Source organism: Mus caroli, unplaced genomic scaffold (assembly GCF_978045245.1).
Source record: "Mus caroli unplaced genomic scaffold, Mus_caroli_1 scaffold_3, whole genome shotgun sequence".
NCBI classification, from domain to species: Eukaryota; Metazoa; Chordata; class Mammalia; order Rodentia; family Muridae; genus Mus; species Mus caroli.
This window is the reverse complement of record NW_028227258.1, coordinates 42179622-42301820: the sequence shown is the minus strand read 5'-3', so window position 1 is coordinate 42301820 and position 122199 is coordinate 42179622. Positions and strand designations below refer to the sequence as shown.

At 37.7% G+C, this 122199-nt stretch overlaps 1 pseudogene; it reads right to left on the bottom strand.

The window, feature by feature from the left end:
- Window positions 1–2708: 2708 nt before the first annotated feature.
- Window positions 2709–68472, bottom strand: LOC110291912 (small ribosomal subunit protein eS19-like; annotated as a pseudogene).
- Window positions 68473–122199: the final 53727 nt, after the last annotated feature.

Genomic DNA, 122199 nt, shown 5'->3' with positions numbered 1-122199 from the left:
TTAGCAGATTTGTAGCACTTTGGAAGCCCAGTTTATTGTTGTAAATGAGATGGGGTTCTCCAAGTAGCCACCAATATTAATTGGCACACACATTTTTTTTTTTGCCTATTTCTACAGGCAAAATTACTATATATTTGGTTGTCACATGACTTTAAGACAAATGCACATCTCTTATATTTTGAGTACCTAATTCATCTTTATTTTTCCAGTGGAGAACTCTATCTGAAATACCCAATCTCATACTACTGGAAATCCATGCTGTCATAGCCTTTTATGCTTAAAATAGCCTTAATGGCTTATTACTCATATTCAATATATTCTACAATTTTAAATGTACATTCTGATGAGTTTTGACAATTATATGTAGCTGTATAACCATAGCCCAAGTCATGATATAAAATATGTTCATCAGTCAAAACATTTATTGGTACCATTTGTCATATATTAAGAAAATCATTTAAACTCACTAAATTTGACTTAAACTATAATACATTTACCATATGTGCACATTTTAAACTTTCTTTGAGGATAATTTCTAGATAAATACTTCTTTTTATCCTTTTCTATGCATCTTAAGAATTGTATGTCTCTGGTAATTTTAGTGAAAAAATGGAAAGGATTTGTGTGTAGAGGATATCAACTCAGCTAAATCATTTCTTTAAAGAAGCACATGAACATATCTGCACAGACTGATGGGGAGAGAAGATACAGGTCAAAGGAGGAAGCCCACCTTCATCTGAACCTACCATGGTAGTCAGTTACACATTGCAGCCTGTTTTGCATAGAACCCCCAAATGTATATTTTTTAGTCATTATAATGATTAATATTTAGAGGCTTAATAGAAATAATCGAATTACTCCAGAATACAAGGAGTATAAATATGAATAAATGTGTAAAAGTATCTTCTTTCCATAATAGTATTTCATATGATCTTCCAGTGTCTTGGATGTGAAATGGTGAGTTCTATAAAGACAGAAAGCCCCCCCCCCCGGATTTAAATGGATGTCCCAATGTATGCATATTGATTAATTCCATACATATGAATTCAATATACACTTAAATATTCAGTGTAAATATTCTTGATTTTGGGTACAATGTTAAGAAAACAGGTGGGCTGGAGAGATGGCTCAGAGGTTAAGAACACTGGCTGTTCTTCCTAGAGGTCCTGAGTTCAATTCCCAGCAACCACATGGTGGCTCACAATCATCTGTAATGGGATCTGATGCCCTCTTCTGGTATATTTGAAGACAGCTACAGTGTACTCATACATAAAGTAAATAAATAATTAAAAAAAAAAAAAAGCTGGGCAGTGGTGGCGCATGCCTGTAATCCCAGCACTTGGGAGGCAGAGGCAGGTGGATTTCTGAGTTTGAGGCCAGCCTGGTCTACAAAGTGAATTCCAGGACAGCCAGGGCTACACAGAGAAACCCTGTCTCAGAAAAAAAAAGAAAAGAAAAAGAAAAAAAAATAGGTGTGCATATAGGGCTCACAGTACCTGCATTCTAGGTAAACAGGCAAAGATAACGTAGTGTGATCTGCATTCTATGGCTAAGTAGTAGGCACCCAGAGAGTTCCCGAACAAAGGAAGCCTCACTCCAGGCTCCTATGTGGGATCTTCGAAAGAATCTCGAAGAAAGTAGAATCTAAACCTAAGCTTAAAGAGCAGTATGGGTCATGTAGGCGAGGCAATGGGATGGGAAAAGACGTGAAAGCAGTCAGCAAAATTTTCCAGAAATCTTCAGTGGAAGGAGACAAGGAGAGCAAGTCCAAAGGCACATTTTTAACTAGAGTAGAACAATGGACACTTGTCGTGGATAGGGTGGGCATGATAGATTTATACTTGGGAGTACATTGTTTATACTGAGTTGGATTTAGCAAGGAACAACTCATTATCTGGACTTTTTAAAGGTAAAGGGCAAAATAGCAAATACTGCTGATCTGTCCTTTCTTTGGAAAGCAGGAAAATGCATCACCATTGGGGGCAAATTAAGGAGGAATCCACCATACACATTTAATCAAGCAGGTCTGTGTTAAAAAGCCATCCCCAGCATCCAAAACCGCTGGTAGTAGTCTTGCCATTGCTTTGAATGAAGTAAAATTTGGATTAGTTGTTTAATTATTTCATAGAAATCTGCTGCTGCTCACATTACCTTCCATGTGAACTATTTTGTAAACAATTATTGAAATTTTCTTCAGGAAAATAAATGTTAGTTTCAGGAAAATATATTTAAAACGGCAAAATCCAGAGTAGGAGGGTAGGACTGCCTCAATGTAACTGTAAACTAAGAAGGATCATAGCAAACTTATCCCAACGTAGATTACATGGATGGTTCAGATCATGCATTTATCCTGGACCAGAAATGGATTTTCTACTTCGGTCATTCAAAATTCCAAGTCGTAAGTGTCTGACATACCATGTGCTTACAGCCACTGTGAGAGACCATTTGCTGAATGAGCAGCGTGTTCATAAACTTCCTAAACAATGACTTGAAGCATCTGAGACCATAACTGTGGGCAATATTGTGGTATTTTCTAGTCATGCTACCACTTTCCCTGGGGTTTCTGGGTTCATAGTCCTAGTTTTCTACGTTCTAAGTTTATTTCATTTGATATCTGTATTACAATTTCTTTTTTCTTACTTTCTTTTTCTTTTTCCTTTCTTCTCTTTTAATGAATGAGGCAATTCATTAACCCAGCATCTGTTGTTCTAAAGCTGCTTCTTGTTGACAGCTGCCATCTGTCCAGCGATCCTTTCCCGATCTCTCTGACTCTGAAGTGTTAGCTTGCAGCCCCCATCTTGGTCCTTTTCCACTATTTTCAGGTCCTCTAGGGCCCGGAGAACCAGACAGAACGCACCTCTGGAGCCTCTGCTGAAGTGGCTGGGCATGACACTGTTTCTCTGCTGTCCTCCGTTAGATGTAGATCTTGGTTATGAACCAACCAAGGTTGGTCTGCACACACAGATTTACAGGTGCCCTGTTGTGGAAGCAGCTCCTTTGTAGAATCCATTCTCATCACAGGAGGTAAGCTCTTTATGTTTGGCCAGCTTGATCGAGTCCACCCACTCGGGAAACTTTCAGCTTTCTGGACTTTCTGAGGAAGGCTGCCAAAACTCTAAGGAACTCCTGCTGGTCAACATCTTTTACTCTTAACTCCAGGCATCTTTCAACCTCCGCATGGCCAACCAGGGGAACCGCAATGATGGGGTGTCCCAGATGCACAAGTTAAGTCGGGATCCTGAATTATCATTTCATTACTAATTGGTGTCACAATTGTATTCATTCTTCTTTCTTTCTTTCTTTCTTTCTTTCTTTCTTTCTTTCTTTCTTTCTTTCTTTCTTTCTTTCTTCCTTCCTTCCTTCCTTCCTTCCTTCCTTCCTTCCTTCCTTCCTTCCTTCCTTCCTTTCTTTCTTTCTTTCTTTCTTTCTTTCTTTCTTTCTTTCTTTCTTTCTTTCCTTTTTCTGAAAGCACCTGTTTAATTGGAATTGATGGACACTGATCTATATTTGTGTCCTCATTTCTTAGTGACTCCTTGCTGCCCTCTTTAAGGCCCTCCATCCTCACCCTGAATGTTGGTGCTATTCAGAATTTCATTTTTTTACCCTCTGCCATTAAATGCCTTCCCCTGGCTAACCTGGTTACTTGGATGATGTAGGAAAAAGAGAAAAGAAACTACAGGCACTGAAGAAATCTCAGGCACACATACAGAAAAGGACTGTGCTTGCTTTGATGGTGGGCACCCACTACAAAATTTAGAAACCCAGGATGCTAATTATGCCTGTTGAGTGCATAAATTGTATTCAGCAAGGAGGAGGCATTGACTAATGTCAGTGGGAGGTCTCTGTAGGGAGCAGTCTCAGGTTGCAGTCATTTAGAAGGACTATGGTTGCTTCTGGTCAATCATTCCTAAACCCTTGTATTTGGAGCAGAGGGAGACTTTGCCCTTCCTTTTAGCCTCACCCAAGAAGAGTTGCCACTCCTGTGAGTCTGAGGCATTGGAGTCTTTGACATGGCTGTGCCCATATCAACAATACATAATCACTCACGATGCCCTCTGCTCCCATAAACCTCTTCTGTTTTTATACATTCTCCCCCAAGTATGCCAATTACTCAGTGTTTCCAACAAATACTAATCTGAACTTTGAGATTTCTTTTTAAGTCTCAGATTAACAAATCTGCCTCCATACCATTTGTGATGGTTTGTATATCCTTGGACCAGGGAGTGGCACCATCTGAAGGTGTGGCCTTGTTAGAATAGGTGTGACCTGGTTGGAATGGGTGTGTCACTGTGGGTGTGGGTATAAAATCCTCACCCTAATTGCCTGGAAGTCAGTCTTCCACTAGCAGCCTTTGGATGAAGACATAGAACTCTCAGCTCCTCCTGCACCATGCCTGCTTGGATACTGCCATGCTCCCACTTTGATAATAATGGACTGAACCTCTGAACCTGTAAGCCAGCCCCAATTAAATGTTGTTTTTTTTATAAGACTTGCCTTGGTCATAGTGTCTGTTCACAGCAGTAAAGCCCTAACTAATACAGAAGTTGGTACCGGGAGTGGGGTATTGCTGTGATAGGCCTGACCATGCTTTTATTTGAAAGAATGTGGATTTTGGGACTTTGGATTTGGAAAGCAGTGGAATGCTTTAAATGGGGCTTAATGGGTCATCCTAGTAGGAATATGGAAGATTTTGTTGCTGGGAGTGATTTGAACTGTGTTGACCTGGCCCAAGAGATTTTAAAGGAGAAGAATTTCAGAATGTGGCATAAGGACTGGTTTTGTGGTATTTTGGTGAAGAATGGGGCTACTTTTTGCCCTTGTCTGAAAAGTTTGCCTGAGGCTAAGGTGAAGAGACTTGGATTAATTGCATTGACAAAAGAAGTTTCAAAAAAGCCCAGCAGAGACTTTGTTCTCTGGTTAAGTCTTATGAAGAAAAGTTTGAACAAGCATAGCAAGCTTAGAAAGGAAAAATATAAAATATATGAGTATTAAAGGAGTACCAGGAAGTGAATGGAGCAAAATCTTGTGTTCTAGGAGATAAAGATTAAGGGAGTGGGACCTTGGGGCAAGATCCTACCCAGCTAAATTAGATCCAGGCATGGTGGTACTCACCTTTAATCCCATGAGACAAGCATGCTGATCTCTACATTCAAGCTCAATCTACAGAGCAAGATCCAGGATAGCCAAGCTTAGGCAGTGAAGGATTTAGAAAACATAAAGCTAGTGATAATGTAATAGGACAAGGGGATCATGTTCTAGTTCCTGTAAGCAGCAGAACTCGGCAGCTTCAGCCATGTGCCTCTGGCTCTAGAGTTAAGAATGGAAGGAACTACTGGGAAAATTGATGCTGGTTAGCTGGAGCTAAGGAATTAGCGGTGCTTAAGAAGAGGCCAGCATTGTTGAGGTGAAATCTTCTGGAAATTGTTTTCTGGGAGCACAAAGAAGCTGTGTTCCAGAGATACCCAAGGTTGTACCTCATGCTGCGGCTGGACTTGGTAATGTGTAAGAGACACTCAGGTGGTACTGCTTGTGAAGTAATGAAGGGATCATGGAGAGAAGCTGAGGCTTAGCACTGTGAGAGGCCAGGGAAGGCCATTGGAGAAGGTGAAGCCTCAGCTGTAGTTGATGGCTTAGGACTGAAGGGGTCATGCAAAGGATTTGAGGCTTGGAACCCTGAAGAGAGCCTATGAGAGGCTATTGGTGAAGCCTAGTTGGTGTGGAATACCCCAGTGTATTGGAGATGTCAGTACCATGGAGTGATCACCAAGAACTGCAGCTGTAGTAGAGTGGATCAACCTGAGCTTAGAGTGCTACAGAGCACAGAGATGGAAAAGTGATGCCAGCCCTTAGGAGGAGTCCAAAAGATCAAGTGGAATCCCAGACACTAAAACAAGAAGCTGTAACATTGAAATTGCCTTGGAGACTCAAAGGTATTAAAGATGCCAGAGCCATGGGATACATGCTGAGGAAAGCTGCTAACAGGGAGTGGAACCAGCCTAGGAGAAAGCAGTTTGTTGCAGTCAACAAAGATGAAAAAGGAGTGGAGATCTGAAGACCGCTTTGACATCAGCCATGGAGATGCAGAGTTTGGAGTTTGCCCAGCTGGTTTCCTGCCTTGCTCTGGAGATTACAGTTAATTAAGTTGGATGAATCTCAGAAGAGACCTTGAACTTTGGACTTTTAACATTGTTGTGACTGCTATAGACTATGAGGACTTTGAAAGTTGGACTAAATGCATTTTGCATTATGCTATGTTTAAGTGTGGCCCCCATAGACTCATGTTTTTGAACAAGTCTATGGGGACCAGGGAGTGGAATGTGATGGTTTGTATATCCTTGGACCAGGGAGTGGCACCATTTGAAGGTGTGGCCTTGTTAGAATAGGTGTGACCTGGTTGGAATGGGTGTGTCACTGTGGGTGTGGGTATAAAATCCTCACCCTAATTGCCTGGAAGTCAGTCTTCCACTAGCAGCCTTTGGATGAAGACATAGAACTCTCAGCTCCTCCTGCACCATGCCTGCCTGGATACTGCCATGCTCCCACTTTGATAATAATGGACTGAACCTCTGAACCTGTAAGCCAGCCCCAATTAAATGTTGTTTTTTTTATAAGACTTGCCTTGGTCATAGTGTCTGTTCACAGCAGTAAAACCCTAACTAATACAGACCATTTCTCATGTAGAATGCTAATTATTTTAAAGTTTAAATTCACATACCACAGATCTTTCATAGTGAATGTTCTTCCCATCAAGTTGTTTCTTCCCATTATTGCTATAACCCTCACTTCCTGTCATATCTTTACAAGAATCGGTTGAAATAACCTCTTTGCTTCACAAAATCCTGATGTTTTTATTTGACATTAGCAATACTGTGCTTTGGGTGGCTTACCAGGTGTCCCTGAACCTGCTCTTGTAAGCGTGTAATTCATGCTAGCTTCTCACACCTGCATGTCCTCTAATGATTGGCTACATCAAGATCATTGTGATGGGTCATGGATACTCTAATCTAGTCTGGGGACACATTTCTGTTATAGTATGCTTCTCTTATTATTTATGAAAATATAGATTTATTTCTTCTTTGTAAGTATTTTTCTAGGACCTTCTTGTCTAGGAGTTAGGGGAATTTCATAAGCTCCCTGAAAATCAAAGTTTGTGCATAGGAATTCCCTTGGCTATCAGTCATAACTCTGTATTAGCCCAAAGGTAGCCCTCATTCTATAAAATTTTATCCTTCTTCTGCATTGGCCTCATTTAACATGACCCACCCTGTCATAGACTCAGTTTAATGTCTTTTTAATAGGATACATCTTTTGGCCTGGTGCTATGGGTCAGTAGGTAAGGATACTTAAGTCTACGACTAATCCCTGGGCTTCTATCCCTGAGGCCTACAGAACAGAAGGAGAAAACTGGCTCCTGCTTGGTGTACTTCCTCTGACTGTTATAGACAGAGCACCTCCCTCTGCCACCATACACAGAATAGATAAGTTGTTTTATCAAAGACAACTAAGAACGTCAGTGGACTCTGTAGGAAATTGGGGTTCCCAAAGCAGTACACGTAAGATCTCGCCCATCTCATCACCACATCTGACTCTTTTCCTTACTACATCGAAGCCTGGATATTCCTCATATTCTCAGAAACGGGTGAAGACAAACTCACTCTGCCAGACTTTCATTTCAACCACCATTATGTTGTTTGGATATCATGTCAGTGGAAAAAAGCCTGCAGTATCTTTTGCTAACCTCAAACCTCAGATTCACAATACATTATTTATACAAGGTGTATGGATTGTCTCTCTATTACAAGACAAGATTGATCTTTGTCCCAAGTAAAATGGTAGGCTCTTCTAGAAGGCTAAAGGGGGAATATGGAACAAAACCAAATGGATACAAAAGCGTGTATAAACCTTAGAGAAAATGAATTTATTTCTGAAGGTCAAAGCTAAGATTTGATGTTCATTTATCAGAGTTTTCAACAAAGGTCTAGTATTAAATTCCAACACAAAAGTAGAATTTTTCTTTACAAGGATATGACAGAAAGTTGTCAGTTATTTTTTCTTTTGTATAAAACACTAAGATTTTTAACTCCCACCTTCCTAGAAGACAAAAATTTTGCATCCTATCAGAATAGTTTTCTTTGAGTCCGTTTGATAGTGATGTTTAATTTTTGGTTTACCTCCCTGGTTATTCTCTTTGCTGTTGTAAAATATCCAACAAAAGCAAATTAAGGAACTTATTCTGTTTCACTTTTGGAGTCAGCTGTAGTGTTGTGTTTGCAGCTAGGAAACAGGGAAAGATGGGGGCTTAGTTCACTCTCTCTCCTTTCTCACTAATCTGATACCCCTCACATTCAGTTGTACCTTCTTACATCAGTTAAAACTCTCTAAGAATCCCCTCACAGGAACATGCTTGGTGTTTGCCTCTTGAGTGATGCTAAATGTGGTCAAGTTGACAATCGAACTTACCTATCCCCAGTTAGGACTGTACTCCTATTTCTAGATAACAGCAGAAGGTCTGACGATCTAACTAATGACATATCAGGAAATATTTATATAAACTCCCTCCTCCTAACCTTTTACATGGAATATACATTTAAACATTATTATCTCATTCTGTTTCTTCAGTGAAGCAATGGCAAAACAGAAGGAATGAGAAACACATATTCTGATCTAAGATCTCACTGTCACAGGGAGAGAAGACAAGGCACTGTGTCCCCCTCACCCTCATCCATATTGGCACCCAAATGTGGGTGTCAAAGTGATATTCAAGGGGCTGGAGATATGGCTCCATGGTTAAGAGCAGTGGCTGTTCTTCCAGAGGACCTGGATTTAATTCCCAGCACCCGCATGGCATGGTAGCTCACAACTATATGTAACTCCAGCTCCAGGGAATGTCATGCCCTCTTAGAGACATACATGCAGTTAAAACAGAAATGCATATTAAATAAAAATAAATAAATTTGTTTTTAAAGTGATATTTGAAATTTGATGTGGATAAAAAGGAATTGAAGGGACAATTTGTTTCTTGACATCAAACTAAAAAGGATACGGTCATATCCACATATAATAGGTGGACTTTCTGATGTAATAGAAAAAAAAAAAGAACTAGTTGGTTATAAAAAGACATGTTTATAGCAACCATAGTATTAGTTTGTCCTTAAAATTTAAAATACTTGAAATCTAGAGGCCTGGGAGATGACTCAGCAGTTAAGAACACTTGACCTTGCAGATAGGACCTAGGTTTGGTGTTCAGCATCTGAGGTAGCTCACAAACGTCTGTAGTTCCAGTCTTAGGGGACTCTCCTCCCTCTTCTGACCTCTGGAGACACATGTACACTGGTAACACAGACATACATGCAGATGAAACACTCACACACAGACAAATAAGCTCTTAAGAGAAATATTTGAAGTCAAAGGGCAGAAATTCTTCCTATCCACTGGGAAGATTAGGAAAAATAATTAAAGGGATGAAGTGTGGGAGGGATGGAGTGAGGGAGAGATGGAGGGCAGGAGGCATGGAGGGTGGGAGTGCTGCAATGGCGTCTCCTAAGAATGCTTGTTTATAAGCTTAGTTTTTTGTTTAAATAGGAAATTAAAAAAAAAACCTATTCATATAAACTTTAAAATTCCTAATCTACTTTGTTTCAACATTTTCATGTTCTTTGGACTTTTAAACTTTTATTTATTTTGTCTATTGAAAATACATTTTTCCCCATGCAATATATTCTGGCCACTCTTCGTCATCTCCTTCCAGATCCAAAAAACAAAAAGAGTGGAACTAAACAAACAAACAGAGAAAAAGGAAAACACAAACACATACACATGGTGAGAAACAAAAACACCACATACAAATACAAAACGGGAAACTATCATATGTAATCAAAGTACCTGTAAGGTTTTAAAAACAAACAAAAATGACAACAACAAAAAAATGTCAGACAAAGCAGTATGGGACAAAAAAATATCTTCCCAAAAACATTGCATTCATTTTGAGTTTCCTGTTTACTGTAGGGCATGGAACCTGCCCTGGAGTGTGGTTATACCCTGTGAGACTCCATTGAAAAAAACTAATTATTCCTTTGTGAGTAATTATCAGTTGGAGATAGATTCTTGGTTAGACACTGGGGCTTGTGTATGCTTCCCCATCCCAGTACTGGGATCCCATCTGGCTTGAACCTGTAAAGACCCCATGTATGACACCATAGTCTCTGTGACTTCATGTGTCAATCCTTCTGCTGCTAGAAGGTCTGAGCAGAGTGCCCCGAGGCTCAAGGGGAGTTTGGTAGAGACACCTCAGTTATATCTGGGTGCTCTAAGGACACTCAGTCTCCACATTGGCCAGCTGTGAGTCTCTATTTATTCCCATCTGCCGCAAGAGAAAGCTTCTCCATTAATGGACCAAGCAACACACTGATCATATTTGTCTCTTTGTTTGTGGTGACCACTTGCTGGTAGAATTTGTTGAAGGAAGGCAGAGGGAGGGGGATCGTGAGTTTGAAGCCAGCTTGGAATCTTTCAAGAAGGAAAGAAAAAGAATAGCATAGTCCAATATAGAAAATTACATCTGCTCTGATGGCTGTGAGCAGAATAGATTACAGGACAAATCAGTGCAGGGGCAATTGAACTTAGGAGGTGCCTGGGGAGGATAGTGTCTAATATAATGCAAACTGTTTCCCTGGACTACTCAGTGAAGTCCTGAGTCATCTCAGCTGTCCTTCCACTGTGCCAAGGATGGTCTTCAGTTTCTGGTGACTAAGCACAGTGCTGGTTTGAATGAAAGTAACTCTATTCACACATCTGAGTTCATCCTTTGCGTTTCGTCACCCATTATCCCCCTTTTTTGGGCTTTTTTTTTCTGTTTAGCTCTTATCAAAACCATATAATTGTTTAGCCACAGCAATGCATACTTAATGTTTGCCATCCCTGAATCTAAAGAGGGGTCCACATGGACACATTTCATTTGTTCTATCTGATGCAGGGACTGATTAATTGGGGCTATGCAATAGATATCTGCGGAATGAACAAGTACAGTTAAGTGTTTAAGGAATTTTAGTTAATTAAGTTTCCTTTTTGACATTTACACACACACACACACACACACACACACACACACACACACACACAGAGGGGGGCGGAGGGGGAGAGTATACTCTGTCTATATCACTTTCTACCCTATTTGTCTCCCTTCCTCCCTATCAGCTCTACCTTCTTCCTGCAAGCCCATTCTCCAGGGGACATATGGACTGAGTACCTCATCTGTCCATTCACCCTTAAGTGTAGAAAGGCCATGCTGGTACAGACTCTATATAGTCACCATAGCTGTTAAAAGTTCCTGACTGCTTGGTTGTGTAATGCCCAGAAGGTGTGCTTTAACTGCCTGTCTCTGTGTTGTGGCTCTCACATTCTTTCTGACCTCTTATGAGAACTATCCTCTGAGAAGTAGAGAGGGTAGTAACAATTGTTTCCTGAGAGCACGTTGTCACCTAGGAACATATATATATATAGTTTTGTTTGTTTATGTTTATATATATAAACAAACAAACAAACAAAAATAACCTCATGGCTATTATATTGTTTTTTCTATTAGTTTAATTTCTGGTTAGCTTAATTTCTATTAGTTTGAAAATCTAAATCTGGAATAGAATAGCCAAAAGTTTTAGATTTGTGCTTCCACTCAATCTGGTTTTATGTGCATTTATGAGAGACTTTGGATTTTTTATTTTAATTTCTAATGATTGCATTCTTGATAGAATTATGATATTATATTGAAACTTAGGTGAATAATTAGAACATTTGTTTTTCTCTAGGTAAAAAAAAAAAACAAACAAGCAAAAAAAGTAAAGTCAAGACCTACAGACACTGCCTTAGAATTTGTCCATGTTGCTAGCAGGAATTAAAAAGCTTAAAATAGGGCTGGTGAGATGGCTCAGTAGGTAAGAGCACCCGACTGCTCTTCCAAAGGTCAGAAGTTCAAATCCTAGCAACCACATGGTGGCTCACAACCACCCGTAATGAGATCTGATGCCCCCTTCTGGTACGTCTGAAGACAGCTACAGTGTACTTACCTATAATAAATAAATAAATACATCTTTTAAAAAAATATAAAAAAAAAAGCTTAAAATAGCACACCTTCAGTTTCAAGTCATAGGAAACTCAGCAACTACTGCAAAAGAGAAAACAAGACAAGACAAACAAAACAAAATCCATAAACTTTAATTAGTCAAGTGGGTAGGAAATAAAATAATACGTTAAAATGTTAACTCTGAGGTGTAATGTGTATTAAAATCCCACACCTTAAAGGTCTGATGACATTTTTACAATGTGTTTATTCACCTCGAGTCAGCATTGCCTGGAATGTTAGGTCAGACCTTTAATTCTATCATGGATACCATCCTCCAGTTACCCTTCAGACCCTCACGTTCAAATGCCAGTAAAATTACTTTGAGGCTAAGTTTTGAAGACATGACATCTAGGGGACATCTTCAAACCCTAGACAATCAATTTGCATCTGTGACTAGCCCATCATTGTACTAAGACTGTGGGATCATTAAAAGTTAAATCAGTAGGAAAACATGTCTTTAGTTACAACCAAAGAAAAACATATATTCTGCATAGCTGCTTAAAATTTAAAAGCAGAAATGTTAGTTGTCAATAGAAAAATGTACTCAGCATTTTGATGGACATTTGATCGGCTGTTGATGAGCTAAGATTAAAATATTTAGTCTAAGAATCTAAAATGAGTTGGAAAGTAAATCTAAAAGTTTTTCTGATGAAATAATATTAGCCCGAAAATCAGCAAAGACTTCCAAAGTCTCCTCTCTTAGTAGAATCATATGTGCTGTAAAGTGTTCCCTCGGAGATGTGGCTGAGCACTTCAGTTCTTAGCTTTTGAAAGCCAATTTTTACCTAGAAGTATTATCAGAGTGGCAGTAGACAAAACAAAGGAAGCATGATTACATCTCATAGAAAGGCAATTAGGTTTGGATTGTCCACTTACCAGCATGGATGCAGGTTTCTCATTAGAGCTCAAACAGAACCATTTCATCTCCTAAATGAAAGCATAATTAGTGTGCACTTTGATGGCAGGGCGGGAAGATCGCTGGGTGCTAGGGAGCGTCCTTATCTTAAGACTTAGCCGTCCTGTGATACACACCCAAGGGAATCCTTTGTCATCCACTCTGCTCATGCTGTTTCTGAGTCAACCACCTCGATTTTTTTCAGTTTTTAGTTAGTAATTATACCTATTTGAAATTTGAATCAGTGAAGTCATTGTTTATTAAAGAAAATTGGCTTGTGTTTGGAAAATGGATTCTCTTCATCTCTTCCAAATGGAGAGTGTGCTGGCATAAATGTAAAAAAAAAATAATAAAAGTGGAAAACTTCAAATAAGTCACTCTTCACTTGGGAAAATAAATAATTATAGTATTATGCAAACTCAAGTTATCAATATGGACTTATCAATAGTAAGCTTGGTACTGTCATGGCCTTTGCTAATGCCTTCCTTTCCCACCACAGGGAGCTTGCCATCCTTTAGTAAGGCTTTCATCAATAGTCTTCCTTGGTGGTCCGGGAGAAGAGCTAAAGGAGGAACCACCTGATTATTGAAGCAGCAGAGAGGTTTCAGAAGCTAATTAATTAATTAATCAATTAATGGTTATGATTCAACTAAGTTTTTTAATTCATTGTTTCAATGGCTTATGCCACCTTATTTGAATAAAATGATGAAACTTGAGGCTGTATGGCTTCCATGTCTAATTATGGGCTTTCATTATTTTTTTATTTATTTTGTTTATTTTAGAAACTTCACACTGTAATCAACCTTGCAGTAAAAATGGCTCAGTAATTAGTATTTCAGTAAGTACAGTCATCACTGTGATTGTGCAAGTTCCTTTCTTTCCCTTACCTAATTTCTCAGAATCCGTCAACAAATAAATCTCATCCCTATTCTTTATATATATATATATATAAAAGAATGCATATATATATGTATTCTTATGTATATAATATATATATATATAAAAGAATACATATATATATATACTTGACTATCATTTGCCTCTTGATTTTCATTGCTCTATATTCTCTTATGTTTTCTTTTTAATTTTGCATGTAATTTTTGTCATTCCTCTGAGAGATAAGTTTTAGATGGATTTTTATAGTGTATACAATTGAGGAATTTAATTTATTACTGTTACTTGAGGATAGTGGTAAAAAACATGTATCTATGGAACATGTACTGGGGATTGAGGATGTGGCTCAGATGGTAGAGTGCTAATCTAGTATGAAAGAGACACAGATTCAGTCCTCAGTACCAAAGAAACTTAGTGTGGTCATACATGCTTATAAGGGGTGTGAAATCAATCTTGGCTATATTGTGAGTTTGAGGCTAACTTGAGCTACATGATGCCCTGACTCTCAAATATATTAAAACAAAAAGAATAAAAAGAGAAATACCGATTTTAAAGCTATAATGATTTGATATTTCTAATGGGCCTATAAGCAACTGTGTGTTAGAACAATATTTCTAAAATGAATACTCAGAAAGATTTATAGAAGAAAACATTAAAATTATCTATATCCACTATAGACTGACAAGGCATCCAGGACCTGGGTGTCTATGACTTCTAAAAGACATGCAGTGGTGGAGCCAACTGTGCTGCGCGTGTGGCTGCACTGCTCTTCTTGCACAGCTTTGTTTGGAGGCGGCAGCAAAGAGTAAGAAGTCAGGTGGAAAGCACCAGGTGAGTGTGTGATGCATCTATCAGAACTTTCAGCAAGAGAGAGAGCAAGATTAACTCAAAAATTTGCAAGCGATGGGGAACCTGGAACTTTCCCCCAAGATATTCAGCTGGGATCCCAAGGAATAACGATACAAAGTAAGTTAGTTATTGCTCCCCCAAACTTAAAACAGGTTTCCAACTTCACTCTAAAAGAGGATAAAGAAAATTACCTCCCAAGCAGAGGGCTAGGTAAGCAAATATAAATCTCTAGGAGAAGCAGGCATCACCCTGACCCCTCATTAGCTTCAGTGTGCTTATACATCTCTGATGCTAAAATGATACAGGAATAAAAATCCTAGAAAATGAAAGAATTTGCTGATTGAAAGTAAGACCAAAATTAGACAATATACACAAACCCACAGATGATCTCACATGGCCATATCAAATTGACAGATCAGGGTATAACTAGAGTGAGGCCTTAGCAGGGAGGTGAAGGACTGACACACAGACAGGACACAGAAAGACACACAGACAGGACAAATAAGACATGAATTCAGGAGGAAAGCTCAGAGTAAAACAAGAAAAGATAACATTTAAAAATTTAGATTTTGAAGTCTCGGGGAGAAGGTGCATGGCCTTGGTGCTTCGGGGCTAGAAACTTACATTCTCTAGGAATCACAAGAAATGGGAAGTCAGGCCTTAAGTATAGTAAAAGTCATGTTTAAGCCCCGTTTTGGAACTTTTATGAGTGAAAGTTTCACCTCATTAGATTGTAATCCTAGCTGGAGCACCTCACAAATCACCCTATTATCTCATTTTTTTAAAGGAGGATTGTTAAAACCATTTTTGCTTAGTTATATACCTTTTGGTATATAACTTTAGAAGCCACAAAACCATACATATGGCTATTGTTATGGCATCTGATTCTCTTTCTCTCTCTCTCTCTCTCTTGCTCTCTCTCTCTCTTACACCCCACCACACACACCCCTCATTTTCAGTGTCCTTCTCTTCCTACTAACTTCCACACTTAAATCTGTGTACAAATCTTTTGTTTAAGAAACTCCAAGTCTGCTTTATACCAGTTCATCCTGAAATTCTTTCCTATCGCTCAGTTGTGAATCCTGTCTCCACACAAGTGGATGTCTCTGTTTAGAATGCCTCTGTCTGCTGCAGGTGGTCGTACAGTGTCCTGCCTGTGTCTCCCTTTCTCTCCTGCCTCCCTGTGATAAAGTGACACATACATTAAACTAGAGACATTTGTATTGAAAATTTCATCCAGTCAATTGACAGCCCCACTGACAATGTTGGAGCACACCCTTTCTCTAGCAATGCAGTTTGTAGAACATTTATGTCCATTCCTGAAGTAATAGATGAGTGGACAGAGCTGCTTTTGTTCTGTATCTCTTCATAAGTAAGAAAGCAATTACAAAATATTTAAACATCTGATTTTTTTGGGGGGGGGCTTGTTTTCTGGGAAATGTTCTGTGCTAGTTCATTTTTTGTTAGCTTAGTAGTAACTACAGTCACCTGGAAAGAGAGACACCCATTGGATAAATTGCCTCCATTATATTGGCCTGTGGTCATATCTGTAGGGGTATCTTCTCTATTAATGATTGATGTGGGAAGACCCAGCCCATTGTAGGTGGTGTCATCCCTGGGCAGAGGGCCATCACTTCAAGTCCCAAAGCTTTGTTAAAGCCTAGTGGTAGATGGTCTGCTATGCTTTATGGCTGTCTCTCTGTTGTATTGCTGTTGAACATGGAATGTGTTAGAAGGTACACAGTCACTGGTCATAACGTGTTGCTAGAGAGGCATAATGTCAATACATGAGACAAATACATATCCCCTATGAAATTTTTGAGTGAGGAAATTGGTTTCAGTATGTTACATTTGATTAAACGGTTTTTAGAGTTTTCCTGTTTTGGTTTGGTGAAACAGAATGGTGTGAGAAGTGCGTAGAGTGAGAGGCCAAGATTTGTGCATTTAGGCTTCGGTCTGGGAGAGGTTCAAAGAAGTGAGTACTGAAGGAGTAGTCTGTGTGTGAGGAAGTGGAACATACGGATTGCAGGGAGTGTGATTTTTGAGCTACATTTCCCCTTCACAGTTTTCAAGAAAGGCAAATTAAGGACAAGAAGTTATTTTGGAAGCATCGCTGCTTGCTGGTTCATCCTTTATGGCAGGAGTTTGAACCTGGACCGTAGGAACAGCCTCTCACTGCAGTGCCAGCAAATGTTTCCAAGGATTTAATGAAGCAGTGATTTAAATATCTCACCAAGCCTTGCCATATAGATCATCAGTATGTATTGCTGAAGATAATTTGATCTATAACCTTTCCAAGTTTTCTCTAGCATAAACAGATGCAGCCAAACACATATCCATTTTCAATGAGGAATATGCTATTACTGGTATATGGATATATAGGTGTGAATATAAAGTGCTCAATCAAATACAGCCCATTTGTCTTCCCAAGTTATTATCTAGATCTACTTAATTCTTCTTAGTAAGCCAACCCCTTAAAAATTGTCATACATTTATTCTTTCCTATGAAGTTTCTATGATTTTGTGCAATTAAAAATTTATTTTACCAAGCACATTCCATGTAATTTGACACCATTGTCTAGATGGGTGTACACAAAAATATATAAATTTGTAAAGGATTGCTACTTTAAAGACATTGGATCAAATAACAGCTGACCATGGGTCATTTTAACCTTTATTTGGGTCATATGTTGCAATAAAATTCTATGGCTTTCAATAATAAGTGAGCATTTTCCTTGTTCAAATTGCCTTTCGTGGTACAGCATATGTCACTCAGTTACATTTTAATTTGCTAAGATCCTGGAATGATTTATTCACTTACTCATGTATTTCATTGTCTTTTCATATAATAATTAATGAGTCCAATGATTCATTACTTGAGCTATGCCATGTACTTGCCAGTGATTATATCCATTTTTTTCCAGAGGACAAGAACTAATTTATCAAGTGTCTGGGCCAAGAGATTCTGGTGTGCCCACGATTTCCATAACCACCATGTGGATGACATTAAGATGCAAAGGAGGTGACATGTTAAGTGCTCCATAATATAGAGATTTTAATATTAAAAGACAAGGATTGCATGCTCGTAGCAATCACCTACTAATTATTAGTGATAACACACAAAATGTCAAGTAAAGTGCAAGGTCACTATATGCAAGTGTGTGTATTGATTGCTATCACTGAAAGAAAACAAAAAGGAAAACCCCTCAGCTGAAGGTTGTCAAAACAGATCAAACTCTACATTAGCTTAATAGTTATGTTCAAGTGGAAGATCATTTGCTAAAAGCATTGGGAACCACAGTTTGTCTCTTCTGGTGGGGAGTTTATTTAGGTATGAATAAGGAGAGGTCATCTTTTCCTATCTAAAGGGAGGAGATCCAGTTTGACCATCAGTACAGTATCTTGCCATGAAAATCTGCTTCAGAACAAAATGTACCATGTTGAGGGCATGAGTTCTTTGTGTGTGGGAGCTTAAAACAGGCAAAGGAAATTTCAGCATATGCAAATATTGGGAGAAGAAAATGAAAAGAAACTGGTATAAGAAAATCATGCTCAAGTTATGGTGGATTTAATGTTATCCGAATAAAGCTGCGATGAGTATATATATTCTGTCAGTGCTCAATGGATCATTACAATTAACAATAAGCAGACCCAAAGGGCTGAAGATTTAGCCCAGTCAATACAGAGAATGTCTTGTAGGCATGAGGAGGGATCTGATTCCTAGGACATAGTACTGAGTGCTTGAAATCCCAGGGCTAGAAGATACAAGATGCAAATAGGCAAAGCTCTCTGGCTGGCCATCCATCCTAGTCTATTTGGAAAGCCCCTGGCCAATGAGAATCTTTATTTCATAAAATAATAGGATTATGTATATGGCACCTAAAAAATGCCACCCAAGGATGTCCTGTGGCCTCCAAATGCAAGTGCACAGATGCGTATGCACTCTCACAAGCACCTATACATCCATATATCAATCACACACATACACAGGCACACAAATGCATTTGCTTGCATACATGAACCTGCACAAGCATACCCATACACATGAACATGCACACACATGCATATGCATACACATGCACATGCACACACATACACACAGACAAGTTATAGATAATATATTAACATACCCCAAGTAGGATAAAATATTCATAATTCTTGAACTAGAAACACCCGGAGAAAAGGCAAACTGGGAGAATAAGAGGAACAGAAGGAGCAAATATAAAGCCAGTGCTACACTAATCCAAAGAAAGCTGGAAGGGCTATTTTAATTTGAAAAATGTAAAACTCAGTTGAATAAAAACGTTATCATGGGAAAAGAAAGTCGTTTTATAGTCATAAGGATGCTAAGTTGAAGTCTTACATCACATCCCTAAACATTTTATTTATCCATAGCAATGTGAAAATAATAAAGGGAAATTAATAAAACTGTAGAAATAACCAGCCAAATGTACAATTGTTGTACTGCATGTTCATGCTCCTATTTCAAAAAGAGAAGATAATAAGGTAAGCATTTTATATGGTTGGCTGAACATGTAGCTAAGTGTACTGTCTGCCTGGCATGCTCAGATCCATGGTTGGAATCTCAGCATTCCCCAAAGGAATACTAAATAAATAAAGTTGAACCAAGCACCTCAATTGGCTGACATCAGTTGCATTTCTGGAACATTCTACCCCCAAATAGTAGAATAGACTATTTTAAAACTGCACACTTAACATTTACTCACATAGGTCATTCTTATCAACTAGTTTTACTAAATTTCAAAGTAATCAAATCAACTAAAATATTTTGCTTGAACACACTAACTATTCCACAGAATACCACGATCTTTTTTTTTTTTTTTTTTTTTTTTTTTGGTTTTTCGAGACAGGGTTTCTCTGTATAGCCCTGGCTGTCCTGGAACTCACTTTGTAGACCAGGCTGGCCTCGAACTCAGAAATCCACCTGCCTCTGCCTCCCAAGTGCTGGGATTAAAGGCGTGCGCCACCACGCCCGGCTACCACGATCTTTTAAATATCTGAAAAAAAAAACTTTTCCTGTCCGTGGTTTGTTCACGTGTAGAGGGGAACATGCACATATGCATGCATTTGTGTTTGGAGGTCAGACTTCAGGCAGGGGTCGTTTTTACAGAATTGTCCATCTTATTTTCGAAGACAGACTCTCATCATCCTAGGGTTCAGGGAAGACAGGGCTGGCTGAGCAGCGAGCCCTGGGTATCCACCCATGTCCGCTCACCAGGCACTGGATTACAGGCATGTGTCAGCATGCTCTTCTCCCAGCCTCTAAAGACTGCTTCCTTCATGATTCCGCAGAGAAAGAGAATCAGTGGAAGAGAGAGAGCAATGACCAATAGGTTATAGAAGATGTCAATTTCCAATGTGAAGGGTGAAACTCCGACAGAATCCCTTTGTGAGATATGAAGTCAGTTCTAGTTTGAGAGCTATCATCTGACCAGGTGAAACCCGTCCACATTATGCCAAAAGCATTGTTTTCTTTCCTGTCAATTCTATCTGAAAAACACATACACTAGGGTTTGACCAATCAATACTTTTCAAAACTGTGTCCAAGTGAAGAAGATAGAAAGTTAACCATCATGTGAACTACATGACACATATCTAAGTGATTTACTGCTCAGTCACAAAATTGTGAGGGAAATCAGGTGTAAATCTGTAGCTGACTAAATTTTAATAGATTATGTTAGGGTGATGAGGAAAATATAGTGCTTAAGAGAAAATTACATCACTAAACTTTTGTGTTGGAAGAGAAAAAAGTCAGCTCTTACCTTGAAAGTTGAAAAAAATGGAAAAAAATCGAAACTCAATCTAATAGTGAATTGAATAATATAGTCAGGAAAGGTTCTGATTGACCAAGAAAAAACCAGAAAGGATACAAATTACCAACCTTAGAAATGGGAGAAGTAGCCTGATATGAATTATAGTTTCTCTAGTTATTAAATACATTAGAATCAAACCTTATGAAACTCTGCTAAGCCAATTAACAACCTAGATGAAATATAACTGACAGAGTGCAATATGTCGACTAAATAGCAGCCTACTTTCAAAGGAAATGGATTTATAGTTAAAATCCATCCCACAAAGGAAAGTTCAGATCTAATTGTTTTTTTTTTTCTAGTAAATTCTACCAACTATTTAATGGAAAATAGGAGCTCTCTATCAAATTTCTCTAAATAATTAAAGAAATGTGATATGTCACTTTTGTGCCTCCAGCCTTTTCTTCTGTTTGTCCCTTCCTTCCTTCTTTCCTTCCTTCATTCCTTTCACAAATCTAGAAGAAATACAAGAGCACACAATTTCCATGTTTGGAGGAAAGTTTCAACTCGAATAGTTTATGAATTTTCTGAGTACTGAGTATTTATTTAATAGTAAAAACTATGAATTGGGCCAAGCATGGAAGTCCATGCATATAATCCTGCATGGTCAGAACTGAGGAGGCTGAGGCCAGATCAGGATTTGGAGTCTACCCGGGCTACACAGTGAGAGCCTGTGTAAAAAAGAAGAAAAGAAACATAACTTTTATAAAATCTTGGTTTCTGTCCAAGCAAGATTGCAAATCTTGCAGTAGTGCTTGGAATGTTTACTGTTTATTTAAACGTACCACTAGTTAACACTTCTCACTGGTATAATGTAAGCTCCTGGGTAATTATTCATAGTTCAAGTTATAATCCCGTATCATGTTATTAATTCTTCTTACCTGTGTTATATTTTCTGTAGTAATCTAATTTTAGAATTTTATTAATGCTAGCAGTTCTTTTTGCTTGGAAAGCCTCTGTTGCTTTAGTTTTGCCCATTTATATCTTTGTTTTCAGTGGCACCAGGGTGACCCTTCTAACATCCCAGAGGCTCATTCCCTCCCCAGTAACATGTCTACATTCCACTGCATGCATGTGATATGACAGTTGTCACATCCACCGGAGATCAATTGTGCAATTGCCAGTATTGGATGATTGTGATTATGAAAAAAAAGTTTTTGTAAATAACTTTATAAATACTTGTGTATGAACAAAGCATTTCAGTTCATTTGGGTAATGAAATGGTATTGTGAGATTTATATTGGTACATTTACCAGAACCCACCCAAGATTTTAATCTTGATAATGTCCATTCTATTAAAGGCTATTTTCTTTGTACTAATTCTAAAAATTCTTTGAAAACTGGTGATTTTTTTTAACAACTTTAGTGTTTTTAGTTTACACACCCTGTCTATGATTCCATTTTGAGTTAACTATTGCTATTAATCCTTTGTTTAGATTGACTTTTTTCATGTGAGGTCCTATGATTAAGCCAACAACTTTTGCAAAGACTCTTTCTCTACTGCACCCTTGCCTCTCTGCACAAGGGTCAGCTGACAAGAACATTTAGGTTCATCTTCAGGCTCCCTGCTGTTTCACAGATATCTGTGTAATCTTCATGTTGGGTCCTTTTCCTGTTTCATTATTTCATAATTGTAACATTTATATCAGTGTAGACATCAAATAGTGACTCTTTGACCTTTGCTTTCTTCTGAATTGTTTTTAGCTATTTTATTATTTTGATACCTCACCAGTTACACATATATGCATCTAAAACATGTACATATACATATATGCATAGCACCATGTTGTATTTACACACACACACACACACACACACACACAAATACACACACACCCACTTCATTTGTTAGTTAAAATTAAGCATATGTATGTTAAAAATAGAGAAAACATGGGCTCTACATTTTCATCAAATAACTTGCAGACCAATTGAGGATGTTTTCAAAGGTATCTGAAGAAAATGTTAACAGATATGGAATATAGAAAAGATAAACCAAAGGGCAAAACACTGGCATTTAGAGAATAGTAATTGAACAACCAATGTAACCTGGAAGATGAACACAGAATCACAAGGAAAATGAATAAGGTTTCTGCTGTAGACAGCAGATATTCATCACTTCTGAACATGGCCTGTGTGAAATTAGTTCCATTTGTCTGATTTCATTCTCTGTAAGAGCCCCATTGATTATCATCTGGGTTTGGGTTTTAAAGCAGGAATGCTGTCCAGCCTCATCAGCCACCAGTTAGGTGCAAGCTTGTGAAATTCTTTGAATGGCATTTTCTTTATTTGTGAAGAGAGGATTGGAATAATACATTTCCCATAAGATTCTTATGGTAATTAAACGAGTTAATGCAAGTCAAGGTGCTAAATTGCAAATTCCCTAAATGAGAGGACCTCACTCTCATTTTTTTCTTTATTGATGTGCCTTAGCAACACATCAATTGGCTTATTTCTTAAGGGTGGTCCACTAGCTGGGAGATGAGGGAAGTACCAAAACCAGAGAGGAGGTGGATGGATGGAGACAAACTGCACCTTCCACAGGAGAGCACTGGGTGGTCCCAATTCATGTTGCTCCCAGACTTTTCCAAGTTACTCAGAGGAAATGTGAGGTTTGTCACAGCAGAGGGAATGGGCTGAGCAATGAATATTCTGGAAGCCAGAACCAACTGGAATCAAGTTTTGAAAAATATAAATAGGTATACACAGTTCCAAAGATGTTTAGAAGGAAGAGGTAGAACAAGTAAGCAGAAGTATATAGCTGTCTCTTGTGAAGCTGTGCCAGGTCCTGGCAAACACAGAAGTGGGTGCTCACAGTCAGCTATTGGATGGAACACAGGACCCCCAATAGAGGAGCTAGAGAAAGTACCCAAGGAGCTAAAGGGGTCTGCAACCTTATAGGTGGAACAACAACAGGAACTAACCAGTACCCCGGACCTCATGTCTCTAGCTGCATATGTAGCAGAAGATGTCCAAGTCAGACATCATTGGGAAGAGAGGCCCATTGGTCTTGCAAACTTTATATGCCTCAGTATGGGGGAAAACCAGGGCCAAGAAGTGGGAGTGGATGTGTAGGGGAGGGTCTGGGGGACTTTTGGGATAGCATTTGAAATGTAAATGAAGAAAATACCTAATTAAAAAATAAATTAAAAAATATAAAAATAAAAAAGAAGTATTACTGAAGAAAAAAATTCATACTTTTAGATGGAAGAAAATAGACCGAGGAACTAAGAGCATTTTGTAATTGGAAAGAACTGTTTTGTTTTTGTTTTGTTTTGGTTTGTTTTGGTTTGGTTTGGTTTAAATTGAGTGCCTTTTTTGACGTTTATTTCCCTGTTCATCTCAGATATTTAATTTTCATTTATTCTTTTAATATGTATTAAAACATACCTATTATGAAGTATGGTTATTAATCAGGATTCCCAAGGAATGAAACTTATAGAATGCCTATGTGTACATACATACACATCAATCAATCAAGTGGCTTATACAATATTGGTGGATAATCCAATGATGCTTGTCTTCAAACTAGAGAGACAGAGAAAAGGGTAGCTGACATAGCCTTGGCACTTCCAGTCTGGTCCTAAGGAATTGGAGGATTCTCGTGGAGCCACTGGTCATCAGTCCATGTTGTAAATTCAAAGAAACTAGGTTCTGATGTCAACAAAAACTATCATCATCAGCAACATGGTAGGTGAACTTGACAGCAATACGTAAACAAGGTAGATAAACTTCTTAGCATGATGGAAAAATAATCAAGACAAAGGTAATTCCAACATTTATTCAATGAAGATACAATGAGAGTTTTTTTTTTTAATTGTCAGGTGATGTAATAGGTATCAGGGACAATATACAACTTGGTCCTTGATTGAATAGAATTTACTGGTTGTGGGTAGAAAGGAGAAAAAAAATATATATGGTGATTGCTTCTGCAGTAACACAGATTGCCAGCACATTCTCTTCTGAAAGGCCCAGAGAACATTTTGATCTTTGCAGGACACACAATCTCTATGGCTACTTCGAAAGGATAATGGTTTTCAACTTCACGTTTTGTGCTTATTATGAGTCATCCAGGTTTTATATGCCAGTGTGGTACCATTTCAGATGTCCAGAAATGATGAATTTACTCATACCCTAACTGGAGGAAGAAGAGTAAGGTATGTTGAGGGGGCAATTTTTCTGTCAACATCAGTAACACAGCAATGCATCAGCAGCCCACTGTGAAGGCCACATCCAGTGAGCACCAGTGGGCTTTGCTTCTAAAGCAGAAGAAAAAACTTAGGTGCCAAAGACATTGGGTACACTCTCAGCCGGACATCACAGTAGTTTCCAGGATCCTCCATTTGGCAAGAACAGTGCATAATGTCAAGACATAATGTCAGGACTCCACTTGTATTAGTGTGATAGAATGAGAAAAAAAAGTCCAGCTCATCAAACATCAAACATCACCCATTTGGATTAAGGAGGGCACTACTGTGCAGCCCTGCTTGAAAGCTGTCACAGTTAGTCAGCTTCTGTTACAAAATTCTCAGTGCTGAGTCAGGTAAACCAAAAGCTTTTGATAACTCTCTGATAGTGCATTATAGATATGCATTTCCATACAATTGGGAGCATTATCTAGCAAATCGATGACTGATGGCCTATAGGAAGCCGCACAAAGCACCTCGTTTATTTATAGTTGTGCTTATCTGATTTTCAAAAGAATTTAAAGTAGTTCATAATGACGATGTATATATCCATATTTTACAATAACTGTGCATTTTATTAAAGTATCCAAGTTAGATTAGGGTTAAATGACCCATAGCAAAGCACAGGGCCCATCCTTCAGTCCTGTCTGGAAGCCATCATTTTTTCAACTCCTCATTTCCTATTATTTGTAAATAATGTACTTTGCTATTCCTTGAATTAATCTTTTAAATGTTATTTATTTCATTTCACATTAGTTCTCATACTTCTCATTGTTGTTTCTTTTCTTTACCTTTCTTTGTTTTCTTGTAAATAGATTCTTTTTCTCACATGACATATCCTGAGTACATCTGTCTGTCTATACCTCCCAGTTCCTTCTCAGCTTCCCTTGTATGTGGATCTACCCACTTTCTGTCTCTCATTAGAAAACAAACAGCCTTCTAAGGAATTAATAATGTAATTACATAATAATTGTGTCATTATAATATATGATTATAGTATATAATTATATATAATGTATCTATCTATATGATATATAGATATAATTGTACATATATAATTATATAATATACATATATTATAATTGTATAATGGATTAATATAATATAATAATGAGATAAAACAAAACCAAACACATAAAAATAGGGAAAAAACAGAAGAAAAAGAACCCAAGAAAAGGCATAAGAAACAGATGTAGACACAGAGAACCAGTGTGTATTTCTGACTTCATTATAAAAACCAGGTATCCATAGGTTTGTGGATTTATGTCAGGGACTTCAATTTGATTCTATTGATTAATGTGTCTGCTTTTATGCTAAGACTACCTCCATCAGTTCTTCTCAGAGTACTTTTAGGTATCCTTGTTATCTCTCTCTCTCCCCCGCCTTTCTTTCTCTCTGAGTCTCCTCACATGAAGTTAAAAATAATCATTTCGAAGTATGTGATGAATTATCTTAGTATTTTGTTGGAGATCTCATTGAATCTTTGGATTGCTTCTGTATGATGGCCACTTTTACTGTATTAATTTTGCTGACCCATGAGCATGGACAATTTTTCTATCTTCTTCAATTTCTTTTTTAAACATGTATTAAAACATGCCTATTATGAAGTATGATTATTAATCAGGGTTCTCAAGGGTCTTACCATAGAAGTCTCTCTCTTGTGTAGTTAGTGTTATCCAAGATGTTATTTGATGTTATTTTGGTAGGTACAATTTCCATGATTCCTTTCTCAGCTCATTTGTCATAGCAGGGTCCTGATTCTCATGAGTTGATTTTATATCCACTACTTTGCTTTAAGCATTATCAGTTGTAGCAGTTTCCCAGTGGAATTTTCAGGGACACTTACTTATAGTCTTATATCATGTGGAAATTAAGATACTTTAATTTCTTCCTTTCAAACTTGCATTCATTTTCTTTTCCTTTGTCTTGTTGCTCTAGTTAAGACCTCAAGTTAGCTGGGCAGGCATGGTGGCGCATGCCTTTAATCCCAGCACTTGGGAGGCAGAGGCAGGCAGATTTCTGAGTTCAAAGCCAGCCTGGTCTACAAAGTGAGTTCCAGGACAGCCAGGGCTACACAGAGAAACCATGTCTCAAAAACAAAAACAAAACAAAACAGACAAAAAGACCTCAAGTACTACATTCAATAGGTATGGAGAGAATAGACAGCCTTATATTATTCCTCATTTTAGTGAAATTTCTTTGAGTTTCTTTCCATTTAAGTTGATGTTGGTTGTGGGCTTGATGTAAACTGACTTGATTATGTCCTTTGTACCCCTAATCTAAGCAAGACTTTATCAATAAGGGGCTTTATATTTTGTCAAATTCCTTTTCTGCATCTAATGAAATGATCATGTGAATTTTGTCATTGGTTTGTATATATGGTGGATTATATTTATTGGTTTACATATGTAGAAACATCCCCATGTCTTTGGGATAAAGTCTACTTGATCATGGTTGATAATCTTTCTGATGTGTCTTGCCTTCAGTTTGCAAGTACTTTATTGAAAAATTTTCGACACTGTTCTGTAATTCTCTTTAATTTTTGGATCTCTATATGGTTTAGGTATCAGGGTAACTTTGGCCTTGTAAAAGCAAACTGAACAATGCTCCTGTTTGTATTTGCCAAATAATTTGAACAGTAGTGGCATTAAGCCTTCTTTGAAATCTTGTACTAAATCTGTAATAAAATCTGACCTTGGTCTGTTTGGGTTGATAAACTTTTTTGATACTTATAATTTTATTTTATTTTTATTAATTAATTATTTGATTTATTAACATCTGAAATGTTGCCCTGTCCTGGTCCCCACTTGCAGAGTTTTTACCCCTCCTCTCCTTCTCCTTTAAGAGGGTTTCCTGACCAGCATCCCCCAACCCTGGGGCATCAAGTCTCTACAGGATTAGATACATCTTCTCCCACTGACACCAGACAAGGCAGTCCTCTGCTACATATGCTCTTTGGTTGGTGGCTCAGTTTCTGGGAGCTCTTAGGGGTCCAGGGTAGTTGACACTGCTGGTCTTCCTATGTGGTTGCCATCCCATTCAGTTCCTTCAATCCTTCCCCTAACTCTTCCATAGGTGTCTCCAAACTCAGTCCAATGCTTGGCGGTGGATATCTGCATCTGTTTCAGTCAGCTGCTGGAAAGAACCTCTCAGAGAACAGTTCATATCTGCAAGCACAATGCAATGTCAGGGATTTGTGTCCACCCATGGGATGGATTCCAAGTTGGGCAGGTCATTACTTTACCATACGTTCAGTCTCTACTCCATTTTTTGTCCCTACATTTCTTTTAGATCAAAAGTTTTGTAGGTGGGTTGGTGTCCCCATTCCTGCACTGGGAGCTTGGTTTGACTACTGGAGATTGTCTATTCAGGTTCCATATTCCAACTGTTGGGCATTTTGGCTAAGGTCACCCCCACAGGGTCCTCCGGCTTCTATTTCACTGGGGTTTATAGATTTGTTTAAAACTTGATATTTTTTTTTTGTAATATTTTTTTTCCCCAGAGCTGAGGACTGAACCCAGGGCCTTGCTAGGTAAGCGCTCTACCACTGAGCTAAATCCTCAACCCCCTAAAACTTGATTTTGATTTAACTCTGGTAAGTGGTGTGTATCAAGAAAATAATTCATTTCTTTTAGGTTTTCAAATTTGGTCTAGTATGATGTTTTAAAGCATATCCTTAAGATTCTCTGGATTTCCAGAGTGTCTGAAGTTTTGTCTCCCTTCTCATTCTGATTTTGTTAATTTGAATATCCTCTTTCTGTTTCTGAGTTACTTTTGATAAAGGTTTGTCAATCTTATTAGTTTTCTCAAAGAAATAACTCTTCATTTCATTGATTCTTTGTATTTATTTTTGTTATTTCTATTTTTTCTTTTATCCCCGAGTTTGATTATTCCTTCCTGTCTATTCCTTTTGTGATTTCCTCTGTTTGTTCTAGAGCTCCCAGGTGTGCTGTTAAGTTATTAGTATGATAGCTGCCCAATTTTCTTCTGTAGGCACTTAGGGCTATGAATTTGCCTCTTAGAATCACCATTCTTGTGTCTTGTAAGTTTAGTTATTTTGTATATTTATTTTCATAATAATTCTAGGAAGATTTCAATTCTTTCTTAATCCATTTGCCATTCAGTAATGAGTTTTTCAGTTCCTACACATTTGTAAGTTTTCTCTTGTTTCTGTAGTTGTTGCTATCCTGCTTTAAACTGAGGTGGCCAGATAGAATAAAGGGAGTTATTTCAATTTTCTTGTGTCTGTAGAAAGTCCCTTAGTGTTCTAGTATTTGGTTATTGTGAAGAAGGTTCCATGATGTGTCATGTTCATTTGAGTTATACCATCACTTAACTCCAACATCTCTTTGTTTAGGTTTTATCTGGATAAGTTGTCTGTTGACATTTCTAAATATTTCCTTTCCAAATTTTCCTCAGTTTGGCTTTTTTTCATTGATTCTGTTTTCAGTTTCAGGTCTTGCATTGTTTTATATATTTCCTTCCAAAGCCTGTTTTTGTTTTCAAAGATTTCTTTAAAGAATTTATTTGTTTCTTCTTTAAGAAGCAATATTATGCCATGGATGCTATTTTAGTATCTTCGTCTTGGGCTTCAGCTCTGTTGCGTTTCTTGGGGCCTAATGTGAAGACATATCTTTCTGGCTGCTATTCACTTTGTGTTTACACTGGTGTCTAGGCATCTGGGTTTGGCATGGTTATAATACTAGGTGCTGATATCTGGTCTTACCATTGTTGGTTCAGTATCTTGCTCCTCAGTTTCTGTTCCCCTCTTTGGATCTTAAGAGGGTATATACTAGCTGCGAGTCTCCTGGTAAGGGATTCTTCTGGGATCCTACTAGGTATGGCCACTGGGAGTTCTAAATAAAATGTGTTTTTAGGTGTTAGCATTGCAATATAGAAATGGGGATGACTTGAAGGGGGACTTGTGAGGTGGTCCACAGGATGGAAGAAAGCAAGATGAGCCACTAAGAGTTGATTACTTGCTTTTCTGGTAGGCTTACCTATCTGGTTTCCAGGAAATGCCTGCTGGAGTTGGGGGCTAGGATAAAGCATTGAGCTGTGGGAAGGAAGGTTAGGGAAGAACATCTGTGTGATGCTCAGAGGATAGAGATGGGGAAGGGGGAGAGGCTCCAGCAGGTAGTCTTCTACAGAGCTGGGGATGGTAGTGAGGATTTAATTTGGAGAAGAGGAAGAGATGAAGAGAGGCAGTCTACCTGTTTCTCTGGTTGGTGTATCTTTATCTCTCTTAGAGTAATTATGGTACAAATACTGATGACTACAGTAGGAAGTACCCACTGCATGGTGTCAGTGTAAATATTACCTATTGAATAGTCATGTGGCCTGTTGTTATATAATTTTTACTATTATGCTAATTATTCCCTTTCAAATGTCCTTACTCTCTGCATCTACTGTAGATTTGTACTGATAGAATAAATTTTATGTATTTCCCCAATACAATCACTCTATAATTTTTTATGTTTTTGTCATTTTCTCTCTGCATAATATCCTAGGAAGCCCAGGATTTCCCTCTGTGATCTATAAAGTCTTTTCTCTTTGGACTCACCTTACAACAACTCCGTTGGAAGCTATCTGTGCTTGAATTGAATTTCTATTTCCCAGAGCCAATGTTTTTTTTCATTTACAAGTTATTTTTTCTGGATGACATCCTTCATTACCTTTCAAAGTAATGGTGATAAACAATCATATTTTGCTTGTGTGTTTGTGTTTCTTTGTGTAACCCTAGTTGTTCTGGAACCAGATCTGTAGGCCAGGTCAGCCTTAAACTCAGATAACTGCTTACCTTTGCCTCCCAGGAGCTGGGATTAAAGGCATGGGCCACCACTACTCAGCAAGAAGTGTACTTTAAGTCTTCTTTATTTTTAAAGTATCTATTGCTATCCCATTGAATTTGAAAGATGCAGGTTGCATATTTTATATTTTACCAGTGTTCTTTCTTATTCATATGTTGTAACAATTCTCTTGCATTATAAATATCATGATTTATTTTTTGTGACTTCCATTGTAGTAATTTCTTGAAGTTTTCTTACTTTCACTTAATGGATATTTTTATAGTCCACACACTAAGACAGAAAGCCCCAAATATAAAAAGGAGGTACCAGAGGAGTGGAGTGTTTTATCTGAGACTGAGTATAAAGCCATGTACAACTCAATGAAATTATGCTGCAGTCAAGGGATCAAGAGAGAGATGTCAATACATGTATACCATTTACACATTCTTAAAATCTCTGGAACCAAGGCATAAGTGGCATTAGAGAAAATAACAGTGAAACAGGAGTGGAAATATTGTAGAAATGAGTTACCCACCCATGGAGGCATTTACAGATGACTGGGGCACAGGTCAGGTACTGCAGAGTGTTGTTGAGTAGTGTAAAATCCAAACCTTCATTTCCCACGAAGAAAGAGGAATCATGTAAACTATGATTGAGAAATAGGAGTCCAGAAATACTTCCTGTGCTAGGGGTACATAATGGTCATGATGCATGTGTGAGAGAAAGCAGCTCCACACACTGTGAAGTAGCTGGATTCCACACAGAACAAGCCTAAAGACTGTGTAGAAAAAGAGCTTAAAGACAAGGTCCGTGAATATGGATCATTCCCAGTGGTAGTTAACATTTCCATGTTTACAGGATCTAGACTCACCTGGGAGACAAGTCTTTGGGCATGTCTGTGAGGGATCATCTAGATTAGCTTAACTCAGGGGAGAAAATCCACCCTAAATGTTGGTGCCATCATTCCTTGGGCTAACGAGAAAGCTAGTTAGCAAAGAAAACAATTTGTTCTGTGTTTCTTGACTGCAGATGCATGTGACCAGGTCACTGCTTCAAGCTAATGACAATGCAATTTCCCACCATGACACAGGATACCTTGCCTAGGTATTCACGATTCTGAAGGTAGTTGAGAAAAAAATCATATTGGCTTGTCTTTTGAAGAATTATCTAACCAGCAACTTGTATCGAAGGGAGAAGATGAATTTGTTTTATTTGAAGTAGAGTCCATTATATTTTATTAGCCATGGGAATTTTCTGATGGAGTCTACCCCAAGCTTCCAAATTGATTGACAGCCACCTATTCCTCTAGAAGTATATCGAGTACATGCATTTATAAGCACTATTCCTGAAGAGAATCCCAGTTAGCTTCTGAGGCAATGTGCATATTGGTTTCCAGTCACCACAGTGCAGTGACCCTGCTTTATAATTTGGTCAATGTCCTTTTACAACCATGGAACTAGAAAACTTGGATAAACAGCATACAAGCCATGGAAAAGGCTATGTGAGGGAATCAGTGCAAAATAATATTTTTGCTTAGTTCTGAGAAATATACCTCAACCCCATGTACTCATAAGAGACTGGATTTCATCAGTCACTGGCAAGAGGCCAGCAGCCATACATCAATGCCACATGATTAAACATTTCAACCCACTCTGGCCTAACCCATGTTTTTTCCCCCCAAGTGTTGCATATGATTAATATGGAAAGTCACATGGGCTTCAAGGAGATCAAGTGGCTATAATTGGTTTATCTTGTCATAACTGCCTTTGGGTTTAAAGTCCCATTATGCTTTATTTTCAAATTAAGTGACTGTAACTCTCATACATTGCATGGAAGTGACATACCCTCCTCACTCCTCTGCCACGCCTCATCCTGTTGGTGCCATCACCTGCAGATTATGTATATGTGTGTATGTCTGTGTGAGGATACATGTATACTGGGGGCCCTTGGGGGCCAATAGTGTCCAGATCACCTGGGCTGCAAGCTGTGAGCTAGCAGATATGGGTGGTTAAATTGAGCTTGGGTTCTCTGTAAGATCAGTATATTCTTTTAACTTCTTAGCTCTCTCTCCATTATTATTATTATTATTATTATTATTATTATTATTATTATTATTATTATTTCTGCCATAAAACAGTGGCAGTTGTCCCTCTTCACAAACAGGAGTTTTTATTCTTATATTATGATGTTCAAAAATAGATGCCTGCTTGTCTTTGTGATGTGCTTGCTCACTGTGTCAGTGTCAGTGCACAAAGGCTGAAGCACCCCAGGGAGTGACATTATCCAGAAGCCTAAGCACTGCTGTTCTTGGTGAGATGCCTGGTAGCAGACATCTCTGGATCAGAGGCCAGGAATGGAGCTCAGGAACTTCATGTCTGCTAAGGAGCCAACATCCCACACTTGACTCACACTAACATATGGCTAGGGCTTCCACTCTGTGCCAGTCAGTCAGAGCATACCTGCTTACAAAGTACTTCATTAGTATTTAACTGTGCAGAAATTTGATCCCCAGAGTTGGGCGGTTAATTTAAATGGATTTTCATTATGTTACCTCTCTATCCTCATCATCAATGCCATCTTTCTCCTTCCCAAACGTTATGTTTAATTTCAAGACTTCAGAAGATTTCTCCGAATTGTCCTCAGTCCTAATTTCACTTTATGACCAGAAAAATTAGACCCTATTATTAAACAATAAATAAAACAAGCTATGTTAGCAATTTGTCTTTTCTAGAATGCATGCTTTTCTTTCTTTTGTCCAACTGTTTAAAAAAATGGATACTTCTTTGAACTTTTTAATTATTTACTTTTATACATTTATTTTATTTTGTTCTATGAACTAATTAATTAACTGATTGCTTGAGCTAAACTTTCATCAAATAGTAAGTAATGGATGTTCATATTATTAAAACATGGGAGCTAAAGCAGGAGGATTGTCAAGAGTTTGAGGCCAGACATCTAGGTTCATGAGGCTCTGATACTACGGATGAAGAAAATCACAGAAAGTTGGAAAGTTGAAACAATAAGTCATGAGCAGGTAAGACAAGACATCCTCTTTCCATGAGCATATAAACCACTAGGCAAGGAGATGCTGGAAGAGTACTCAGGCACACACTGCCATACATATTCCACACGCAGGTGGACATAGGCATTCATACATATTCGCACACAAGTTGCATAGAAGTAGATATACATCTAAAGATCAGTCACATAGGCACCCTGGAGAAGGTGAAGCCTAAAGTAAAGGCCAAGGTTGTGGATGCCAGGAAAAAATACATTTAAAACCCACATAAAGGTGGAATGAGGCCAACATAGTTATATTACACTCTATAGCACTGTTTGCTGTGAGGTTCTCTAAACCTCCAGGGTCAGTCATCTCTTACCTGACTCATAATATATCCACACCAGTAACATGTTCTTTAAACAAAATGGTCCATGGAGTCTTCTGTTCTCTATAAGGCTATATAATGAGTTCCATCTGTGCTAAAGAGTAAGCCTCCAGCTAAAATAAATACGTCAACAATCAGATTTTTTTTTAAAGTTTGAGATTTTGCACATAATTATCATTATTTTATGTGTATGATTGTTTTGTTTGAGTAAATGTCTGTGCATCATCTGTGTTCCTGGAACCCATGGATGTCAGAAGAGGGCATCAAATCCTCAGAAATGGAATTACAAATGTATGTGACCCACCATGGAGTCCCTGGGAATTGAGCTTGGTCCTCTGTAAAAGTAGTCAGTGCTGTTGAGTGCTAAGCTCTCAATTGCTCCAGCCCCTCACAGATACATTTAAATAGAGTTTCTTTTATAGAAAACAATTTGGATTTAAAAGGTTCCTTGTCTCCTGTGGTAAAACATTAAAACATTGATATGAAGGTCTTTTCCTTAGATATTTGATACTATATATTTGCCTATAAGACTTTCTTTTGATACAGCCAACATTTTTATATGTTTTGATATTCATTTGATTCTATTATATAAATGTCAGTTTGATTTTCTTGCCCTATAAATACCTTAAATGTTATCAAATTTGCAATTCTTACATAATTTAAAATTGATATTCAAGATAGAGTGTTGTGTTACCCAAGCTAGTTTTTAAATTGTTGTGCATCCAAGAATGACCTAGAACTTCTGATCCTCCTGATTCTGACTTCTGAGGGTTGGGATTGTAGGTATTTACCTGTCCCTGGTTTATGTGGAACTAGGAATCAACTCGACCTTTTAGCATGCTCGCTGACCTCTATAGACTAAGCTTCAACCTCAGTCCCACAAGTATTCTTTGACTAATCAATCAAATAACATACCTGCTTGTTTTTCATCATTTGAAATATATTCAGGTTTGTTCTACAGCTCAGTATCCTGTATGTTGAAAAATACTCATATACAGTTGCTTTGCTATATCTCTGCATATCAACTGACAGTCATAAACTTCTGGTTTGTTACTGATTTTTGAGTGAGTTAATTAATTTTTCTGTAATTTTAATATACTTTCAAAAGTTGTTTTGATTGACAATATATTTTTATTTATTTTTGCACAAAAGTTGCATTATTGTGTTCTGATAAGAACACTGGAAGAGGTCACATAGAATATAGTTAAAACCCTACTCAGATCAATCCATTAACTGCATATAATAAGCTCCCATTAAGAGAGAAGCCTATATAGATGAAAAAAAAATGTTCTTTTTATATAAGACACACATTTCCTATCCTATTTAATATGTATATTTAATAACTGTCCCAGTATGAATTAAACACTTAAAACCATATTCAAAATTTTATTTTATGCTATGATTTGTCAATACTGTGGTATTTTTTCTTAATAATTTTTTATTTACTTTACATCATGATCACACACCCTGTCCCTTCTTTTCTCCATGTCCCACCCTTACAAGTCCCTCTGCCCATTACCCTGTCCCTTTCTCCCCATAGAGCAGAAGACCCAGTAGGTTCCATCCCAGGATAGAACATCTAGTCTCATCAGGAGTAAGTACACTCTCTCCCACTGAGGCCCAACCAGGAAGTCTAGGTAGGAGAAGGGGATCCAATGTCAGGTAACAGAGACTGAGACAGCCCCCATACTATTTGTTAGGGAACCCATATGAAGATCAAGTTTACATATTTGCTATTAATCAATAGAAGGCTTTGGTCCAGCTTCTTCATGCTCCTTGGTTGGTGGCCCAGTCTCTGAGAGTCCTGGTGGGCCCAGGTTAATTGACTATGTAGGTCTTGTGGTGTCCTTGACCCCTCTGCCTTGCGTAATGCTATCCTCCAGTCTAGTCTATTCACGTAGCTCTGCCTGACATCTGATGTTGGATGAGGCCTCTCAGGAGACAGTTATGCCAGGCTCCTGTATACAAGAATAGCAAAATCTCAGGGGTTGCTCTCTCATATGGGATAGTTCTTAAATTGGGGCAGTCATTGGTTGGCTGTTCCCCCAGTCTCTGCTTCATCTTTATATCTATACATCTTGTAGGCAAGACGAATTTTGTGTTGAAGGTTTTGTGGATGGATTGATGTCCCCATACCTCCTCAGGAAGTCCTGCCTAGCTACAGGAGGTGACTACTTTAGTCTCTACATACATGTGGTAGAAATCTCAACTAAGATCACCTCCATGGATGCTCCATGTCCTTCTCCATTCCAGGCCTCCAGCTAGACCCAGAGATGTTCCCCACAGATTTCCATTCTCACTCCCAGCCCCCTCCCTCCTCACTTCTCCACACCTGATCACCATACCTGTTGTTCCCCTCCTTACCCTTTCTTTCTCTTACCCAACTCCCTATCTGTATCAATCTCTGATTGTTTAGTTTCCCCTTTTGAATGAGAGTCTAGCATCCTCACCTGGGACCTCCTTATCACCCAGTTTCTTTGGGTCTGTGGATTGTAGCATAGTTTTCCTACACTTACTAGCTAATGTTCACATTTAAGTGTGTACATACCATATGTGTCTTCTTGGCTCTGGGTTACCTCATTTAGGATGAGATTCTCAAGTTCCATTCATTTGCCTGCAAAATTCATGATTTCTTTGCTTGTGATACCTGAATAGCATTTAATTATGTTTACGTACCACATTTTTTACCATACCAATCTTCAGTTAAGGGATATCTAGATTGTTGGCAGTCTCTGGCTATTATAAATAAAGCTGCTATTAACATATTTGGGCAAGTGTCCTTGTGGTATAATAGGACATCTTTGGGTATATGCCCAGAAGTGATTTAGCTTGGTCTTGAGGTAAAACTATTCCCATTTTTCTGAAAAACCACCCAATTGACTTCCAAAGTGGTGGTACAAGTTTTCACTCCCACCAGCGATCGAAGAGTGTTCCTGTGTTCCACATCCTCACCAGCATCTGCTGTCACCTGAGTTTTTGATCTTAGCCATTCTGACCAGTGTGAGATGGAATTTCGGGGTCATTTTGGTTTGCATTTCCTTGATGACTAAAAAGGTTGAACAATTTTTTAAGTGCTTCTCAGTCATTTGTGATTCCTCTCTACCCCATTTTTTAAGTTGGATCATTGAGGTTGTTGGTGTCTAATTTCTTGAGTTCTTTGTAATTTTGGAATTAGCCCTCTGACAGACGTAGTGTTGGTGAAGGATATTAGTGGCTATTGCTTTTCACATGTGTTAGGGCTTGCTGTAGTGGGATAGACGGATTCTGTCAGTGCTATAGTACCCTGGATTTTGTTGTGTTCCTATGTTGACGTTTATGCATCTGCTTGTTCCTGATGTTGGCTGGCCTGGTAGTCTCTGATGGCAGCAGACCTCTAGAACTGTAGGGACAACTGGTATTCCAGGGAAGCAGGAAGAGGTGGTTACCCTGGGTGGGAGCAGGCCTCCAGGGGCATAGGCAGAGCTGTGACCTGGGGAGTGGAATTTAGATGCAGGATTGAAGGTAGAAGTGTGGACTCAAAGATGGATCTCTGAATGGATTGGGCAGACTTCATGGTTGTTGAGCTTGCTTGGGGAGCAAGCAGTGAGGGGATAGAAGTGTGAGCATCTCACCTAGTCATCCCAGGTGCCTGCAGGTATTGAGGGACTCAGGAAGAGCTGTGACCCAGGGAATGGAATACAGATCTAGGATTGCAGATAGAGCAACAATAGATTTTTAAATGCAGTATATTTTGATTTTGGCTTTCCTCCTCCCATCTCTTCTCATATACTCCCCACTCCCTACAAATTCACACTCTTTGTTTCTCTTTTTCATTAGAATACAAATAGACATATAAATATAATAATAATAATAAACTTATTTAAAAATACAGTGATAGGAATAAAACAAAAATAATAGAGGAAAATAATCCAAAGGAAAAGCTTTCACAACCACAGAGACACACATATTAGCAAACATAGAAAGCTCATAAAAACAAAACCAGAAACCATAATATACATATTCAAAGGACTTCTAAGATTAAAAAAAATCAATTTTGACAAAGTATTATGAGACAAAGAACATCGAAAACTGCCACTGATTTCATTTTGTGTTTCCCATCTACCGCTGGGCATGGGGTCTTTCCTTAAGAGTGTTTGTAGACCCATTGAGACTCCATTGGAGAGAAGAAATTTTTTCATTTGTGAGTTATTACTAATTGAAGGCAGCTTCTGTGTTAGGGATGGGAGCTGACTTCGTCTCCACTTGTTTTATCAGTCATTTTAGAGGCATAAAAAGCCTTCGGTTAGAGCTGTCAGTTGTCCCATTAATATCAGTCCCGTTTCATTTCATTTGTTTTGCAACTTTAGTTTTAGTATACGGACATGATGAGTTGTTCAGCATTCTTAGTGATAGTGTCTCACATAGGGATTAAGAGTCATTGACATTATGCAATGTCTGAATTTTTTGATACAGAGCTTGAATTAAAGTTAACTTGTGTACTACTGTGGTTGATATTTATTTGAATTCAGTGTTGCTGCCTGCTGTTTGTTCCAAGCCTCTTGTCTCCATTTTATAGATTCTGAATTTGCTATTTCTGTAATCTCTCAATCTTTAATCTTTTAATTGAATACGGTGGCAACCATTTTATTAGGCTTGTCATTTTTCCACAGTTTATTCCACACACACACACACACACACACACACACAAAATACAGACATTGCACAATGCTGATGATGTCACTTTTAATTGTATCTGTGTTGCTTCAATTTACCATGTCTGTTTACATTTTAAAAACTGTTTAAAATCCTAAAGTTTCCAAAAAAAGTTTATATTAAAAATTTTTCAGAAATGTTTCATATGTATTCTAATCACTATTCTTCTTCATGACCTTCATTTCTTAATATATTACATAGTGTCTAGCTGGAAAAACTATAATATTTCACAAAGTACATGAAAGTTCCTTCATTCTTTCCTGTTGTATCTATTTATCTATAATGAAATCATTTAATATTATCCTTCTAAGTAATCCTTAGAAACATATCAATATATAGCCAGTAGTATGTATGACTTTCATGTTGCTTGGTTTTCAATATTTGCCAATCTTTACTAGAAAAATTTAAACTAGATTTTATTATGATATTTTTCTAATATAAAATTTTAGTTATAGCTTCCCAGATGGTCTTTAATTTTCTGGAAGTACCCAGTAGGGGTACTTTGTGGTCTTTGGAAAGCCTATGATCACTGTTCAATTACTCAGTCTCTTTGGCTTTTATCAAAACTCATTATGTACCCTAGGACATAATTAATTTTTATCAAAATGTCCTGTCTGCTAGAAAGAAAATGTTTTTGTGTGTCTAGGGGTGTATGTGTGAGTGTGTGTTTATGTGTGAGTGTGTGTGTGTGAGTGTGTGTGTGTGCATGTAGGGGGCAGATTTATACACTCATATTCAAGTGATTGCTTTATATTACTATGTTCAGGCCATTTACACATTTTGTGCTATTTGCCTATCTATCTATCATCTATCTATCTTCTATGTATGTATGTATCTATCATCTATCATGTCTATCCATCTACATATCTCCTCTTTTTTTAGTTGTTTGGTTAGAACCTGGAACTTTGCACTTGGAGTCAATTTTCTACCACTCAGTTATATCCTCCTCATCTAAGTTTTCTTTTTTAAACATGAGCAACTTTCTTGAACTTTAAATGTTCCTGCAGGATGTTGACGAAGTGATGAAATATGACTCATTCCTTCCAACACAGAGCATACTTACACTGATTGAAATGGAAAGTTTCTCATTATTCTTATTAACACATATAAACTGATATTTTAAATGCAAAAGCATTAACAATTTCCCTTGTATTAACACTTATAGAGTAAATGTGAGTTTTTGTCTTACATTGTTACTAATGAGAATTTGCTTCAACATACCTAGGATGATTAAGACTCTCTATAAAAATCTGACTATCACTTTATGTAATCTTTTACACATCTCTTTTACTAGTGACCTGAAGTGTACCAGACTCAGAACTAGTGGGACACAGTTTTGGGGAGAATAAAAGGGCCAAGGTTTTACATTTTATTCACTCTGTGTATGCTATATCAGATCTTCATAAAGTCTATTAGAAGTGCTGGGCAGAACCTTCTAGGACAAAATGACATCACTCAGGGGAGTAGGATGTCTGATACTTCAAGACTCAATGAGGGAGAGAACATATTTTGCAGTGTGTATGAGATTTACACAGTGCAGTCATTGAGAAGTTGGGTTGAAGTTTTGCATATTCCTTTTGCACAAAAATCTATGCTTTGTACTCCTATGGATACAGCAGAAACTCATATCAGGGAAGTGTATACATTGGTGGTGTATAAAATGAAACACTAGAGAAACCAGGAACTGCAAAGAGAATTAAAATAAGGTTAAGGACAAGTTTAGTCTGCTGATGTAGCTACTGCAGTGCTGCCAGATTCCGTAAATTGATCTTCATGGCAGTCAAAACACAAATGGTGAGTCCTACGCTAATCTAAAATTTTCATGTGGCAAATGTAGATGTTTTTTTCTTAGCAAGGGAAAGAACAGGTGTCTTCCCCACTACCTAGTTTCTAGAAAACCGTTTGTACTCTCTCAGTTTCTTTAAATAGGGACCTTATCTTAGTTTGAAATAAGCTAGAATCCCATAGACGTGTCCATGTCTAAGCGCCCATATAAAGTTTCTGAGATCATAACACTGTGAGGCATTAGGTGGGGTGTTTTCCATGACTTGGATGTGGAGTTACACATGCACCATGCTGCTCAACTGTGCAGAGTCTCTGAAATGTCTAACTGGAGGTCGCAGCACTGAACACAACACAGTGGGCATATTCTACAAGAAATAAAATTATGATTTCTTTGAATAATACTCTTTCCAAGAGCTCAAAGTTAAGATCATAGAAAAGGTTAAAACAGAAAACATCCTAAATTCTGCCTCTGAATGCTCACACAATTTTATCAGTTGTATAATCTTGGGCAAGCTAGTTAACACCCCTGAACATCAGTTTGCACTGATATAAAATAGGCACAATACGCATATCTGCTTAATAGTGATGATTTCTACATGCAGTTGTGACTTGTGCCTGCAGGAAAAAACTGTGTGAAACTTAAATATAATATTTTTGTGTTGTTCTACTTCAAATCACTGCTTTTCTAGATGCTAATTGAAGTAAAAACATTGAATTTTCTCTACACTCTCCTGTATTGGTTCTAGGTTTTATAAGGTGAGAATTATTTTAAAACAAGTAAAAGATTAGCTTTTGTTAAGGGCTTAAATTAGATTATAAACACAAGCTCATTTGGGGTTAGTAAATGTTACTTTTTGCGGTCCTCCCTGGAGAAGAATTCACAACAGTAGTTTCAAGTGTATCTAATACTTCTTAGAATACATGAACCCCTGGGTGCTGTTTTTCCTGCTTTATAGGCAAGCATCTTCAGGCATATAACCTAATTTTCTTGATGCATTCCTTCATCTGTAGAACTGAGGGATTAGAGTGTATGATTTCAGAGGTACTAGCTCCACAGTTACCCTAATGCCTCCATTGGCTTCCTGTGAATGCTACTTTTTGAATAGCTACAATCAAATACAGAGTATCAACAAACTTGAAATCTAACACGATCCAGAAGAATAAGATCAGTGAGTTTATGGTGGTGAAGATCCAGTTTATCAACAAATCAATATCACTGTCATTTTCCTGTCTTCAAAATGCAGCCCTCTATAGCAAGAGAATGATTTCGAAGTCTGTTTAGTGGAAAGCACTTTAAGAAACACTCTTCTAGTGAGAACAGCCCAAGAAAGACAAAGACAGGAAAATAATACTGACACGACTTTCAAATCTGACCTCGATCAGGGACCAAATTGATGTTAGGATTTATACTATTATTTTCTAGTGTCTAAGTATAAGTCCCTCTGCAAAAGGAAAGAGTGTTGAAATGCAGCAAGTTTAATAAATCTATAGGCATTACGTAGGGATGTGAAAGAAAAAGAAAGGAAAGTATATTGAGAGCATGGAACTCAGGTTAAGGAAATGATGGTCAGTAAATGAAAAGGTGCAGGCAGGTGCTTGGTGTGCAACTCAAGTGGCCACACCTACCATTGTCAGAAACCCTCTTGCTAGTCCCAACACCCTTCATGTTTAACTCTCCAGGGTTACTACAGCTTCATATTTAAATATACAAAGATTAGAGATCGCTATGACTGCTAACAAATCCTGTCATATTTGTGAGCCAATAAATCAGGCAGTTGTCCAGTTGGAACGCAATAATCCCTGAACTGGGAGGTGAATCCCCTCAAAGTCTCTTCCTTAATGGCTCCACATTCTATGTCTAGTTCACCCTTGAGTTCTGCTTGGTTTGCTGTCCTGTAATGTCATAGGACAAGAAGATATAAAAATGTCCTCGTACTCTGTTGATGCACAATAGAAAGAGTGATGAAACAGACACACTCAAACTGATGCTAAGTATCACATTTTTTTTGTTTTTTGTTTACCTGTGTGTGCATCTCTAGTTTTAAATTAAGGAATGTTAATTAAACATTAAAAAAGTTGAACTTCTAAAAGCTTTTAATTATCATATATTAAGTTCATTTAATGGGTTTCATTTTGACATTTTTATATGTGCATGTAATGTATTTTGATCATACTTACCCTATTAGCCTTTCTTGGCCCCTCCCACACTCTCTGATCCCTTTCCTCCTCCTCCCCCCAATTTGTCTCCCTTCAAGCCTCTTATTTTGTTTTTTGTAAACTAATGAGTTTCATTGTGCTAAGATAAAGAACAAAAAAGTCTGATTCTCTCATGAGGCCCCACCCCTCCCTGGGGAATCTATACATTGTTCAAGGTTGCTGGGGAAGAATGTCACCTTTCTTTAGTGGTATAGGTACTGATGAATGAATTAGCCATGCTCCTGGAAGCAACTTTCTGACCTAGGCAGTCCTACCATAGGCATGCCTGTTTCTATGGTTACCATTTTAAATGATATTTTGATTCTGTCACTCCTTTTAAATCAATACTTAGAGCGATTCCTTCCTTATTTCTTTCCTTCCTTCTTTCCTTCTGTTTTCCTCTTTATTTCTCTATTTCTTTTCTTTCTTCCCAACATCTTAAGTTTGAATGTCTGACAAATGCTGAGCCTAAAACGTTTGCCAGGCAAAATGCTCCCAAGTCATTAATTCTTTTTGGCAGGATACAAAAACATTTGCAGTGAACTCCTAGAACTAGAAGTATTGATTTTTTAATGGGTACGCTTTTCTCAAATGGAGTCTTTTGCTTAAATCCAACATCCGATCCTTTGTTGAAGGAACAGTTTCTTGTTTCCCAGTAATTACTGTTCTTTTTGCTGCTGATAATGCTCTATCTAGGAATCTATATATTCTCTTAACAAAAAAATTAGCTTTATCTCCTCTGCTAGAAATAGGAGGTAATTGAATATTAATGACCAATAAGTTTTCATCAATTTATTCCCAAAAGTTTGAACTTTCTTCCACATTAAAAATTATAATTTGTATCTTTTGAGTGTCGGATGATTAAATTCTTTAGATTGAAGCAGGAAGGATCACCATCTAATTTTATATGATTCACGAAATTAGAAATGGTGGAGGTTTTTATTAAAAGTTCTTTTTCTTCTTTCTTACATGAAAGCAAACAGCATTCTACAAGTAGGAAATTACTATGCTCATTTTATCAGGAGTTCTGCTCATTTATACACAAAAATACTAAAATAGTTACCTGCCTGAAACCCAGATTTATGGTACAGAATGTGATAGCTATGGCATTCCTTTAGAGATTTGTACCAAGTCTTTTGCTCTAGACAAGGTAAGATTCAGCTTTGTCTAGTATATCTCATTATTGCCTAGTTCTGTGAGTAAAATGGACCTAGCACACCCATCTATTTTGACACCTACTTTCTAAGATGGCCTTGCTCATATACTTAGACATACACATAAACTTCCCCTGCTTCTAGAAAATTCAGAGTGGAGAATATGATGGAAAATCACAAGTAGTTCATTTGCTCCGGAGTAGAACATTCAAAAAGCTTAGTTTGAAAAGTTAAACTGAAGAATCTCAGGGAACATTGGAGGAAAATCAGTAAGTGCCTTTGCTGTATCTTTTATTGGTAAGTTGTTATATTCTCTTTAACTTACTGAAAATGGACTTTTCCTACCCTATGTCTTGGACTCAAACCTGATTATGTCAACTCTCCTGGAAAATTCCCATTCCTGGATTAAGCTACCCCTGGCTCTGAAAATGAAAAAGGATAAAGACACTGTATCCTTTAGTGGTTACTAAAATGGTCATTTAAGAAAGGAACAAACTAAATCAAACTTCTTATGGGAAACAAATCACAGGTGGAACTAAGCAAATCTTGAAGAAATTATTCCTTATCAATACATCTCAACAGTTAGAATCAGAGTGGAGCAAATTACAAACTCTAGCTGTACTACAGCTCAGTATACCACCCTGAGTCTGGAATGGCCAGTGCAGGCTCAGATAAATTTCTTGAATTCATACCAAAGCTGAGGCACACATGAACACTGAAGACTCCTTTATGTAAATCTGTCTGAACCCTTTATGTGCACATATTGGCTAAAAGGAAATCTGACTATTCATACATCCCATGATTTAACTTCTTTGATGGATTCTCAGTGTTCAACTAACCAAAGACTTGTTATTTTTATTTTAACTGTTATTATAAGCATTAAGAAAAGCTCACAGAGATGCCCCTCAACTGAGGAATGGATACAGAAAATGTGGTACATTTACACAATGGAGTACTACTCAGCTATTAAAAAGAATGAATTTATGAAATTCCTAGGCAAATGGAGGGACCTGTAGGGCATCATCCTGAGTGAGGTAACCCAATCACAAAAGAACTCACATGATATGTACTCACTGCTAAGTAGATATTAGCCCAGAAACTTAGAATACCCAAGATACAAGGTACAATTTGTGAAACACATGAAGCTGGGGAAGATAGAAGACCAAGGTGTGGATACTTTGCCCCTTATTGGAATTGGGAGCAAGGCACCCATGGAAGGAGCTACAGAGACAGAGTTTGGAGCTGAGACGAAAGGATGGACCATCCAGAGACTGCCATACCCGGGGATCCATCCCATAATCAGCCTCCAAACACTGACACCATTGCACACACTAGCAAGATTTTGCTGAAAGGACCCAGATACAGCTGTCTCTTGTGAGACTATGCCCAGGCCTAGCAAACACAGAAGTGGATGCTCACAGTCAGCTATTGGATGGATCACAGGACCCCCCAATGGAGGATCTGGAGGAAGTACCCAGGGAGCTGGGGGGATCTGCAACCCTATAGGTGGAACAACAATATGAACTAACCAGTACCCCCTCCCACCCCCATCCCAGAGCTCGTGTCTCTAGCTGCATATGTATCAGAAGATGGCCTGGTCGGCTATCAGTGGAAAGAGAGGCCCAGTGGTTGTGCAGATCTTATATGCCTCAGTACAGGGGAACGCTAGGGCCAAGAGGTGGGAGTGGGTGTGGGAGGGTGTGGGGGACTTTTGGGATAGCATTGGAAATGTAAATGAAATAAATACCTAATAATAATAATAATAATGATAAAAAGAAAAGCCCACAGAAATGCTTTTTTTTTTCAAGTGTTCCCTTTCAATACAAATTACTGATGTTTATTATTGTATGGTGTAAAAAAGGCCAGGGCATTGAGTAGCTGGAAGCTCAATTTTGGAAAAACTTTACTGTTCTGAACAGAGCTTTTAATCAGGACATCCAGCATGGCTGTTTGTTTCTCTGGGTCATTTCTGCTAGATGTTGTAAGCACCAGTCTTATACTTTTACTTTTCTTTCTCCCTCAATTTCAATGAATGGATGTTTATTATCTATTTGTTAATTGCTATTTTTTCTTTCATTTTGGCTTGATTCATGCTTAATTCAGCCACTGATTCAAAACCAAAAGCATGCCTATCATAGATTATTATCTGGGCCACACAAAACAGTGCCTAAATGTGTAAGGTTTACCTGACTTAAAAAGTTTGGGAATCATTTAGTGACACTGAAAAGGACACTAGCATATTCATAAATTGTTGGTTTTGATTGTTTTACTTTAAAATAATTTACTCTAAAAATTATGAAGTAAGGCTCAGAGGAGTAAGGAGAGACCATCTGGCCAGCTAGAATACTTCATAAACATCATATTTAAGAAAACTGAATGCATAATGATTTAAATGTCAAGATAACAGAGCTAGAGTGGAAAGACATTAGGGGAAAGGGTTAGCAATATTTGCTAGTGTGACATTCTTGTCAAAAGTGAAGAGATTTCAGTTTGGTCATTGAGTGGAATTTAGAACCACTTTTGAAAATTCTTATACAGTAACACAATTCTTTTAAAAACATGTCTTAGAAGGAATAGTAACTAAAGGAAATCAGGTATGAACAAGGAAATATTTTTCAGAGAATGCATCAAAAAATTCACCTGGAAAATATTAGTATCATAACAAGATACGGCAGGGAGCCAGTGCTATAGAATATGCAATCCCTTGTGCCCCGGCAACCAGGAAAATGCATGGCTTGGAAGCAGTATCATTTTTAAGAAACAGAAAAATATGAGAAAGGACTTTTTGTGGAAAGAACTCTTTTCAAAAGAAGTAGTGTTGACCCAAACATTAGATGGAACTCTGAGAGTCTTACAGAAGAGTTGGGAGAGGGACTGAGGGACACGAAGAGAACAGGGGCTCCACAGCGAGACCAACAGAGTCAACTAACCTGAATTCCTGGGGGCTCCCAGAAATTGAATCACCAACCAAAAAGTGAACACTAGCTGGATCTAGGTCCCTGCACACCTGCACATATGTAGCAGATGAGCAGCTTGGTCTTCATTCAGGTCCCTCAACAACTGGAGCAGAGACTGTCCCTATAGGACCTGCCTGCCTATGGATCCTACATCCCTAAATGAACAGGCTTGCCTGGCCTCAGTGGGAGAGGATTCCTCTAGTCCCTCAGCAACTTGATGTACAGAAAGGAAGGTGAACTGGAGTGAGCATGTGCATGAGGGGGTACTGGGAGGAGAGGAAGGGAAGATATTGGGTTGTAAAGTGAATTAATAAACAAAATTTTTTAAAAAAAGTAATGTTTGAAGTGGAAACTGCTAAGTGTGTTTTGAAAGTCAGTCAGCCGGGGCCTAGCAAACACAGAAGTGGATGCTCACAGTCAGCTATTGGATGGATCACAGGGCTCCAATGGAGGAGCTAGAGAAAGTACCCAAGGAGCTAAAGGGATCTGCAACCCTATAGGTGGAACAACATTATGAACTAACCAGTACCCCGGAGCTCTTGACTCTAGCTGCATATGTATCAAAAGGTGGCCTAGTCGGCCATCACTGGAAAGAGAGGCCCATTGGACTTGCAAACTTTATATGCCCCAGTACAGGGGAACACCAGGGCCAAAAGAATGGGAATGGGTGGGTAGGGAAGTGGGGGGGAGGGTATGGGGGACTTTTGGGATAGCATTGGAAATGTAATTGAGGAAAATACGTAATAAAAAATATTAAAAAAAAAGAAAGTCATTTATGTCAGTGTTTTGCTAGGGAGCACAGGTGAAAGAATGTCTTCCTGAAGCAGGCCTTGGGTCGGTTGGCAAACCTTGCGATTTCTTCAGGATTGAGCTGAGGCTGCTAGTTCGCACATGCTCTCTGCCTGCCTGGAGGGCTGGACTGCAGCTGCTGATTCATATTTGGTGATTGTTACCAGACTGAACTCTTGATACCTTGACAATGAAGATGGAATTTGCTCCCAAATAAATGTCTAAACAGGTCTACTTCTCCTGTGTCCTAATATCTTTTCCCTTCCACTCCCTCTGCTGGGTGGTGAGCTAGAGGAGAGGTTGAGCCCTCATTAAAATAGACTGCAAAAAGTTTATGCCTACAATTGTTAAATCACTTTCTGCCATTGTTAAGCCATATTATCTTATGTGGTTTCTTTCTTTTCTTTCTTTCTTTCTTTCTTTCTTTCTTTCTTTCTTTCTTTCTTTCTTTCTTTCTTTCTTTCTTTCTTTCTTTCTTTCTTTCTTTCTTTCTTCTTTCCATATGTATACATACATATGTGCATATATATATATATATAATGTAATATTTATGTATATAATCACCAAATATATATATTATCCTTGCAGCCCAGCATTCCTTGCTTATCTTGGCTTCTAATTCTCAGCCAAGAAACAAATGTGATTTTAGTATCTGTGCACTGTTGGTAAACATTTTCCTTTTCTTCTTTTGCTTTAGCAAAACTACTGTTGCCTATGTTGGAAATGTGATGATCCAAGGACTTCCCAAATCCCACAGTTTATTAAGATTTCTGTAGGTTCATAATGTTTACAAAGAGAAGAATGCTGTAAACAAAGCTCTAAAAGAATCCCCTCCATCTTTAAGACACACTATGAATTGAGAATGTTCCATAGTTACTAAAGGTCATTGGGCTAGTTAGAGTAGAGGAAAACCAAGTCTTATTACACATTGAGGGATGTTTTTATATGAGGGTATCTTGGAAGAAGGGTGGCCTGCTTACTACATGGGGCACTAGCAAAGGTCTAGAAAGTTCTATATGCTGCACCAGGGAAACTAGATTTGGCAAGGAAGGCTTCCAAGAGCCACATCAGTCACAATTGCAGATAGGCAGCCCTGCCATAGCCTAAACTTTTCAAATGTCTTCAAGTTCAAGCACTTCCCATTAGGTTACTTTGAAGTCCATTTCTAAGCACATTGTGAGACTTGGCATTGACATTGTCTGAAGAACTCTAGGACAAGAGCATCTTGCCTTACTAATGTGAGCCAAATCCTGGGCTCAGCCAGATCAATGTAAAAGGGCTTTGTATGCTGAGCAGATATCTCAGAAACATCTAATAGTTATGTTTAGGCTGTGTTGGGTGTGTCCAATGCACTAATGTTGCATAGCTGCTGTGCTGGTTTTATATTGTTTCAGTGATTTTAAAGGGCAAAATCCCACTGGTTCCAACACCTTTTTCATAACCTGAAAAACGAATGCCACCCCCTGGGAAGTTATGTATTCTTCCATCCATAGACCAGATATCATACCTATCTTCTTCCCCATTTCCTTCCTTTCGCTTCTTCATTCTTCATTCTCTTCCTCCCTCTATATGTTCTGCTCACAACCCTTGTTTGTTTGTGTTTGCTTCTCTCTTTTTATACCTAAATTGGAATCCAACAACCACTTAAGCTTCCTAAAAGAGTGCAACTATTTCTTCACTGTTGTGGCCCAATGCCTTAGGCCTTGTTCAGAAACTTATTATTAATTCAAATAATTTAAAAATAGCTCACATTTAAAATTTACTTTTTTAGATGTGTAAATGTTAAAAATTTAATTAAAAGTTGTGGAACTTCTAGAGTTTCATCAAGATTTGAAAAGGTTATAGAGTATGTCACTCAGTAGCTTAAAAATATATTGAGTCATAAATCCATTTCACAATTAAATTTATGAAGGGGTATATTAAAATTTTTCTCAGATCCTTATTTTTGTATGTTCATGATAAAAATCATTTGTCAAAAAGTGATTTATAAGAAATGTGTTATCGAATACTGTCTTAGTCAGGATTATTGTGATGGAAATAAGCATGGGCAAAGCAGTTTGGGTGGCTTACATCTACCTCAGTTTCCATCAGTAAAGGAAGTCATGGCAGACACTTAGATAAGGTAGGATATTAGAGTCAGGAGCTGATGCTGATGCTGCTAAGAAATGCAGCTTGCTGGGTTACTCCTCATGGTTTACTCAGGCTGCTTTCTTATAGAACCCAGAACCACCAACCCAGGGACTGTACAACCCACACTGGACTGGACTCTCCTGTCAATCACTAATTAAGAACATGCCCTACATGGCTGCCTGGAGCCTGATCTTAAGGAGGCATTTTCTTCATCAAGGTTCCCTCCTCTCAGAACTATAGACTGTGTCAAGTTCACACAAAACTGTCCAGCATAAATGCTATTATAATACTAGATTTAATGGAAATAATAGCATTAATAAAGATAAACTTTGCCAATTGAAATTTTTCTTTATTTCTTACTTTAATAGAATTATACTGTAAAGAGAAGGTATGTAATAAACAGAAAATTTTATGTTTTAATTACCTTGATTTTCATGCTGGCAAATCTACTTACAATTTAAATACCTTTTCAGGTACTAAATATACACAATCAGTTGTTACACCTCAAGAACTTGCAGCTTGGAACTATTGTTTGTTTCTTTTTCCCAATTTTGTAAAACTAAATAATGATGACAGGGACATATTCCAAGCAGCTATGTTTATGTGCTCTTCCAGAAATTGGAGACTGCAGTCTCTTGCTATATCAAATAAAAACCCTTCCTGTCCCTCTTGCTTGCTGAGAGGAAAGAAAAAAGATGACCTAAATATGCAAAGGCAATGGAAAATGGAGTAGTCATCTAATCAAAAGTTTACAAGCTAAATAACAGACAGTAGTAATGAATAGAATGGAGGGACCTTCACCTTTATGTCCTACAGACAGGAGGGCCAAAAGACTCAAGATTTTGGGACAAGAGATAGATGATGAGCAGTTTAATAACTAAGGATGAAAAATATGAGGCCTATTAAAGTAAACATTTTCTGAATTTTAATTCAAAATATTTCTCAGAAGTGTAAAGTCTAAAGGCAAGAGAGGTCTTCTCTACGAACAAACTAATGAACAAGTTTCTGGAATTAACTTATTTATCTTCTACCCATTCCTTCTTCTAGCCTCCATTCATAATGATACTGTGAGCTTTGAACACAGTCAGAGGAAAGCATAGTGTACTAGGATACTCTGATCCAGGCACTCTGCTGGACAATTATTATTTGCCTTGATATAGGCTAGAAGCAGGCAGGTACCAGGAATTGGAATTCTTGGTAATATTATCTGACACCTCAACACTTGGACAGCATTCCTAGAGAAATCTGGAATCAACTGAGATGACAGGAAAAATGTCTGAGAATAAATGAACTAGTGGATAAGCAGACAAGACAATCCCAGCATGAAGAGGATAGACTTCTGGACTTGCAAGCATGTTTCAGGAATCAAGACTTGGGATTGAAAAAAATTAATGGCTAGAGGGTGAGTCCAGTGATATCAAAGCAAGAAGATGCTATGATATAAGGCTGAGGGGAAGGTGAAGACACCACTGATAGCAAATGAGATAATCAAGTTAACTCATTGTGGAAAAAAAAAAGTTCATCTCACAGCAGAGACTTCCCAGAATCCCCTGGTTAGTGTGAGAGAGTGAATCTGGTGAAGATTAGCTAGAGAGGATTCTAATTTTAAGCCAGGCTTTCTTCCTTTATGATTGGGAACATGGCTCTCCCTATACTCCCTGGTCATTGTTCTATTAATATTCCACCAGAGGGTGACATGCTTCACCAAATTTTATGTGGTCAAATGCCAAGGCCTCAATATCCTTTCTATTTGTAGGCACACTTTGAGTGACTTTGGTGAACTTGAAAGGGCTCTCCACTTTAATATCCTGATGCTGAGCTAAATAGTTTATCATTTGTCACATTGCCAGGAGAACTTTCTATTAAATATTACAGCACAACATGTGCTAGCTTTGAGATTTGTCATTTGCTGTCATAATTTTTGCACCTCTAAAAAGATTTTTTTAACACATAAAGAAAAAAACCTCTGTTAAGTTTAAAAAAAAAAAAAACACAATACAATAGCCGTGCAATCGTTTGTATTGCCTGTAAATGAAACCTGTGGTGCTTATTCAAGGTCAGTGAAGCAGTAAAATTGGATGTCTGATTAATGGACCCTTTTAGGAAGAGCTGCTCTTATTTTTGCATCCCAACATTGCTGTTTTGAGTATGTGAAAATGTTTACTCTGTGGTGCTCAAAGTATCAAAATGGGTGTCTTCAGCTCATAAGCAGTGGTAATTTATCGCCTGGTTTACATATAAGATTATTTTTTCTGTGTCCACAATTTTCTCCTTGGACCCTTAAACCTTTTCCTACCCCATGGTCTGCTTGCTGGTCTCTGAAAGAGCAGCAAGTATTCTTAGGCACTGTGAGACCATTCTGCTTTTATTAGGTGAGACATGACTCACACATAACAATATTCCATATTTCATTATAAAATTATTATGCAATATTATTCTCTTGGAATCAATTTTTGAGGAAAAACATAAAAAGCCACATGTATACTTCAAGACTGCATTGCAATGAGTAACAAATATATATATATATATATACACAGTGGGCAAGGCACAGGTTATTGTTATATAAAGAAGAGCATGTTCCTGGTTTCAATTATTTTATCCCTGTATCTATACCCAGGATATAACTCTTACATATGCCTCCCCCCCACATATATTAAAAACATTTCAAAAATGTTAAAATTTCCAGCTATATAGGGAATTGTTTATAAATGATATATCCAATTTTATATCTTTAAGACTTATGAAGTGAGCTCTGGAGGAAGTATTTGGATGCCTATTGTAAGTAATGAGGTCTGAGGTCTGGATTGAATCTATGTGTGTGGGCATTCAGTGCTCAGATGGTATTTAGTGCACACAAGGCACATGAGCTGGTTTTGGCAGCTAAGAGCATGAAGGCAGAGATATTATGAACAAATGTAACTTGAAAGTTATTTGTGCTCAGTACATTTCCCTCCTTACTTTCTTCTGAAACCTCTTCAACTTGGATTTTTCCCAAAGACACTGACAAACTTATCCTGAGAACAATAACCACAGCACTGGTAAACACAGTGGTCAGTTTTTAGTTTCCTTCTCAAATCGTTCTACTCCTTTACTGTAACTACCCACATCTTAGTCCCTACGTACTTCATGCTTAATTATTAGGTACTTCATGCTTAGTCCCTAGGTACCTCATGCTTGGTCCCTAGGTACTTGATGCTAGGTTACAAGGTATTTCATGCTTGATTACTAGGTACTTCAAGATTTTGTTTAAGTTTCATTTCAAAACATCTTAGAGTCAGCCATGAATCCGTTCTTCCTTTACCTCCAAGATTAAGTTTTTCAGTAACTATTAATGTTTGGTTCTATTTTTGGATCTTGGACATAAGTTAGTGTGTTTTAAAAACTACTACACCTGTAGAAATAGTTTACATGCTATGAAGTTCTCTCTCTCTCTCTCTCTCTCTCTCTCTCTCTCTCTCTCTCTCTCTCTCTCTCTCTCTCTCTCTCTCTCCATGTCTCATTTTATATGTATTTATATAGTTGCCCTATGGTATTAGTTTTTTGGACCTGGAGTTTCCAGACTTATTTTTTTTTTTTGAGTTGTCTGACCTGCTAGAGCTGAACTTTTGACCTCTGGTACCTCTTAACTGCAGTGAGGGCAGTTAAGTCATATCCCTAGCTCCAACCTTTTCTATATTAGGTGTATTTTGTGGGAAGGGGAGAGTGAATTTGTCAATGTTATCTCATTTGGGGACTTTTTAAAAAATAATTCCCTCAAAGAAGCTTTGGGTCGTTTACAGTCATCTCCTATTTTTATTCCCAGTCACAGGCAACTAGTAACCAACTTCTTCTCTGTGTAGACACATTTCAATTCTAGATACTTTTTATAAGTGGAATCATATAGGAAGTGGTCCTGTGTGGATTGACTCTTTTATTGGGCACACTGTTTTCCTAAGAGTTGTTTGGAGACTCTCAGTTGTTAACTATTTGTTGTTGTAGGGCATGTTTTGGGCTACATAGTGATATACTGCCTTATAAAGCAAGGGCTGAGGGTATAGCTCAGAGCATTTTGTGTACTATGAGCAAGGATCTGGATTCAATCCCTTATATTTTAAAAATTCTATTTTATAATATATCATAACACATTTCTTATGTCAACTGGCTGATATGAAAATTCTCTTGACAGCTATGCTTACTTAACACTTTACTGTGTTGTTCTTAAAGGTTATAATACTTTCTTGTAGGTACTTAAAACCTATTTGTTTAATTAACAAAAAAATTAATGGCTTCTTTTCAGTTGTGGGTGTTGGTTAAGTATATATTTCTCAAACAGAAATAAAGGGTAATGAAATTTTATTTTTATTTTACGTATCTGAGTATTTTATCTGCGTGCATGTATATGCACCGTGAGTATGCAGTGTATGAGAAAGTCAGAAGACAATGTTGGACCTGTAGTTACAGTTGATCATGAACAGCCATATACGATGCTCTGATCTGAACTCAGGTTCCCTGCAAAAGCAATGAGTACTCATAACCAATTAAACCATCTCTCCAGCCCTAACGTAAAATCTGCCTTCGTTGTAAATATTCATAGAGTAATTTACTTTTCTCTTCCCTCTTGTAAGCTACTTCACGGTGTGTCAAAGTGTCCTTTGTTTTGTTTTCGTTTTTATTTTAAGACTGTGCTTTGCACCGAGAGATTCTGTTTTTAAAAAGAAGCAGGACTTTACACCTGGTCAGGGCACACATCCTCTTTCTGTCACTCGCCACGCAGCACGGGAAGATAGAATCCTGTGAATAGAATGGGTAACTCTGAAAACTTAGGAATGTGAATTGAGAATGTTGGGGTACATGAGCATGGTAAGATTATGTCAGAGAAACCAGGTTTAAGAACTTATTGAGTCCATCAAACCAAGGGTTTCTTCACTTGGATCCCATAGGGAGGTCCCACTAAGAACTGCAATGTCAGTAATAAACCCTTTACTCTCCCATTTACCACCGGTATTTGCTAGAGGACCAACAGGCAGAAAATTCCCACTGTCCCAGTAGCTGAAGCTTGACTCAGTCCTGGCTGGCTGATATAGATTATTCATATTTCTGTTATTGACTTAGGAGCCAGTCTAGACTTGCCATCTCTCCTCTACTTCTTAGTTCGCCTGGATCCAGCCCTGTTCCTTGGTTTCTTCAGCTGGAGTCAGTGATGCAGCTCTGTTTTGGAATTTGTGAGTCATACTGCTGTGACTCACAAGAACAGTTTCTTCTCTGCCACCTAGTCAGGTCCATTATCTTATCAATTCAGAGATGAATGCTGTTCATCTTTGGCTTCCAAGCCCTCTTTGAAGCTCTTTAGTTCTAGAACTCTTGTTGTTACTACACCTACATAAATATTTACTGTGTGATGTACAATCTGAGAATTGACAGTAGTAATTGAAATTTAAATAAATGACTGTTTTTTGCCTCAGCTAGATTATCATGGAAAGTAAAAATATCTGAGAAGTTGCTGAACGAAAGCCATATGAATTCACCATATGAATTTATTGAATAGCAATTTATTGAAATTATGGAAAGACATAAGCATGTTCATATATGTTTCTGACATTGCATATTCAAAATATTACCTTACTTTGATTTGATTTGACACTCATGGATTCCTTGATGATATAAAATTTTTTATGTAAATGTCAAAGGTGCGTAGATGTTCTCAGTAGTATTTTAGATGCTTTTATTGATATATGGAGGCAAATATAAGACAGCCCCACGAACAAGATAAAGGCTTATGATGGGGATATGTTGTGACTCTTGCTTATAGAGTACAGAACAGGTTCGTGAGAACGTGAGCCTCTGATTTACACTGAGGTTGAGAAACATGACCATGCCCCAAAGCTTCTTAGTCTTTCCTTGCATGGTTGATGGGAAGCTTATAATGACAGTTTGTCATGGTAACAAGGTCTATGTAAGAGCAATATAAAACTTACCTTTTTCTTGAAATTCAATGGAAGCATGTTATTATTTAAGAAAAAAAATATGCTTTTTCATTTATTTGAAAAATAGTGAAGCAGAAAAACCAAAATAAATAAATAAATAAATAAATAAATAAATAAATAAATAAAAGAAATAAAAAGCCCTTTTTAGGAGCATTGTAAGCTAGATTTCAGCTTATCATTGTCAAAAACAATCTTTCCCATTCTTTTCAGAAAAATACATGTTATTTGAAAAGGCACACTTTATTTCTCCTTAGAGATATTCCGAATCCTAGCAATGAAAAACAGGTTGTTAGGATATAACTTAAAAATAAAACCACAGAAAAATCCCTCTCATATAATATGACAATCCAAGAAAACCTTGCTGCTGCCTTTGATTTGAAGGTTAAGTCATAGAGTAAGAAATGATTTCCTTCAAAAACCAAGAAATATTTCTGTTAAAATTGCTATTTGCAGATTTGAAGAAAATTAAGTTAAAAAAAGACTATATAAAACTGTGGGTGTATGATAGACAATAGCAACCTAGAATTTGAGATCAATAACCTTGATTATTATACTATAATAAACATCAGGAGGAAAATAACCATCCATTAGATTCCACAATAGGCAGAGAACTCAGCTGGCAGAGAGAGGGACTTGCCTTCACTAAGTCTTTATGTAACACGTTGGAGTCCCATTCCAAGACAGACTTATTCACACTTCCTAGTATTTCTCCTTCATGCTCAGCTCTCACCAGCGCATGCTGTTGGGATCCTGGATCTTTTTTTCCCTTCAACTTTAATCCATTTTCTGATATATGAGCTCATTTTTCTAGTGGAAAGAATGCTATAATGCCAGGGTACAGTGAAAAATTCAGCTTTCAACCATGAGCCCACATTATGGAGAAAACAAATGGGAGCACGATTAATGGATGGATGGATCCATGTTTGTTGAGTGACTAAAATTTTATCTCCATTCTTTAAAAACAAGTTTTAAGTTAATATATCTTTTGAAAACATCTCTCTCTCTCTCTCTCTCTCTCTCTCTCTCTCTCACACACACACACACACACACACACACACACGCACGCACAAACACACACATCACATCAAGAAGGTAGACTCCAGAAAAATCAAATAACCCCATTAAATAATGGGGCTCAGAGCTAAACAAAGAGAAGACATTCCTGTTACCTCATAAGCTGGCCTGTGAACTTCTGGATGGAATCTGAATGCAGTACATTCACAGGTCTGGTGTCTTGTCACCAACAGATTGGAAACAGTTAAAGAAATTACATCTCAGTGAATATGGGTTGGAAACTGTAGCCTGGTTGCCTCGGCAAACAAAGGAAAGAACACATTTAAAAAAGAGCTAAAACAGAGCTGTTCCCAGACTTCAGTTCTTGTATGTCTACTAACAGAGTGATTCTTCAAACACTGTTTCTTTTTTCATTAAAATTTAAAACTTCCTATGTTTCCTTTCTATATGTTTTCTTTACTTTCTGAAAATTTCCACTCTTTACTTGTCTTATGTTAATCTGTACTTGTTAGAGCACACTTGCAAAAGCTATGTCAAAAGTCTTTGATAAATCTATGATTATATCTTCTCAAATTGTTATCTACTGTCTTTTTTCTTTGTGGGTGAACTTTTTCTCCTTCTTTATTAGAATTGGATTCTGAAAAATTTAAACATTAAGTTATGAACTTGTAAGTTTTATTACCCTATAGACATTTGTTTTATTTAAAGCAATTTGAAGACAAGTTGGAAACTATACCTTATTACCTCTGTAAACACAATTAAAGAACAAAAATTGTTGAGTGTCTTTGATGTTGGATAATTGTACCCAGAACATCATTCTCTCGATATTGAGTAATTCTTGCTATAATCCTGACTGAGAGAGCTCAGTGGAAAGTTGAGCAAATACAGCAACATAGCCTCCCCAGTATCAGTTCATGTGGGTGACTCCAATACACTCTCCTATCGTTAATCCAAGAGAGTATGTTTTCCTGCCTGCAGGCAATAAAGATCTTCTCCAGTCTGTTGAGTGCTGGCTGTGATTTTTTATTATTGCTACTTTGCACCCAACAACTGTAAACTCTTTGTGTCTTTTTATAAACTGTTTTTGTAGAATTAAATAAGGAGGAAAGTTTCTTAGAACTTTAAGATAGCTCATTAGAAAGAATCCAGTCTGAGAAAGGTTGAAAAAATGTGAAAAACCTTAGTGAAATAATACTAAAATATTTTGTCAAAGTGGTCACAGAAGGGGAAGGAAAATACTGTCTAACAGAAAATTGCAGGAAGTACAAAACAAAGCATTGATTCTTTGAAAAGATTACAAAGATTGATAGACTCATCTCAAATAACCAGAAGAAGAAAGAACTCAATATAATAAAATCTGAGATGAAAATAAGGACATTTTAATAGATGCAAATGAAATTCAGAAGATCATAAGGGGATAGTTTGAAAACATATATTCCAATTATGTGGAAGAATCTAGAAATAAATGATGAATTCCTAGAAACATAATACCTAACAAAATTAAATCAAGACAACATAAACAATACAAAACAGATCATATGACAAGCAATTTGATCAAAATAGCAATAGTCTCCCAACAAAGAAAAGCCCAGGATTATACAGAGTCACAGCTTGATTGTAGCAGCTGTTTAAAAGGGAACTGAGAGCAAATTTCCTCAAAACATCTCACAAATAGAAAGATGATAAACATTATTGAACACCGTCTTATAAAGCCTGTATTACCTTGATATCAAAACCAGATAAGGGCACAACCAAATGAAACACACTAATCTATGTTCCCTAAAAAAATTTCAATGAAACAGTTGCCAAACAAGCCCAATAATACATTAAAACAATCATATAAGTAGGTATAAGATGGTGAAATTGGTTTCATTCCAGTGATTCAATGATAGTTTAACATGAGTATAATATAGCAGATAAATAGACTCAGGGACAGAAATTACAGAACCCTTAGGAAAGGGCTTTGGGAAAATTGAACATTGTTTTTAGATAAAAACTCTGTGGAAACTGAAAACAAAAGGAATATATCTCAAAATAATGGAGGCAAAACTGTAGCCAATGTCATAATAAATAGGAAATTTTTAGGTTATTTTTTTGTTCTAAAATCAGAAATGATACAAGGGTCCCTCCCCTCTCCACTCTGATTGGACATAAGACATGAAGTCTCAGCAAAAGCAAGAAGGCAAAAGATCGAAAGAAAAGGGTTGCAAAGGGGAAAGGAAAGAATCAAATTATCCTTATCGTGGAAGATATTACCAAAAACTTAAAAGATTCTATAAACTCAGAAAACTCTCAGATCTTACAAACACTTAAAGCACAATGCCAGGACTCAAAATCAATATTAGATATAAAAACATTGCATTTCAATACACCAATAGTGAATCTGCAGAGTAAGAATACAATAAAAATTCACATTCATAATATCTTCAAACGAACATAACACAGTACAATAAAAACCAGTACCAAGGCTACCCAGAAATGAGAAAAGCCTCTAAAATACAACTTTCAAACATAGAAAAGAGAAATGGAAGACAGTAGAAGGCCGTAACCCACCTATGATTGTGGATTTGCAAAAGTGAGCTAGCGAAATGATAACTATGCAAAGAAAGCCAGAAATTCACTTCAGTTCCTGACAAACTTCCAATGGCTTCCTTCCTAGAACCTGAAAAATAAAACTATCCTAAAATCCATATGGGGGCATGAATGGCCCTGAATAGCATAGACAGAACCCTCTTAAACCCTCAGTGGCCTACTTTCAAATTATACTACAGAGCCATAGTTTAAAAATAACACAATGCACACAAAAGTTTGGTAGACCAATGGAATTGAATGGAAGGCCCCCCAAACATTATGTATCTATAGTCACCTGATTCCTAACAGATGAAAAAAACATATCTTGAAGAAGAGAGAGCCTCCTTAACAAACAATGCCACATGTAGAAGAATGTAAAAAATAAATTCAAAGTAGATCAAGTACCTTAATGTAAAACTTCCAATGATGTCATCCTTTGAGAGAGCATATCCAAAAGAGTCCAAGGCAGATATTCAAGAAAGGTTTCTAAAACCTCAGTTAATAACAGCAAGGACTGACAAATGGCTTACATGCAGTTTGAAACCACTACACAGTAAGAAAAATCAGCATAAAGAAAAGATATTTAACAAGAATGAAGAAAGTATTGCCAATTATATACATATGAGGGGATTAATATTTAGAAAATGTAAATAACTCAAAACATTCATTCAATTAATACATAAGCAAATGAATTGGGCAGGCTTTTCAAGAGAAGAATTTCCAATAAAAATATGGAGAAAATTCACATCAATATAACATATTCAAGCCAGAATCCCTACAAATGCTAGTGAGGATGCAGAGAAAATGAATTCTTCCTCTCTTCCAATGAGATTGAAGCCGCTATTCACTATGGGAATAATACAAAGATTAGCCCTCAAACTGAAAATAGGACTATCCTAAGCCCTATCTATTTTACTCCTGGATGTGTAAATGGAAAATTTGAAGTCAAAATGCTGCAGACATTCACCACAGTAGGCATGGCATGGTACTGTAAAGAGATGAATGACCTAGTAATTTTGGCATATGTACAAAATGGAATTTTATCTTTCAGGGACCTCAGAATTTCTTTCAAGTCTATATATTATTTAATTAAAGTTTCTTTCTCTCTTGAATTTTCATCATTATTTAATTTCAGAAGCCACACCATCCACTTCCTTTTGAAAAACGTTAACAGAGCCACTTTAAGACCACACTTGTTCTATAAAGGATAAATTTATTCTGTTCTGGCTGTAGATAAGAAGCCTGCCTAGAAAGGCTAGTATAGCTGAGAAAGCATGACTAGCTAATATATGAAGAAAAAGGCCGAAAAAATCTGTGTGGGTGGGCAAGGTAGGCTGTATCTTGCGTTCATTAAACATTGACTAATGATTTCAATTCTGAGTTTTCCTTTGACAACAGGCATATTTTCTTTTAATAGGTCTGTGTTCTTAAATTGCCTTTCTTCTTATATATTTTTATCTTTTCTCTCTCTTTTTTTATTATTATATGTAAGTTCACTGTAGTTGTCTTCAGACACTCCAGAAGAGGGTGTCAGATCTCATTACAAGATGGTTGTGAGCCACCATGTGGTTGCTGGGATTTGAACTCAGGACCATAGGACGAGCAGTTGGTGCTCTTATCTGCTGAGCCACCTCACCAGACCCCAGGATGATATTTTCTAGTTCCATCCATTTGCCTGCAAAACTTATTCGGTCCTTGCTTTTAATAGTTGAATAGTATTCCATTGTGTAAATGAAACACATTTTCTGTAATCATTTTTTGGTTGAGAACATCTGGGTTGATTCCAGCTCTTCTTGTTTCAAATTCCAGACTTTACAACTGTTTGTCTTTTCTCTATGTGTGCCATAGCCCCTAAACTCTTCTTCACCTTGTTTCAACAGTGGCTCCATGACACACTACTATCTCTCTACCAATTGATTTTTCTATTATCTTCAATGTTCTTTAGCATAGATGGGACGTTCATTTGCCCCCAATTACCCCTTAATATGTCATCCTGCTGATTTCATTATAGTAAGTCAAAGTCTAAAATGAATTTCAACCCTTAAAATATGCTAATCTTATTTCAACAATGTCTTAGTTAATTTTGTCTTGCTGCAATAAAACACCACGACCAAATGCAACTTGGGGAAAGAAGTGTTTATTTCATTTAACCTTTTAGGTCAAACTTCACTGATGAGAGAAATCAGGGCAGTAACTCAAAGCAGGAATGTGGAGATTGGAATTGAAGCCAATGCCATGGAAGAATGGTGCTTACTGAATTTTGCCTCATGATTTGTCCAGCCTGCTCCTGATGCTCCTCAGGCTCAATGCCAAGGGTTGCCAGTGTCCACAGCAGACTGGGCATTACCACACAAATCATTAATGAATAAACTGTGCAGAAGACTTGCCTATCGTCCAATCTGATGGAAGCAAATCCTCAGTTGAGATCATCTCTTACCAAAAGACTCTATCTTAAGTCCAGTAACCATAAAATTAACCCATGCCAGCAGCATCATCAGCATCCAGAATACTGCCTTGTGGACAATATGCAACATCTAATGATGATTTTAACAAGTAAATCGATGCAAGAATGTTATTTCTTAGTTCCTGTGATGGATATTCTTGGTTGTCCACTTGACTATATTTGGAATGAACTACAGTCCAGAAATGGAGGACACACCTGTGTCCAGATCTTGAGACTGAAAGACACATGATTTTAAATTTTGAGGAATAGTGGTATTGAAAGGCTTAGGTCCAGGCAGAGTGGTTCAAGCCTTTAAACCCGGGAGATGGAGGTAAGCAGATCTCTGAGTTCAGACCAGCCTAGTACAAAGAAAGTTCCAGGTAAAGTAAAGCTTAGGTCCAGACATGACGGTACATACCTTTAATCCCAGCACTCAGGAAACAATGGCATGTCTCTGAGTTCAAAGTCAATCTACAGGGAAAGTTTCAGGTCAGCAAAGTTTAGGCAGTGAAGGAAATTATCAAAAGTAGAAAGTGGTGAAATTATAATAAAACAAGGGGGCCATGTTCCAGCCCCAGCAAGCAGCAGAACTTGGCAGCTTTGGCCATGTGGCTATGGCTTTAGAGTCAAGAATAGAAGGGGTTACTGGGACAGTTGATCCTGGTTAGATGGACCTAAGAACTTAGCAATGATTAAGAGGAGATCAGCATTGAGGCAAAATCATTTGGAAAATGTTTTCTGAGAGCACAAAGAAGCTATAATCCAGAGATAGATCTTTTCCTGGCAGCTGGACTTGGTAATGTAAAAGAATCCCCTAAGTGATACTGGTTTTAAAGGCATGAAGAAGTCATGGAAAACAGCTGAAGCTTGGCACTGTGAGAAGCAAGGAAAGGCCATGGGTGAATGTGCAGCCTCAGTGGCAGTTAAAGTCCCAGGATTGAAGGAGACGTGCAAAGAATTTGAGGCTTGGCACCATAAAGAGAACCTATTAGAGGCTATTGGTGAATATACAGCTTAGTTGCAGTGGAAAATCTAGCATACTGGAGATGCCAGTACCATGGGATGGCCACTAAGAACAGCAGCAACAGTGGAGTAGAGTCGACCAGATCCTAGTAAGCTACAGAGTGCAAAGCTGGAGAAATGACCCAAGCCAATTGGAGGAACCCAAACCATCATGTGTAGATCCTAGTTATTGGAACAAGAAGCTGTGACATTGAAATTGCCCCAAGATGTCAGAGATGTCAGAGGACATTTCCTATTGAGGAAAGCCTGCTACCAAGAGTGGACTCAGCTCAAGAGTAAAATTTTGTTACAGTAAACAAAGCTGAAAGGTGTTTGATATCAGGCATGGTGATGCAGAGTTTGGAGTTTGCCCAGGTGGTTTGTGGTCTTGCTGTGGTCCAGTATTTCCTCACCATGACATTTGTAAATGGTAATGTATATCCTACCATGTTGGAAGTATGTGATTTGCTTTTTTATTTTATAGAGGATTATAGTTAAGAGATTGTGTACATCTCAGAAAAGACTTTGAACTTTGGACTCTTTGATATTGTTGAGACTGATAGACTATGGGGACTTTCTGAAGTTGGGCTAAATGTATTTTGCATTATGCTACGGCTAGGTATGGCCCCCTCTGATTCATGTGTTTGAACAAGCCTATGGGGGGGGCAGTGTGTGGAATGTAGTGGTTTGAATAGGCTTGGCCCATGGAAGTGGCCCTTTTTGGAGCGATGACATTATTGGAGGAGCTGTAGTTTTGTTAGAGAAAGTATGTCACTGGGTAGCCAGGTCTTTGAGGTCTCACATATATATTTTTCAAGTCTGGTCAGTGTATCCTAGAGCCTCCTCTTGGCTGCTGGTAGAAGAGAGTCTCTTTCTGACTGCCTTGGGATCAAAATATAGAACTTTTGGCTTCTCCAGCACCAAGACTGCCTGCATGATGCTTCCTACCATCATGATGACGGACTGAATCTCTGAAGCTATAAGCCAGTCCCAATTAAATGTTTGTCTTTATAAGAGTTGCCTTGGTCATGCTGTTCCTTCACAGCAATAAAACCCTAAGACAATTATCTATAGAGAAAATGGACACTCTTTGATGATTGGAATCACTGGGAGTTTAAGCCATCTATTCTCCACTAGATAATCCTGGAATTTTTATTTGTTTCTTGTTAGTGTTCTACTCTGCCTTCAGATAATTCTAATTTCCTACTATCTCAATGTGCTCCTTCAGATACCTTGTTTCTGGCTTTCTCCATTTCTCTAATGCTGCTCTTCTTTGAACATTTTTAATAAATGAAAAGATTAAGTCAATTTTTAATATTCATAACCTCAGTTTTCACTCATACATTTTATTTAGCTAACTTGTCAAAACAATCTGTCTAGAGTATTAAGGTTGATTTCACATGATGTCTAACTTTCTGTCCCTCCACCATTAAAGTGTTTAGAAAAGGGTCCTATCCTAATAACTTTGTGTTGAAGTTCTAGCATAAGCTGTTGTCTACTGTTCATGATATATAGTTTGGTTTTATTCTTTGTATTCACTATGCTATGTGCTATGTACTCCTAATAAACTCTCCAGGAAAATTACAATAATAAAACTGGTGTGGTGGGCCTAGAATGGTGGCTTAGTGCTACACAGTACTGGCTGCTCTTCAAGAAGACCCAGGTTTGATTTGGTTCTCAGCACTAACACAGCAGTGACTCCAGTCCCAAGGGAAACGACATCCTTTTCTCATCTCCATGGGCATCATGCACACAAGTTATACACAAACATACACGCAGGCAAAACATTATACAGGTAACATAAAATTTAAATAAAAAAGTGTTCTTCTTTCCCAGTAGCTAATGAAAATTTCTCAAATGCCTATTAATCATGTGAACCATGAAGATAGCACCACTAATTACTGAATTTAAATATTTACTTTAGTATTTTAAATTTAAATTCAAACTTAAATGTGTGCTCTTTTTAGCTCTCACCTTTCTTATGCTCCTCTCTAGCCTTCTCTCTCTCTCTCTCTCTCTCTCTCTCTCTCTCTCTCTCTCTCTCTCTCTCTCTCCCCACATGGCCATGACTGGCCTCTCTCCCTCTTTCTATCTTCTCTCTTTCCCCCTGCTTTCTACAATAAAGCTCTAATACCATAAAAATATGAAATGTGCATTTGAATTACTACTGTATAATACAGCACAACTGTAGTACTTGTAGCACTTATAGGAGGTATTACTTTGGTCCACATAGTAACTTGTGTTCTTTCTTAGTGCCTGTGCATAGACCACGTATCATGCCTGAAATTCCTTCTACTTACCCCATGCCTTTCGACTCACAGAGCATTGTTTGGGCATTTACTTCTCTTGCTTCAAAGCTGGGCTTAGTGAAATCTCACTCTCTTCCTGACCTTTCTATTCAAATTTTTTTGTTTTCATTTACTGCTTTTTTTACAACGTTAATTAAAACAAAGTATTTCATTTATTAGTCTGCTTTCTAATAGAAGCTTAATGAAGGTATATCCTTTGAGCATTTGAAAATATTAACCTATATATTAAAATGAGTGTGAAATGAGTGTAAAATATGAGTATAAATTTAATAATTTAAAATTGATTTTTAAGAATTGAGCAAGCTGGAGAGATGGCTCTGCAATTAAAAGCACTGACTGCCTTTCCAAAGGTCCTGAGTTCAAATCCCAGCAACCACATGGTGGCTCACAACCATCTATAATGGGATCCGATGCCCTCTTCCCGTGTGCCTGAAGACAGCTACAGTGTACTTACATATAACAATAAGTAACTCTTTATAAAAAAAGGGGGGAGGGGACTCCGCCGAAAGTAGTCTGCACAGGTGAGAGTGTGCACTACAGAAGCTAACAGCTTCTGGGACAGTCGGGAGCCACAGATGTTCTGAGGCAGCGCCCTTTTCGGGCTCCAGACATCCGGCCACCTTACCAGCCAGAGGACAGGTGTCCGCTCAGCCCGGGAGGCTTTTGCCTCAGGATCTGCGGAAGCCATCTTGGTTCTGAGACTCCACCGAAAGTAGTCTGCACAGGTGAGAGTGTGGACTACAGAAGCTAACAGCTTCTGTGACAGGCCAAAGCAACACAGCTTCTGGGAAATGTCTATCCCAAAAGTCCCCCACCACTCCCCTACCCACCCATTCCCACTTTTTGGCCCTGGCGTTCCCCTGTACTGGGGCATATAAAGTTTGCATGTCCAATGGGCCTCTCTTTCCAGTGATGGCCGACTAAGCCATCTTTTGATACATATGCAGCTAGAGTCAAGAGCTCCAGGGTACTGGTTAGTTCATAATGTTGTTGCACCTACAGGGTAGCAGATCTCTTTACCTCCTTGGATACTTTCTCTAGCTCTTCCATTGGGGGCCCTGTGATCCATCCAGCTGACTGTGAGCATCCACTTCTGTGTTTGCTAGGCCCCAGCCTAGTCTCACAAGAGACAGCTATATCAGGGGTTGTTTCTAATGAAGCACACGCTGGCCTTTCCATTCTCTACTTACCATCACCTTAGGACTGTGATCCCTGAATTACAGAGGTCAAGGACTACCCTACACATAGCTCAGATGAACTGAGGTGTAGTTATGGCTACTAGTATAAGCAGTAACCATCAGTTAAACTTATATGGTGCTAACCTTGAAGGTATACACAATGCATGACCTATGGGCCTATTATTTTACTAATTTACTTGACACTCAAAAGAACCAGGTAGAGAATTGTCACTGGAGAGATCTGTAGCTTCACCAGGGTGGTATTCAGCAAGACCACAAGAGTGAGGACATTAAACTGTACCCTCAGTTGAACAATAACATGGAAGTGGGGCGATTCCCCAACGCCTAAGAAGCAGAAGAAAATTAGCAACAAATTCAGCCTAGGAAGGTGCAGAGATAAAGATGTCTGAACTGTTGAGTAGATCAAATGTCCCAAAGTGACAAGGGAAGCAAAGCATAGTACCAATCATAGTGACTCAACCATGGCCCCATGTGCCTGTAATGGAGAATAGAGACAAAGAACATAATTGTACTAATGCTGCATCCATCTTGAATTTCCTACTTACAGGGGGTCAATTAAAAATTTTTTTTGGTGGGGGGGAGAGCTATTTTACCCTTTTGGAATAGGAATGTCTGTCTTATGTGTGCCTCACCATTATAGTCTCAAACCAGATTATATTAATTTAAAAGGCTTATAGCTAGAGAGAAATCTATTCCAGGAAGAAATATGACTTGAGACTCACTCTTATCAGATTAAGATGAAACTTTCTACTTCTGGATTAATGCCCTAATGAGTTACAAATTTGGAGACTACTAGGATTCAATGAGTTTATTTTGCAATATAAGAAGGACATAATATAAGAAGGAGTATAATTCTGTGATTTCCCAAGTGAAATAGGGAAGATGAATGCTGATAAAGGCTGGCTGATAATGAGTGCTCTGCTGTCATGAATGAGTTAGTGCTGGTGACATTGGTCAATGTTTTATCACAGCAACTAGAATACCAACTTACATTTATGTTGTGGTAAATATCATTTGGGGGTTTCAACCTTACCTTAGATCATTTAGTTTCAAATAAAAGAGACAAATCCTTTTACATTTATAATAAGCCTTAAAGCATTAGATCTGGGCAGATGCCAACCTTATATGCTATCTTATCTACTTGTCTGTCTAGAACCCTGAGATATCATTTACCAATTTCTGCCTGGGCTGCTCCTCCAAGAGGCTGGCCCTCATGGTCATGTGCTCACAATCTCCCTACTCTATGGTGACTTATTCCTTCTCCACTTCTCTTTTTGTGGTCTCTGCCTCTGACCACAAGCCCTGGAAACTTTACTCTTCCCCTTATCTTTTGCCAGGCTGCTTGCACCTTTATTAACTAACTAAGGACAAGGCTTACATTAAAATGCCTGGTATATGTAAGGATACACTTGTCTTGAAGCAGGCAGATCTTGGAGTACACAATTTAGCCTTTGACTACAGACAGTACCGGACCAACCCTCTACACAGTCATTCTGTGTCCTACACTATAGAAAACAGAAAAAACCTAGGAAAGTAATGTAAAGGCAGTTATACTTTCCCCCCCGAGTTTGAAAGAAGAGAAATACATGTAAGAGATCATTCCACAGATTTATGAATTTTAATATGTAATATAGTATTTTATAACATTTCATTCATTTTAATTGGCTGTTGATGTTAAAAGACTTTTAACCTTACTGGTATAAAGCAAAGGAGACCACGTTTCTTCTAGTATTTAAAAGCATAAAGACAAGGAAAACCACAGTTTATTACGTACAGTTTTGCTGAATAAAAAAAATGGCCACCTGCTACAAATGTTAAGTTTATTTAGAAGTCCTTCTTCCCCCTACTGCCTCTTTCAAGTATTTTTAAATGTGTGTCCTTTGGACTATTCTTCCATTGGCTAACAGTTACTGCCCATCCTATGCTCTGTGCACTGTTTCCAAGGAGATGTAAAGAAACATGTACCAGGGGCCCAAGGGCAGCCACAGAAGTCCAGCTTGATGAACCAATGAGTTCACTGAGGAGTGGCTTACAGTGAGCTACTTACAAACAATGAATTACTTACAGGGCTGTATGTGAGGGGCTACTCATAGGAAGAGAAATGATTCAATGACATCATCAAAGTCCACATAAGCATTGATGACATCAAATGAAAGCTGGGAACCTGATTCAGCGGACACTACCTGCAGGCCGTTCACTGTCTCTTTCAGGTAGCTCATGTGTCTGAGGCTTTTCTAGAAAATGTAGCTGATCTCTGCTTCTCTTAGGTGGCTTGTATGGTGGACTTCTTCCAGGAAGCTTGCCTAGGTCAGGCTCTGTCAGCATTCCTTACTGCTTATATATGCTTGGGAGAGTGAGGCTGACTGTACTTAGTCAATTTCAATGACATTTTAAAGCTAGTGGGTTGTTTATGTTTGGAGCATAATGAATTTTCCTGTGAGGTAGAATGTTTCCCTTCCCTATAGAATACCCTGTTGTTTCTCCTGTCCAGCTTCAAACATTCTGGGTTTTAATGAGCTTCCCTCTAAGATGGAAGGCTTTTAATTTTGAAAAAAAAAAAAAAAACCCAAAACCTTTCTATGGGGAGAATCCATCCATCTTCCCAGTGCATACATCTACTAAATGAATGGGCTAGAGAACTTTAGTAGATCAGACCTTCTCATATTTGACCCTTTCAATTGGGAAGGTCATAAGTAGAATTAGAAGATTTATGTTCCAGACAACTGAAGAATAACAATTAAAAGACTCTCTTTCTCTCTTGTGCATGTATGTACACACACACACACACACACACACACACACACACACAGAGAGAGAGAGAGAGAGAGAGAGAGAGAGAGAGAGAGGCTTTCTTATGAGATGTTCATTTCATGAATAACCACTAATTTGTTACAGTAGCCAGCAGCCTACCTTTGTTTCACATTCTTTGGACAATTACATATCAATCACCACTGCTAGGATTTTGGGAGACAATGCCACCATTTCTGGTGGAAAATCCTATGACTTGGAACTGAGTCTGGAAAATTACTATATTTCTGTTTGTAGTTGTATTCATAGGTACTTGTAAATTACCTTATGTATTTGTTTTAGAAGGAAGCAAGGTTGCTAGGATGACTCAGCAAATAAAGGTGCTTGCCACAAAAGCCCAATGAACCCAAGGTTGATTTCTGGAACCCACAGAAGGATAAAACTAACTCCAGAAATTCGTTCACACATACAGACATGCTTGTGCACATATGAACTTGCACACAGATACAGTGATAATAAAAAAATTAAAAACGATAACAGTTTAGGAGGCAACAGACAAGCTGGGATCATAGTACTTCTCTTTCCTCAGACCCAGGATAGGAAAATGGATGGGGATTTGAATCTAGAATTACATGATGAACAACTCAACTTCAAGAATCCCTGTCTGTGCTGCCATTTTTATTATCTGATACAGTGGAGATGATGGGGTAGAGGGTATGAAAACAAGACATGCAATATAAAGGAGGAATGACAATAAAGAAATGTACTTTCAATATCCAAGATAAGTCATGAAAAAAGTTCATTTTGGGAAATTTTAAGCAGTTATTTTCTAAATGACTAAAGCTATTATGGAAAGACATTTTATACCAGGAAGTATTTCTCCAATATATACACAAGATACCAAACTCCCACAGGCTACTAAAGTGAGCTAACCCAATCACAAACGAACACATGGTATGTACTCACTGATAAGTAGATATTAGCCCAAAAGTTCAGAATACCCAAGATGGAATTCACAGATGACATGAAGCTCAAGAAGAAGGAAGACCCCAGTCCTTCAGTCCTTCTTAGGAGGACTGAATAACCACAGGAGGAAACATGGAAACAAAGTGTGGAGTAGAGACTAAAAGAAAAGCCATCCAGAGACTGCCCCACCTGGGGATCCATCCCATATACAGTTATCAAATGCAGACACTATTGTGGATGCCAGCAAGTGCTTGCTGACAGGAGCCTGATATAGCTGTCTCCTGAGAGGCTCTGCCAGAGCCTGACAAATACAGAGGTGGATGCTCACGAACAATCATTGGACTGAGCACGGAATCCCCAGTGTAGGAGTTAGAAAAAGGACTGAAGGATCTGAATGGGTTTGCAACCATATAGGGAGAACAACAATATCAACCAATCAGAGCTCCCATGGACTAAACCACCAACCAAAGTGTACACATGGAGGGACCCATGGCTCCAGCTGCATATGTAGCAGAGGATGGCCTTGTCAGGCATCAATGGGAGAAGAGGCCCTTTGTCCTGTGAAGGCTAGATGCCCGAGTGTAAGGTAATGTCAGGGTGGGGAGGCAAGAGTAGGTGGGTGGGTGGAGGAACCCTCATAGAAGCAGGGGGAAGGGGAATGGCATAGGGAATTTCTGGAAGGGAAACCAGGAAGGGTGATAACATTTGATATGTAAATAAAGAAAATATCCAATAAAAGAAAAGGGAAAAAATATTTATTTCTGGGTTAACAATTTTGAGATGGGTGATTGGCCCCATCCTTCAACAAGGGGCAGTGACTACCTATTGAAGGTGGTCTCTACAGGGGTCTGTCTCCCATTTGTTGGTTATTTTGGCTAAAATCATCACTGTTAGGTCATGGAAGCCATTCGCTTTTCTGGCATCTAGGACTTTCTAGTGGCTATCTCCAGTTTACCATCCCCCACTGCTACATATTTCTATCTGATTTCCTGAGCCACTGTACTTTTGTCCTTCCAATACCTAATCCTACTCCCTTGTTTTCCTTCCCTCTCCTTTTTCCTCCCAAGTTTCTCCCTTCTTCTACCTCCTCCAATTATTTTGTGTCCACTTCTAAGTAGGATGGAAGCTTCCACACTTTGGATTTCCTTCCTGATAAGCTTCATATGGTCTGTGAGTTGTATCGTGGATATTCTGATCTTCGGGCTAATATCCACTTATCAGTGAGTACACATTATGTTTATCTTTTGTGGTCTGGGATACCTCACTCAGGATGTTATTTTCAAGTTCCATCCATTTACCAGCAAATTTCATGAAATCATTTTTAATAGCTGAGTAGTACTCCATTGTGTAAATGTACCACATTTTCTATGTCCATTCAACTGTTGAGTGACATCTGGGTTGTTTCCAGCTTCTGACTATTATAAATAAGGCTGCTATGAACATAGTGGAGCATGACATGGACAAAAACTGGAACGGAGACTGAAGCAAAGGCCATCCACAGACTACCCCACCTATAGATCCATCCCATCTGCAGACACCAAACCTGGCTATTGCTGATGTCAATCAAGAAGCACTTGCGGACAGGAGCCTGGTATAGCTCTTCCCTGAGAGGTTCTATGAGCATCTGACCAATACAGATGCAGATACTCACAGCCAACCATCAGTCTGAGCCCAGGGACCCCAATGGAAGAGCTAGGGGAAGGAATGAAGGAGCTGAAGGGGATTGCAACCCCATAGGAAGAACAATGTCAACGAACTGGACCACCGAGAGCTCTCAGAGCTCTCAGAGACTAAACCATCAACCAAACTGTATACATGGAGGGATCCATGGCTCCACATACATATGTAGTCGAGGATGACTTTATCTGACATCAATGGGCAGGGAGGCCTTTGGTCCTATGGAGGCTTGATTCCCCATCATAAGGGGATGGTAGAGTGGTAATGCAGGAGTGGGTGAATGGGTGGAGGAGCACTCTCATAGAGGCAAAGGGGAATGGAGAGAAGGGGGATAGAATGGGGGTTGGGGAAAGGTAACTGGGAAGGGGAATGTCATTTGAAATGTAAATGAATAAAATGATTAATAAAAAGAGTTATTTTAAATTACATGTTTCTATGTGTCTTTGTGTACATATATGCCAAGAATGTAGAAGCCTATAAAAGCCAGAGGCATCTGGTCCCCCTTGAACTGAGTTCTGATAACCAACAATCTCTCAGGAAGAGCAGTATAAGGTCTTGGCTGAGCCCTTTCTCCAGAAAATGACTTTTCAATTGTAAAGCAAAAGCTTGTTAATAACATGATAAAGGGTTCCCGTGGTAATCCATGCGCCCTTCTCTGAACTTATTAGGAACTGGATTTGTTGGAGAGAGGTTAAGAGGAAGATAAAGGTGGTGGTTACTCTATATTGTCCCATTGTCCAGGGAATAAGAAGTTCCTGTCCTAACATTGGATTTGTAAAATTGGAAATAGCCAGCTTAAAGCCAACCCGATATGAATATGGTTTTTCATCCTTTCTTAGACACTTTTGTCTTAAGTATATGAGAACTTATGAAAGAGTCTATGTGCTTCTTTGCCAAAGGGGAGATCTAAAAGAAATGAAGTGGGTCTTCAATGAAGCTACAGTGTTGTCAATCCAAGCATGTCCTAGTCTCACCATAATTGAGATAAGCCAGGCCAGGCCCAACAGTTCCAACCACCAGGCTTCAAGCAGGCTGAAGGAAAGTGCAATGACACTGATGATCATTCCAGGCACCAGGTACAGTCTTGGACTATGGCTTGTAGGTAGTTGGTTGAAAGGGGGAGAAAGGTTCCTATGTAAGATTGAAAGAACCTGCCAAAATCTTAAACTATCCATGACTCTGTGGTGATGATACAAACATCTACAAATTGACTGAATGTGTACACTCCAGGCTGGGGATAAAGTATAGGAGATATAAGAGATAATAAGTAATATAAATAATATTATAAAGATAACTAATGCCATTCATAAAGTAATTTTCTTAAGCAGCCTAAGTGAACTATAAAGTGCTATAAGTTGTCCACATTGTCAAATCACTTAGAGTTGTTACTCCACCTATGTGCATTGTAGGGTCCATTACTATATTCATTAAAAGCCTTTGCAAAATTTACATCGCAGCAAATGTTCTTAAGGTGCATGAGTGAAAACTATAATAACAAATTGAGGATTTTGAAAGTAAAAAGAGTGCATTAATAATAACTTATGGATAATAGGTGTAAATCAGGATTGCCACAGTGAATGCAGTCTATAGGAGAGGGTCAAATTCTGTTTTTCCTGTTGTGTGAGTGGGGTAACAATATGGAACCTAGAACCTCACCCTTTCTGAGCAAATTGTCTGCAGACAAGCTTATCTACTCTGATTCTTTTTCAGGTGGATAATTTATTTTGCCTGAGATATGGACAGAAATGGGAGAAATATTTTATCCTGACGTATTCATTTGCTTATAATAGAATATGTTTGTGGGACCACCATATATCATAAAAGTTATACTATAGCACTGAAATTGCCCTATGTAAAGTGTACATAGAAATCCAGTAGGTGAGATTTGGCTGAAAAGTCCAGAAGAGAAGAGTTGTAAGAGGGGAAAAAAACATGTTATAGAACAAGAATCTAGTGCCTGAAAACTGAGGGGACTGTGATTAGACCTTCCCAGCTAGGAAAAGTTAGTGGTGATGTGAATTCAGAACTTCACCTGAAAGTGTCTTTTTTTGCCATAGGTAGAGTTCCACAATTAATAGGCTCAATCCTTGTAAAAATCTGGATGTATGCTTGAGTGTAGTTCTGATATACTAAGGAAGGAAATGATTGTATTCATGATATGTTAGGTGAGAAATAAAATAAAAGTATCAAGAACATCATTCAGGAAACCTTGGAAATAAATAATAGCCAAGGAAGATGGGAAGCCAGGAATTAGAGCAGAATGTTCCCTGTGGACTAGAAGCCCTCTATGAATTAAGGCACTGCCCAGAAGGAAGTAGGAATGGACTTATGTGCACACACACACACATATATATATATATATATGTATGTATATCAAGGAAAGGTTTATAATTGAGAAGTTAAAATTATCTGGCCCACAGAAATGAAACTAAATATATTTTATATGCTATTATACATTAAATCACAGTATCATTGGCCAGTCAATATCATTATTGAGTGAGTAGTCATTGCAATAGCAGACTATTTTATCCTGGGCAATGGAAGTGTTGAACACACAAATTTAGTTAACGCTATAGGAAACACAAAAACTAAAGAAAGAAATTCAAATTAGTACTTTCTCAGCTATTGAAATGTCCTTTTCTTCTCATGTGTTAACGATAAATAAATAATTCCAGTTCTCTGCCCTCAAGTTGTTGTTTATTATTATTAAATAACTTACAGACAGTGGCATAGATTTATACCTACTGGTTATTTAAACTTCATGAAATGCCTTCAACTCTCTGGAGAAAATGCACTGAGTACATATAACATAATAATAAAATAATAATATGCCCAAAGATAAACTGTGTGCCTGTGCTTTCATATTGAGAGCATCACGGGTGTTCTCCAGTACAGGTTGTTTATAAATGAGGCCCCCAGCTGTTGCTGAGAGTCTCAGTCAGAAAACGGGAGCAAATGGGGGATAATAATCCTGATTATAATAGGAGGCTGTTTCTCTAGTGAACCAGGGTGAGTTACACTCTCTATAGGAATAAACTGCTCAGTCAGTGACTCCTACCAAGTACCATGTGCTAAATTACCTCTTTCCAGGTACTAAATGATGCCTTGGAAAAATTAATGGGTGAGTGGTTTACTCTGCAAGCATTTTAGCCCCTGTAAGCCAATACAGGATTCCAACCAATTAAGTTTTGGAGGGCAGCATTAGTCCTCGAAAGAATAGTTTAAAGGTGTAGAGTTGAAGAAGCAATATAGAAACTAGTCCCCACCGTGTAGTAAAGATGGGACTACTCACATGGGGGAGGCATTCAGAAGCAGCAGATCCATTTCCCTCAGGGACCAGTGCAATGGGTGAAGAGGATGAGAGTCAATATTTAAAGCATAAAATACATTAGCATATATGCTTTTTCACATTTATCAGCACAGATTAAGTATCTCTTAGTCTTTTTTTTTTTTTTTTTAGTGCTAAGTTGTGTAGCCTTTCAGAGTGCTGATAATAATTCCGGCACTTTTCACACCAGGCCAACACAATACTGCTTCATTGTCTAGAGATATCTGCTCTGCACTGAACGGCTTATATACCCATTCATCAGAACCACACAGAAGTCCCATGTGGAGGGGAGAGGCATTGTTGGATTTTAAGAGAAAAGTTTTTGTTCTGGTTGTTGTTCTTCTCCTTTAAACAAAGGAAGCCAGAATGCCATTTTGTTTAGTTTTATCTAATTATTTCCTCAAGCTTCATGCTACAGCTGGTGAGATTAAATTAACAAAATTAAATTAATGGATTTCAGAGAAGGGTTTGTTTTGGAAGAGTCCAGCCTTGTGTTTTCCGAAGCAAAACTAGGTATATATTGTTTTTATCTAAAAATGTTCACAAGGCCTTTGGGGGGAGTACAAGTGTAAATCATGCAGATTTTTAGTAGTAATTGTTATAGACTGCCTGGTTAAGGCTGTTATTGCATTTATAAAGCATTTCTTCTCGGAGAAACAGAAGATTAGAAGTGAATGTGTGGAAAAATTCCACTGGCATTACAGCTTAAATAAATGTGCCTCTCCCCCCTTTTTGAAGCGATGTTCTATGCACATTCTCAGAATATAAAATGCAAGTACTATTTGAATAATTTTGAGGGAATTACACATGAGAAGAAGAGAAAATTATATTTGCCATAATTTCTTCTAGGGAGAATAATGATTTGCTCTTTAAAAATTCTAAGCCACTCGAGACTCAGACACAGCCTCTTCCAAAGTTCATATCATGGAGAGATTTCCTGGTGTGCAGTGTCTAACTCATATAGAGGCAAGGGGTGGTGACTTTTGTTGCCCCAGGAAAGAGGTAAGGATGGCTAAAAGGGACATAAAATGGCTGGGGCCAATAAAATGGGAGGCGTGTTATTGTGTGATGTGAATTTCTCTCGTATCTTTAATTGTTAGTAAAAAAAAAAAAAGTAATAGAAAACGTTGAGATAATATACGAGAGTCCTTTCAGTAGAGGAAACTCTTTTGAGGGAAAACTGCTAAGATTACCAGAGAGCTTGGGTTCAAATTGAAAACTTGACTAGAGAGTAGGCCTGGAATGGATCAGATTGTGTGTTTGGTTTCAAATATAAAAGTTTTGGGAGAGTTTAACAGTGGCATGAAATTTTAAATCATATTATGAATTACCCAGGGGCTTCTATGTTATAGCATATAGGGCTAGATTTGAATGGAGGCTCTTCTTATTACACAGTTTTGAACTTCTATTTGAGGAAATTTATGTGTTTGCTAAATAGAGAGTGCATGCCCAGTTTAATAGTCAATAAACATTATAGATAATGATATCTATGATGATTGATGATGATGATGATGACAGCAAGGTGCTCAGTGTAGCAGCCAATAGGTAGCAAGATGGCAAACAGTTGTAAAGCCTCACTATACAGTAATTATTCTCAGTAGTGTAGTATAGTATTATTAAAATGATAATAAACTTTTTTCTGTTGACACATGTTTAAACAAGAGGAAGCTGAAAATAGGTATGAGTAATTATGATCTAAAATTCCCCCCATATCTTTAAATTATCACAATTATTGATGCCAGAATGAAATTCATTAGAAAGAGAGGCTGTGTTCTTAGCAGTCTGTGTGCACTTCCAGAAGGATCTGGAGTGTCCCCAGGAGACTGAGGTCAGCCAGTGAGGTGACACACAAAGGATTCCTGACATAGCCCTTTTGATTGTAATGAGGTTCTTTGTACATTCAAGTTTTAATATTTCATAAACATTTCCTGACATTAGATGATACAGATTTATAAGAACCTCTTACTTCCCAGAAGGTAAAATATGCTGAGTTTTGAGCATTGCCACTGAATTGGGACTGAACATTTGTAGGATGACAGTGAAGAAAGAAAGGTTGGCGATTTGAAACTATAACAGACTCCATGTTTAATTTAATTCTTGGGTTAGGGAGTTAATCCCAAAGGCACATGGATGAGCTCAATATAAACAGTAGATTTCCTTTGACTTCCAGTTTCAACAGACATTTTTCCATTTTCCTGAGAAATGGTTTTGTCTAAAAACAAAGTAACTGAGATTGTGCAAAAAGGGATCTTCTGGAAACGCATCTGTGTAGAGGCGAGTGACCAGGTCAGGTACTAGAAATTTAGTCTCTGGTGGAAGGGTGCAGGCATGGAATTCCCCACTCCTGGTGTTCTTCTTGGTTAGAGAGATCTTTGCTATTTAAGGCACTGGTTAGTTCAAATAAGCTGGCCACCATTCTTTTATAATCATTGACATAATATCCATTTCTTTTGATTCTTGCATATGCTTCAGAAATAAAGCTTTATCCTACTTTATGTATAAATAATTAGGCAGAACTCTGACAAGAATGATACAAATTCCTTTCTTCTTGACAAGTTCTGTTTCTAGAACACTCCAATTTCTAATGTAGTTTCTTTCTATTTGCTACATACATTCTAGTTTCCCCTCTATCTTTATTTGAAAATTTCTAACGCAGAATTTCATGCCAGAATTTTTTTTTCTTCCTGAAAGCTAGAAGAAATCATTTCAAGTTTCAAGACTGTGAAAATTGACTATGCCTGACTTTTCCCAAAATGACTCGCAATGCTTTTAGCCAGGCAGATTCTAGGACCAGTTAGTTTGTGATCAAAACTTACAGATGGTACTTACTGAAGACTAGCCAGGAGGGCAGTTTTGAGAATGTCAAGATGAAAGGAAGAAAGAAAGAAAGAAAGAAAGAAAGAAAGAAAGAAAGAAAGAAGGAAGGAAGGAAGGAAGGAAGGAAGGAAGGAAGGAAGGAAGGAAGGAAGGAAGGAAGAAAGAAAGAAAGAAAGAAAGAAAGAAAGAAAGAAAGAAAGAAAGAAAGAAAGAAAGAAAGAAAGAAAGAAAGAAAACATAACTATAATTAAAGGTTATTTTGGGAGAAAGCCAGATTTCCCATCAGTATATATCCTTGAGGTAGACAATTTATAATAAAACTTTTTGACATAGTAATAGTTGAGAAATACCTTGCAACCCAATATGTCTTTTATAAACAATCGAATGTCTACCCTTTCATTGCAGGTGCCTAGCTTTCAGGTGATATCAGTGAGGTTGTTATGTATCATATTGACTTCTCTGGAGCACTGGAGGTTATTGTTTAGTTGTTGCGACTATGTAATCATCTTTCCTGTCACCAGTTATTGCAGCTCATCTATGCTAGCTGATATCTTTATGTCAAAGCCACATAATATTCAATTGCCACAACATGGAGGTCATGTGATGATAAACCCATGATGAGGTGATGAGTTTTTTACCCCTTAACAATGTACAAGTGGAAATTTTATGCACTGAGGCAAAAGCAGCAAAATAATAAATATCTATAGTTTAATTTTCAGGCATCAGTGCTCACGGCATGAAATAAATAGCAGTTTGAAGTAATAGAGCAGTTAAAGGGGTGGGCTAGTGGCTTGAAGAAGGGAATTAATGTCCATGATTAAAATTGCATGTATCACTGCCAAGGGCTGTGAAAATATGTCAGTTGCATGACTGTCTGTTTCAGGGCCAGGGGAAGAACATTTGCAATTTAAAAATAATGACTCTCTTTTATTATATAAAACAAACCAAAGCCCTCACTCCAGATGATACTAACAAGACATAAATTCCACCCATGTCTGCTTCAAAAATGATCAATGTTAATTATACATGTATTTTTATGGACTGTTAAGTACTTTAAAAATCTTTATTTAAAGAGCTGTGCCAATGAATATAATCATGCATTTCTAAAGGGTCATATTTCATATTTTTCATGGATTCCTATAAATTCCAGAGCATAATTTTATGACCACTGAATACTGAATTCTAACTTAAATCTGTATTCATAATTTGAGTTTAGATGCTTTCATAACAACAAGGAACTTTCCCTTTTGCTTGGAAAAGCATCAAACTATATTATTTTCACTATTATTAATTTGCCGTGTTAGCTTTCCTAACAATTATGTATGACCTTAATCTGCAACATGCAGTTTAATGTAGTGCATTAGGGAAAACAAAGAATGTGTAACAATAAACTTGATGCTTCTTTGGACTGAGAATGTGTCTGAATTTTAGAATACCTACCATAGACGCCATTTGATAGGCCATCCCCAGTATTCACAGTTGCTATGTCTGTGAAACCAAGCTTTCTGTCAGGCATTTGATACAGAAAAGTTTCAAACAAGGACTAACGTGCAATTTGAAAAAAAAGTGAAAAAAAAACCCTCAGTAAATGTGTATTATTTTTCCCAGAATTCTTGTTTTAAAAACACTGTCAATTCACCATAAAGGGACATCCTTAAGTTCTAAAACTTATTAAATGTGATCTTTTATTGTCTGTGGCACATCAAAAATAGACTAATTTTCTTGCTATCAAAACCAAACACTCTCCCTTGTTCTGTTTGTCTCCATCTGTGTTTCTTTCTTTGTCTCTTGAACACACTTTGTCCATTCTCAAAATTGTGCTTTTATTTTTACCCTGTGCTCTTGAAGAAGAGTGCTGTACCTTTTGTTTAACTTAAAATTGAGTATTTGCTCTGCACTCAACAAATAATAAGTTGTAATGACTAGAAATGAATCCAATTTGAAACCATAAGGGGGGAAATGCAAGTGGTCCCAAATGCCGGCGTTCTGTGAGTTAATTCCATCTGTGGAGGAACTGCAATCCCAGATTTTTATGTTCGTGAAATAATTCAAATGATACTTTCCTATTTTTAACTTCTGGATGGGCCAAAGAGATTTTTCACACTGAAGATTACAGCCGTGGCTTTCACCAAGCTGAAAAACAAGCTTTAATGTGATGATCCACACAAGACCAAACTTGATGAGAAATGTAGGGTGTTGCTATGGCAATCCTATTCCTTGGAACTTTTTTTCTGTTGACTTCACTGTGACATTACAGTCTAAAAGGAATCCTGTCGAAAGGTGCATTGCAGTGAGGACAAACGTGAAGTCATGGAAATAGCTCTGCACATCTTTACTTCTACAGGAGACGATGTAAACCTATAGTGAAGCCACCCTGGCGATCAGAGATCAAGACTCAAAGATGCCATCCTGAGACTTCTTTGAAACCCTGGGGTCTCTTTCTGTTTAGCTTGATTGGGAAATTTGTAATTCTGGGATTATCACTAGACTCACTATGTGAAGGATGCTCAGGCTGAAATGAAAACTATGAAGCCGCTGCTCTAGAGAATAAGAAGATACATGGGGTTGTGCTATATTATATAAATTTGAGCAGAAGTATGCTGCATCAGAGCTTTGTTTCAACCATGGGAAATGAATACCAAACTCTAATTTCTCTGCTGGAGAAGAACACAGAGAGACAATAACCAACTTTACATTATTGACTTGCATATGGGCCTTTCCAGAACCACCTCGGTTAGATGATGTATCCATCAATGGGATCAGAAATGAATTTCCAATTAATGCCAAACTCTTTCCAAGCAACTCTAAAAAAGCAGACAATATTGACTGTATTTTGCACATCATGAAAGAGAAACCATTATAAAGCTAAGAATTAATCACCTTTTAAGAGAGAAATCTCAGAGTTGAGGTCAAAGCCAACATTTCAGTGTGACCAGGCAGGCAGAGAAGGGTTCCTAAGATTGTAAGAGGCATCTAGTTCAAAGGCATTTGAGGCATCTCTCTTTGGAAATGTTTAAAGTAGTCCTCATGGGACTCTGGTTATTTACTGAGAGAATTGTAAGAATGAAGACTATACTTTCTCCAGTCTGGCTACTCATCTTCCCAGGCAATCTCTCCTCCTTACAAATACTCTTGATACTATCTATCGCAACCTGATATAACCATTGAGTTATCAGGCAGAGCCACAGGTTTTAGACTTCCAACCTTCAAGATTATAAAAGGTGTATACTGGGCATGTGAAATTTACATATATTCAACCTCAGATTTTTTTTTTTTGCAACAGTAGAAAACAATCTAATATAACATTCATGTATATATATATATATATATATATATATATATATATATATAATTAAATAAGCCTTTAATGACACCAGAGAAGTTGTTAAATATTCTCCCATTTCACCAACCTGTAGAAGGTAGTCCTTTCTTTTGGGTGGAGGTAAACATCATTAAAATGTCAGTTGAGGCAAGGAAACCAATGATGTTTTTCTGTATAATACTGAGAATAGATTATTCATTTTATAGATAAATAATGAAAAATGGATGTAATTTGTTTTTCAATTTGACATGCTCCATATGTAGTTTTTTGGTGAAAAAAAACCTACTTAAATTTCAAAAGAGCATTTCTGATTGACATCTGAATACTAAAACTCATGTTGCCACCAAAGTATGATGTAGATAGGAGTGGTGGACACTTCATGAGCATCCCTAGAGCACAATAAGGAGAGTGCTATGTGCAGCTGAGCTCTTGCTTTCAAGAAACATGATAGCAGGCATCAACTTAATGGCACAGAGTGTCCAGAGCTTCTGTCCCATGAGTCAGGAAATGGATGCACCCAGCCCACGTAGGAGGGAGTGTTTCCTCCCTGCCCTTCGCAGAAGATCTCCTAGTGTTTTCTTCAGGGAAGACATGCTTGAAAGACACATCCAAAGACATTGTTTCACAATAGATTCTTAATTATGGAAAAACATACAAAAATTGTGTGTTTATGTGGTGTTGAGGTAAGAGTAAAATATACCTTCGTATTCCTTTGCCCATATGAATGGAGAAAATATAAATACAGACGTGAGATTTATGTGGAAAATATAAATATTTACATATTTTATAAGGTGTATTTTTAACAAAACATTTGAATTCTATTTAAAAGTTATAAATGCATATATATATAAATATATGTATATGTTAGTTTATTTATATATAAAACAGAGAAGATAAATAATGAATAGGCAATAATTCACTGGGAATTAGAGTATAACAATCCAAACCTTCATATTTACTTATTTGGCAAGTAACATAGACCATTGTTAAGTAGACTAATTAATATTATTATAGTAAGTAGACTTATGTTGTATAGACTGGCATTGAACTTGTACATAGCCAAAGATGGTATTGAACTATTGACAGTGTTCTTCCTTCCTCTACTCCTGGGGTGAAGAGTACAGGGTTATGCTATTCTGCCTGATTTACCTGATGTTGGAGACTGAACTCAGTGTTTTGTCCATGCTAAGCAAGTATCCTGTTAACCAAATCATACCTCAGCCCTCCAAATATCCCCCCTAGAACTTATTCATAATTTTCAAACTTTACACATCAAGAAAACTATTGCTTCCCTAAGAAGAACTCAATAAACAGACCTGTCAAGTTTAAATGAATACTGTTTAAGGGGTGTCACGAGTTACCAGTGACTCTGACATGAACCTAGAAAGGATCAGTGATACGGGCCTTACTTGTCTCAGACTGACATTATGAACAAAACTGTCCTGGCAAGATTTTGGGTGTCTCCAGAATAGTAAGGAGAGCTAAGAAAGTCTGTCCTCCATCCACACTGCCCCTGACTCTGTGGACAGGAGAACAATGAGTTCATTCAGGTCCATGTATTGACTTATGTGTGCTTCCTATTGGTCTGTGACTACCTGGAGATTAATGTAGGCTCATAGCTAAATAACGGCTACTTACCCACATAGCCATTAAATTAAGGATGATGAGTGGTTTAAGGTTCCAATGAAATGTCCAACCCAGCCCTTGACTTTCATTTGTCTATTCAAATATAACTTGATAATCTAATTTGTAGTCATCATGACTTTCAAATGTTCACTACATTGGTTTACATGTTCCATCATTTAAAAACTCAGAATTTCTCTACATAAAAATGCTTAAACACGTAAGACATTTTTAATGTGGTAGATTTATACTATGGAGAATTAGTGATGTTTGCCTGTAAACCATGCTCAGGTCCATGTAAATATACTATATAGAAACACCAACAACAATCTAATTTTGAATTTATATTCAATTAAAATTACATCAGGATGTAGGCTGAAGTTTTTCTTAATCTGTATATATTACTCAGTTTAAAAATTAAAGGTAAGATGCTAAAATTTGAGAAGCAATAAATATTTTCTATGTACTGAGTAGGTAATAATGATATTCTACAGAACAATGTTTAGATCTATCTGACCTTTCTTGATAATATGGATGTATACTTAGGCAAGAACCTTCACTATGCCAGCAACACAGGAGTATGGTACAATTCAATAAAATCACCCATTAAAACATTAAACATTATGCTTTATCATGTTAAGTATTCCATTCTAGGAGCACTTTAACACCTTAAAATACAGGGTGAAAATCGTTGTGGAAATCAAAGGGAAATCAACTTAGTACTATCTGGTCTACCACATCAATATCATTCATTCTTAAGCCTAAAAAGATGATGCCATCCATGATACTCAAAGTGGCACCATCATCGAGGGGAACTGGAATCCTTAGATACTTACTGGGAAAACAGAAAATGTGGAATTCTCTGTAGCTTTATGTGCCTCTTTCCCTCTTTGTTTGAAGGACACACACACACACACACACCACACTCACGCACATGTGAATTCAAAACCTCACCTTTGAGGGATTTTAATATAGAAAACACTAGTATGGGTGCTTTCTAATGATCACTTAATGAATAAGAAAAAAAAAAAACCCTTGTGCTGGTTCTTTAAAATAATCATTTATGCTTATATTGATGATATCCTTAAAAGCTCAGCTTATATTTTTTCAGCCAATGCAGTAATTCCAGATTGTAAATAAATGGCATAGAGAGACTGCAAAATTATGGAATACATTATGGTACTCATTTATTTATCTCCAGTATTTGATTCCTAAGAGAACAAGAAGTAAAGGAAAGTGGCTTCATAAAGCAGAAACTGAATACTCAAAACAAATGACATCCAAGCCTTCAGAGAACTATGATGGGCCTTTGGAGAACGCTGTTTCAAAAGAGCCATCTCTTCTGCACACATGTAGCAAAAAGGCACTGGGGGAAGATGGTAACATCTGTGGAAATAAGACAACAAAACTCCCGTCCACTTCCTTTGTTTTGTGGTTGATGAAGCTGTAATTCACTTAGATTTCAAAATTAGACTCCTGCCCACTAGTCTTTCAGCCCCCCCTCCCCTAGTTGCTATATATCCACTACCATCTACTTGTTACAGTCATTTCGTTATTTTCTTTTGTTCTCTGCTATCACAGGAGAGAAATTATCTTAAAATTATTATTTTTTTCTTTCTGCAGGCATAAAAGTTTTCAGTCCCTTAGATTTTTCCCAGAAGAAAAAGAAGAAAAAAATTGAATTGAAATGATGGGCTGGATTAGAAATAATTATTTGAATTGCTTTAATTTCGGGAAATTGAAGAGACAAAGCATATTTTTCATTTAAGAGTAGCTCATTTTAAATAAGACCCTTCAGGAATCATTTTACAACTTGCCTGACCAGTGTCCACTAGATGACACTGTTGTATAAGCACAGTAATAGGTGGCACTCTTTTTGACAATAACACATATATATATATATATATATATATATATATATATATATAGTCAGTGTCTCTTTTCAGATGAAACTGGCTTAGCATTTTTAATTGGATATGGTTGATAACTATAACTTCACGTGATTTAGGGTGAAGTTACCCACAAAGGTTAACATGAAGGGGAAGAAAAGAAACATCCATTGCACAGCATTCATCTCTTTACAGTTAAAAAAAAAAATCTCTCCCAAACCTACATATTTCACAGTTAAAATAAACCTCATTGTGAGCCTTCCAAGGTTCTGTGTTAGAACAGTGACCATGAGTCTATCAAGTGTCTGTTTTTCAAGTAGCATTTTGTGAGTAATGTTTTCTTTTCCTTCCCCAAAGCCTCCCTCTAATCTTTTTTCTCTTCCTTTCCTGTAACCTTCCTCTCTTCTCTTGTCTTTTCAATGCTTCCTTTTCATTTTGCTTGAAGACTGAGAATCATTCAGGTGCAGGCCAAAGTAGGAGGCAGAACCAATTGTCTTAAGGCAAAAGCCTTTGTACCCTATTGTTGCCAAGCTAGGAAATGTTAGCATGGGCAAGCTCACAGCAAAGACTACACGGTGCTTTTGCACCTGATGAGGGCAGAACCATGAGTCAAACTGAATATCTGGGGCTTATGTAAATTGTGGACGTAGAAACTCATAAAACCTACTTATTTGTATCTATCATGTGGGTTACTAGGGTGTTCCTCAGGAAGTAGAATTCCTTTACAAAACAACAACAACAACACCCCAATACCCCTCTTATGTCAATGCTTAGAATCTCTGTCAAATTAAGCTTATTATTTGCTCTGATTTCATTGTAATGAGACAAGTGGAAGCCTGGCTGCTCCCTGTTATGTATTACAGACACTGATCTCATACTGCTTTTCTGACAAATCTCAAAGGAAGAGACAAACCCAAATGGAAATTACTCAAGTGTGAGTGGGACTGAAGTATTTGATGGCACGTGGCATGTTTCAAAGGGAGAGTGCACATTGTCACCTTTTCTTATTTTTTTTTCCTTCTCAAACCAGATAAGCCAAAGATAGATAAGGATGTATGAGCTGTCTTTGCCTTCATTGGGGAGCCTACTACGTGCTACAGTGTCTGCAGTGCTGCAAGATTCACTGTGGTACCACAGTGGTTGAGCCTCATCTAGGATGTGCTGTGTTCACAGCACCTGTAGACCAGGTGCATCTCCCAGGTTATGCCATTACAACCGCAACAAGGTTTGTTGTTGTTGCTGTTGTTGTGGTTTTTTTTTTTAAAGACCATGAAGAATGGAGTCTTGTGTTAAAAATCTGTTTTCAGGAATGTGGACATCATACTTAAAATACATGAACCTTCTTTTAAGGGGCAAATTGGATGTTTGATGAGACGGTCTTTGTGCAGAACTGTTTTCCTTTCTGCTTCATTTCACTTCCTGCATGTGTGCTTTTTTTTTTTCCGGTTGTAATTTCCCACCTCTGATTGCATCCAAAGGGCACACATGCTGTGCACCCTTAACTGAATATTATAATACCATAGACAAGGAGTGTTTTTTTTAAATATATATACACCAACTTTTTTATTCTGTACATTGTATCATCCTATGGAGCCTTAGCATCTCCAGTACATAATATTGTGTCAGGTGCTATAAAGATTGCATGATATTATAATACTTATAACATCCATGGTAACCTTTATAGAAAATAGGTATGCAGGAAGTGCCACTTGTAGAATGTTTTCAAATTAAATATACAATAAATAAGTACATAAATAAGTGGAAGCTTTTGAGTAAGTAGGTGTTAGGAAGGAATTCTCATTAATGATAACCTATAAAGTGGTGGCACTAATTTAACTCTACGCAGGAAGCGATAACGCAAGAAGGAAGGACTGCCATGAAGTTGCGGACAAAATCTAGAAATGGCTTTGAAGGAAAAACAGAGAACACAGGAGAAACGGTATTATCACATGGAGAATTTCCATGTCTTAAGGAACATTGGATGCTGGGCCTTTCTATGTATCACCTCATTCAACTCTCACAAATGAGTGTGTTTATTGAAATCTATTTAGTGTAGAAACCCGAGGCTCTCCGAATTCAACTGGATGGTAAAATCTGTTTGGGTTCTAAAGTATTTTCCCAGTGCCATTCAACTACTTCTGGCTCATCACGTTACAGGCAGAGGAGGCAGGATTCCTGTGTCTGTATGGCTTTGATTGAGCACTGATAGATGTGCTTGGGAATCTTCCTTTAATATCCAGAATGAATTTTTCCCTAATAAGATAGTATTTACTGTTGGCTAGTTGCTGCCCAATCAACACACCTGGGAACAACTTTGGAGAATTGGTTCAGTTGATTGAGGGACAGGGAAGAATTCCTGCATCTGTGGAGGTAGCCGTGGTCTCTGGGGCAAGGTTTGCATGCCCTCATACCATTGCTCATGGTAGGGATATTGGAAGATAGTTAATCTACATACTCAGGGGTTATAAGGTCAGGAGTGGGTGTGGCAGTGAACCTTATAAGATCAAATATGGAGTGAAGCCTGATACTGTCACGGTAATACATTCCTGCTGGAGTTGAGAGAGGAGTAGCTTTATGGTACCAGGTTGGGAGGAAGGAAAGAGCCAACTCCTGATAGCCTCATATTTGAAGTTTCTGGGGTTGAAGCTCTGTAACCCTGGACCACTATGGCCCTATAGCTGGTGGTTCAAGCTTACCTATCAAAGTGTTTTTAACTCAAAATGGAGCTACATAGGTTCTGTAGTCCTTTGAAGTAGTATCCATATGATAAGACCCCTTGGTTCTGATTTAGAATTCTTTTTTTTTAATTTTTAATATTTTTTATTACATATTTTCCTCAATTACATTTCCAATGCTATCCCAAAAGTCCCCCATAGCGCCCCCCACTTCCCTACCCACCCATTCCCATTCTTTTGGCCCTGGCATTCCCCTATATTGGGGCATATAAAGTTTGCAAGTCCAATGGGCCTCTCTTTCCAGTGATGGCCGAATAGGCCATCTTTCGATACATATGCAGCTAGAGACAAGAGCTCCGGGGTACTGGTTAGTTCATAATGTTGTTCCAACTATAGGGTTGCAGATTCCTTTAGCTCCTTGGGTACTTTCTCTAGCTTCTCCATTGGGAGCCCTGTGATTCATCCAATAGCTGACTGTGAGCATCCACTCCTGTGTTTGCTAGGCCCCTGCATAGTCTCACAAGAGACAGCTATCTTTGGGTCCTTTCAGCAAAATCTTGCTAGTGTATGCAATGGTGTCCGCGTTTAAAAGCTGATTATGGGATGGATCCCTGGATATGGCAGTCTCTAGATGGTCCATCCTTTCATCACAGCTCCAAGCTTTGTCTCTGTAACTCCTTCCATGGGTGTTTTGTTCCCAATTCTAAGAAGGGGCACAGTGTTCACATTTTGGTCTTCATTCTTCTTGAGTTTCATGCGTTTAGCAAATTGTATCTTATATCTTGGATATCCTAAGTTTTGGGCTAATATCCACTTATCAGTGAATACATATTGTGTGAGTTCCTTTGTGATTGTGTTACCTCACTCAAGATGATGCCCTCCAGGTCCATCCATTTGGCTAGGAATTTCATCAATTCATTCTTTTTAATAGCTGAGTAGTACTCCATTGTGTAAATGTACCATAATTTTTGTATCCATTCCTCTGTTGAGGGACATCTGGGTTCTTTCCAGCTTCTGGCTATTATAAATAGGGCTGCTATGAACATAGTGGAGCATGTGTCCTACTTACCGGTTGGGACATCTTCTGGATATATGCCCAGGAGAGGTATTGCTGGATCCTCCGGTAGTACTATGTCCAATTTTCTGAGGAACCGCCAGACTGATTTCCAGAGTGGTTGTACAAGCTTGCAATCCCACCAACAATGGAGGAGTGTTCCTCTTTCTCCACATCCTCGCCAGCATCTGCTGTCACCTGAATTTTTGATCTTAGCCATTCTGACTGGTGTGAGGTGGAATCTCAGGGTTGTTTTGATTTGCATTTCCCTGATGATTAAGGATGTTGAACATTTTTTCAGGTGCTTCTCTGCCATTTGGTATTCTTCAGGTGAGAATTCTTTGTTCAGTTCTGAGCCCCATTTTTTAATGGGGTTATTTGACTTTCTGGAGTCCACCTTCTTGAGTTCTAATGCAGTTCTACTGTGCTGCAGCAGGAAGATGAAACATGTATTCCCATCAGGTGAATGGACTTAATACATGAGAAGAAGGAGTTGAGATGGTACCCTTAAAAGATTTCGAGAAGGTTTGGCAGCTTCTATATCCTGTCGCCTATAAGTTGTTTAGGATGTGAAGGGCCCTGCATGATGCACACTGAGTTTGTGTTTCAACAGAAGTCTCTAATTCTCAGGGATTCACATGTATGCATAGGCACACATACATGCAGCACGAATTCCCCACCACTTTCCTGACCATTTGACCCATCTCACCACATTTCCACACATCTAAAACACACAATGTCAGTCTTCTGAACTACTTCAACCAATTTAGCAAAAGGCAACCTAAATTGTGTAACTGCTTGTGAAATTGGAAGTTCCTTGTTGTACCCAAATTTAGTATTCAGTTTTGGGTCTTGAGTGTGTCTCCTAACATCTTAGACCCAAGAATGGGATGAGAATTCTTAGAAATCACCCCATCAGATCTTGTAGCACTTACAGTGAGACCTTACTTTTTCTTTCTCCTTTAAGAAATGAGTGTTCTGGTGACATGAAGGGCATCTCCTCACTAGCAATCTATTGTTACCTCTTACTTTGTAAAAGGGAAGAAGGAATTTCTACTTACTTCCCTTAATTTTTTTTTTATCTCCAGCTAAATATATCCAGCAATCTGGCTCCACCCTCCGACCACTACCAACACTGTTCAACCTCTCCTCCTGTAACATTTCTTTTAGCATTTATCTGCACAAGGCACCAGACAGTTGGTCTCCCAGTCTGGTAGTGTCAAGTAAGAGTTGGGGCCAAATACAGGTGCGGATGTCAGGGGGTCTTCTAATCTGGGAAAGAACTGATCTTGATTTCTAAGAGTTTGTTAGTTCGCATTCAAGGAAAATTAGGTAAAAAGAACTCCCATATTTTCTCTCACCAAAATGGTATTTACAGTGAAGCCTTTACCAGAATCAAGTGGTTCCTAGTTCCAAGCATTTGAATATCCAGGACAGTTACCAAAAACAAACTTCTTATAAGGCGTATAGCCATGGGTATTTTATTATAGCCACAGAAAACAAAACAAAACACCTTCCTCAATACATCAAAAACGAGTGATGGTTATTTATGCTTTCCATTTAAAGGTTTTTATCTCCTTTTTGAAAAAGCTATAGGTATAGCAAATATTGGGTAATTACAAACGTGATAATATAATATATATATATAGATCTTTTCCCAAGGGCCTGTGGATTCTGATTAGGTTCCTAAAAGACAGATGTGTGTGAATGTATTCAGACTCAGCAATTCGACTTCATTAAAAGCACAGGAGATGTTATTTACTTATCTTTTTCATATAAAAATACATTTTGTAAGACTACTTTCAGGGCTTTGCCTTTGGTTGAGAAAACTAATGATATATATTTAGACAGAGATTTTTCTCAGGGGTAATTATACTTTGGAACATTAAATAAGTTATGTCATCTCTTTTTCAGATTGACATTATTTGTGTGACATTGTCAGAGAATGTATATGTTTCTTTAAAAAAAGGGGGGAAAGAAACATTTTTATATTGATGATCTAAAGCATGAGAGGTGCCTATATATATATATGTATATATATATATATATATATATATATATATATATATATATTCTCTGAAATATATGGGTGGCATGCCTTCTAAGTATTACAACATTGTATAATTTTAAGCCATTTATTACTCTTCCACACATAAATTGGAAATTTCTTGGTAGCATGAAATTTAATTTGAATAAAAAGAAAAAGGTTTGGAGGCTTTTCCTTGGTAATTAGTCTAAGATTTATAAGATTATTCTTATGAAACTAGGATTGCAGTAAGTTGGTTGGATACTGATTGCAAAGACCAAATCACTATAGAAATAAAACAGATACATTTTTCTCATTTGTGAACTCAAGTTTTTGAGAAACACACAAACACACTTTTCTGAAAAGAGAGAGCAATTATTTTCTACCAAGGATTCTTGAGCATCAGGAACGGCAAATATATGTATGTATTTGTGTATGTTTCATATATGTGTATATGCATATATATATGCATACCTTCTTAATTTTTGTAGGTATATAGTTCACACATATGGCACTGTATCCACTGGACATCTGAGGTTCTATCAGGCCACTAGGAGACTAGAAATCAACATTATGAAGCTTCCACTGAAGATAGAGACAAAGTAAGTCCATGATCATATTCTCTGAAGTGAGAGTCAGTAACACATTTGGATAACATTGTTACCTTCATAAAATCATAGAAAGTTGTATCAAAATTGTGATTTCAAAAGAAAGTCAAAAGGAATTTTTGAAATATCCTTAAAATTATGAGTACTGCAACTACTCACTAATCTCTCTTCTGTTTTTTTAAAAATATTTTTTAATTACGTATTTTCCTCAACTACATTTCCAATGCTATACCCAAAGTCCCCCATACCCTCCCCCCCACTCCCCTACCCACCCATTCCCACTTTTTGGCCCTGGCGTTCCCCTGTACTGGGGCATATAAAGTTTGCATGTCCAATGGGCCTCTCTTTCCAGTGATGGCCGACTAGGTCATCTTTTGATACATATGCAGCTAGAGTCAAGAGCTCCAGGGTACTGGTTAGTTCATAATGTTGTTGCACCTACAGGGTTACAGATCTCTTTACCTCCTTGGATACTTTCTCTAGCTCCTCCATTGGGGGCCCTGTGATCCATCCAATAGCTGACTGTGAGCATCCACGTATGTGTTTGCTAGGCCCTGGCCTAGTCTCACAAGAGACAGCTATATCAGGGTCCTTTCAGCAAACGCTTGCTAGTGTATGCAATGGTGTCATCGTTTGGAGGCTAATTATGGGATGGATCCCTGGATATGGCAGTCTCTAGATGCTCCACTATGTTCATAGCAGCCTTTTTTATAATAGCCAGAAGCTGGAAAGAACCCAGATGCCCCTCAACAGAGGAATGGATACAAAAAATGTGGTACATTTACACAATGGAGTACTACTCAGCTATTAAAAGGAATGAATTTATGAAATTCCTAGGCAAATGGCTGGACCTGGAGGGCATAGTCCTGAGTGAGGTAACACAATCACAAAAGATCTCAAATGATATGTACTCACTGATAAGTGGTTATTAGCCCAGAAACTTAGTATACCCGATATATAAGATACAATTTGCAAAACACATGAAACTGAAGAAGAACGAAGACCAAAGTGTGGACACTTTACCCCTTCTTAGAATTGGAAATAATCTCTCTTCTGAATAGATTGGTTTTCTCATTTCAGTGACAAAACACTCAACTTCCAAAACAAGTTAAGAAAGGAAGGATGTATTTTGCTCTACTTTGAGGAAATAGTCTATGGATAAGAAGGGGATGCACATGGCCCTCCAGCTATGCAACTGGAGCAAGAGCCACTAGGCACATTGGGTTCACACTCAGGAAGCTGGGCTGATTGTCTTCTTCATTTCTCCTTTTTATTTCAACAGTGATGTCATCCGAGAAGTAAATCTCCAGTCAAGGTGACACTGAAGGCTATCCATCATATTTTATAACCCAAATGCTGCCATTGGGTACATATTTTCTGTTTTGGGCAAAGACAACCCAGATTGGGTTTCTTTGTAAGAAAAGCAATCTTCACACACTTTGAACACAAGTGGCTGACTTGTAAGGTAATGTTCCTATCAGTGAAAATACTCTCTTCTCATTTCAAAAGTACATCAACTGTTACTTTGTTACAAATATGGTGGTGACTTTCCTCCTACAGAGGAAGCAAGCCTTGATATTTCTTGGTTTTTCCCTCAGTAATTGTCTGTAACTTACTCACTATAAACTCTTGTTTGTTCTCTTTGCCTCTCTCCTCCTCTCCTTCCTTTCCTCTACCCCCCTTCATGAATGTAAATTCCACAGGGACAGAAATTTTATGTGTTGATTCTTAGAATATTCCCCATATTTTAAAATAGCATATAATAGGTATACTATAATTTTATGTTAGCATGTATATGTATATGATTTCTTAAAATGTCTAAGAAACTAAAATATGTGGCATTTCCTATATTAATAAAAAGTTACAGGTTTGTAAAAGACATTTAAATCTTATGTAGATTATTGGTCTCTAGTTTAATGGATTTCCTTTATCTATGTGATCATTTGTAATTAACACATTTCTCTTGTTTCAAAAATTAGTGTCAAAAGAGGAATATGGATTGCTGAAATTAAGAAAACAAAAGAACATATTGTATTTATTTTGTCCCACTTTTTTTTTTATATCTAGGTTCATATAGGAAGTAAACAGAACCATCAATTTGTTCACTAAACTCTAAGCACTTACTCTCTGCCATGCACTTCAAACTCACGGTGACAAAGTCTATCTCAGTTGGTGATAAGTCTGAGACACTGAACCAGGTCATACATGTTTTTGCTCTAAGCTCACAACGGAAATGACATGTTCATGTAGTTGGAGTGCAGTTAAGATTTAGTCTAAGATTTTTTTCTTTTTATTATTTAAAAGAATTTTAAATTTATATATGTTGATCATATTCTTCCCCTTTCCCCCAAGTCCTTCCAGATCCTCTCCCTCTTCTGACCCACCTAATGTTAAGATCTTTCTCCAAAACAAACAAAAAACAAAGACAGAATCCTAATAAAGCAACCAAACCAAGAAAAAAAAATATAACAACACCCAAAAGGAAGAAAACCAAACCAACCAAACCAAACAAGACCCCACCAAATGGTAACCTAATAAAACCACATGCATGAAAACAAACAAACAAAAAAACATACTAAAGGGAAAACCTGTGGAGTCCATTTTATGTTTGTCAATCACTTCTGAACATAAGGCCTATCTGGAGTGGTTGATATACCTAGTGTCACTCCATTGGAGAAAGGTTTTTTTCCTTCTTCCAATAGGGATAATGACAGTTAGTTACTACCCTTTACCCTAGTGACTAAGTATTCAATCATTCACTCACTCATTCATTCACTTAAAAATATAGCAAAATAAAATATAATGAGATAAAACAAAAACTATCACAGTGAAGTTGAACAGCACAAACCAACAGAAGGAAAGAGCCAAAGAAAAGTCCCAGGAATCAGAGATCTATTCATTTTCACAGTCAAGGATTCCATAAAAATACTAAACTGAAAGGCATAATGTATACATAGAAGACCTTGTACAGACCTGTGCAGGGCCTGTGGATGCTGGTTCAGTCTCTGTGAGTTCATAGTTGATTTAGAGGATCTTGCTTTCTTGGTGTCCTCCATTGCCTCTGGCTCTTATAATTATTTTCCTGAACTCTGAGAGGAGGGATTTGATTGACACATCCCATTTAGAGCTGAGTGTTCTAAGACCTCTCATGCTCTGTGTCATATCAAGTTGTTGGTCTCTAGGTTTGTTCCCACCTGTTACAAGAAGAAGCGTCTCCAACATCGCTGAACAAGGGATTCATCTATGAGTATAACAGAATATCACTAAGAATCATTTTAGGACAGTATAATTTGATTTTACCCTAGGGACCGTGTTTATGTAGTCTCAGGTTCTTGGTCACACAAGAGGTATTGAGTATGGGTTACATTTTGTGGACTGGGCCTTAAGTCAAATCAGTTACTGGTTGAATACTCCCACAAGATTTATGCCAATATTACCCTAGCATATCTTGCAAGTAGCACACTATTTTTCATGAAGAGTTTATGCCTGGCTTGTTGTTTATGCTAATCTTTTGATAATGTGCAGAATACTTTCCTGTAACAATGCACTGGAACAGAGGGGTTAAGGCTCTATGTAGGTACTCGCTTGAAATATCCATGTTCAATATAGAAGCCTAATATTGGGAAATCCCATATGGGGCCTTGATTTTAGTTTGTGGAGAACAACCTATAGTCTTGGCAACAACTTGAATTATTGAGAGATTCCTATGGGGCCATTTGGTAAACATCACAGTTACATAAAATCCAATCCTGGCACTGAAAGATATATTTGGTGACAAGAGTTGGCCAGGGGCATTGTCTCCCCCATTATTTGGCTATTTTATTTAGATAATCTTTACCTAAGATTTTAAGATGACTTTTACTAACTTGCTTGCATGCACGTATGAGAGCAGAAAGCAGAGAGTATGAGGTGCTCAACTTCATGCAGTGGACATCTTGAGGAAGTTGGTTCTCTCTTTTTACTGTGTGGGTTCTGATGATGGATCTTAGGTTATGATTTAGCTTGGTAGCAAGTGACTTTACCACCTAATATATCTCACAAACTTGTTAATAACTTTTGTTAAACATGCTTGGATATGCCTACATAAACATTACCTGAGTTGTGCTGAACATTGTAAGGATTCAATAGTTCCCACAACATGTTGGAGGCCGACAGATGAGAAGTAGCTGTCTGTGGTGTAAATGGCATCACCTACAAGTCACACCAGAAGTTCAGTGGAAAGATGTTCCACACTGAGGTCACTCTCTGAGTGGTTAATTATAGAAAAGGCTTTTAAAGTATCCATTTATCAAGATGTGGGAAAGCTCAAGCAAATACAATTGTCTAATATGTTAGAAGTGATTACACATCCAGGGTACACCGAAAAGTGAAGATAGAAATCCCTGGACTGAGAACAGAAAAAAGAAATCTGATGAACAGGACATGTGATTTTCACTTTACTGGTTCACCCAGCTCATAGGAGTCCCAGAAAGAAGCCTGGGAAACTTTGACTTCTTCTCTGACCCTCGACCAAACACAAGCTCACAAGTCATCAGACAAGACAGATCTATTGGTGCCATTGATTCAAGATAGCACCCTAGACCTTGGAATAGAGTGGTGAAGACTCAAGAGTTAAGGTGTCAAGACGAAAAAGAGAAGGTGGCTTTGATGACAAGAGAAAGAGCTACAGCATCAAGAACTGATTTAGGATGCACTAGCTTGCCAGCTGAGGAGAAGCAATGCTCAGAAAAACATCTGAGAACATGGTTTCTGTATTAACTGGGTAGTGTGAACTTTATATCTTAGGGTTCCATTGAGCAAGAGCTTTTCTGCTATGAGATAATAGTGTTAACTGAACAATTACAGGGCATCCTCAGATACTATGAACTGACTACATCTGTATACATCAGCAGACTGTCTGAAGGCTTTCATTTAGATTGAAGGTGAAAATTAGCTTGATGTGGTTTTGTCTTTGTGGTACAATGTAAAATCACAAAGTGATAGACTCCTAGACAAAATATTAATAAATACTATGATTTGAGACTCTTTAGTCAGTGAAGGTTAAGGATGGATAGTATTTTTTAAGCTTCTAACTGAAATTATTTCAAGGGTATAATGGGCTCCACTTCTCTTGATGAGAAATTATTTCTTTCTTATACAGAGCAGCTGAGTCACATATATTGAACTGTACTCTACATGGAGCAATGGCATGTCTTGAAACAGTGGTTTCCAATGTTTCAAAAGGCAATTTTGTCCTGAGAGCTTCCATGTATAAAGCAAGAAAAAGGGAAAGGTAGGTTTTCTGGCAGGTTAAGTCCCCATTGCTCAGAAGATGTTCTTCTGCAAACACTGAGGCAACATTGTGAATTCTTGAATCTTCTAGGGAACAGCTTGACAGAACACAATGAAGAACACAAATATGGAAGTACAAGACAGACAGAATTGTAGGGTTCAAAATTGGGTAAATTTCCCCCATGAGGTAGCATAATGTTAGGAAAAGTTCTTGAGGTACACAAAAGTATGTCACTGATTTCCCTAAAGAATGGTACACATGATGACTTTTGACATGTCACCAAAACTCTTTACAGTTCAGGTACTTTACTGTGAACTGGGTTAACAGGCACTATGTCAGTCTTTAACCATAGAGTTGTTGCATGAACAACAAAAAAGAAATATCAGAGTGGATCTCTCTATCTATATATTCTCTCTCTCTCTCTCTCTCTCTCTCTATATATATATATATATATATATATATATATATATATATATATATATATACACACACACATACACACACACACATATATACACACATAGACACATATATATGTTTATATAATATATTTGCATATTTAAATTATACTACATTTAGGAGAAGCTCCAAGGCAATGAGTGGATATGCCTGGTCCTCTAAATACCAGTGCCATTAGATGCAGTGAATGAAGTGTTGGGGGCAGAAGTGACACAAGATCAAGAGCTTTGAGCACCAGAGGAAGCAGAGCTGCTGATGCGCATGTGTGCAAAGCCCCTAACACTACACACACAGAAGCAGAAAGGAAGCTTACTTCGTTCTATAATTTGGTTGCAGAAAACTGGCCAGGAGATTTACTCCCCAGCTTGCTTAAGCCCTGTGCTTCTGCAGTCTTACCCAGAGTAGACTTCATTATTATGCACAGACTAGATTGCCCGCTGATGAGGATAGCTATCTTATGGCAAACCTCGACTGTACACCTCCTATTCTTCAGAGCCTCTAGCCTTGAGAGTTTGCTTCTTTAGGATGCTGACAAGGGAACCCAAAGCCTTGCCTTTATTAGGCAAATTTATTACTGACTATCTTGCCAGCCTTCCATATACTTCGACTGAGGTGAGGGTTTTTTACCTTCAGGCTGAAAGGTATTTTAGGGACTATCATCTTTGGTTTTCTACTTTCTCCTGCCTCCAGATAGTGACGTAAAATCATCCTAAATCATAGCCTGACTTCATCTGTCAATTGTGAATAACATTCTATCCAGTCCTCTGCTGCCCACCAAACTCCTTGCAGGGAGTGCAAAGGCCTCCATCATGACACCAAGCCTCATATCCAATCTATCTGCGACACTTCCATTCTGAACTTAGCATCTTTCTCCTAGCCTTCAGCACTCAACTCCTCACGGTCTTCCATTTCCTTCACCTGTACCTTGTGACCCCCCCAACCTCTGCCATGATACAAGGTTTCATCTTAGTTAACGGCATTTCCATGCAAATATATAAGGTACTTTGAGCACATCCCTCCTCCATATCCTGCCCCCACATTTCACCTCACCCACCTGTAATTCCATTAGTTCCCTTGATCTCCACAGATAGTTCACTTTGACGTTCACAACTCATGTACATGTATGACTTACAGTAATAAATCGCACACTCTGTTAGCATGTGCTTCTTATTCCACACTGTTCCATTTCAAGGTCTCCCCACAAATGTTTTCTGTCCATTTTTGATTATCATCCAATCATTTTTCCAATCTAGTTTCAGCTGACTTTCTCCACAAATAGTGCTCAGATGTCACTTCCTTATCTCTCTTTTCTTTCTTCATTCTTCTACTCTGCCTCTGTGACAGCCTGTTGTGATATTTGTTTTCCTCTCTGCTGCCTGTCATAGGTGGGAGTTCTAGGTTCCAAGTCTTTTAGTCCTTGCCTATGAGTTCTATCTCAGGCCAAGTCACTTAACATTTTTGAGTGTCTAATTATTAATCTAAGTTTTCAGCATTGAGAAAATAACAAATATACATCTACTCAGGAGAATAAATGAAGAAAAACATAAGCTGGTTAGTGTAATATAAGACAACTTATTACTGCCACCCTATAGGTGGAACAACAATATGAACTAACCTGTACTCCCAGAGCTCATGTCTCTAGTTGCATATGTAGCAGAAGATGGCCTAGTCGGCCATCATTGGGAAGAGAGGCCCCTTGGTCTTGCAAACTTTATATGCCTCAGTACGGGGAAACACCAGGGCCACGAAGTGGGAGTGGGTGGATAGGGGATTGGATGGGGAGGGTATGGGGGACTTTTGGGATAGCATTTGAAATGTAAATGAAGAAAATACCTAATAAAAATGACAGCTTGTTAAATACAGTCTGGAAAAGCAGACACACTCTTTTCAAATATTTTCATTTATGTATGTGTGTGTATATATATATATGTATACATACACACACACACACACACACTCTGTGTGTGTGTGTGTGTGTGTGTGTGTGTGTGTGTGTGTGTGTACTCCAGAGATGTTATCTTCTCTGGAACCAGAGTCACAGGTGTTTGGGACTCATTCACTCTTGCTTTTTAGCTATTGAATGAACATTCTAAAGCTGGGTGGTGGTTTAGTAGGCAAACATGCTTGTTGTGTCAATGTGAGGACCAGAATTATAATCTTCAGGATGGAAGCTAAAGTCAGACCTATATCTGAACCAACCATAATCCCAAGGAGATGGGAGGCAGAAACTAGAGAATTTCTGTGAAACCCGTGTGCTATATAGACAGATAAATGTAGCAGAAAAGTAAGAAACTCAGTCCCAAGTAAGATGGAGTCAAGAATCCACATCGGAGTTTGTCCTCTGGCTTCACATACATAAATGCATACACACACACACACACACACACACACACACACACACACAGAGAGAGAGAGAGAGAGAGAGAGAGAGAGAGAGAGAGAGAGAGAGAGAGAGAGAGAGAGAAGACAAACAAGAAAATGAAGAATCCATCAAAGTATCTTTTACCACATTTGTGCACCTGTGCCAATCTGCCAATTGTAGGACAAGCCAATAAACCTGGAAGGGGTTTGTTGGCAGAGACACAGCATGTCTACATGGACTGTCTCATGGACAGTTAGAACTTTCTGTTTCTATATACATCCTTTCAGACTTGTTAGCTTCCATTTCCAGTATCCAAGGCTGTGCAGGCTTCATTGTTGCCATTCCTTAAATTCCCTTCTATCAGACAAGGCAGATAACCTGGCTTTGAAGTCCCTGGATATCACATTGTCAGTTACCTCAGGAACCCACGGAAGTGCACATGAGAGCAGGCATTAGAGACATGGAGATCAGAGGCCGCTTCAAAAGCGGCAGGAGCTAGCTATTCTTGTATTGAATATTCTTGCATCGTAAGGGGCTCTGATGCCAGGAGAGGGTGTGTTGGACTCTGTGCTATCTGGTTGAAATGCATTTGTGGTTTAAGCACCCAGAGTCCTCATTTGAAATCCTCCGTTTGCAAGGAAAAACTGCCTCTGTTCGGACCCTTCCAAGCAGCATTTCCAGAGGAACCATGTACCATGCCATTTTTCCATGTCTACAATGTCAGGGGTGGGATTAGGAGCAGAAAGGAATGACACAGAAGAAGGTGGCTGCTCTATCTCTGCTAATATGCAGTGATTACCTCAGTGTTGAATCCAGGCTCCACCATGTCCTGAAGGGTTGTAGACATTAAATGTATATTTGCATGTTCATATGGATCGGCTAAAAAGTAACTGCTTCCCTACCCAGTGAGAAAATATTGCCACCTCCTCCACTCTCCAAGCAGCAAATTAAAGGGATAAATTAGGTTAGATGTGGACACCCTGCACTGGAGTTTCTCTGACAAATGAATTTGACAAGTGAGAAAGAGAAGAGAAAGGAAGAAAGGAGGCTCTCCTGGCTGCGATTCACTTGGTGCAAAATGATAAGTGGAAGATGGGAAGGCTACTGAGATAGGGTATGAAGTTGCAAGTCCAGGATAACTGAAAACAGCACAAGGCGCTGTAAGGAGCCTCTCCTGAGAAACTCTTTACAACAGGGGCCGGGGTACAAAATAACTAACATGTCCCTATTGGTCAATTTTCCTTCCCTTACTCCAGCAGAATTTTCTCTTGCTGTCGTCCACGTGATGGCTGTATTGTTGTTTCAACCACGATAGCACTGAGGGATGTTGGTGTTCTCCCAGTTTAAAAAGACTGAAAACTGAAATGAAATCTGCTTTTTTGGTTTTTTTTTTTTTTTTTTGGATGAGATACTGAGGAAATAATTCCGCAGATCTCTCGTACTTGAATCAGACTTCTCAGTTGGAAAAACAAGAGCAACACAAACAACCACATTTCCTCCCTGCTTTGTTTGCATTGTGGTACTGTATTCCATTTCAGAATCAATGGGGACATGTTTCACAGTACAGAAATCAAAACACACAGGGTTGAAGGGAAACAATGGTTATGATGCAGCTCCTACTTCTTATGTAAAAGTTAGACCATATGATAATGTAGTTGTGCTGCATATTCAATTTTGATGTGTAACCTTTGAAATAAATTGGAATATTCTCTCTTTCTACTCTTGGCCCGCACTGAGTGATCATAAACAATAATCGCCTAAAGGTCACTCGCTCTGTATGCTATGCTCTCCGAACGAAGTAGGAAGGACGATTCAAAGATATGTTTTTCCTCTCTCAGAGACACGTAATTTATTCATTCCCTTCCCCCCCACTTTGAGGCACCAAATAACACAAATTGTCTTATACCATGTAGACTCTGCGGATTTCTGGATGTTTGTTGTTTTTCTCTTTTTCTTACATTTTGTTTAAATTGGCTGATGGGAATGTGGTAGAGCCTTTTCAAGTATCCGGGAAGGTAGTTAGACTATTTAGCCAAAGACTAATTGTCTATTTCAAAGCAAATGATTTGGTTTGAACTCCCCTCTCTCCAAATTCATTGATATGAATAGACATGGCTAAAAGAAGTCAGCAGACCTATTCCACACATTTTTCTTGTATGAAACGTGTTCACTTTAAAAGATATTTCAGGAACATTTTAACAAATCCCAAAAGAGCTTACCAGTGATTTGCTGCAGTAACTTCAACTCCTCATACAGAAGCAAGGAGCCATGGTTTGAAAAACTTGAGCTCCCCTGCTGTCAGTTCTGTTTCTCTTACATTCAAGAAAAAGAGACTAATCAATATCACTATATGTAAAGATATGTTACTATAAGTCAGTTCAATCTGCTGAACAATGATATAGGCAACTGTCTCCATACAAGGTAACCACACAGGCCAGGCCTCTCTTGGTACACACCTAGTTGTCTGGGTCAGTCCTAAGCTGTGTAGATAGTTGTCATACAGCCTGCAGGGTGTGTGGAAGGAACAGTCAAGACAGCAGCCCACGTAAAACCTGGTGGGGAAGATTTGCCTGTGCTGCCAACTGAAAACCTACACATTTCAAGTCTCCTCACCTCTTAGTTAAAGAATGATCATAGGGTATTTTTTAAGATGTAACTGGTAAAATGAAGATAGTCATCACCTTTTATCTCCCATGTCTTTTTTATTTTTGAAAAAAAAAATCTTAACCCATTCAAAAGCTTGGTTATTGTTTTCAGTTGCAGTATAGCACATTCTGTTTTTTATTCTCATAACTGAAGTGTGTGGTTTTTGGATATTGTGAGGTCAGTTAAACAATTATTCTTGTCAGTCTCCCATTCTATTAGATCTATCTGAGAATTATTAATTAAATTTATAAAAATATGGATGAAATTATTTGATTACCAGGTACAATAACAGGGAGAAGGTTTTCTGGATTCTTTGCCATTAAAATAGAGCCACAAAGTAAGAACTGATATTAATAGAACCCGGTGGTATCTTGGAATAGATGGGTAAAGTCAGTGGTTACAGGTGAATGGGATGAAATGGTAACCGAGCGCTTTCCCTCTGTGGTGATAGATCACACACTCTAAAATATCATCACATTCTTCACACACTAAACAAGTGTATAACCCCAGCCCCTGAAATATTATCTTCATGCTGGTAAAGGGATTTTCTAGAAAACTTTAGAGTCTTAGTTGATGCTTCTTAGTACAGGTGTTCATTAAATGTGTAATCTTACTATGGGGGGAAATACTAACATTATCTAGAACACAGATTACTTGAAATTAAAAATCAGCAGTGCTCTTGGAGAAATCTGGCAGCCTCGTTGACTTCTGGCTCCCACTGTTCACTCCTTCAACCTGTCAGTCCCTGAAAAGTCAGATCATGCATTTAACTGGGGTCCAGCTGGACATGACTTTGGGAGGAAGGTGAACAGCTGTGGCCTGTGGTTTCTTGTTGGAGTTGTTTCCCACTGATAAATAAATAAATAATAAATAAGACTGGAGACAGAATCCTTCGCTTATGTTCATAAAAGGCAGTTATATGTCCTATGGATTTTGTTTTAGATTGAAACATAAGTATAAAATACAATATGAAAAGACAAGCTAGTTTACTTTACTGTTAAAAATGTATAAACATAGGCATATATCTTTGGGAAAATCATTGTATTAATGCTATGTGCAGCCAGACCAAGTAAAAATTCAGAGTGAATACATTGTAAGAACTGAGAACACAATTTTCAGCAAATCGTCTGCTTATTTATTTATTTTTCATTTCTTCCCCTCTTTGTTAAGCCACTTTCCTTGTCTAGCACCTATAGAAATGCATCCAGAATATATGACTGGAGTTTATGAGTCCTGAAAGAATTTGCATTTATTTTCGTCAGGAGGCTAACTGAAAAGCAGGGAGCTTTCTGTGAAATATTCTAATTAATCCAACTCACCATATTTTGTATTCTGAAAATCCCATCAACTCAAATTCAGATCTTATTTTAAGGAAAGGGAAAAGAGCAGAAGAGTCCCAGAGGAGGAAGAAGGGAGGAATTAAAATGAAAAGGAAGCGAATATAGCAAAAGGAAAGGAGCCAAATGGGCAAATTCTGCATAAACATTTCCTTCTCATGTGTTTCTTCCAGGAACCCCTGACCTCTGCCTTACTGGAGAGCGCATCCTGCTGTCAGAGGACAATTTACTCCTCCTGATAACCTAGAAACTTTCACTGAATTGTCTTCAACTCAGCTAACTTGCTAGCCAGTGCCTGCCCACCACCCTGCCACCTTGTCTGGCACAAGCAAAAGTGGCAGTCCCTAATGGCTGATCACTGTGGGTTTTTTCCACATATAGAGGATATCCTTTGGTGCTCAGCAAAGCAGAAGAAAACAGGCTCATTTGCTAAGACTCTCCACATGAGTATGTCGTGTTGGACAATATCTTCCCAGATGTCAGTGTACAGATGAAAACTTTAAACATTCATTCCAATGAACATGCAGCCAGAACGGCAGTGTGGCTCCTTGGAGGGATCAGATAAGTAATAAAGACAAACTTTCAGGATTTGTACTCTATTTAAAAAGAGATGTCTTACTGTGTGCTGAATCTTGAGATTTATCTGTCTAAAGGTTTGTATCCACACCATCTCCAAATGTCTTCAGACACATATGGTACAGTCTTCCAGCCATTCAAAACATAATTTCTGCATATATATATATATATATATATATATATATATATATATGCCCATGTTCTTATGTGTATGAATATTGATGTGAGGTGTCTTCCTCCATTGATCTCTTATTATTTACTAGGTGTGGTTTGGCTTAGATCCATAGTTTACATATTCAAGAAGTCTAGCTGGCTGGCTTGTCCCAGAATCTAGATTCTCTATCAAATAAATGTAGTAATGGAAGTCTGACTATCATTTCTAGTTGGATTTAATGTAGATGCTAGGCATTTGAATTCTGGGCAAGTGCTTTATCTACTTAGCTACCTCTCTAAATCCCAGTATCATTTGAAGTAAGATTGAAGTACTATATGTTCTGTGGAGGTTACTCAACAATTGTGTATTAACATGTGACAGATAACATAAAATGGATACAGTTTCCCACTCTTGCAACAGAATGAGCTATATACCATATGAACAATATTTCTGGATTCTGCAAGGATAGGCACAAATGGTTCGTGTGGGAGTTTCCTTTTGTACATTTAAAATACTAAAACTCTTGTCATTTGATAATTAAGCTTGTCTATAACTATAAATCTGAAATAATGCATCCTTAAAAATAAAGCCCAAAGTGCCTTCACATGCAATTTATTTTAAGTTACATAGCAAACTATTTAAAAATATTATGCAGTTCAATTTTAGGAAGACATTATTTGCCTTAAGGTTATGTTCAAGAACTTATCAAACCTGGATAACTATGCAGTCTGCGGAGAAAATAAAAGAACATCTATCTTCTAGCTTGATCTAAATGACAGTATTTGAGCAGCATCAATTGTAATCGATCTGCTTCTCAGAAGTGGGCTTTCAAATTCCTCAAAGTTCATCAAAGGCCATTTTTACTACGCATTATTACAAATAGAGTATGTTCTTTTGAATTCCTTAGAATTGAGGACATTAGAATTAAACTATTTTAGTTTGTTAATAATCACTCAGGGGTCATATATTAGTCATTTATACCTAAGTAGGAAACCCCTTAGCCTAGAATGAGGCTCTCAAAACAGACATTTGTGCTGTTAGAACAAGATATAGATTGGTCTTATACGTTTTCTTTAATCTGTCTAAATCAATTAGACATTTGAATTGTGGTTTTGCATTTCCAGGAAGCTTCATTGCTTTCTATTATCCTCATGACAAAAATAAACAATTCCTTTTGAAATCGTAAAGAAAAATGCCTCCCATTGAGTTGGTGCTTTATGCTGTTATATGGAAGAACATATGTGTAATAAAAATGAGAAATCATGGATCAAATAATGATGTTGGAGCCACTTACATAAACAATAGAGAACATTTTGGATGAGTTCCAAATATCATCGCTATTGTTTAATTTCAGCCCCTGTTATGCGCCTGCCCAGGCTAGTGTCAAAGATAATAATCTCACCAGATAGATGTAAAATGCACAACTAAAATTACACAGCTCCATTATTCTGTTTACACAGAGTGTGAGGCCTTCCTTTTCCAGCTGACTGACCCAATAGAGCATTTCATACATTGAACTCCCTTGCAAATTCAGTAGGCCGATACCTATTTCTTTGTGTATATTAGGTCATTTTCTCCCAACACAGGCATAAAGTAACTTAAGAAAGATGTGTGCATGCTGGCTCTCTCATGAATTTACATATTGCTTTTTGCCTTCATATACAATTGTGGGCTGCTAAAAAGAATAAGTGTGCTATTGCAAGTCACAAACTGCCAGTTAAAAGACACAGACAGGATCACAGTGCCAAACACTCAATCTGAGAAAACAAGAAAAACAGAGACAACTATGCATCCCAGCTTTCTTCACAGAAATGTTTCCTGTCACTGGGCACATGACAGAATCCTCAACTCCAAAGAGGATTTAGAAGGTTACTAAATCCAGGACCAGGACTTTGACATGAAATCATTCACAGAGACAATTTTCATATAGGATGATAGTAAGAAATAGAAGAAAGAAGGAAAGAAAGTAGAAAGAAAGAAAGAAAGAAAGAAAGAAAGAAAGAAAGAAAGAAAGAAAGAAAGAAAGAAAGGAAGGAAGGAAGGAAGGAAGGAAGAAAGGAAGAAGGAAAGAAAGAGAAAGAGAGAGAGGAAAGAAAGAAGAGACATAAAGACTGAGTGACAGAGAGGAGGGAAGAAAGAGGTAAGGAAAGATAGGGGAGGGAGAAAAGGATAAGAGGGAAAGTTATGGGGTATGGGGAGAGAAATAGAATACAAAATTCTAACCAGAATGTTTTTCACTCATATATTCTTAAAATGAACACTGAAAGGTAAACATTGCCCAAATTATGTCTAAAGTAGAGGTAATTGAGAAAACTATGATTTGTGGGTGGAAAGAAAGATCATATTCTTTTGTTAAGTTCTGGATTGATAGACAAAACTTTTGTCATTTATTTTCTCTGAACGCAAGGGCACCACAGTCGAAGGAGAGCTAAGCAGGATCTGCCTCTCCATCACTGACAGTTAATAATTAAATCAAACATTATATTCAGCAATAGAACATATGCATCAGCTTCTTTCAAATTGCATTTCCTTCCTGTTAGGTCCATTAGCGTAAGCCAGACTGCCTTTAGAAACCCCCTTATTGCTGCTGTCTTTCAGCACAGTTCCTGAAATGGATAATGTGGTGCGTATTATGGGCAATTACACAGAAATCCCCAGTGATGGGGCTTGAGAGTTACAGAATGAAACAGCTGGAACTACAGAGCTAGAAGCTAATCAGAAAAAAAAAAACAGTTAAAAAATATAAACTAGATAAAGGAGGAAGAAATCTCAGAAACAACAGTTCTACAAAATCATTGTTCTTAGAGAACCTGTCTGTACCTACAAGTTGGTGTCTCTGAGATCCAAGTATAAAAATATCTACATCTCAACATATTATTCTTTCTTTTATTTTTTACCATTTTTATTAGATTTTTTTTATATACATTTCAAATGCTATCCTGAAGGTTCCCTATATCCTCCCTCTGCCCTGCTTCTCTACCCACCCACTCTCACTTACGGGGATCAACATATTATTCTTAAAAAGTCTTTTTCCCCCAAGTCTTTCAGACTCCTGACATAACTGCATGTAACAAACAGCATTGAATCTGGGCATTAAAAACAATAACATATTTTTCTCTCCAGTTTGTTAGTGTCGTGATTTTACTAGTTATTGTGTTGTGAAAATCTGGCCTCTTTTGACTTTATTTCTATAAAAGCACATACTGTACCCGAAGGTGGGTTTCAACTCCCTAAATGAGCCACATACATAATATTCTTATCTTCTTATTTTCTGTTTGGGCTTCAGTGTGGACTCTGCCATGGAGATCTTTTTTTAATTACATAATATATTTCCCCACTTGGTACAGATGTTACAGTTGGAGTGTTCTGCCTGAGAAATCAGATGTGAGCTTTCCTGTATACCTAAGGGACAAGTTTCATTTTCAAAGGGGGAAGATCTATACTCTTATTTTTTCCTACAGTTTTAGGCAAGAAAGTGATAATAGGCTTTGATAGTAAAAAAAAATGTAACTTCGTTTGGTTGTAAGCAAAGTGCAGTTTTATCTTATGCCGATGAAGTGCTATGAAAATTTTTTTCAGCCAAAGGACTTTATAACTTGAGAAATAATGGAACAATCTGCACAATGACTACTGGGAAATGAAAGCAAAGTGGGTGCAATTTCAAACTTTAAATATAGTTACAAAACTATTTTCAGATTTGTTACTACAGTCTACTGAAATCTGAAGATACTGCTGGCAGAACATATATACAGGTTTTAAAGAGCTATTCTTTTTTTTTTTTTTTTGTCTATAAAGACATGGATTAGATAGTCATAGCCAGATTTATGTGGCTGCTTATGTACTTTTAGATGGCTTCAGTAGCCGATATTTATTTCAGCAACACTAAAATGTCAGTGGGAGGAGGAAGCTGGACGTAAAACATGCCAGCCAGTTTGATGACACTGTCATTGAGTCCTGCTTCCCTTAAAAGCAGCCCTCTTTCATTGCTGTTAGTCCCCACCCCACCCACCCCCACTGCCCCAGTAAAAGCTTTATTATGATAGAGTGGAATGAGAGGAGACAGAGATGTTAACAGACAAGATGTTAAATCCAAAGGAAGACTATGTCTCTCATTATAAAATGTAATGCTCACTCTCACAGTAACCCCTTGTTTGTTTTATTGTAGAAGTTTAACTGTGACCGTACAATGTAAGTGAAGATGTTCAGAATACCCAGATGTATTTGTTAAGCAACAAATCCAGTTTAGGGGACTTCTTTGAGAGTTATGTCCATGTGTATGCATCTGTCTTTTCATAAGGAAATAGTAACCATAATGGAGGGAAATGATATCCAGAAGAATGTTAGTGCCATGGGCAGAACTGCAAAGAAGCTTGTGATGGCAAATGTGTTCATCTCCTTCCACTTTTATCTGAATTTATCTCAGAGGTTGGGGGAGATACAATTTTACTAATTTCTAATAGAAGATTTTACAACTAAGTCCCTCATCTTTGTATTAAATAACTGTCTTATCTCTATATAGTTTAAATGAAAACAACTAGTAGTTCTATGGGATAACCTTACAGCACCTGAGCTCATGCCAGATTCCCAGGAAGTCTGTGAACACAATACCTGGCTGCATCTTCCTCACCACATCACACTGTAATGCAGAGATTACTATGTTCATTTGAGAGGTGAGGGAAATGAATTGGAGGCCTTAAATGATTTGGCATTGACATCTTAAATGGTAGAGCTAAGACTTGAAACCAACAGGTCTAATCCAGAATCCAGGATCTTAAATATCAAAATATATTACCATTGAAGATAGACATATTTCAAACTTGAATGGTGAAAACATTTCAGGTGTCAGGACTCAAATCTCCCAGACAATATGACATTTCTCTAAGTGGGTTCCAATATGACTTGACAAAAAGAATCACACATTTTTTGTTTGGAGACAGTAATGGAGGTTATGCAATATTATTTTGGTGACTGTCATAATGCCTATAATGTTTTCATATTTACCTTATATATTATTCTAAAAATAAAAACAGACCTACCTACTAATATCATGCAACATTTAGACCATTTATTTGCTAATTAAAAATATTTGGCCTTGGGATCTGAGGAAGTAGGCTCAGTGAGTAAACATCAGAATGTATTATAATTAATAATAGATGCTTTTCAGACATAGTATCTGAATTTGTATTCTCTGAATAGAATTAAAAGGTGGGAAACTGCTACATACAGATACCTACAACCCCAGTATTGGAGCACAGACACAGGCAGATCTCAGAAGCCACCAATCAATAAGCCTAGCCAAAGCATGACGAGAGCCCGTCCCAAGATGGAAATAGAAAGCCATCTGATGTCCTACTCTGTACTGTTCACACATGACAGACATGGGCACACTCCACACTTACATGCATGAGCCACACATGTAACAAGACTCCCCCCACATATACACACATGCCTCATTTTAATTGTTACTCCACAGAAGGCTCCACTCTTGGCTGGAATGATCTTAAACCAGCTGGAAAGATACACACTCCAATAATCCAGTGAACCCCAGATTTATTTTAAAAAGCTAATTACAAAATATCCTACTATGTGTAATAAATCAATTATACATTTAAGTCCCTTAAGGGTTATGATGTTTTGTCTCTTATAAAATATGTCCAGTTTTTAAATGAAAACATTAGAAGAAAATATAGAGCAAAATATTCGCAGGAGTTTAAGTAGTGTGCCCTTTCTAAAGGAGCGAAAAATCTCAGAATTCATAAGGCATGACATTCTTAAACAGATTAAAAACTTAAGCATATAATAAACATAACGTGAATTGAAAAAAAACCCAGATTACAAGGTAAGGAAATGTTTGTTATCCATATGACATCAAAAAAGACAGAGTGTATTAGAGAGCTAGTGCACATTTCTGTGAGATTTTATCTTAGCGCCTAATTTCTTTTTTTTTTTAATTTATTTTTTATTAGGTATTTTCCTCGTTTACATTTTCAATGCTATCCCAAAAGTCCCCCATACCCACCCCCCCAATCCCCTACCCACCCACTCCCACTTTTTGGCCCTGGGGTTCCCCTGTACTGGGGCATATAAAGTTTGCAATACCAATGGGCCTCTCTTTGCAGTGATGGCCGACTAGGCCATCTTTTGATACATATGCAGCTAGAGACAAGAGCTCCGGGGTACTGGTTAGTTCATATTGTTGTTCCACCTATAGGGCTGCAGTTCCCTTTAGCAACTTGGGTAATTTCTCTAGCTCCTCCATTGGGGGCCGTGTGATCCATCCAATAGCTGACTGTGATCATCCACTTCTGTGTTTGCTAGGCCCCGGCATAGTCTCACAAGAGACAGCTATATCTGCGTCCTTTCAGCAAAATCTTGCTAGCGCCTAATTTCTATTGGTTATTTTCTATATATATCTCTGACAGGGTGAGTCAAGCTGAAGTTCCTGGTTCAGCAGTGGCCGGCTCAAGAATGTGTATGATGTACAAGTTCTACTTGTGGCCACCACTGCAGTATAAAGTGTTTGCACTGTGATTTCTAATTTGTGCAAGTGCAATAAACTGGATGACTTAAAGATGTCCAGGGATAATGGTTGTGGTTTATATTCTTGGAAATTATTGGGAGGGCAGTGATCTAAAATAATAGGCAAAGTTATTTTATCTTCGGATTTCAGGGAGGATTTCCAAAACCATGTGAATGAAGACTGGTATGAGAACTTTTTTTCCCAAAAGGAACACACACACACACACACACAAAAGAAGCAACTGAAGAGAAGATGGAACAAGTCATATTTACAGACAATTGATGAAAAATGATGCTCAATAGGGAGTGCAATGATCTTTTAGTCATAGCATAAATTTTAAGAGCCAAGAGATGATCTATTTTTCCATTACATTTGCTAAACTGAAAAGTGAAAATAAAACTTTTGTTTTTGGGAAGGATGTGTGAGATCATGGCAGATTAGTGTACCTGGCAAACACCATGAAAACTTATGTAAACTACACATCCCAGGTGAGAAACTGGGGGGGCTCTGAAAGGTAACTGTCTTGTCAGAGGTTACACTGCTAATAGAGGATGAATCTGGACTCTAAACCCAGACCTTTAGAACTAAATTTTTATGACCACAATTATACTCGATGGGTTTAATATTGTGTTGATTATTTATGGGGCCCAAAATGAGATAATTTATTACTATAGTGAGTTCTCTTTTTTCAATTTTTACAAATAGGAGTTAAATGGCATGCCCTGGGTCTGTGATTACAGTACAGATACTAAAATAAATTCAAAGAGCATTGACTTGTGTGCACCTGCTCTCATTTGCATACTGTCTATTTGATGGCTAAGCTTACTGATAATAATAAGGTCATTGTAAATAAGGCAAAAAAAATACCTCTAACCATGTAATTTAAAAACCCAACACCCCAATTTACATGCAGGAAAATAAACTTCATACAGATTAAAGAGTCAAATGAATAATTGAAAACAAAATATTCAAGTAAAAAGCACATCTCTATTTCATCTCAAGATGGTGGAGTCCAAAATAATAAAGCTATAAATTAAATTCTAAATAATAAGGATTTTGAGAAAGGGGAGGTAGGGTAGAAGAGAGAACTACCCCTAAATCATTTCCTGTTGAACATTTGCATACGTTCCTTTATACAGTATTTTTATTCTTCTGAAAATAGGCTATTGATAACCCTGGCTCCAGTACACAGTGCATCATTTTCTCTCTGATTTGTAAGAATACTTTATATTAACTCCGTTTATTCACTCTCAAATATTCTGTGTTCATCTTTTGCCTTTTCACTTTGTTCTTAATGTTTTGACATTATTTTGGCACATCCCCTCATAAAAATATGTAAATAAGACCTCTCTCCAAGAACACACTGTAAGAGCACAAGAAAGCTACATAGAGCATAAGAAAATCGGTTCAATATGAATGTGAGCAAAAGAAACCTAAATTATTTCCTCTCATTATATCCTAAGTGATTTCCCAACAATGGTACTGCCTCTGACGAAGGAACTCAATTACAAATTTACCTTTATGACTCCTCCCAGTTAAAATGGAAATATATTTAATATTCATGAAAGATGATGAGATGACTTGTAGCAAGGACACTACAGAGTTCAATCATATATACTGTTTAGTTCAATTCGTTCAGGACTCAGCATAAACTCCAGGTTTACACATAGACCTGACCGTAGGTCTGACCTTGTCACTTGAAGAATCCACAAAAGAACCAGACTATTTGAGCAGTTAAACATTTATAGAAACCTTTAATGATAGGACAAGCTTTTCAAACAAACCCTTAATGAAACCTAACTAAAAATCATAGATAACAGGCAACAAAACATATACTTATATTTGTAAGTATGCTTCAAGACCAAAGAGAAGATTTCTACATATGTTTATGTATTTATACATACACATTGACAACTAACTTGATAAACACATAGTATCAGAAAGAGCAGAACCAGGCAGATGTATTTGTCTTCCTAGCCATACTTTTCTTTACCCTTTGGACCAAATGTCTGTGAACTTGAGCTGGTGGTGTTTATTTTCCAATAACTTGATCTTATTCAACTATGTCATTGAATAAATTTATGAAGAACTGAAGTCAAAATGACACCCTATTTTTCCACTTATTATATTTGCAATTTGTATCTTTTCTCCATTTTGTTTTCTTTGTTTGTCTCTATTTCTTACATAGTAAAAGAACAAGTTATATACATTTATTTGGTCTATATATGGCTTTAAATTGTATTGACTTTTGGCCATGAGTGTATATATGCATATGTATGTTTGTCTGTGGTGTGTGTGTGTGTGTCTTTTTGTCTATGTGCATGTATATGTGTGGTTTTGTTCTTATACTTTATTTAAATGCTTTTTTTCGTTTTCTAGTTCTAGTCCCTTAAGTTGAAAACATAGGTGACTGAATTAAAAATTGCCTATTTTTTTAAAAATATAAAATTTATATCATACACACCTTGCCTTTTAAATATTAATACCACACTAGTTGTTCCTAACTCCTATATTTTTCTTTCAGTTATTCCAATATTTGTATTTTAATGACATATCAAGTCAACCAATATAGAATCATACAAACTATTCCCAATGCTGTATAAAAATTTCTCTGATGCCTGTTTTATTATCTCCCCTGCCTTTCTCACCATTAGAAACTACTATAACATATGACATGTATGTAACACACAGGGTACATTTGTGCACTATTATATATCTCTACTATTGTATAAATATTACTTTCAGGATTTAGCAATCATGAATAACACTGCCATAAATATAACTGTGAAAGTGTTTGTGAGGACAACCATTTTAAATTGATTTAAATAATGTCAGTCATCACTACTGCTGGATCACATTGAAAACTGACAGTGTTACAAGATTTCAAAATGGAGCGTCACTTAGAGTTGTGCTACTCGTATAAACTGAAGTTCTGGTTACTTTATATCATAACTAGAATTATTTTGGATTTTTATTTTCCTAATATCTGGATAGGGGTAGTGGAATATCACATAGTTGCTTTAATCTACATTTTTCTAATTATATACAGGGTATTGAGCATCTTTTCATCTATATGACTTTTAAGATATACATGAATATATATCATTTTTATGAGAGGGTTTTACAATATACCCCAAGCTGTCCCTTGGTTCACATCCTTCTGACATAGCCTTCTCCGTTCTGGGATAAAAATATGCATCATCCTAGGTCGCTTCAATATGACTTGCTGAGTTCACATGAAATCTCCTCTTTGACTAGTGGGTTTTTAAAAGTACATTTTTTAGTTCCCCTGTATCTGGAAATGTTCCTCATATATATTGGGGTTTTGATATGTAATTGAATTTTAGGGGTTTGATATTTAATTGGATTCCACTATGATTTGATTGAATCTCAGTTTTGTTTAGTTTGTGAAAATTTTCTTACAGCCAGTGTTATGGTTTACTTGAGAAATGTTACAAGCTTCAAAAGAATGCATATTTTGAAAATACTGCAATGTATTATACAAATAATGGGTATGTTTTATATTGATTAGGCCTCTTAGTCTTTTTATATGTTTAATGCTCTTGTGACTAGTTATTCTAGTTATAACTTGGGGGAGGGATGTTCCACTTCCCAACTACGATTTTGCATTAATCTTTCAATCTTGTTAGCTTTGTGTCATGTGCTTTGAAACTGCAACAGTATTCTGATGCATTCATATGCATAATTGTCATATATTCTCTGAGTTAGCTATTGTATAATTTTGTACTGCAGCTGTTTACATCTGGTAGTTTCTTTGCTCTGCGTTACACTATACCAAAGCCTGTTATGGTTTGATCAGCTTTCTTGTCATTCATGCTTGTAAGCCAATCTATGTCTCTTGTTTTTATCTTTAACTCACCTAGAGTTGTATGTAAATAGATATTTTTTTTTGAAAATAGCATATAAGTTGGATTTTTTTTACCCATTCAGCTGAATTGTGTCAAAAATGTTTGGACTCTTCATATTTAATATAATAATGGTTGATTATAGAACATCATTATACATCTCTCTGAGCATGGTGCGTATTAAAGAATAATAAGAACACAACCCTGTCTGTGAGAAACTGGAAGGATCCATAGGCTCTGAAGGGTCATGGGACTTGGGGGGCTTATGGGCAGAGAAAACAGCACAGGGTATATTTCCTAAGGTATTCAATGAAAGTTCCTTTCAGGAGGGCTGCCCACTTTCTGTTGCTTTAGTTAGATAGCACTTGAGAACAAGATGAAGACCCTTCTCAGAACAATCAAAAGACCTTATTCATCATTTCTACCACATGAAGAAACAGAAACAGTGTTGAACTTTCACAGCAGATATTAAGTAAAATAGTGCCTGGCGCTTAGACTTTCTAAACTCCAGACTATATAAAAATTTTTTTGTAGTTTATATCCATTTATGGTATCTTGTTTTAGTACCTTGAGTGGGGGCAAAACAAGGAACAAAGCACAACAGAACAGATACAGGAAACTTAGAAGTTTCTCACCAACCTGCCTTCCCATTACTTTTTGGATTTTTCTCCAAGTTTGCCATCTGTACTTTGCCTAGAAAGTGAATCTTAGTTAGTGGAACTCGCAGGTTAGAATGTTCTTACCTCCACTTATTTGGCACCAGACATTGTTCCAGTTTCTTTCCATTGTTGTGGTTTTGTTTTCATTACTGCATTTAATTGAATTTTTGTTTAAATATTCTTTATGCTAAAAATTGTTTAAAAACACTGAGTTTCATAATTCCATTAAAATATTTTGCCTGAGTAATATTTAAATAAATTTTCAATGGTACATAGCTCTTCCAAGAAAACATATAATCTTTAATGTGTTTGTCAGAATATACAATAAAAAGGAGTCCTATTCTCTAAGATAAACATTAGCATCAAGGAAATTGGATTCAGGGGGCACTTTGTGCTATTGTTTTATTGAAACAAATGGTCATTTAGTTCCTAGGAACACATATTAGGCATAGAATTCAGAAGAATATATTTCTGTATATCCACATGTTTCACTTTTACTTAAGATATTTTTCTGCACAAGGTCCCCAATGAAGGAGCCATAGAAATACCCAGGGAGCTGAGGGGACTGAGGCCCCTTAGAAGGAACATCAATATGAACTAACCAGTACCCCCAGAGCTCCTTAGAACTATACCACCAATCAAAGAAAACACATGGTGGAACCTGTGGCTCTAGCTATATATGTAGTAGAGGATGGCCTAGTCAGTTATCAATGGGAGGAGAGGCCCTTGGTCCTGTGAAGTCTCTATGCCCCAGTATAGGGGAATGCTAGGACCAAGAATGGGAATGGGTAGGTTGGGAAGCAGGGGGAGGGGGAGGGGATAGGGGATTTTCGGAGGGGAATCTAGGAAAGGGGATAACATTTGAAATGTAAATAAGGAAAATATCTAATAAAAAAAAGATTTTCTTCCTGAATGGTTTGGGTAATAATTCTGGTTTAATAGGAACTGTGAGTAATGTCATAGCCTGGCTGCTGTGAACCATGTTTATAGTTCAATACTCCAAATGTTATAAAATATTACTTTTGATGATTACATTTTATTTCAGTAGACAGCTTAAATAATTGTTCTTTAAGTTCACTTAGTCAACATGTAACATGTAGTAAAAGTATTCCAGTCCACAGAAGGCATGCAGAAAAGAATGAAATGTAATTTCTTTTCCTTATTTTTTTAATCAGATATTTTCTTCATTTACATTTCAAATGCTATCCCCAAAGTCCCCTATTACCCGCACTCCCATGCTGCTCCCCAAATAACCCACTCCTGATTCCTGGCTCTGGCATTCCCCTATACTGGTGTATATAATCTTCACAAGACCAACGGCCTGTCATCCCATTGATCGCCCACTAGGCCATCCTCTGCTACATATGCAACTACAGACACAATTCTGGTGGGTATTGGTTAGTTCATATTGTTGTTCCTTCTATAAGTTTGCAGACCCCTTTAGCTCCTTGGGTACTTTCTCTAGCTCCTTCATTAGGGGCCCTGTGTTCCATCCTATAGATGACTGTGAGCATCCACTTCTGTATTTGCCAGGCACTGGCATAGCCTCACAAGAGAGAGCTATATCAGGGTTCTGCTAGCAAAATCTTGCTGGCATAAGCAATAGTGTCTGGGTTTGGTGGTTGTATATGGGATGGATGCCTGGGTGGGGCAGTCTCTAGACAGTCCTTCCTTCAGTCTCAGAACTTTGTCTCTGTAACTCCTTCCACAGGTATTTTGTTCCCCATTCTAAGAAGGAATGAAGTACCCACACTTTGGTCTTCCTTCTTCTTGTAGTACTTCATTGTGTAAATGTATCACCTTTTCTGCATCCATTCCTCTGTTGAGGGATATCTGAGTCCTTTCCAGATTCTGTCTATTATAAGTAAGGCTGCTATGAACATAGTGGAGCATGTGTCCTGATTACAAGTCGGAACATCTGGGTATATGCCCAGGAGAGGTATTACTGGATCTTCTGGTAGTACTATGTCCAATTTTCTGAGAAACTGCCAGACTGATTTCCAGAGTGGTTGTACCAGCATGTATTCCCACTAGCAATGGAGGAGTGTTCCTCTTTCTCTAAATCCTCTCCAGCATCTGCTGTCACCTGAACGTTTGATCTTAGCCATTCTGTCTGGTGTGAGGTGGAATCTCAGGGTTGTTTTGATTTGCATTTCCCTGATGATTAAGTATGTTGAACATTTTTTCAGGTGCTTCTCAGCCATTCAATATTCCTCAGTTGAGAATCCTTTGTTTAGCTCTGTGCCCCATTTTTTAATAGAATTATTTGATTTTCTGGAGTCCAGCTTCTTGAGTTCTTTGTATATATTGGATATTAGTCGCCTATTGGATTTAGGATTGGTAAAGATCCTTTCCCAATCTGTTGGGTTGCCTTTTTGTCTTATTGATAATGTCGTTTGCCTTACAGAAGCTTTGCAATTTTATGAGGTCCCATTTGTATTAAGGAAAAGTAATTGTTGCTTCCTGTTATTTTTGTTGTTAGAGTTGAGATTCTGTTCTTGTGGCTATCTTCTTTTAGGTTTCTTGAAGGATTGCTTTCTTGCTTTTTCTAGGGCATAATTTCCGTCCTTGTGTTGGAGTTTTACCTTTATTATCATTTGAAGGGCTAAGGAAAGATTTTGTGTGAATTTGGTTTTGTCATGGAATACTTTGGTTTCTCCATCTATGGTAATTGAGAGTTTGGCTGGATATAGTAGCCTGGGCTGGCATTTGTGTTCTCTTAGGGTCTGTATAACATCTGTCCAGGATCTTCTGGCTTTCATAGTCTCTGTTGAGAAGTCTGGTGTAATTCTAATAGGTCTGCCTTTATATGTTACTTGACGTTTTTCCCTTACTGCTTTTAATTTTCTATCTTTATTTAGTACATTTGTTGTTCTGATTATTATGTGTCGGGAGGATTTTCTTTTTTGGTCCAGTTTACTTGGAGTTCTGTAGGCTTTTTGTATATTCATGGACATCTCTTTCTTTAGGTATTGGAAGTTTTCTTCTATAATTTTGTTGAAGATATTTACTGACCCTTTAAGTTGAAAATCTTCATTCTCATCCATACCTATTATCCATAGGTAGGTTTGGTTTTATCATTGTGTCCTGGATTTCATGGATGTTTTGAGTTAGGAACTTTTTGCATTTTGCATTTTCTTTGATTGTTGTGTCCATGTTTTCTATAGAATCTTTTGTACCTGAGATTCCCTTTTCCATCTCTTGTATTCTGTTGCTGATGCTCACATCTATGATTCCGGATTTCTTTCCTAGGGTTTCTATCTCTAGAGTTGTCTCCCTTTATGTTTTCTTCATTGTTTCTACTTCCATTTCTAGATCTTGGATCGTTTTGTTCAATTTCATCACCTGTTTGGTTGTGTTTCCTGTGTTTTTCTCTAAAGGATTTTTGTGTTTCCTCTTTAAGGACTTCTACCTGTTTTGCAGGGTTTTCCTGCAATTCTTTAAGGGAATTTCATGTTTCCTCTTTAAATAATTCTACCTGTTTAGCAGTGTTCTCCTTTAGTTCTTTAAGTGAGTTATTAATGCCCTTTTAAAAATCCTCTACCAGTGTCCTGAGATATGTTTTTAAAGGGGATTCTTGGTTTTGGGGTGTTTTGGCATATCCTGGACTCACTGTGGTGGAAGTACTGGGTTCCAATGATGCTCAGTGGTCTTGGTTTCTATTAGTAAGATTCTTATGTTTGCCTTTCGCCATCTGGTAATCTCTGGTATTCGATGTTCTAGCTGTTTCTGGCTGGAGCTTGTTCTTCCTGTGATTCTGTTAGCCTCTTTCAGCATTCTTGGGAATCCAATTGAGTCCCAGTGGTTGGAGCACTCTCTGCAGGTAAGCTCTCCTCTTGCAGGGAAGGTACACAGAAGTCTTGAGCTCAACTCTGCCTCCTGGTTGAAGATGAAGGTTGGAAGGGACTCTGTCCAAGAAGCCCTGTTGCTTCTGCTGCCCACATGCTCTCCTGCACTGACTGGTCTCTCAGAGACCCAGGATACAAAATGGGGCTATCGCCTGAGTCCCGGGGCCAGAGCCCTCCCTGGAGGCCGACTCTCCTTTGGTGGGGAAGGTATGTAGAGGTCTTTAATTTCTTTATTGTTTAAATGATTGTTTAAATGAGGTCTTTAATTTCTTTATTGTTTAAATGATGTTTAAATAATGTACTGAAAAAGAAACACATATGTAAACCCAAGCTGCAGACAGATGTCTCTAAAGACTTTGAGAACACAAAGCAGAAGTCAATGGACTACTGTCAGTAGTTGCTGGTAGTTGGTACCCTTAAACATGTCAGAGTAGGAGGAAGAGAAGATTAAAAAGTGCTTGGGTTATGGATGAAAGTAGGCTGTGACTTCAAGTCTCTGTGATTTTTATTTTTTTACCCCCACTTTTATCAGGAGAAGTAAAAAACTGAATTTCAGTATGGGTTGCATAAAGGAAAGAACGTCAATATATGTTCAGCTTGCTATATATAAATAGGGAGACACGAAAGAACTTTGGGCATTGCCTATCTTTTGATGGGTTTAAGCTGTTAGTGATTGGAGATTTTGTTTCCTGAGTAGTAAAAAATAAAATGTATAGAGAGGAAAAAGAGACTTTGGAAGTAAACCATCCTGAGAATTCCACCATATCTTCATGTCCACATGTCTTCTGTGTACTGTTCTAATCTGCTTAGAACTTGAAAGAGGAATTTGACCTGAAGATTGAATTATCAAGTTGAAATAACCCAGGGTACAGAATGTAGGGTAAAATGGAAGTGAGTGCAATCTTGACAAATAGCCTCTTAGAAAATGGGTTGTAGCAATGAATAACTCACAAACAGGAAGGAGGACAGAGGTATGTGGTGTTTCTTATCCTAGGGGCATTTCTGACTGAGGGCCAAATGCAAGAGAATAGCCATGCCAGGGTAAGCCTGCTCATTGCTGGCTATGCATATGCCCATGGTCAGCATGAATGAACTCTGGCAGGGGCTGCTTAAAGTGTGTTAGGAAGTGAGAACATGCATATAGTAACTACAGAATCTTTTATTATTATTATTATTATTATTATTATTATTATTATTATTTTAATTAGGTATTTTCTTCATTTACATTCCCAATGCTACCCCGAAAGTCCCCCAAACCCTCTCCCCCCACTTCTTGGCCCTGGTGTTCCCTGTACTGAGGCATATAAAGTTTGCAAGACCAATGGGCCTCTCTTTCCACTGATGGCTGACTAGGTCATCTTCTGATACATATGCAGCTAGAGACACGAGCTCCGGGGGTTACTGGTTAGTTCATATTGTTGTTCCACCTATAGGGTTGCAGACCCATTTAGCTCCTTGGGTACTTTCTCTAGCTCCTCCATTGGGGGCCCTGTGATCCATCCAATAGCTGACTGTGAGCATCCACTTCTCTGTTTGCTAGTCCCTGGCATAGTCTCACAAGAGACAGCTATATCAGGGTCCTTTCAGCAAAATCTTGCTAGTGTGTGCAATGGTGTCAGCTTTGAGGGCTGATTATGGGATGGATCCCCTAGTATGGCACTCTCTAGATGGTCCATCCTTTTGTCCCATCAAGAAGTTTTACAGAGATGGGGGAAAAGGCAGACGAAGAAGTCTAAGGGTAAATAGCCAGGAAAAAGAAAAAGGAAAGAAAAAAAGAAAAACTAAAAATTCAAGTGAAAAAGTTGCTGAAGGAGGATGAACAGGGTCACAAGATCCTTTGAAGATAGAAGCAAAAAACAAAACAAAAAACCCAAAACAACAACAAACAAACAAACAAAACAAAGCAAAAAACTCTATGTGTTAAAATTATGATTGTCTCTTAAAACTTCTGTGTTTGAAATGCTCTAAAATCATTAAAACTTGGCTCAGTTGCTAAAGTTCCTGGGAATACCTCCTCTTAAATGTACTCTTGGAGACAGGTGTGTTTACCACAGATGAACATGTATTCACTTCCAAGGTGGTTTTTTTCTCACATAATTATGATTTCTGGATTTGGCCCAAAGTTATTTTAAGTCACTTGATTAAACAATGTAATCTGGTGGACATTCCTTTGATAAAAAAAATGATTTTTGTGTAACAGACTATTAACTGGTAAAATAGTAAATTCTGGAAAGATATTTCACCAAATCATTGCTGCTAAATCAATAGGAATAAATTTGTGAGCTTTTCGTTTAACTGTTTAATAAAAAATATATGGATATTCTGTTGAGTGTTAGACACTGAGTTAGGGGATGCTTTGATATACAACTCTTATTTGGACATATTTTGTTCAATTTGTTATAAAATATATCATGTAATAATGCATATTAAGTTGTTATGACCCTACATACAACTTCCTCTAAAACCAGTCAAAGGCAAAATTGTACTCATGATTTAACTCTTCCAATATTTATATTTCTATTTGTTCTATAACACTTGAGCATACCTCTGAATTAGTTTGTAATTCTGTGTACTAACAAAGGAATTCTGCTCAATAGAGGAAGTTTGAAAATCTTCTACTTACCTAGCAAAGAAGAAAGTCTCAATTCACTGCACTCAGCCTGGTTTATATGTGTCACTAGACATTTGCAAACATTACTTCCTTGTAGCAAAGGGGCAGGCACTGGCACACAAAGCTTATCCTCACCTCTGCCATGTGTCTCTCATCATGCCTAACATGTGTGCCTCGATGTCTCCATCACATCCCAAGCATGGTCAGGTGGAAAATCTGCATTTTTTACAAGCTTCCAGGTGATATTTATGAAGTGCAAAGTTTGAGAATTGCTGCTGGAAAGGCTTGGGGAAAAAACTATTTGCTACAAAAAAATGCTTTGGGATTGATGCATTATGAGCTCAGGTGGCCAGGTATGACAGAGGAGCAAGCAAGCAGGACAGTAAACTGCCAAGAATATTGACTTTTTGGCAACTTGACTTGAATTAGACTCCTCTACACTCCTTATGGGCCTATGCTTAAGAATAATAATTGACTTCTTTGATCCCCACTTGTATCTTTCTGTAAAATGATGGTTATTGTCCTTACAAATTTACTGAGTGTATTAAAAGAAAATATAAGCATCTCGATTATCTTCCAGTCCAGGCTTATGCATAAGACAAAGTACACAAGTAGTCATAAGAGACAGCAGAACACTATAGAACCTGGTGAACTCGAGGTGAGAAACTCTTCTAGGGGCATAATAATAAAAATGAATCTCAATAATAAATAACATAAATTTCAAAATTCAAACATAACTCGTTCTTCTGCTCCACTGTGACACAGGACCAGGTCTGTCCTTTGCCTTAAAGTGGTAACGATGGATGCCTTTTTAAAACAAGTGCCTTTGATGCTGATATCTGTTTTCAATCCTATGAATATGTTTCCACAAACTCATGATTAACATATCTAAACTAACTCAGTAGCCATATATTTTCTCCCCTGGGTCTTAGAGAGCAGAGTTCGGGTCTTCTGAAATCACTCTTTCTGTAAATGCAGTTCCACAAGGCTCTGTCTATTAGTCTGGTCA